We start from the raw sequence: 134,539 nt of genomic DNA, 5'->3' as shown, positions 1-134,539 counted from the left end.
CAAAGCCACAGAGTGCAGAAGACCTGCGCAGCCTGCATGTGCTGCCTGGGGTCGAAACCTCCGTTTGTACCGCGAGGGAGCAGAGCAAGGCGAAAGGAAGTGTCTATTTCTCGGTCGTCTAAAAAATAGTTATTTCTCAGTCAACAATCGTAGCCATCCAATCAAGATTTTCTTATCCATCGGGCCCTACAATAATCTTACACGAATCTCAGTGATTGAATCAAAATGTTGTTATTATGGATTGAGAAATAGTTATTTCTCAGCCGTCTAAGAAATAGCAAAACCGAAGGCAAAACCGCCGTGCCACGGCTCTCCTTAACGGGCGGCTTCCTGTTTCCCTCGGCCGGCTTTGGGTTCGACTTCTGGTCCCCACGCCGCCGTATTGTAGGGGCTGCAACATCCGACGCGGTGGCCTCCTCGCCACAACTCGATCTGGAGGCTGCCACCTTCTGTGCAGTGCCCAGGAGCCTCACCGTGGTGGGTTCTAGGCGGAGAGGAGGACAGCAGGACTTGGTGTAGGCGCCTCCACCGCGGTCCCTGCAGGATTTACTGGACGGGTGCTGGAGTTAATTATGGCATTGAATCGATTGATTGATTATGTGCCAATTATGGGCCAATCAGGGGGGCGGGAGGGATTTCCTTCCTTTGCTTGAGGTCGACGCTCACGTGGGGACGGACGAACGTACGAGCATACGAGGGACCCAGACTGCAAATTAAGTAGTAATAAAAATATTAAAAAATGATTCATTTAAAATGCTCTACCAATTGCACTAGTCTTTAATTTCCATTTACGACGCCATGCCAAGCATTTCATTTCATGAACATGTTGTTTCTGCACTATTGGTAATTGCATATATTTTTTTCTTCTTCTTTTCGATTTAGTCGCTTCTTTGTGATATGATCCAATGATGATTTGAGTGCCGAGCAAGAGGTGATCAATGCCATGGCTGTCCCAAAGCCCTGGATATCAGACAACCAGCCCCCTTTGGTCATGTCGAATCTCATTACTTTTAAATTACGTTTGTGTTCAGCGGCTACTACAAATAACACGAATTATGACGTTTTCATTATGACGGTCTAGTAGACTATCATAGAAATTCTGAAATTGTGCTGACCCAGCTCATTTTGGTCTCGGATTGTTGGACAGCCCATAGGCCTCGAGAAAATGTTGCCAGAGCCGCTCTTTCCGTCTCCGATCGCGATTCCTAAAGCACATCGAGCCACAACACTCCTTCTTGGGCCGACTATTTGCGATCCAGTTCATACAAGTGACTGTCAGGTGCCTCGTGTCAGATGTGGTCTCACGTTTTGTCAGTTCCACCGACTTGAGACCCGCATGCAAGGTACGGACAGCCGTGCATCCTCACCACGTACTACCATGTGTCCAGAGCGGCCACTACATGTCCAAGTGATACCATATGCCAGGCCTCCACGGTATTTCACGAGCACATGCGTTATTGGCTCCATATGACTAAGTCCGCATGTCAGACCCGACCACACGTGCCCTTACGCTCTACTTCCACATGTCCACCCGGTTCATGCATGGGCCCATATGGCTAGTCCATCCAACCTGGTGGACCCACATGTCAGACGTCCTACCTGTCAAAGTAAGGGGACACAAGTGTCCGTTCCTATGGTTCCTATTGGGTCCGCTGGTCAGTCGGTTGGCCCATCTTTCAAGGTACGCACGCGGGGCCACATGTCAGGCAGGGGTGGATCCACTCATGTCCACGTGCTTACGACTGGTCCCGCATGTCAGAACTGATCCACACGTGCTCTTATGCTCTACCCGGGGGCCTACCGGTCAGGGTACGAACCGGTAGGTCCACTGACCACTGGGGTCACTTCAATTTTTGGTGGATCCGCATGTCAGTGGAAGAGCCTCTTTAGGACACGTTTCATTTCCATTACGGCTACAGAGAGCCCACTTGTCAGGTTAATGAAGGAACACATGTCCACTGGGGTCACTTCATGTACTGGTGGACCAAGTGGCAGGCAGGGGGAGGGCCAGCAGGGGCCAAGGCTCGAGCCAAGATTTTTTTTTTGTTTTATTAAATAAATGGTTAGTTCTTCCTAAATTTATGTAATCTATACATGTGACCCCCTCAACATTCACACAACAGAAATAAAGCCTATAAAAATTCTGCTAGAGTTAAGAACACCACTTGACATCATCTTTTTCTATTCTATCCCGAATTCCAATCTGGCAATATGTAATTGCTAGCTCCCAAACTCTACCGCATATTGAAAAACCTTTTGCAATTGGGATATCAACAAACAATTGTACACTGCTACAGAATCTGTGACTCCTGCAAGCTCCCCACTGACGCAAAACTAAAATGCGTCGGCGTGGACTCTTATATCTGACGCGTCTTATAAGGACTGTCACTGGTAGCATCTGTAGGCTGCGGTAAGAAGATATTTGTGACAGTTGCCAGCAAGAAGCATCAGAGAATGTCCACACTTCTGACGCCTAGTTTCTACTGACGCTTACATGTCTTGCAAACGTCAGAGGAAGAACTAGCTGTTGTGACACTTTTCTTTGCGGAAGCGTCAACTTTGTTCACGAGAAATTCTCTGACACGTTGTTGTGCCGGGATATCAGCATACCTTTTTATGCTCACTGACTTCTTGTTCCAGAGCACGTCAAAGAATTGTTGGAACTCATTTTTTTTACATGCACGACGCGTAGTTGCTAATTAATTCAAATTAAAGCGACGCCACAGCTATTAAAACACACAAATCAAAATAGCAGATAATATTGCTGCAATGCTAACACATGTCACACTGAAACTGGTCTGCTCTTGTAGCTGCAATGCTAACTCGAACTCGGGGAGAAAAAATAACCCTCGGTACCAACGGACCAGCAACTTCGTAACGTGAATCTTTCCCTTCTAAGTCGTTGCCCCAATGTCCTCTGCGCTGGGCCCGGCTGTCAGTGTAAGGGACAAACGTTTCTTTTCCGTCCCTCCACATGTCGGGCGTTGCACTTTTGGGCCCGCCTTGTCATTCGGCCAAAACGTGTGATCTTGTCAGGGTATAGGGCCCGTCGGTCACGCTTGGCAGACTTGTGTTTGCTGTACTGAAAAAGCTAAGTCAATGATCAGCCATTGGATTAGAAATGGAGGACATTCAGGAGGGGCAAGGTAGGCTGTGCCTTTGCTTCAGAACGTCATAGAATCAGCGCACGATCCGTGGCAACTCTCGGAATGGGATCGCCACCGTCCATCACACACCATCTCACGGTCTGGGGTGAACCCGTCGAGGCGCGATCCGCGGCATTCGGCAACAACGATCCGCGGCAACAAAGCCTCCACCGTCCATCCCCGCAGAATCGGACGGTCCACCAGCCCCCGTCGCCGCTATATATACACACGCAGCGCTCCATTCCCCACCACAAGGCCTAAAATCGCTCCGCACCTTTCGGAATCCCCAAAATCCCCCTCACCGAATCCCCAGTTCCACTTCCCTCCAGAGACGAAACCCCACCCTAAACCTCGATCCATGGAGGAGCAATCCGAGATTCCTTCCATGGAGGCGAAGCGCGAGATGATTTTTCAGTTCGCTGTAGGTATCGCCGGGGTGATCGTACCTGTCTCGGCGGCCACCCTCATCGCCGTCAACCCGCTCCCCCCGCTCAGCGAGCTGCCTGATGGCGCCATCCGCTCGACCGTCAACTACTCGTCCCTCCCCCCTGCATTGCGGGATCTGCTGCGGGGCGGCGGGGACCAGAGCCCGCCCTCGACGTCGACGTCGTCGTACTCGTCAGCGCTCCAGAAGCTGCCGACCCCCACTCCCCGATGTCGTTCGACGGCGGCGACGACCTCAACGTCCGCGCCCGTGACGACGAGCTCAAGGAGATCGGCAACGACAAGATGAAGATCTGCGACGACGACCGCGACAACGACCGCACCCGCAACAACGACCGCGCCAGCGACACCCAGGAACCCCAGAAGGTGGTTCTGGTTGTGAACACCGTCGACGACCTGAAGTCCGCGCGGGTTGGGACGCATTACATCCTTCAGTTCGGCAACCTGCACCGCCTCGCGGACGCATCCGCGTACCGCAACGTCATCACTTCCAGGGGCTTGATCTGGGAGCCTACGCTCAGGACATCAATCTGCTCGCTGACATCAACGATAACTTCGTCCGCATTGATCACCTCCTCAGCACAGGGCTTAACAGGGGGCAAGATCTGGATGTGCTACGGGCGGTTCTTTGCTCTGCGAGGTTGATTTGGAACAAGGCCAAGGTACTGCGACGACGTGCCAGATCCGGCCAGAAATGGCCCGGATCTGCAGCGGTCAACCGGCTGCGCCGAGTTACCAGTAGGATCGTTAACCCCATGTGTACTAGGACCATATCCTTTCTGTCAGGCAGGGTGACTGGATTACTTGAGAAGATTCATGAGGCACAAGACGGTGCGATAGTGTTTGCTTAGAGAGCCGTGCATAAGCATTGATCAGGATACCCGTCTTTTTATCTACCTACTGAGTACTGAGTATGTATCTAAATATTGTTCTGTCTCAAGGTTATGTATGATCGAACTCAACTATGGACCTACTCAGTGTATTTAAATATTGTTCTGTCAAGGTTATATATAAATATTGTTCTGTCAAGGTTATGTATAAACCTATGACAGCCCGGTTTGACGTTTTAAACAGTCGAGTATGTTGTTCCATAGGTTGGCAAATTATGACAACATCCTGTCTCTTATTACCTGAGACGTTACAATTGAACTGTGTTTCTGGGAAGTAGCATGAATATAGCAACTCTGATGCATGTGCATATATTTTTCTTGGTTGTTACCTGCAAAGTAGTTAGCTATCTTATTTACTTCATTGTTAATGTGGGCTATGATATGTAAAAAATAAGGCACCAATTCCTTCATTGTTCTGTTTGCCTGGATGATGACATTTAAATTTAGCCCGAGGTAATAGCAGGGATCATTCAGCTAGTATTAGGTTGGTACCCTTACACTTTTATTAGAAAGTTAAAACTGAGTGATTTGCTGTAGAAAGATGTCATGTTTGATTATATGAATTCTATTCTGGTTTGCAACAAACCTGCCTATTGGAAACTCCTTGTATTACCACCTAAAAGATAAACAATCTTTCTGGTTCTGTTTTAAGAACTCATAAGTGGCTTATCATCCTCTGCTCTATCTGCTGATAGTTCGAAGGAAAACTGACTGTCCCAGTGAGACTCTTGTGTCAATCATTAATGGCGAACAATGATCCCAGTGAGAACATTCTCTTTGTTCTAAAAACAACATACTTAATGATTCTGTGATGAAGATCTGATATTATGAACTATTTCTGGTAATTTGCTGCATCTTACTCATCGGCTAATCATATTTGAATGTATTTTTCAGCGGAGACTGATATACAGAATCTTTACTCCATAAATAGATCTGGAAATGGTCATCTTACCATTAGAGAGCTAAAACATGGGAATTTAGTAGCTGCAATGCAGCAACTCGATGAGGAAAAGGATATTAACAAAGTGTTGAGGTAATTAATGTATGGAACAGTACAGATTCCCTCGATGGCCATTTTTGCCCGTATTGTCCAAGATCTCTCGGCAGAATGGCGGTTTTTATTATACCATTATATATATATATTGTGCTTTAACTCTTTACATGTGTTCTGGTCTTGCTTTGTTCATGTATCCCTTCATCGTGGGGTCATGATGGCTTACATGAATTCTGTGGTGCAATCAAACTTCATTTGAGAGTATGGAGGACTTTTTTTTTGCATGAGTAACTAAGTTTGTCATATCTGACGCAGATACTTCTTATATGAGCATGAGTAACTAAGTTTGTCATATCTGTACCGCAAATTTTTGGAGCTGGACTCAGATCATGATTCTTTGATTGATAAGAGAACCTCATCAGGTATGCAAATCATTCCTTGACCTGTGGAATAGTTGATAGAGACTTTTCACAGGTTAGTCTGTTCCTATTTTATGATCAGAGCTAAGATACGACCTTGCCTAAGTGTTGTTTTTTGTATATTATATTGGTGTTCTACTATTACTCAGGTCCCAAGGAAGTTCACAAGCATGACAGAAGGAAAGATGGGTTATGAAGATTTTGTTTACTTTGTTTTGTCAGAAGAAGATAAATCATCTGAGCCTAGCCTTGAGTACTGGTAATTCATGTTCGCGTTGTCTGGATAATTGTCTTCTATACTATTTGTACTTTTTATCTTCGGGTTGCCTTAATAAGAAAGCAACTGCATTCTTTGAATGTGTATTCAGAAGATCCTATAGTCCTTGCTATGTCCTTTTTCATCTTTAGGCATTGATGCTGAACTAGTGAACTCCCAAGTCCGAATGATTGTCTTTTGGAGGGAAAATATTCTTCTTTGGTTTAGTAAATTTTAGTCGAATGTTGCTCGGAATTTCCCAACATGATGGTGGTTAACGTTGCTTCTATTTATGTTGTGGACTACATGTGTTTATTATATGTATGTTATAGCATATCTAGAACTCATCTTGTACTATGTGATAAAATACATCTCTCTATTTATTGAAACATGTGAAATAATTTTTACAGGTTTAAGTGCATTGATCTTGATGGCGATGGTATTTTAACTACCAATGAAATTCAGTTTTTCTGCGAGGAGCAGTTGCATTGTATGGAGTGCATGGCACAGGAACCTGTGCTGTTTCAGGGCATATTATGCCAAATGATTGATATGATTGGGCCAGAGGTATCCTCCTGGATATAATTTTGATCATTTTACCCACCGTTTGGGACAGTAGAATACAAAGGCAATGCGGAGGAAATACATTGTTCCCTAAAATATTCCTGTGTTCCAAACAGGCCCTTCATACATGTTTCATAAAGCTTTTCCTTTCTGCAGGACGAGACCTATTTCACACTGCAAGACTTGAAGCGGTATAAACTCTCAGGAAATATATACAAAATCCTATTCAATCTCAATAAGTTTATGGCGTTTGAACCTCGTGATCCATTTCTCATTCGCCAGGTAATCGTTACTTGCCATAAAGTGTTTGAATGCACTGTCATTATTTAGTTAAAAAGTTGGATAATGTTTAATCACAGAAGCACGAAAACCCAAGTCTGACCGAGTGGGATTGGTTCGCCCATAGGCAATATATTAGGTTGTTGATGGAAGAGGATGGTGAAGATGCTTCAAATGGATGAGGTGATCTCTGAGATGAGTCACTTGAAGCTCCATTTTGATTGTAACCGTGAGTGTTGCTATTTTCAGTTTTTGAAAAGACATACAGAAGTAAAGAAAAATAGCTAAACAATTATATATGAAGACTACGGCATGAAAATTTCGTATGTTTATTAGAGTTTAGAAATTTGATTTTACTGGCTAAGAAAAATTGGATCCAACCAGTGATACACAGTCCATCATGATATTTTACAAGACTACTTTGGAGAATGAAATAATAACATCAATCCCTCTTATGCTTAACTGCAACATGTGTACTTTCGCTTTTCATAGTCACCCACCTCATCTATGTTCCAGTTCTGTAAACAAATTGTTTTATATGCCAAATGGACAAGAAAATCAGCTGTTTGCATTGTTCAAAACGGTTGGAGTTGTCTGTCTGTACAGTTCAAGAGATAAATGTTGGCAAGTATTTAAAGTTCCGTATCTAAAATTAAATACCTCTATAGGGGTTGATCAATAACAGAAAACTGAATTGTTAATACCTAATGGGTTGCATGGTCATTTCTAAATGTGGTTATCGCTTGCATCTCCTCACCTAACTTTTCTATGGTTATCAAGGACTAGCCTTTTGGCAAATTCTCAAGCAACAGGTGAATTCGACAGTGAATTTTTGTCCTTGCAGCCAATGAGCTCTCAATCATCCTCCAGCAAGCCATGTAGAATCGACAACTTCATGGTATTATTCTGGGCCCCACTCTGCCCCCATCTATTCTCTGATGTTGCCCATTCTTTTGTTCGCTGATAACTTGCTTATCTGCAGTCATGGTAACAGTGTTAAGGCAGCTACTATTAATGATATATTCTTGCTGACTTTTGTCATAACTCCGGTCAAACTTCAAACGGGAGCAAATCTGCCATCCTCTGTAGTAAGAATATTGATACTATAGTATTCTCCAGATCAAAACATTTTCCCCGTGCAAGATTTGGATAATGCGTTGAGACAGGTCCTCAGCCTATAATTTCATCATTGAATTTTTTTTAAAGAAATTTAATGGGTTCAAGGCCAACAGTAAACTTTCCCACGCAGCCACGCAGGCAGTCTTACTTTGATCAACTCAAGTTTTTCTTTCATCCCTAGAATGCTATTGTTAGGATTTTTTTTTACGGAGAGGTGTTAGGTAGTTCTCTGTGCTTTGATTGACTTTGCAAGCCTAGGAAGCATGGTGGACCTGGAGTTCGTGACATGCATGCTATTTTCCAACAAGAACCTTTTGGTGGTGGCAGCTTGCATGGCGCATTGAAAACAAAGCCCAACAGTCATTTTGCTCTTATCCTTCAAGTCAAAATATTTTCGGTACTCTATTTTACAGAAAGCCAATACAAAAAACTCCTAATTCGGCCTTTTGGGCATCCACCCTAAGGAGCTCCTACCCTTTTGTTCTTCATGCATTTATCAACTTAGGGATGGGAACAACTCCATTTGGAGTATCCTTGGTTTCTCCTTTAGAATAACATTCTCAGTTTTTTCCCCAGCGGGTTGGAATAACATTCATGATTATCTCAAAATTCAAAATCCTCCTTACAGTTACGGAGTTACCCTGCTAAAGTCAAAGGTTGATCGATTGCCCATCCCAAAACCACCGACCATGCCGTCGACGCCGACATGGTGCTCTGCTCAACTGCCTGGGCGCTTGGTGGTGCTCAACACGGCCAACCTGCCGCTGGTGAAGGAGGACGGGCTGGGTGTGCTGACATGGTCATCAGGATCGACGCCGGCTCCATGTGCTCGTCGGGCTTCTCCTGTGACTCGGCCTACCAGGTGACCTACATCGTACGCGGCAGCGGCAGGCTCGGGATCGACGGCAAGCGCGTGCTGGAGACCCGCGACGAGGGCCGCTGCCTCTTCATCGTGCCCAGGTTCTTCGTCGTCTCCATGATCGCCGACGACACCGGATAGTCTCTCTCCATCATCACCGCCTCCAAGTACGCGTACCCATCTTGAATTTCTTGATCAATTCAATCCTTTGGAATCATTAATATATTAATCCTTTGGAATTTCTTGCTATAGACCATCCAGCTGCCGACAAAATTTGACCCATACGAAAGATCCCTCGGAGTTGAGGCAGATGCCCGAGCAAACGCACGCCAAGCTTCAGAATGTGCAGTTCAGTGGTTTATCCTCTGCGAAGAGCTTGATTGAGCTAACACGGCATATGCTTGGACCTTGGGGTTTCAACGTCACTCAAGAAGCTTGTATTGAACACCAGACCCGGACGTTGTGTGCATGTCCGCCCTGACTACAAAATTGGCAAATGCTTTGGCATGGAGAGGGACCATATCGTGGAAGCTTTTAGAGCGGTCTCGGCTATTGAAATATACATTAAGCCAAAAGTGCCATCCACGGTTAACTTATTTGTCAGGGCGCCTTGCAGTCGATGCTATGTTGTTAAGGACCTGGGTGATCCTACTCCCACCGTACCTTGTCAAGGCACTAGAGGAGTGATCGTTTGCATTTTCTGCACTCTTTGGTTTGAAGGTCCGTTTTTTTTTATTGGAGGTTTCAAGGTCTGTTAGCATTATTAGGCGAGTGCAACGCCCGTGGCTTCCTAGACAATCCGAGAAGGCAGACAGGCGTAATGGGCCGCCGCTACATAACACCCAAGGGGGCGGCACGATACCTATCTAGCTCTGTCATATTCCTCTCAAAAAAAAAATCTAGCTCTGTCATGTCCTCAAAAAAAATAAAAATCTAGTTCTGTCATATTGGATCTCCTAACAAAAAGCTCTGTCCTTCTGTCCTACTCCTATAGGCTTGTGTGAACCACACAATTTTTTAGATAAATTTAGGGGTTTCATATATTATAAACATTCAAGCAGTACATGCTCCCTGAAATAAACATTTTTTATAAGAAATGAACATTGTTCTAATAAATGTTTTAGGTATTATAATGCATTCAAGTAGTTGTTCCAAATTTCTCTCTGGCCGTGCCAATTCCTCCTTGATTCCCTTTGGTCTGTAGCACACGGCAGCGGACTAGCAATGTGTTGGTGGTGACTGAGTGACTGGTGAATGATGACCTTCTTTTATTTTTTTGAGCACCTTCTTGATTCAACTTCCGTGGTCACTGACGCGATGACCCCGCGAATCAGCACGCTCCATATGCCACCCCCACAGCGCAGAGCGTATGTGCCTAGCAGGAGCGCGCCATTTCTGGCAAAATTGAGTTCAGTGGGGAGAAAAGGAAGCTCCGTCCACCCCCATTACTCTCCACGCTCTCTATTTCGCTGGGGATTTGGGCGATTCCCAGTTCTCTCTCTCCGACGGCTGGTTGGGTCCTTTCCGGGGCGAGTCGAGGCCGGTGTCGATCTGCCCTGCTCTTCCTTCTCGGTGGGTTTTCTCTCGTCTCTCTGAGGCGATTCCTCTCTAGGGTTCCCAAGCCGCCCGAATCCACTCCGGCAGCCGCCGCCCCAAGCCACTCCAACCATTCCCCTCCTTGCGCCCCCCGCCTCGCCTCGCCTCGCTCCGGAGCAGGAGCTGCGCCGGCGCCAAATCCGAACCCCTGCAGTAAGACTAAGAGCCCCCTCGCTGCCTCCTTCCTTCACAGTAGTGTACCTTGTTGAGAATGTTACGTAGCGTAAAAAACATCCCTGCTTTATTGAGTCTGCTCTTGATTTTTAGTCATGTCCCTTCGTAATAAAGAAGACGGCGTTAGTGGCATTGTGTTTGGTTGGGTTGGGTTGGGTTGGGTTGGGTTGGCCGCGTAGAAGAAGGCTATGGCACTGGGTCAGCCATGGCTTGAGCAAGGATAGAGAATAAGATGGGAAGAAAACATGAGCAAAACAGGCCACAAGGGTAAGGATATTTAAGGATATAAAAAGCAACTTGCGGGAAATCAACAATTGCACACCAAGTCACCAACTAAGGGTTATGGTTCTACATTGACTCACTCTAAAGGAGCCAACAGTCTACTTTGGGCGTGGTGCGTGATTTGATTCAAAGGTAGCACATATTGAAGCCAATTAACAGCCCAACACGGTTTTCAAGAGATATTGATCCGATGAGATTAAAGAGTACCCCGAGTGTTTTTCAAATTCATGGGGGTGATCGGGTAGAGTTTCCTTTTCCTTCTTAAATGGGAGCAATTTTTTTGTAAGCAGTTAGTGTTCTCCCGCAGAAGTTGGATAGCAGAAAGAGATGGAATTTCTGTGCAAATTTGTGTATTTGTGTTCTTGAGTATTTTTTCCTTTTTCTTTTTTACTCGTTTATTGTTCATAACCATGCATCATTTGTTGCAGATGGATTGGTTGTTTCACTGGATGAAAGGAAGGCCTCAGCCGGCCAAAAAGATTGTGTTGCTACTGGATCGATTGCTTCACAGGGTAAAAGAAAAGGCTCACCCTGCCAACAAGAGGATAGTTCGCAGAGCGGTGAAGAAAAGGGATATCCAGGGCCAGAACTCCCAGAGGCATGTCACAAAATGTTGATTGCGGAAAACTGGTGTTGCAAGCAAAATATCACTATAACTTCTTGAACTGCATAAATTTCTGGACCTATGCTAACTAAATAAAAAGGTATATGATCTGTTATCTTACAATCTCCTACTCTGTATTGGATAAATTGGCCCTGTTCAAATTAGATTTAGTTGTCCAGCAAAAGACTATCTATTGTAAGTCGTAGATATCCCATTTTCTTTTGGAAGCTGGAGTAAACTTTGTGGAACTTCTCTATCTCCCACTTTACCACTTATGCTTCTTTTGCTGTGATTTATGTGGCCTAGATCCAATACTGTCCTGCTTATGCCTAACTAATCCCTCAGTGTACAACCACCTAGTCTCTTCCACTTCTAGCACATTCCAACGTCATCCTGAACAAACTTTTTTGTAGCAACTCCCACTCCACAGCACCAGTGAACAGTGGTGTAAAGGTGCGATGCCTAAAATAAGAAACATCGAAATTTATGTGCAAAGGTCATAACTCAGCTTTCTTAGTGGCAAAAGCAAAACCAAAAATAAATAAACAATAAAAATTCTGAACATAGAATCTCCCATTCTCCCACCGAAATCTGAAAATATGTGATTGGTTCAGCAGCCGTTACAGACAGACCACCTACAATAGCAGCTCCATCACAATCTTTCTCCTGATTAAAGGCAGCCATATAATGGTTGCTCTTAGACACAGCTATTTTTCAATGATCTTTGAGCATAAAACATTAAAACTAAACATTTATTGAAGCTGAGAGGTTGCCGGATTTCCATCTCTCATTCAGTCCTCTGGCAATCACTTGTATTTAATCATCACAACGTTGCCAGCTTTGTTGGAACATACAATCTGATAAATTATTTTATTTCTAGTTTGGCCATAAATATGAGTTTGCAGACATTATTAATTTCTGTCTTTCTCACATACTGATAATTGGGACTTGTGATTGCGATTCATTGAAACAAAGTGAACGGCATATCCATGTAGGATTTCATCACTTATCTCTGCTGCCACAGTTACAGCCCAATGCACCATCCATCTCTCCACTGCAGTGGGTAGAGTGTTATTCTGTGTGGTTCTATCCATAACACCTTCAGTTGTTGAATTGAAATAATGATCTACATTTACATCTTTGTTGATAAACTTTTCGCCCATGATTGCGCGTGCAGGATATCTGGATTCAAATACATTCCCTGATGCCAATGCGAGATGCTGCCCGAGCCACTTGCGTGTCTCGTGCCTCTCTGTGTTCTTGGAGATCCCATCCAAACCTCACTTTCAGCATGAAAACTCTGGGATTGAAAGGGAGAGTGTCTGAAAATGTTGAAATAGCTAAAGATTACGCCACCAAACTTGACCATATTCTTAAAAAACACTCAGGCGTTGGTGTGAAGACATTCCAGCTTTTGGATGCTCCAAGTTGCAGTGTGAAGGACCATTATTATCTTGACAGTTGGCTTCAGATGGCTGTTAAACCAGGGATTGAAGAACTCGCCATCAGTCCGTGTTCAGGAACCGATACGTATTAAGTTCCCATGCTCACTTTTAGCTGATGGAAATGGAAACTCGATTCGATCTCTTTATCTTGATTGTTGTGCCTTTCAACCCACAGTTGGGTTTGGTTGCTTGAGAAGCCTGACGAGTTTATATCTGGGTATGGTGCGTATAACGGGGAAAGGGTTAGGGTGGCTTTTGTCTAATTCTTTTGCTTTGGAGCGGTTCACACTCAGATGTTGCAGTGAAATATATCGCTTGAAGATACCTTGCCATCTTCGGAGGTTGAGCTACCTGGAGGTGCTTTATTGCAGGGAGCTCAAAGTGATAGAGAGTGAGGCTCCAAACCTCTCCAATATGCGAGTTGCAGCTGGCTTCCAGTTACAACTCTTACTTGGAGGAGCAGAGTCGCAAGTGAAGAACCTGACATGAATTATCCCGGTACTGTTCGTTATACTTGCGCTAAGCTTGGATCCAGCATGCCAAATCTTGAAACTCTTTCCATAGAGTCAACCAAGGAGGTATATTCTAAAACTTTACGTGACTGCATCCTAGCTATATTTATATAAATGCTATTTTGTTAGAAAATGGAAGCTTTATATAAATGCTATGCAGACACCATATATTTGATTTCGTTAAATCTGGCATGTTTATGCAGACGGTCAATAGACCAACAGTATCTGGCAGATTTCTCCACCTTAAATATTTGATGATTTATGTTACTGTGGACAATTCTCCGAGATATGATTATGTTTTACTGGCTTCTTTAATTGATGCTTCTCCTTCCTTGGCGACATTGGTCTTGGATGTAAGTTGCGTTTCTTCATGTGAAGATGTTTGTAATGGTAGTGGAACCTTCGATAGAAGATTTCTTTTGAATCTTTATTAGGTATCGCAGCGACGGATGGAGCATGTCTCCATTTTTGAAGATCCCTCGGGGTTGAGACAGTTGCCTGAGCAAACGCACGCCAAGCTTCAGAATGTGCAGTTCAGTGGTTTCTCCTCTGCGAAGATGATTGAGCTCACACGGCATATCCTTGCGGTTTCGACGTCACTCAAGAAGCTTGTATTGAACACCGGGCCTGGACGTAGATGCTTTAGCATGGAGAAAGGACCATATCGTGGAGGCTTTAAGAGCGGTCTTGGCTATTGACATGTACATTAGGCCAAAAGTGCCATCCACGGTTAAGTTATGTGTCAGGGCAATGCCATGTTGTTAAGGACCTGTGTGATCCTACTCCCACCTTGTCAGCGCACTAGAGGTATTAGACGATGCGTCGTACGTTGTTGTTGATATTTTTAATTAACATATGGGAGTGAAATTGAACAACAATAAATGAGTATCCAAAATTGTAAACATATAATGAAATTTTAAAATAGATCTGTCACTTAGTGGGGATAACTTGATGGAAAGTGGCATGCATGCATGTGTAAAAGTATAAATGTAAAAGTATAAATATCCCACTAAATACTTCCTCTGTACACAAATAATTGTACTTTTAGGTTTTGTACTACGTCAAACTTTTTAAAAAAAATCCATGGAGTGATATTGAGTATTAATGAAGGAATATTTCAAATTGTAAACGTATGATGAAATTCTATAATTGATCTCTCACTTAGTGGGGATAAATCATGGAAAGTAGTGCAAAAGTACGAGTTTCCTACTAAGTACTTCCTCCGTTCACAGATAAGATAAGTGTATTTTTAGGTTTTGTCATAAGTCAAAAATATTAAATTTGACCCACTTTATGGAAAAGAATATCCACATATGACAATACTCTCTATGGGCACCTGACCGGGCTATCGACAAGTCAAAACGTTGAAAAGACCGAGTGGTGGTTTGCGTTGGGCATCCCTTCTGTTCGTAATGGGCTGGATTCAGATGCAAACTGGGCCTAGAAAACTGGGCTGACTTCAGAAGCAAACGAGAAGCTTCCACGACCAGGAGAGATCGCCCTACTGAGTTTACTTGGATTTTGACGGCCGCCGCAAGAGCTCGGCCCGGGATATGGCGCTGGCGCAGTGTGCCCATCGATGGATCCCCTGCTCGTCTCCACGGCGCTGCGCGAGCGCAGGCACTTCATCTGGCTGCGCCGGCGAGCACGCGGTCCACCCGGTGGCTCTCCTCTGTAAGTAGTACTCCGTACAGTACATGTCCAGATGTTCTTTCCTTTCTTTCCTCCTACAGCCTACAGTTCGTTGCTTGGAGTCTAAAATTCCTAGTTTGTGCTAGCTCCAGTTGACTGAGCTTTCTGATCGCGAGTGGCGCCTAGCTCAGCTCCAGATGATGCAACAAATTTGTGGGTAAATTGCTCCTGTGATGTCTGGGTGAATGTGTGTAATAGTGAGGTGCAAGGGAGAAGAACAATTTTTAGGGAACAAGTTTTATGAAACCTGCTGGAAAAAGGCTACTTTTTTCTCAGAAAATTATCTATCTCTTATCCATAACCAGTTTTAGAGAACCTAATGGAGATGCTCTTAGGCTCAAACTTGCACAGGCTCCTCAAGTCCTGGCTCTGCCCATGACTGCCGATAGGGTCATAGGGCAATGCTACGCGTCAATCGGTGGATGGGATCCCCATCCGTCGGTCCCCTGGTTCTTGGATCCACTTTAAAAGCAAAATTTCGTCCATCTGTTCATCACACCACAAGCAAACAAAAAATATATACAATTGCAACATATATAAAAACTCGTCGCAACATCAAAAGTCCCACATGCAACATTTGTAGCATAGAAACAAATCTCATCATAACAACACACACAGAATTGTTGGCACGCAATGCCAATGTGTATGTAGCAAAAACAATGCATACTTTATAGAAAATGGCGATGCACCAGTATATTGCTCTACTGTGAGCAAGACTGGCAAGCAAAGGTAAGTTTAGTAGCTGAGACCTCAGTATTCAACATGATGAAGTTGTCCTCAAAAGGATTCTGAGCTTCAAAATGATTCCAAGAGAACTAAATAATCATTGAATAAACTGCACATCTCTAGCAATTGTTCAAAGAACAAGTAAGAAAACTTCACACAATCCATCAAAACAGAACGATTTATCCCAAATCTAGAATTGTAACGTTCAATAGACCACCCAAATACCGACAAAATTTGACCCATATGAAAGAGCACCATGCACCAAATTCAGACAACTGAAAATCTAATTATAAACTGCCACACAGCTCATCCACAGATGAAACTAAAAAGGATCCACCTTACTTCGATAGTACTTTTCACAAAGGTTCGATGGAAGAGTACGACAGCAGATAACAAGGGGGACTTTACATGGTACATATGCTGTAAGCTTGCCAAAATCGGTGGGAACGCCCTCCCATCGCAAGCTTACAGAATGGTGACCATCAAGCATGTCTGACAAGGCATTTCTAAGCAAAGATAGAAGGGAGCAAGAAAAGTACACTCCTCTAAACATGACCTATTTTTAGCACATCATCCCACATGCTCGGAAAATCGAAGGAAAGGGGATCAATCTCTCCTTCAGATTGTGGGATTGCCTGCTTTATTCTATGTATTAGTTCAGTCTTCGGTATCACGGATGTATCAGGGAGCTAAGCCTTGTGAACCAAACTTGAAGTGCTCAATCATGCAGCCACAGACTGTGCAGTTCTTGAGCAATGTCACTGAAGCCAGAAGGCAGCCTCGGCATGCAATGGTGTGCATACAGGGGGAACATTGCACAATCGCATCAGCTCCACCGCAGGCAACCATCAACTGGCACTTCTGATCCGAGTCGCACCCCATGACTCCCTGCATGTTTCAGCAATTGATCAGGAAAATCAAGTGAAGTAAAAGCAGCATCAGAGCAAATTTCAACTGTCCGAGGAACATTTCTTACCACGTATCGGCATCTTGCGTCCAGCACAGGAGAAGACTTCACTCCACTTACAGCAGTGCCACAGGTCATGCATGCCCTGACATTGCACCTCATCATACAGGCAACACAAATCTTGTGAAGGCAAGGGACCAGTTTCATCGCAGCATCTAAGGAACGACATATGATGCAGTAATCACTCTTGGGATATGGAGTCTACAGTGGAAAGAACTGCATTAGTTACACATGATGCTGAGCGTAACGTGGCAAGAAATGTAAATCACATTTCACAAGAAGGGGGCACTTACTAGGTACTTGTCCCACTGTGATTGGAAGAAGGAGAATTTCATTTCAGTCTCGCAGCTGCTTGGAGTTACTGCTGCCCTTTCAAGCGGATGATCAACAAAGCATGTTGTAGGTCTGGATTCAGTGAAATCAAGCCTCCTTTCAAGTACTGGGTTAACCAAATCAGGCTTCCTAGGAAGTCTGCACTTAACTAAATCAAGTGTCCTTGTAGGTCCAGGCTCAACAAAATCAGGCTTCCTAGGAGTTCTGCACTCTATCGAACCAACCTTAGGTGCAGACTCAACCAAGTCAGGCTTCCATAATGGTCCTGATTCAATTCTTTGAGGAAGAGGTTCAGACTCAATCAAATCAGGCTTTCCTGAAGGTAAGTCGATCAAATCAAGCTTTGCTGTACTGACAGTAATCTCATCCAGTAAGCTACCATTGGAGGTGGAATCACCATCCCTCGGGCTGTCAGCATTGCTTCTGCTGCACTCATCATCATGCGGGCTCTGAACATTACTCTCACTGCAAGCATCACCATGCTGACTGTCAATGTTATGTGGAGAGTCTTCGGTGTTGTTGGCGGTAAGTGCTGATCGTGGAGAGTGATCATCTGACACTGATTCTGGGAGCTCATCGTGATCAAAGGAGTAAGGCTCTAGCAAGGGTACATACTTCGGTCTTGAGAGTGGTGGAAGAAGGACCATATGTGTTGCAGGGCCAGTTCCTACAGGGACGACACACATCCTGCAGATGCCAGGAAGGGAGCGCATGAAGTCACTTAACTTAGGGTAGCCAAGAGTGCCATGATCAAGCTCCATTCTGCAACTTGATCTGAAATCACTCTTCACGGAGCTCAATGGGTACCTCCCTCCATGTCGTTCAGTTGCGTCCACAAGAAATCCAGGCAACCACTTCCGGAATATGAAGAACCAAGATGGGAGGCTCTTCTCCGGTAATGGCCGCCGCTTCCCGTAATGTTGCTCAGTTGGTTCACTCTCTGGCACGCTATGAGTTACTCTTGGGGATTCGTGTATATGGTGAGGAATAGCTCTTCGGGGTTCAGGCGAATACGGTCTAGCCACAGCATCCTTTATCTCCACTCTCTTCCCAAGCACATAAACATACTGAGCTTCCTTTGCACTCAACATATCCTTCTCTCTTTGAAATTTTACAAAGCCAAAGCATCGGGACTGTATATGGTTGTCTATCTTTAACATGATAACCATTGCTTCTTCCACAGGTCCGAATTCAGCAGCGAAGAATTTGCCAAGGTACACTATCAGAAAGGAATGACAAAGAAAGTGTTAGGCATACATTCGTTTTTACTTTGTTGAACACATTTAGTTCAGGATTTATGAAGATGTACCATTGTCCACAGAAGGTGGGAGACCCCCAACAAAGATTTTTCGAGTGTAGTCATGCTTCTCCCAATAATCATTATGCTAGAAAGAAACTGTCTTGTGAGAAGTAGACCAAGTGAAGAAATAGTTAATTGGTAGTATAGACACAGCATGTTTAGCTTACCCGAGAAAATTTGGGGCTTTGTTTCGGAGCATTCTGGCTCTTACTCTTAGTCCCTTGAGTAGAATAGTTGCTGGAGCGAAAATCCCGATGACCTACTGATGCTTGTCGCTCAGTATAGCTGCAACAATATTCAAAGTAGGAATGTTAATTTGAATTTCAGATAAGAGGCACACATTATACGATTATGTAATCATGTACTAACATGTACTAACATGTACAATACATACCTTTCATCAAAATCATCGTTGACATAATCATCGAAATCATCATCCAGGAGCTCCTTGCGCCTTTCTTTTTTCGTCACATGGTTCTTTTGAAGTGAGCTATGGTTCACTAAAAAAGAACAAATCTCTGTTTAAAAAGGGAGTTTTCTGGATAGCCACTGTGTGCATGCGTGTTTTTAGAACTGGATATCTACCATTGCACAGTAACACAAAGAGATGACTAACCAATCTTGACGTAAATCGAAATAATCAAATTCCTTACAATGTAATGAAATTTTGACATAGATCATACAAACAGAAAGGAATGTGGACATATGCTTAGGTTGCAATGTCAAACACAAAATGAGAGGCAATCAAATGCTTAAATTATATATTTACTGAATATAGTACTTTGTCTAAGCTCACTCAAATATCTTTTATCCTAGCAAATTAACTTACATGGTACCACATTCGCCGAGTTGAGAATGAAACGCATGTCTTGGGATGTTGCCACGTCAACTGGCCTTTGCTTTCTGTTCAACGTCAAAGAACCACACGCATGATGAGTGCATCAAGCCATTGAATCCAAGAATTCATCAGAAATATTACTCACCGTAGATTCTGGGCCTTGGGGTTAGCCCCAAAGCGCAAAAGAAGCTTTACACAGTGTACAGAACCGTTCTTCACAGCAAGGAATAATGGTGTTTCTTTGGTCTTTGAAGGAGTATCAACGCAATCTTGTGCGTGAAGCAGAAGTGACTTGCGCATCAAAGGAAAATTAGTCGCGAGTTGTCTTATTTAAGCACTCGGAAAGCAAGTAACAAAAGGCTACCTGAAGAGCCTTGTAATTGCCCTTGGCCGCAGCGGTGTGCACTGGTGTGAGACCTAGCTTGTTCCCCTGGAAAACTCTGGCACCATTCTTCAGGAGGAGCCACACAATCCTGCACAAAGACAGAAGGCAAATAAGGAACATTTGGAAATAGAAATATAGAAAGAAATACTTTGCAATTCAGATGTTAATGAAAGAGCAGAGTTTTGGAGAAGAGCACCTTGGCTCCTGTGTGCTAGAGCTACCACTAAGGCACCAGTGAAGTGCTGTGTTTCCTTCGGGGTCAGTTTCATTGACATCAACATCACCCATCAGAAGCATCTTTGTGACATTCATATCTCCAACCTACACAAGGATGGTTATTCATAGTAAGTATTTGCAATTTTGCATAGGCAGAGTGCAGCTTTAGAAACATCAACATGATCAAAGCGATATCGCATCAACCAAATCCAAGAAACAAATCAGAGCTGTGTTTTCTAAGAAAAGGTGTGGATCATAACCTACACACACTGACTACTCAAGATGGTAGTCATGGTAACTCGTTCATGTAGAGCTTATATTCAGGGGGTTTTTAGGTGTAGAACTCAAAACACACTGAAAACTCAAGTTCCATTGTAGTAATAGTAAACTCATTTCATATTGTATTCGAAATTCAGAGGTGTTCTTTAAAAAGGACAAAATAGCTTTAGACCTCAAACTAGAGATGCTGGATAATCAAGTTGCATGCATGGCAGTCATAGCAACTCATTTCATGTGATGAACATTGTTGAACAAAGAAAAAGATGTTGCTTCCATCATGTACTGCAGAATTTGTAGTTTATGCTGTTCACCGACATAATAAGCTTTTAAATACGATGAACAGCAGAGTACCTTGGCAGCCCTTAGTAGAGGGGGCAGGATTCTCCTGTCAGCGTTTCGGTCCCTCCATGACGAGGCACCGAATTGGTTAAGTAGCTGAATCTCACAGAGCAGGGCCTTCCTCCTGTCATTGCCATCTCTAGCTGAAGCGTCTCCCATCGACAGAACCTCGTCGACGACAGAGTTGTAAATCGATCTCTTGGTCCTAACGCCGTCTATCACCACGCTCACTGTTGATGATATCTTGTCTTCGACCACCAGAAGCAGCATGGCCAGTGCAGCAACACGCCCCTCCATGGCGTACCTGTAAGCCACCTCCCCTACCTCCCTGGTTTTCTGTGCCAGAAGCTTCACTGCGTTCAGATCCTACACACAACAGAAGAGGTGACAGTTTTGCATCAGAGACGCATTGAGTAGAGTCAAATGGGTGAGTGTGGTGATGAGTGATGACACAAACCATTTGTTCCAGACAAGCCAGGAGATCCTCGACTGGGTTGTCCGGCGACCATTCAACTTGAACCCTGAAGAGAAAGCAGCCAGTAACAGAGTCATTGCATTGCAGGGGTAAAATTGGAGTGATCCCAACAAAAATTGGGACGGAGGGAGTAGTAGCAAAGGATGGCATGAACAATTTACATACCTTCTGCTCATGAGCGCGATCTCGAGCGCGATAAGGTGCCTGCCATCGACGAGCCTCACGTCAGTGCGGGCGTTCCTGGAGAGGAGCAGCTGGATGCACCTGGCGGAGTGCGTCTCCGCGGCGACGTGCAGCGGCGTGCGCGTGAGCTGGTCCCTGGCGTCGACGGGGCACGCCGTGATCCCGCGGCCGCCGTCGAGGAGCAGCCTGGCGCACTCCACGGCGTCGTGCTTGCAGGCCAGGTGGAGCAGCCGCGTGGACATCTCCTGGTCCAGGATCCTCGACGCGTCCGAGCCCTGCCGCAGCCGGCCCAGGGCCACATTCCTGAAGCTCTCCACCGCCGCCAGCAGCAGCGCCGTGTCGTCCTCCGCGACGGCGCGGGACACGCCGTTGTCCTTCCCCATCCTATTGCTCCCGGCCGCCTCCGTCCCGCTCGCTTCTTCGCTCGAACTCTGCACAACCAAAAATGTCGAGGCTTTGCTTTAATTAAACGCGGCGGATTAATTACCCGGGCAACCCCAAGAAGCTTCATCTTTTGACAACCCAAAATAGCTTCAAACTCATCATCACACACAACACGACACAAAGGAAACTACTGCGAAATTTTGGCGGTTTCTTAATGTGTGCAAGATCATGCGCTAGCATTGGCAACCGAAAGCACGAGGAAGAAACCGAAAGCAGCATGATAAGAAAGCAGGACCGGATAACACACACGAAAATAGGTGGGTTTGTATTTTGGACAATGCAGCCAAAACTAGAGTCGGTCTGCCACCAAGGTTACCCCCTCCGAGCGGTGGCACGAAACTGGAAACCCGAGCAAAATTCACCCGTCGATCGCCCTTGGGACACGCAAGGGGGAAACGGTTGTGTGTAAGAACTAGCAGTAAAAACAAACAGATGAGACGAGAGCTTCATCATCAGGCAGCAGCCAGCCAGTGCGAAGAAACGCAGCCTAGTCACATCGAGACATCACGGGCAGGCAGGCAGGCCATGGATGACACGCGCAGTGAGAGAGAGTGTGTGTGTGTGTGTGGGAGTGAGAGAGGAAGGAGCTGACGCGATACCCGAAATGGAGTTATGAAAAAGAGGAAGACCGATCTCTGCGAATCAATCTACCAAAGCGAGAAGGAAACGATCCTTTCAGGATTATGATCCGACGCGTGGAATCTCGCACAGCGCCTCGTCAAATCGAACAAAGCAAAGCCCGAAATAGACATGAGTACTACTCATCGAACGGCACGGAGAACACAGCTCTTCTGATGCAAAAACAAAACAAAACAAAAAACCCCACTCGATCTAGCGGCTGAAAAAACCCGAATCAACAGCCAATTCTGGCAAGAGTAAACCTCGAAGCCTCACAACGACGAACAAAGGGAGGAAAACCACCGACGAATCGGAACCAAAAACCCTCGCACAACAGCGAGACGAGCAAATTAAAGGATCACATGGCGGTAGTACGCCTCGCTCGGACTTGATGATCCCTTGAAGCAAAGCGAAACAAATCTCGGTAGAAGGAAGAAAAAAAGCATACCAAACAATCGAGCCAGCAAAAAACGTGCAAATCCAATGGAGTTGCAACCGAAGCACCAAAACCCGGAATCAACGAAATGGCGGAATTCTTCTGCCCTGGCGATTGAACGAACTGAAGATCGAGCGCCGACCGAATCGCATCGCACGAAGCGAAACCCCAAAAACCTCTCAAAACCCCAACCGAAAAAAGAGGGAAATGACCAAAGACGGAGCACCAGATGTCTGCCTCGCGAGCACATGCTGCCTCATCTCGCTTCAGCGATCAGCTGGCCGGCTCTCTTCGCCGGTGTCGAAGCAACACGCCATGGCGAGCCGAAGCACCGCCGGCCAAATGACACTGGCGAAGAGCTCGATTGATCATCGGAACCAAAAACCCGCAAGCCAAAACCACCGCGAATGAATCCACAGCTCAAATCACACCACCGGGCCAGAAGAACACCAAATTCCCCCAGCGAAATCAAACCCAAACAAAACCCCACGCACGCACAAAACGGACGCAGCAACGATCACGCAAGGCGAGGAAACATGCAAAGCAAAGCACAGCAGCTCTCGGCCGGTCTGGCTGGCGCTCACCTCCCCCATCGACGCGCCCCTCCCTCTCTCCCGGAACCTCGTCTCCCCACCGCCTCCGAGAAACCCCCCGCCTGATCTCCCTCCCTCGCCTCCTTCCCTTCGCAACGCTTGGTCGCTCGCTTCTACCCCCTTCTGATCTCCTAATGTAGTAGTCCCCCTCGCCCTCCAGTACAAGCCAAGCCACGCACCACGCACGGCCGAGGGCACGGCGAGGCAGGACTGCAAAAGCAGCACTTATCCTGCCCCCCTGACCTGAGCCCCCTCCTCCCTGGCTCTGCTCTGCTCCTTTCTCTCTCCCTCTCTCTCTGATGATCTCTGCCTGTCTCTGGACTCCCTGTGCTCTCTCTGTGGTCTGTACTCTGCTGTCTGTAGTCTGTACCCACCCTTGGTACCCTTCACAGCTTTTGTGCCCCCACTCCCCCTCCGTCCGGTCTTTTTAAAAGCCGCGCTTCTTGCCGTTTCGGGCATCCCGGGGCTCGCTACGGGCACCCTTGGCGCGTTTGAAACCCGAGCCGACGCGTGGCGCTCCCCGACCGGTGGCCCGCCCGGAAGCTGCTCGGAAGGGAGGGAAGAGCGATGTGGCATGGCTCGTCCTGCTGCTTCGCTTTGGTTCGATCGGTTTGTCGCGTTGCGCCTCTGCCAAGTATCAGCCCCGAGCCCCCGAGGGGACAGCCTCTGCTGCACCTGCAGGCCGCAGGGTTTCGTCGGAGGCGGGGCTCGCTCTGCTCGGGAGATTCCTGCTGCAGGTTGTGCTGCTGACTCGTGGGGTCGGGGAGCGCGTGTGGCCCGCGTGTCAGCGTTAGGCGGGTGGGGCAAGGGGGTCTCTGTTTAGACCCAGCTGGGGTGCGTATCTTCCTCGGGGGACGCGTGTGGGGAACGAGCATGTGTTTTTTTTGTTTGATCCGTGTAGATCGACAGATGCGTGCGTGCAGTTTGGGTACTACGTAGTATGGTTTGTTCCTCATAAATGGTCCTACAGAAGAGAAGAGGGTGGATGCAAGATCACGCGGGATGGATGGAAATCCGTCCGTTGGCCGTGCACACTCGTGTCCGCATGCAAGTGTTGCAGCGTGTGACTACATGGAAATGGAAACACTGGGGCGTCGTTCTCCTGCTCAAAATTAATCGGCACGCGAAACAAAATTCGCACCTGCACCCCTGCTGAGAATCCCTTGGCTGGATCGAATAACCGACCGAACAAACTAAATCGCTCTGTTTGTTGTGTGCATTCCAGGTTTCAAATCTAGCATCTTGTTGTAGTGGCTGCGTGCGTGCGTGCTCGGTGCTCTGGCGCAACGCAATCCGGCCTGCAGCGCGAGCGGGCTTGTTCGATCGTGTGTAACGGCCAAAGACCCAAGCACCTCGCTGGCACGCACGCATGCATGTGTACGCATCGACACCCTTTCTTTCGGTCGCGTTCCAGGCGGCCTAGGCGACAGGCTCTGACGCCGCGGTACGTACTGGCCGGCCGGTGCGTTCAAATATTATAGACCTAACAAAAATTTGCACTGCGTTTTGATGTGGTGCCAGTGCACCCATGGCACCCCTGCTGGATCCGCCCATGGTGAGACCACTTAACCGGCTGGATGGATCGAGATCGAGTGATGGATGGCATTGTGTCCTTCGATCTTTGTTCTAGATGTGACTCCGTGTGTTATAGAGTTATAATACTTTTATTTTGTTGATATTACAGTGCTGCTAACTAAATTTGTGTCACCAGATATGCATGTGTGGATATTGGTATTCTCAGGAAGCAGGATGACAAAATTGTGTCTGAGTTAATACTAATATACGGCGTAAGCGTCCGGGATATTGAAACTGATAATGCACGACGTCCAGATAACAGTTGCATACAACATGCATGTGCATCAGCATAAGAAGTGCAACAGAGAGCAACATGCAAATCCGACGGCTACACTATGTCGCTCATGTATGCAAACGAGTCGATGTTAGCTCGCTAGAACTTTCTCCGAGATATACATTTCCTTTTTTTTGGAAGTGCCATGCAGTTTTTTTGACTCTAAACATGAACTAACGTCTCTCTAGGTTCTTATCTGATCCACGCGTCTAGACCTAACTTGAGGCATTACTCTTGTGTATATGTAAAAATATTCCAAGTCCTATAGTCACTCATTGTGACAGTGCGGGCGGACAACAAATAACACAAATCGATTTAACGAACAAACATGGGTACGGACTGTTCAGAATTGTACAATATCATCTATTTGAAGCCCAAACACCTACATAAAGATCTTGTCTCAGAAGTAGGCAACAAGGATGAAGACAATGGTAAAACGTCGACGTTGATCGTCAGGTCGAACACCTAACCTAATAAACCTTCTACCTTTTGGCTCGACAACCTCGGAGATAACTAACAATGGTGCCGTAGAATCCAATAGTTTATTTCATTCTCCTTTTGGCTTCACAACCTCAAAGATAGACCATTTCTAACAACACACCATCCATTGCCTTGATAACATACACTTCTGTTTCATGTGTGGTGGCCTCCTGTCATATCAAATTCAAGATCAGCCAAGCATTTGAATTGATGTTGGATCACAGTATCACACAATAAACTTACTGGTTTCACGACGATTCAAATCACTACCAAATATGCATGCGAGCTGATCATCAGTTGCTACGTCATCCTGTTATGAAGATGAATCAAATATATTCAGTGAAGAGTGAAGACTGGACAAAAAAGAAAGAAACAAAAAAAGGTTGCAGTCATTAAATAGTGCACCTCAGAGTGTTCCTTCTTTTTGGTTGATCTCCTAAGAAAGGCCCGTATGCATTTTCCAACTTCTCCACGCGCTTTCCTTTCCTGATGGAACAAACAAACAACCCGAAGATAAAAAAGATAAAGTATACAACATAGTGCATAAATTAGTCCTTAAAAGGTAAAGTAACAATGAGTCATTTACTTCCATCAATAATAATAGAGACAAGTCAAGAACTCTGTAGGTGTAAATGACACATAAGATCATAAAATATGATACAATTGAACATAAGAATAGAAGAAATTTAGTATTGGTTGTTTTCTAAGTGGAAACTATAACACCTCTATGAAATTTAAATCAAGCTAGCAAATTAGCAACTGGTGTATGAATTTTGTAGAGGAGAAAGATTGCAGGATCACAGAAAATAATTGGTAAAGAAGCCTGTAACTTGTTTTAGTTTAACTTTAGTAACCCTCTTAAACTCCACATTTCTTATTAGCTTGCCCCCTCGCTCTGTACGAGAGTTGAGTAGCGCAGAAAATTTGTATTCTTTTACCTATTCGTTTTTTAGTTGCATTCGAGGTTTTCCAGCATCCTGACGATTGATTCTCTGGAAATTTACATTTTCTGGAAGCTCCTCTTTTATTGGCTTCAACTTGTCACGTGATCCAACCTCTGCAATGGCAAGGCGGATTTGTGAAGCTATCTCATGTGTCAGTCCTGTCTCCTCGCAGAACCTATTCCAGTTCATCCCACAACCATCTCGAGCAGCATCAAGTATGTAGGAAATAACCGTTTGCTTTTTTATCAGCACTGCTCTGCAAAAATAATAGAATACACTATGATGTCAATCTGTGAACTTCCATTTACAGTCAGTGGTGAACTTGAACGAAAACCAACTTACTGCAATTTTCTTGAATGAGCACCCTGATTTCTGCCACAGTTCCCATGAAGTAAACTTGGCATCACCCAAGTTCCTTGGAAGATTATTGTTTAGAGGTTTTGAAACAGATATCATATCCTCTACTCCTGATGAATCATCCATTGGAAGACTCAACTCATTTGATAATTGTGTGATATTTTGGATAAAAATGCCACTGTAATGCCTGACGAAGTGCTAGAAACAAAAAGTTCAAATGTTATGTGAGTAGAAGATGGAAAACAGTGATAAATATTATCGCATTTTATTGGACACTGCAGAAAACCAGTGTTTTTGTTATGGCATGTCATTTGCTAAGTATCATTACTGAGTGATACCTGGTTAACACCATCAATATTTGCCAGCCTAGCTCCGGTAGAAGGCCTAATCTTTGCAAAGTGTCTTAGGGTCTGATCACCGCATATAGCATATCTGAAACAATGGGATTATAGATATCAAATTCAATAATTGTTCCCATAGCTAAATTGCCTACAGGATACAGCCCAAATATTGACATTGGCATTCAACATTTAACTCACAGAGCAGTACCGATATCATGAGCAAGTTTCATCCTGGCATTTAAGAGCTTGGTAGTCTCAATTCCTCCTGAGAAACTTTTCATGTGACACAAGAAACAACATTACAAATAAACCTCGAATCAAGTGTAAAAAGAAACAAAACAACATTGTGTGGCTGAGAGATGCACAAGGCCGCAAGTCATTACATAGAGTGAAACAATCTACCAAATAATTTCAACCAGAAGTGCCAGTTTCTCATAAGAACCTCACCTAGCTATTCCAAGGTTATAAAACTCGTTGGCTTTCTTTAGCTTGTTCTTCGACTCCATGAGCGATGCATACCGAATGTAGAAAACAGCATGGCCGTCACCAATCTGGTTGGCCTCCAGGAACCTAAATATTACCTCGGCATCAGCAAAATTATATATCAATTCATCTCTTCGTCTCTTCAAAGATTATGCCAATTCATCTCTTCGTTTCTTCGAAAATTTGATATCAGTAACTGCACTCATGGAACTTCCAAACAATTGTAAATAAGTACGAGAAGTCGGCTCTAATCGTCCATTCTAACGATTCACATCCAAACAATACCTATGATTATCAGCGATTCAGCAAGACTAAACAATACCATGGTTTGCTTTGCAGCACAAATGAACTTTGCAGATTTTTCACACTTCATCACACTTGAGTTAACAAATCTAAACTTTGGTCAAATACTCAAAATGTACTACAGTACCTTGGTGGTGCGCGCGGCGACGATAGTGCCCTCGACTCCTCCTCGGTGGTGCGCGCGGCGCTTCTTGGCTGCCTCGGCCCGCTCCAGGCGCAGCTGCTCCTCCTCGCGGCGGCGCACGAGTTCAGCCTCTGTGACCTTGGGAGCCGGTGTGGCGACGCGGGCAGCCTTGCGGGCATCGGTCGGTTCTCGTCCTGGCGGGCGGCGGCCTCGGCGCGCATCTCGGCCTCGTGCCAGTACGAGGAGGAGGCGGATCGGGGCGGGCCGTGTACGAGGAGGAGGAGGCGGATCTAGGCGGGTGTGTGCGAGGAGGAGGAGGAGGTGGCGCTAGTAGAGAGAGATCGGGGCGGTGGCGGTGCGAGCAGAGGAGGATGTATCGGGCGTGGGTGGGGGACAGAGGAGGATGTATCTTCTTGGGTTTTTTCTCGTTGTTTTTTTTTCGTGCGTCTGCGGGAGGGAGAGGGACGACGTACGATGGACTAACGTAACTGGGAATTAAGAAATAGTAAAGATTATATTGACGGTTGCTCTATACTCACCAGGGTAATACCCTCAGGTTAATATATGTTGTCACAAAAATGTATGAAATGAGTCCTAGAATACTTTTGTTGCACCCACTGACGGTAGCATTATACTTTTGTTACATCTTGGGGTGTAAAGTAGGGTCAACACACAAATTAAAAGTTGCATGCTTCGCAAAATGGTGTATCTCACACGAAGTTCTTTGACTTAGAGTGTAAACCTCTTGCCTTGAAGCACCTAAACCAAGTTTTGTAATAGTTTGGCAACATTTTGAGTTGATCTTTTAATTAGTCCTTCCTTCAACATCAGTGATGAGGAATCTGAATTAAATCATGATTTTGTATTCAGGCGGCTTTTCCAAGAAGCTGGGGGAGGGCAGCTTCTCAGAGAAGCCGGTCCAGGAAGCCGAAAAGAACTGGCCCTTAGTTTTGGCACTGAGTCATATTTTGGATATATAAGCTAAGCATTAATAGGACAAGTCAATACGAAAATTGAAAATGTTACGTGCTTCACAAGATGGAGTATCTCACACAAAGTTTCTTGACATTTTAGAGTGTAAACCTTCTTTGAGGCACCCAAATCAAGTTTTGTAATAGTTTAGCAACATTTTGAGTTGATCTTTTAATCAATCCTTCCTTCAACATCACTAATGAGGAATATGAATTAAAATCACTACTTTGTATGTAGAGAACTTTATTTATCACTTTTAGAGTTGTTTAATGAAAAAAAACCCGGAATAATACCTAAAACTTGTCAAAAAAAATACTTCACGGCCAACCATCGAGCAAATGTTATTTTACCGACCACGGGTTCTTGGTGAGAGAGGCCTGACGGTTCACTGTTAGGGTTTATTAACCCTAGCGGGAAACTTATTATCTTGACAGTTTGTAACCGTCAAGTTTATGTTGTTTTCTGATAGACTAGCAATTTTTTTAATATAAACTAAGATTAAATGCAATGACAATGCTTAAAATTAAATAATAATAATAATAATAATAATAATAATAATAATATACTTGTCTGTAATTCTCTGTCTTTAGAGGGTCATGTTGTTGTATTATGTGATATGTTCACTACTATTGAATAAAAATTCTCTGGATCCTTTCCGATCCAGCTTTTACAAAAATAAAATGTGAACATGTAAAAGAATTTTTCGCTCTGTACAACGCCTCACGCATCCAGCATATGCGTACGTGCGTACGCTTACTACGACAACACCAACCGAAAAGGAAAAGAACGTAGGAGTACTTAATTTGGCCGTGCAATCGAGTCGTGCATGTACGTCATGCGTTGATCGAACGAGCAAATTAATCGTGACAAAATTCGAGTTCATAGAAGCTTTAGTTAATCTCCGCGCCGTATTATGTTCAAGAACAAGCAATCTCGGGATCGATCCCGGATATATACAGATGCGTCGAGCATCCCTTGTACAACTTGGTACAAGAGCAGCTGCTGGTCCAGATCAACCGATTCAGATTCCACTGCAGCGCGCGGGCTAACAGACCGTGTGTTTGCAATTGCACGCATGGATTCCTGGTCTAGACGAGACCGTACACGTTCTAAATTTGCCTCTTCGTATACTTGTATCAAGGTTCCCTGGCTCGATCCTTTTTTTTTACACCACCTATCTGGCTCGATTTTCATATGCAGGGTCTGTAAAGAATCGTTCTCTCAATTCCAGAACGTACATTAGTTATACCGCGCGCGGCCGGTAGGTTCCCATCAAGAAAATTGAGAATCGGATTAGCAATTACTAGCACTGAGACGTGCTACTACGAGACAAAGTAAAGGACCACCGGAGGAAAAGGTTGCAGCAGCTGAGGCCACACGCCCAGGGACACCACCGCGCTGGGCTGTGGTGGCGTGCATGAACTGGCAGACAAAGGCTGCATGTTCCGGCCAGGATCCCAAGACCTGCCGCTCGAGCAGTGCCTGATCTCCTCCCCTGTCCCGGAGAAAAGAAAGAAAGAAAGAAAAAACAGAAACGACCAGAGAGCGGGTTCGCCCTCGTGAAACGAACCGGTGTCAAGAAGGAACGTGCCATTCATTCTGCTGAGCTTCCTTGGGGCCGAAGTCGGCACATTGCCGCATCCGCACGTGGCATTGGCATTGGCATTGCATTGTTCACCTGAACCTAACGAAATCTTGCTTATCTTAGGTACACTGATTGATTAGTACTACTATGCCACGACGCCGCCGCACCCTCCAAAAATACAATTCAAACAAAGTTTTTCCGTCATTTCATAGGCCGGTCCAAATCACCAAATCACCCAAATTCATCACAAGTTTCGACGAACAAAATAACATCAACTTTTAAATAAAATAAAATCGCTCAGCCCGATCATCAATCCACCGGAGCTGAAGGCACTTCCAAGCCTCGTCGGTAGTGTAGAAGTGGCCGGATAAACTGCTTCGGGCAGAGAGGTGGCCGGTGCTGCTGTGTCGGGCCATCTATTTTTTAGAATCCGGGAGTTGCACTGGGTGGGTTTTTGGACGCCGGCGCCCCGATTTGGCGTTTGGGGGTCTTTGAGAGGGCCGGCTGGAGATGCTCTAAGCAAAGTTGCACACCTGGCGACCTTGCTTTTAGAACAAGGGAAAAAAACATGAGGTGGCCAAAACACTACACAAACTCCATTCTGAAAACGTATTATCCAGTTTACACCTGACGAGTGACGACGGCCTCCGAGGCTCTGAACGCATTTGCCAGTTCCCCTGATTTCGCTTCCCTTTCCCCCAAAAGGCCAAAACCCTCCTCCTGCCAACTAAAAAAAAAAAAAAAACTCCTCCTGCCCCCAGTGCGGCAGTGCCCCCCCCACCACCGGCGCCAAATTCCGCTCCAATCTCCCCGGCCGCGCGTTACCGATCGCTTGCTCTTGTCCTGGTTCCTGCTCCATCGTGGCTGCCAATGGCGGAATCAGCTGCCCCCTGGTATGTGCTGCATTGCGGTTCGTTGCGTGCTGAATCAAATCCGAGTTTTCCATACTCGTTTCCTGCTTTGATGTGCTCTGCTCGTGGTTGGGTTTTCATATGCCGTGAGTCATACCAGAAGCGGTGTAATTGGAGTACCTGTGTTCCGCCCTTGTCAGTTTCAGACCTAGCCTGTGCAGTTTCTTGCTCTCTGCCAAAAGCCCGGTTTAATTTTGTAGTGATATAGTATTAAACTCCGCAGGTATTCATATGTTGGTACCTGGGTTTTCTGTAGTAGTCAAAACGTATACAAATTGGTGACGTGGTAACTACTGTTTGGAGTTCATTTAGGTTAAACTGTCTACTGTGCTGCTGGTCTTTAGTTCCTCAGGAATTCAGATTAAGAAAGGTTTTTAGATGCATTCTACCCGCAGTAATCAAATGAGTGATTAGTAACTTGGTTTTTGCTCTGGACGAGGGTCTGCGGTTTGCAAAAGGCGGCAATTCAGGTAAATTTGTTTAGCTTCAAGGACAAAGGTACATTAGGAGTTTAAGACTTATATCTGTATATACTAAACACACAAAATGTAACTGTTTTCTGACTTTCGTGTGATACATTAGTAAATGGATACAAACAATTGTAGATTTAGGTTGAACAGATTGTAATGTTCTTTTTACAAATCCATATGCTGAAAATTTTGAACTGCAATATACCGTTCAGTGTACTCCACTGAAGAGCAGTCACACATGCATTTGATCGGTAATTGTTTTTTCTTCATACGGAGCCCATTTGTGCTCACAGATCACACGTACAGCTTCCTGTTGTCTTACAAATATAATGCTGGCAATGTTCTCAAGCCTGTCGGTTTTCCTTGTTTCGGGGTTCTGAAAAAGGATAAGCATATTAATTCCATGGTTACGTGGATTATAAACAGTTTCAGACATTGTTATTGAACAGATAAGATCAACATGTTTCTGAAAAATCTCGTTAATGCCTAAAGTTTTATTGTTAGAAGATAAAGCACACAATTTTTCATTTATATATATTCATTATTGAGTATTTCACATTTTCTCGATCATTTATGAAAATTACAGTTTTTCCCCTTCATTTTAAGAACAAATAGTTTTTATTTTTACAAGTGTGATGCATTGTTATTGCAAAATTTATTCCAATTATTTACTGCACCGGTTTGATGACAGTAGGCTATCTCCAATCTTAAATTTGGGGTGTATCAAGGGCTTCTAGCAATGATATAAAGATAACCAGGGTTGTTCACCTGCATGATTTATGGTATGTACTTCAAATTTGTCATTTCTCTCTCAGTCGATCTGAAACTTTGGTCGCATCCAATTCTGTGTGTGCTCGTTCTTGGCTGTTCACATCCATCTCTTTCTCTCGAACATGCATCTAAATGTGTGTCTTTCTGTATTAGAAAAAAGAACACCAAAGTGGCGGTAGTACAACCAAGCTGTACACAAACCAAATAAGGACAAAGCAAGAAGAAACAAGAAAAAACTACTACATATAACTGAGCAAAACTGGAGCTACTGCTTTTGTAGACTGATGCTGGATGCTCACAGTGTTAGTTTGTCCACGACTTGGCTGAAACTCTTGCTAACTTTATTAGGCTGCCCTGAGCACACTTGTGGGATGGCACAAGCATATGTGATCACGGCGGCATTTTAGGAGGCGTTGGACGAGTGGTTGTGGGATGGCACAGCATCATCTCTCTATGCTTGTTATTAGTAAAGCTCTGCTGCATAGCTATGTCATTTCAACTGTATGTAAATACGCAGAGTTTTATAAAAGCATTTTGTTTGTAAATGCTGCCACACTGTTGCTTGAAAAAACTTGTTTTGTAACTGTCACAAATGTGTTATTAATCTATCATATAGCAGCAGTTATGTCAATGATAAATCGTATCTCTATTCAATAAAAACCATTGAATCTACAAAAAAGATTGTCAGTTCAAAGTCATGATTGCACCGAAATTTGAAAAGATTATATTTACTAGTAGTTCACTCTATGCTTGTTCTTGGCTTTAGCCTTTATGCACTAGTGGGCTCTTTCGTTTTTTTTGTTGTAAAAAACTAAGGATACTAGAGTTTTGACTTTCAACAATGAGAAGGAAAATCAGGTCATGTTTCTACTGCGATGGGCAGGTAGCTGTATTCCACCTCATGAGATTCACATTAGTCAGGATTTAGGACTCAGGATGCGCTCTAGCACTAGTATCCAATTTAATCTAACTAGTTGGGTGCTCCTGCAGATCTTTTGTACAGTTCTCCTTGGTTTTGCAATAGAAATGTTCAGGCTGGCATTTGCCCGCTGAAGTCCGGTCACATAAATAAATTTGTATGTCTCCGCAAAACTAAATCACTGCTTTGATGTTAGATATACCTATTTGTACTTTACCTTTACCATATGTTTGAACTTTTGAAGCATACACATTAAACTTTTCAGGTGCATCTTGGTGGAGATTTGATACTGCATAAGCTTGATGAAGTCGAGATCTCTCTGAAGGTGTCAACTACATAAGCACTTCACCTTCTTTAACAGTTTCTTTCAACATTATCTCTCTGCTCAAATCGCCGCAGAATTAACCAATATTTATAGGTGTTGTCAATATCTGCGCAGCACAGCATAGTCATCCTGAACTATACTCTTGATGATTTCTTGTTATGCGACTTACCATTTTCTTATAGGGAGTAGAGAATTATGAAAATCCATATTCTAACAGACATTACCAGAATTAGGTTTAGGCAGGATAACTTAAATGTAGCTTAATCTTATAGGTAGCTTCGGAAAGCCCATTAACATGTGGGCTAAAATCATGCATTTCTGACTTGTTTCAGAAAAAGAACATGTATTTCCATCAAACTACAGCCCTGTCATGTGGGGCCAACAAGCCCAGTGTTGGATTTAGCTCAGAGTGAACAGATGTTATTGACACAAAATAACTGGTGCAGATTGTCATTTTCCTGTAGAAGTGTAGTTCTGTAACATGTGTTCGTTCAGCGGTATTTTGTTGGTTATGTTGTTTTTAGCAGCTCTTATCTGCGCTAAATGTGAATATTTCTCTAATATTCTGACTGCTTGAACTTATAACATTATTTTTGTGGTGAACCAGAAAATGCAAGCAACGCTAGAAAGGGAAGAAGCATCGAAAATGAAGATCACACCCGGTTGACTTGCATATTTTTGGCAGGTATCCCATGAAACAGTGTCGAACCATTTGGCTAATCTGTGTTAGTGTTCAGTTGTGTTGGGCCCTTAATTAATGTCTGTTCCACTTGGGAATCCATCATCCACATTCCACACTGCTGCTGATCGCATGTCTAGAATCAGTTGCATGAAATGTTTTGGGTTCTCTCAACCATTGGACTGTCAAGCGAAATCACCCAGGAGAGAACCCTGGTAGAATTTGTTTTGGTTAAGCAAGTAAAGTCAATTGGCTTCCACAATGCCCTGTTTCAAGATGGTCATTGTCGTTGTTTCCTGTACGTTTTTTTGTCACAACCCTGTATTAGAACCATTCAGAACAGGAGTCATGATGTTAGTAGTGAAAAATCTGTGGAAATCCATAGTAATGAGCCCAAAACCTATAGTTACTGATCAGCCCAAACCCTGTAGTATCGTTACTGAGCTCACTAGAAAATACTGGAGTTCCCTGAGTTGTTATCACTGTGCTTGTTGATGGTGGTTTTCTTTCTGGACATGGATGCTTCCGTGGCCAGTAATTTCTTGCATTACATTGAGTCTAAGTCAAGTCCGAGACTCGCATTAAATGAAAGTACGGTCTTATTGCATTTTCGCAGAATTATTTAATTAATGCAAGAAAAGGAAAGCAAAGGTGCCCCAGTCACACTTCACTCTTGATTTCTTCTAGGCAGCATAAGAAAATGAAGATCGCGCCCAGTTGACTACTTGACTTACATATTTTCGGCAGGTATCCCATGAAAGAGTGTTGAACAATTTGGCTATTCTGTGTTAATGTTCGGTTGTGTTTGGCCCTTAATTAATGCCTGTTCCACTTTGGTGTCCATCATCCACACTGCTGCTGATTGCCTGTCTAGACTCTGTTGCATGAAATGTTTTGGGTTCTCTCAAACCATTGGCCTGATAAGCGAAACCATCTGGGAGAGGTCCCTCTTATATATGTATGTTTGGTTAAGCAAGTAACTTCAATCGACTTCCACAGTGTTCTGGTGCACTCTGTGCCTGTCTCAACATGGTCATCGTCGTTGGTTTCCTGTACGTCTTTTGTCACAACCCTATTGTAGAACCATTCAGAACATGAGTCATGAGGTTTCTACTTTCTAGTGCAAAATCTGTAGGAATCCATAGTAACGAGCTCAAAACCTATTGTTACTGAGAATAGCTCGGCCAAACTTCAACTCCAGTAAGTAAATCTTTCTGCTCACTAGAAAATACTGGTGTCCCCTGAAGCTCTGACTTGGTATCAGTGTGCTGGTTGGTGGTGGTTTTCTTTCTGGACCCAGATGCTGTCATGGACAATAATTAATTTCTAGCATTACATGGAGTCTAAGCCAACCCGAGACTGGCATTAAATGAAAGTATGGTCTTATGGCATTTTCGCAGAATTATGTAATTAATGCAAGAAATGAAAAGCAAAGATGCCCCCTCACACTTCACTCTTATTTTTTCTAGGCAGCAAAATACATATGATGAGGCCCTTTTCAATGATGCTATGACCGTTTCTTCTTCAAAAGGGTGTAACACCTTTTTGCTATATTTCTAAAGGTAATGCTAGAACTGTTTCCCCCCTTTCTGTATGTCAACCTTACCTCCGATGAATTGCATGCATTTCCAACATGTGGTTCATTGAACCTTAAACATCTTTTCATATGTTGTAGCCTCGGGAAGGTGGAAAAACATTTCTTTATACCAACAAAAGATTATCAGCAACCGGTAGGCAGCATAGAGAGAAAGGTGCTTCTAGTCAAGGGCTGACTGCTTGACTTTTGTTACTTCTTCTCCATCACTTGTTCACACCTCCCTGTATTTCCATGTTATCTTTCTTTGAAGGACCATTTTTTAATAGTAGCACTGAACTGATCCGTAAAAAAAGTATTATTAATCTCCTGGCTGCATCAGATCAAATCGTGCCATGCAAATAATCTTCTGGGGTCCCTGGCTCTGCTGTATGTGCGAAAACGGTCCCCTCATTAACCTAGTTTTATTATTCAAGCGGTTGTTATGGCTGTATTGCTTTATGTCCTATCTAGTGTAGTTTAGGCACATAGTGGCCATATGTATTATGCTGCCTTTTGGTTTTGCTCTCCCGTCATATAGCACAATGATTAAGGTTCATTAGGAAACTAAACAATTCCATAGCAGCCACTGATGCCTTCTACGGTAGTGTACATCATGATCTTGGCCTGTCATGCACCATCCGACGCTTCTCGGGGCCGATCACTTTCACTAGCTGCCTGTGTAACTCGGATCATCTCAGAGCTGACAGTGATAATGTTTCTCTACTTTTTAGCACTGGTGATTGTTGCTATCAGCGTCATTGGGTCGTGGTTGCAATATGTCTACAGCAGTGGGCTATCAGGGCTAGTCATGTGGTGGCTGTTTAGCTTGACGTATCTATATATGCAATATGAAACTATATATCTATCGTCGCGTCTAATAATAGATGGTGATATCATGCTACTATATAGGTTTACTTTGTAATCGAGCTCTCATTTCTGCACACAAAGTCTGAGTTGAAAGGAACATGTATTCAAATTTTGCAAGTAGAAAACGATCTGCTAGGTGAGATAGCTTTAAATAAGTGAGAACGAGTAGTGTCTTAGCTAGTGACGTGATAATTTTTACCGATGCCATGCCTACTTTTATTCACAAATTCTTTATTTAACAATGATTCTGGCATTTTCTTCTGACCTTTTCTTTGGAGGCACTTGTTTTATTTCTACTACTCCCTCCGTTCCATAATTCTTGTCGAAATATTACATGTATCTAGACACTTTTTAGAAATAGATACATCCATTTTTGAGCAAATTTGAGACAAGAAATATGGAACGGAGGGAGTACATCCTTATCAAATACATGAACAGGTCCAGTAAGTGTGAGTTCTTTTCGCCTCGGTTTTGGGTGCTTATTCTTCTTATTTGATATTATACCTGTTTCCCAATTGTGTAACTATGCAGCTATGTATTATGCTGCCTTCTATTCATTTTTTTAAGAGAACTGTAGGAGAGGCTCCGACAGTGAAATGTCTTAAAAGGGGCAAATCTTTACAAGCATTTGCAAGGGGCAAAGACCCCAAAACACACATACACAGGCCAGGGAGGCACACCTCTTTAATTATCAGTGAGATATAATTGTTCTGTAGCATCTTTTGTTTGTCTGACCAAAGTTGGTTTCTCTGTTCAGAATCTTGGAGTCTTTTGTTTTTGTCTATCAGACGTTAGCAAAAACTATATACTTGAGCGAGTTATATAGCCTGAAGATCTGCTTTCGTCAGGGTCTAGTTTGAGTTCCCGTGTATCCTTTAATAATCTTTTGCTAATTTTGGCCATTATTTTTTATAACATAAAGCACCGGTAAGTCAGAGTTGTAACTTGCTGGCTAGTCTCTTCTGACATTCAATTTTCTAACATGGACCATGGAAAAGAGTCACGTAAATGTCTTCCCCATTTACTAAAACCAAAGCTGTCAAGTGGGCTTCTGCCATGCATATTGTTTATGCACCAGGTAGACCTTTGACTGGACGCAGTGACACAATTGGTTTCTTTGCAGAGAAAATACTGGGACAATGTAGCTAATATATTACCAGTATTTTGACTAGTTTTACATTTTGCATGTTGACACTTTCTTTTGAGTTGGTTAGAAGTGCCCTCCAAGAAACAGATAAGACACTGATAAATAACCCAGATGCTGCTGCAAAACTAGGGAAGATTGGGCTGGAAAAGACCACTTTATCTATATTCATATATTCTAGTGTTTCAGTTTTGACCAATCAACAATCCAAGACTTGCATTATTTGTTTTGTCCTGGGTTATCACATCTGAATGACCACATGCTCTTTTTGTTTGCTGCTGATTGTGATAGGCACTCACCAGAAGGCAGCTGATCCAGTTCTTCTCGTCACTTTCTTTCTTCGATTACAACTTGTACATACATCCAAACCTCTCCTAGTTTTTACACGTGAGAAACCGAGAATGCTCTTACAATATATTATCATATCCACTTACATTTTTTAACTGCCACAATATGTCTGATCCTTCTATTGGCCCAGGGGTTTTAGCCATTTCCTTGTGGGGCCCGGAGATTAGGTCACAGATAGCAACACGTGCATGTCTTAGCTCCAACGCAGAACACTGGTCCAAGACTCCAGGTACGCATGTAACCTTTGACTTTGACCTTGCGTCCGATTGGCCCAGTCTGTCAGTTACAGGGACCTGGTTTCTGCATTGGCGCCTATACAGCCTTGATCCCCCCGTTATCCAATCCAACGTCCAGGTGCAACCATTGAAATCAACGACCGGTTGCTACGTATGCAGACACCAACAGCGACTGAAGAGATAAGGTATGGAGAGAGAGAGCGAGGCGTCTGGGTAATTCGAAGGAAGTATACACTTGGAGGCAAAAAACATTTTTGCATGTGCATAATAGGTTTTTGAAGAAAACAAATCTTGTTAGTGCCCTTTGATTCTGGAAGTTTTCATGGACAGATTTTGCACGAGGCGTAAGAAAAAAAGTTTAGAACTGCTTAAAAATTATACTTTCCATGCAGATTTTTTTTGGGCCTAAGGTGCAACAGTGTTTTACATGAAAACTTTACATTTACTCAACTAGCATGAATCAACCGTGGAGGAACAACAATTTGGATTTGAAAAGTGAAATTCGGAGTTTGCAGCTCAGAAAAGTGGGTATTAAGGATTTAGCCACTCGAAAGAATTTCAATTGTTTTTTTTAACATTGTACACTTTTTGTATTCTAGTATCATTTGTAATTTTGACTTCTCTGCTTGCTCAGTTGTCGCTGTATTCAACTGGGTGATGCCGATTTAATTGCATCCATGGCTCCCGTCAGCAGCCGAATTCACGGTCGACAGCTATGACAGAAAGTTTGCTACGGACAAGAACGGCAGCCATCAATCAGAGAAACTTTTTTTCTTGAGGAAAATACTCCCCGGCCCGTTTGCCTCCGGAAGTCTGGAGTCTGGACCCTAGTATTGTGTTTTTCTAGACAACGGAATCTTCCCCTGAACATATATTTCGAAGTACTACCCTCACGAAGAAATGGATATACTACTACTCGTAGTTTCTAAGAAAGTTGATTCGTGCGTTGGCTGGATACAACAAGCGTCCCCTGCTACGAGGTGTTGAGGTGGACATGTCGGTATCCACTTGGCATAATTGAGCCTGCAGATCATAAACTGATGATAAACATGTCCGGTATCCTATTCGCTCCCAAAGGCCAAAGCCAAGAATCACACTGATAGAATGCAACGGAAGGACTGGCTAGCTGCAACTCGAATCAACCCAAATCTAGGTGCTTGTGTAGTAAACTAAGGGAAACTCCAATTTCTTCCGTTTTGGATTTCTTTGTCAGCATGTTTTTTCTCCCTTGCACTTTAGTTTTGGGCCAAACTGAGATTTGAATCTCTCGATGACACGATGGACTGATTTTGTCTAAAAAAGACATTTTCATAATGGACCATATTTAAACTTGGTACCATGAGGTAAGATCAGCTAAAGAATGGTAGCACCAGATGAGGCATGACACGTGCAGTGCATGTACATGGTCTTGTTGTCATGTTTGTAATATAATAGAAAGTATAGAGTAAAAAGAGTAATTTCATTGGAACCATAGTAGTAGCTAGCTAGCTAGCTACCGTAGAGTGATAGGTCGAACCACATTTTAGCTTTACTGATATTTGGACCAGATTTAGCACAAAGATAACTATTTTGAACTGCACTTATCATTGTAATCTCATGCCGAGTTAATATATTCCTCTTTCAAATTTTTTAAAGAATTTTCTGTGCTAAATTTTACTCACATTGTTATGGAAAATAACACAGTTCAACTTCTTTGCTCTGCGAGAAATAAAGGAAACTAGTAGAAATATGACAGGGCCCGGATTAATTTCTGTCAAAAGGAAAACGGAAATGTAGAGATATATGGCCCACTTTTCTAAAGATCGAAGCTCCCAAAGTATATCTGCCACGGTCGACCTGACAAAGATGTTGCTTTCCTAACGCAGCTGCGTGGTGACTGGTGAGTGAGCACAAAGGAGAAAAATAAAAGATGTCGTTTTCCTTAGAGCGAGGGGATAGCGTTTATTTTTTCTTTTGGTAAAGGAGCACTTTCAATCTAGCGCGCGCATGGAGGCCGGGGGCAGGATATGCATGGCTCCCATTTAGTGCCTTCAACGGCTTGCACGGTCGTCGAGGTCCTTCCATGCTGAGGAACGATCGAACGACGGCGTGCCAGCTTTGAATGCAAGATTGGATCGCCCGAATCATCGGCCGGGACACGTTAGTCTAGGCTGTCTAGCCGGAGTATATACTATAGTGAATCTACACTCTACATACGGACTATTCTGGTAGCCAGTGGAGTTTAGGATCAGTTTAGGGTTTCTAGGAGTATTTACTATCAACCTATGGTAGTTCATATTGATTTTTGGCAATTCACTGTCTCATTTACAAAACAAAACAAAAACATATTTTCTCCTCCGTCCCATATTAAGTGACTCGACTTTGTCCAAGTATAGATATATATATATATATGTATGCCTAAAAATCATCTTGAGTACATGTAATATTTCGACAATTAATATACGACAAAGAAAGTACCGTAGATGGGTCTCGCCTGTCTCCGGGCAGTGGCCAATCTAGGATTAAATAGTGTGGTGCCACAACGGACACCATTTTATAACTAGACTAGAATAATGAACATTAAGCATACTGCATAGGGTAACTTTTTTGGCTTCTTTGGAAGGGGTTCCATGGGCAATGGCACCCCGCCCCTGCTCCCCGGCCACTAAAATCCTATAGAACAGCTGTTTGATGGCCACCCTAACCATCTGCAGATTGGAACAGTCGGCCACCTCTCCCGAGACCCTAACCATCTTCATCGGGCCTTCTACGGCCAATGCCCACCCATCAAGTTGCTTTTGTCTACTATCCGAACACCGTATCACAGGGACTTGTGATTCCACAGGGGTCGCCGCCGACGTAAGCGACACCCTTCTTCTCCCTCATGCTCCTCCTAGCAGCGACCTCCTCCGAATACAAAGGGGCAACATAAGGACACCACAAATAGATTTTCTCAGTGGCGAAGCCAGCATGTAGCTACGAACCCGACTCAATTAGACCGATCTCTTTATAATAATTACTCATTTACCGTTCTATAACCAGTCGGAACCTAGTTTCATGGCGCGGTGAATCCGATGACAAATTTTCTACTCCCTCCGTTTCGGTTTATTGGTCTGCACTTATCTTTAGGTCGACGATTTAACTCATGTAACATGATTTTTAACTTGTAAAAATTACTGTATATCATCAGAAACTTCAGGAGCAGCTGTGTCACTTGATTGTCCATTTCTTTTAGAGCTGGATTTTCCATTTTTTCATGACACACAAACGGGAGTCCAGCACGTGACGAGACCGTGTCCGGGCCGGGCCGAGCCCAAAACTGGCCTTCCCAAGCCACAGCCCGGCCCACGCTTCCCCCGCCGCAGAAACGCCAGAATATTCCGTCCACCCGGGTGGGTCTCCAAGACCGTCTCCTTCTCCTTCTTCTCTTCTCATCCCCAACCAAAGCCCCCCATTTTCCTCTCCCTCTCTCTCTCTCCGGTGGCCAATCCCAATCCAACCTCCATCCCCTCTCCTTCCCAGAACCTTCCGCCGCCCCCCCGCAACCTCTACAAAGCAGCTAAACCCCGCACCGCTCTCGCCCTGCCGCCGCCGCCTTCGCCATGGGCTCCTCCCCCTACCTCCCCTCCGCCATGGACTCCCCCGGCTCCGACGACCCCTCCCTCTACCTCTACCTCTCCGACCTCGTCCCCGGCTCGCCCCCCTCTTCGCTCTCCGCCTACCTCGATCTCCCCCCAACCCCTCACCACGAGCAGCCGCAGCAGCAGCAGCAACGCTCCGACTACGACGACCTCGGCAGCGGCGGCGGCGGCGGCGGAGGCGGTGGCGGGGGTGATGACAAGTCGTCTTCCACGCCAGAGGACCTCGTGCTGCCCTTCATCTCCCGCATGCTCATGGAGGAGGACATCGACGACAAGTTCTTCTACGACTTCCCGGACAACCCGGCGCTGCTCCAGGCGCAGCAGCCCTTCCTCGACATCCTCTCCGATCCGTCCTCCAACACCACCTCCTCGGACAGCAACAACAACAACAACCCGTGCTCCCCGTCCGACGCCTCCTTCTCCCCGGCCGGGCCCCTGCCGCCCACGCCCGCCGCCGTCGACTCCTACGACAGCCAGCCGTTCCAGTACGACATCGACCCCGCTGCCTTCTTCAGCGCCGGGGCAAACTCCGATCTCATGAGCTCCGCCTTCCTCAAGGGCATGGAGGAGGCCAACAAGTTCCTCCCCAGCCAGGGCAACCTCGTCATCGACCTCGAGGCCTCCTCAGGCCAGTTCCTCAAGGGCGTCGAGGAGGGCAACAAGTTCCTGCCCAAGGAGGATCAACTCGTTGTTGGGTTCAATGGCCGCGCAGCCCCTGTGTCGGCGCCGACAGCAGTGGCGAGCGTGAAAAAGGAGGAGCCTGTGGATGCGGTCTCGGCCAACTCCCACGGCGGCAGCAGGGGTCGGAAGAACCCCTACCGTGACGACGAGCTGGAGCGGGAGCTCGGCAGGAGCAACAAGCAGAGCGCACTGCAGGGCGAGGACATCAGTGCACGGGAGTTGTTCGACAGGGTGCTGATGCCCTCCCCTGAGATGTGCGTTGAGCAGATGCAGAGTCTGCGGATCGCCATGCAGGAGGCGGTGGCCAAGAACGATACTGGCAGCGGGAAGGTGGGGAATGGGAAGGGAAGGGGCCGGCGTGGTGGTTCGGATGTGGTGGACCTGCGTACGCTGCTCATCCATTGCGCGCAGGCTGTGGCCACGGATGACCGCAGGAGTGCTACAGAGCTCCTGAAGCAGATCAAGCTGCACGCTCGCCATGATGGTGATGGAACGCAGCGCCTCGCGCATTGCTTTGCAGAAGGCCTTCAGGCACGTCTGGCAGGAACTGGAGGCTTGGTGCATCAGTCGCTGATGGCAACACGCATCTCAGCCGTGGACATGCTCAAAGCGTACCAGCTGTACATGGCGGCCATCTGTTTCAAGAAGGTGTGCTTCATATTCTCAAATTTCACAATCTACAATGCCTCCTTGGGGAAGAAGAAGATACATATCATCGATTATGGCATACAGTATGGGTTCCAGTGGCCATGTTTTCTCCGTAGGATATCAGAAAGGGAGGGAGGGCCGCCAGAGGTAAGGATCACCGGAATTGACCTCCCTCAGCCTGGGTTCCGGCCGGCAGGGCGCATTGAAGAGACAGGCCGTAGGCTCAGTAAGTATGCCAGTGAGTTCAAGGTGCCATTCAAGTACAATGCCATTGCCGTGACAAATATGGAATCGCTCCGTAAAGAGGATCTGAACATTGATCCCGAAGAGGTACTCATTGTGAACTGCTTGTTTCAATTCAAGAACTTGATGGATGAGAGCGTTGTGATTGAGAGCCCAAGGGACATTGTGCTGAATAACATCCGGAAGATGCAACCCCATGCGTTCATCCATGCAATCGTGAATGGCTCTTTCAGTGCGCCATTCTTCGTAACACGGTTTCGGGAGGTTCTATTCTACTACTCAGCCTTGTTTGATGTTCTGGACACAACCACCCCAAGGGACAACGAACAGAGGATGCTGATTGAGCAGAACATCTTTGGGCGTGCTGCCCTGAATGTCATTGCCTGTGAGGGTGCAGATAGGGTGGAGCGCCCTGAGACATATAAGCAATGGCAGGTAAGGAATCAACGAGCTGGTTTGAAGCAGCTGCCATTGAATCCAGATATCATTGAGACTGTGAGAGACAAGGTCAAGGACTGCTACCACAAGGACTTTGTGATTGATGTAGATCACAACTGGCTCTTGGAGGGATGGAAGGGGCGCATCCTCTACGCCATTTCGTCATGGGTGGCAAATGATGCTAGCTCTCACTTTTAGCTGTTCTTGTTTTCACTTGGCTACAAAATATAGATCTAGTTATGTCTATATAGTGGCTGTGTCTTGCGCATGAGTACATGCTCTAGTTAGTAGCCTTGGCTCAGTGGATTCAGTGTCTTGAGATATGCCTATCCAGAACTCGGTGCATACTTTTCATTCCAAAATTCAGGTTATTCTGCTCATAGGATCCAATTGATGCAATGCAGGTTATGAGGAAGATGGGTAGCTCAAGATGCGGTAAATCAACAAGATAGTATGCATGCTATATATCCATCGTTTTATATGGTGTGAACTAGATGGTTATGCAGTCTGTTGCTGCCTAATGCTAGCTATCTAGAGATTAGAGTTGGCTCTCCTGATCTGGATGATGTTCCCTGAAGCAATCATCTGTGCCTGTGATCAATCTAGTCAGTTGATCAGGTTGTAATTGACACTAGTCACTGTGTTCTAGGTGCTTACTGCACTGTGGCAGGCATAAACTTTGTATGAATTTTATTACCAACCCTGGTTTTGCCTAGTCTATTATTTTCTGTACCTGGAGAATTATCTTTTCAGATGTCAAGTTCAATTCATTCATGAGTCATGTTTGTGACAGCAAATCAAATATTTTACCTGGCATTGCTGAGCATAAGATACTTTGAACTGTCCAGAGCTGATGTGCACATTTCTGCTTCATAAAGGATAAGGAAGGTACTACCAGGATGTTTCCATTTGTTGTGACTTTGCATATTTGGATTGTGTAGCCCAGATCATCCATTCACTTGACATGGCCCTGACATATTGTGAATTCAGCCAAAACAGGTCACCTTTTTTTCTGTGCAATCATAGGGAGGCAGGCAGGCGGCTAGTAGCTGACTGGAGTTCTAGTAGTACGAGTAGGACCTTTCTTTTGTTTCCCCCACACAGAAAATGGACACTGAATGATAGTACTAGTGCGAGTACTACCGCTTATGCATTGCTATCCCAATAATTGCCAAAGATATGAGCTTTTCAGACTTTATTGTTGTCTGATTTGTGACGATTCCATGCATCCAGGGTGTAATTGCACCGATTTGGGATAAGCTGGATCTTCCAAGTAACCATCATAATCATCTTGCATTAAAATCTTAAGAAAACTGCACACAAGCTTTAGAAAAAGAAGAGAACGTGTGATGTGAGGTACATCCGGTGCAAGGTTTCGTGCAACATATCATCACAGATCAGGTGCTGCAGAACCGGTGTATGAGCTCCCACAGAACAGGTCATCTTCCTTGACTGCTACTACCTCCCATTCATAAAAAGTGTCGCCCGCATAGTACAAAATATGTACTAACTTAGTACAAAATAGGCGATACTTTTTATGTGTTGAGGAAGTAGCTAAATAAAAGCTCTTTGCAACAGATAAAAGGTTATATGCTTGATCAGCCCTCCGTAGCTCAGCAACAATAAAAGGATTTGGTGTATTAATCCGCTTCGAAAGAAATAGGCTTATCCCAGTTCCATCTAGAAAACGTCCATCTTATCGTTGCTCCGTGCCCTGTTCCATCTGTTTTGGCTGCAGATTTTCTCGCAGGTTGTAAAGTTATGTTTGTGAGAAGGAGCAGGGAGCTTAATTCTATTTCAGTTAATTATATGTTATTTGTGCTATAGTAGAGATTTGAGGCGATGATCAACTGGGAGTCTGAGCCATAGAGCGGACAAAACTGAAAACCCCAGCATAATTAAGTGTCATACCCTGAACCAAATCCAAGGAAATATGCTTAACAAGATTATGAGGATATTTTCTAGCGCATGGATCTGAAACAATCACTCCAAGTGAAGATGAAGCGATACTGAGACCACATGGGGGTAGCAACTATCAAGACACATGCAGAGTACCTGCTGCTGTTCCTGGAAAAGACAACTAAAAGGCAAAAGTATGGTTTGACACTTTGACTACATGACAAGTTGAGCGAAACAAGGAATCTTTGTACAATCCAGAATTATAAGTTAACTACGGGGGGCTAGTGCGATCTTGTTTGATATATATTGCTCAGGTTGTGATCCGGGAGATCAAGGCGAATATGGTATCGCAGGAGATAACTGTATTTGGAGCATCAGATGAACTGAACCTGACCTGAACAGGGTATTAAAATGGATGACTTGCAGTGGTCCATTCCTCTGTTTATTTATTTATAGTGCTACTCCCTTGAGCGTATGGAGTTGTGTCAAACTGTCAACAATCTGACCAAGTCAAGAATTTGGTGAACTTCTCTTGCAAGAATAGAAGGAATCTTCGTTTCTAGAAGTAGACCCTTCAGTTTAGCTACTGCTGTTGAGTTTGTTGCGAGTTAGTTTGTACTGCATTGTTGCGGTGAATTATAATAATCTCGTCTAATTAGACTCTTTTTACATATTTGTCATCTCAATCTGCTAGAATGTACAAGCAAGTTTTTCACATTTTTACATCTGTACTGTACACCCTCCTAAAAAAGTCTTTTACGTTTAGTAAACATGTTATTTTTTTAAAAAGAGTATCCACCGTAAGTATTGTAAAATCTGGGTTTACGATTTGTATATTGCTCATGCACATGTAGACGAGGTCAGTGCTTGCGACAGCCAGCTACCGGCATCACTATACACCTGCACATGATCCTATGCGAAGAGGCCTGAGCAGTAAGATACCTTGCTGACCAAGTCGTGATCGAACGGCTGGATTTATTATCTCCTACGCGAAGGCAATTTGATCTTGGCCTCCAGTTTCTTTCTTTTTTCTACTTTTTCCTTTGAGCGGATTTTCCCTTTTTTCCTTGTTGAGATCGGTGTACTCCATTTTCCGTGCACAGTCGTCGAGTTATGGGCGTTCAGTTACAATGGGCTGTCACACGTGGGCTTCGGGCTCTATGATGGACTGTAAATCGTTTAGTTTGTAGGCCAACATAGGAGGCCTTTTTCTGGAGTCCACTTGCTCGTAAAGCCAACGGACCAGCCTCAGGCCTATATGGGTTGGGAATCGGCTAATGTTAGGGCCAAAAGCCCAAAAACAGAGAGTTTGGCCGAAAAAAGGTACTACTCCCTGCGTGCCATGTTAAGCGACTATGTATCTATGCTTAAAAACGTTTAAACACATGTAACAGAAAGTCATATGGAACGGAGGGAGTAGAAACGAAAACAAAATATTCTAAAAAAAAAGAATCGGCTAAGGGTTAGGGCCAAAAACAGACTGTTTAGTTTTCAAGACATGAACAGGAGTATCCATACTCTAAAAGCTGTGGTTCTTGGCGTTTTTATACCCACAATTTGTATATAGCCCATGTACTGATGTACATGTATACGAGGTCAGTGCTTGGGAAAGCCAGCCAGCCAGCTATCATCATTATTCACCTGCTTGCGAATGATCCTGTCCTAAGAGTCCTGAGCAAGATACCTGGCTGACCGAGTCCTGATCCAAAGGCTGGATTTACCATCTCCTACGCGAGGGTAATTTGATCTTGGACTCTATTTTCCTCTTTTTGTTCTTTTGTTGAGATTGTTGTCCTCCATTTTCCGTGCAGACTCGTCATGTTATGGGCTAATATGGGTTCGTCCGTTATGGGCTTTCACACCCGGCTTCAGATTTGGGCTCCAGGATGGATCGTTAATCGTTTGTAAGCATACAAAAGTGGCTTTTCTGGAGCCCACTCAATCGTAAAACCCACGTACTTGTCCGGGAGTTGGCTAAAATGGTTGGTGAGAATTGATCATTGGGCCCCTTGCTGGACAAACGGAACTGCACCAGCCCGGTCCAAACCAGTCGAGCCAAGGTTCAGCCACGTGACCGGATTTGGAAATCCAGGGCTCTGGACGGGTGCAAGTTCTTCGCGTGGTCGGCCTTGCAGGACGTTGCTGGATGGCGGACCGCCTTGAACGCCGCGGTATGGATCACCCGGTGCGCTGTCCCTTTTGTGACCACGAGACCGAGACAACAATCACATTTTGCTGGGTTGCGTTGTCGCCCGAGTGGTCTGGGCGCGTGTTCTGCAGGGATGGGGTAGGCTGGTTTGGTCTCCAACAACGGCTTCTAATCTGCTGGAGTGGTGGATGGCTTTGGAGATTGGAGTCAAGAGGCGTCGGAATGTGGCTACGGTTACGATCCTAATCTGGTGGTCTATATGAAAATACCGAAACGAAGTGGTCTTCGAAGGGGTTTCGCCTAGTAGTGACACCATCTTGCAGGACATTAGAAGGGAGGGTGAGTGATGGGGTAGTGCGAGTCTCCTGAGAAACTTGATGATCCGTTATTTGGAGGACATGGAGTGGAGAAACTCGAATTAAGTTGTAACTAAAAGCTTGTATTCTTTTTCAATTGATGATACACACCAGCCCTGGTGTATTCTTGAAAAAGAAAAGGTTCAGCCACGTGACGTGACGGCTTGCCGGTGACCTAATCTGTCAGTTTATAGCTACCAAATGTCCGATCTTACAATTTGGGATCCGTTCCTAATTAGCCAAATAGTTTTGATTATGTGTTTTTCTTTTCTTCTTCTAAAGTTTTGTTTGTCTGGTATCAAATCCTTTATTTTTCTACAAAAAGAAGAATTATTACCGGCCCCTAAAAAAGGGTGCAGCCTCAGCATCGATCGACGATTGTGCACATGCATGCAAGTGACACAAATTTACAGAGTATTGAGAATGGGACAAGCAGGCAGCCGGTTAGTCTGTCTCATTTCCTGATTCTGATCTTGACCCTAGATAACCGGACCGGCCGGCCGCACAACTGCCCCTTTCGAACTGCAATGTGCTACTGATTATTCCCTGTCTCGACCTTGATTAATCACATTGAACCTTAGTTTGTACCCATCTGCCGAGTCCAACGCTCATGTATTGTCGCTAATCTGTGCTACTGGTTACGTAAGTTAGTTAGAGCTGAAGGATCACCGGCTCACCTAGCTCACATGGGTGAGTGCTTAATTTGATGATTCCTGATGGTCTCAGGTTAATGATAGATTAAGACATGCCCATATATGCATGCATCTTCTGCAATGTGGTCTTTCGGCTAGATGTCGGCATCCGGCATGATGCATCCACGTCTCCATCGAGACACGTGTCGCCAAGCGGTCTTGTGTGTCTGACCTGTTCAAAATCATTGCACACATGCGTGTGCGTGCATCCATGCCAGATCCCAATGCTAATCCGCTCTAGCTAGCTCGGTTCATGTGACAGAAAGTCAGGGGCAATCAGTGGTTTGGGACCAAATCTATGGTTAATGGCAGACCGATCACATGGCAGACAGTGCAGTCAGAGGCATCTCCCTTAACCGTTTGATTTTCTTGTTTCCTTGCAACACTGAGAGTGCATTGTCCGGTAGCGGAAAATGCTACGCGAGGGAGCAAGGGAGACGTATCAGTATATAAAATCATTCTTTGATTTTGAAACTTAGCAAAATAAAGTATTCAGGGGCTCGGTTTGACTCACGATGCACTTTTTTCTCGCCCTCGTAAATATGTGTGATTTTTCTCTTGAGAAGAATAAAATGTGTGAGTTCTCATATTAAGTGATTCAAAAACATCCAAATATGAATATATTTGTATCTAAATAACATCTATATACATTTAGTAGAAAGTAACTTAATATGGGATGGAAAGATTACGTGTTGTCACTGTCTATACAGGTAGTAGAGCACGGTAGCTAGGAGCCATGTGGGCTTGGTGTGTTTTGATTGTTGTGCACGCACGAGGGCTCGCTGCCACTCCAACAAATGACAATTTGCTGCTAGATTGTCCTTAATCTCGATCGTAGCGTCGTTATCTTAATTGGTCGATGGATCCATACGGTGACGGTGACTTGACGTCGTATATGCGAGAGGGACTTTGACTGGATCTGACCTTGGGTGGCCGGTCGCCTTCGCCGATTCAAGGTGCCACAGTCCCATGCTACGTGGATTAGCCCCCTCCTATGATTGTATTTTTTTAAAGTTGTTAATCTGTAAATTGTCTTACCGTATACTGTTTTCGTACGTTGTCTAGTCACTCGTGTTTTATTCATAGAATTTTATGATACTTTGGAAAAGAAAAGATGAATTGGAAAACACAACAATTCGACCGTGTATAAGGACTCGTTTGCTTTGCGGCCGAGAGCTGCCCTGCCAAAAGTTGGGGTGCCAACACTCCCGAAGCTACCATTTGCTTCAGCGCTCCGAAATTGGCTCGCCCGCGTTAGTTATGTTTTGTGCCCATGTGCGGGCGAAAAACGGACGGCCGATTCGTTCGCCAATTCATTGGCTCGCCAACGTCTTGGCATGGTGGACGGGGGCAAAAACCAAACAGGCCCTAAGACCTTTTAGTTTTCCCGCCGTACGCAGAAGTATCGCCTTATGTAAGAGGGAACTCTTAATTGGAAAAAAAAAGAGAGAATTCTACATGTTTATAGCCCTAGCAGAGTATTCCCTCATATACATAATACGTGTTTTAGATTTTGTACTAACATAGTATAAAGTTGTACTAAATCTGAGAGACTTATTATGATTCGGGAAGGATGATATATTTATTTCTCATTTTTGTGCATCCTGTTTGAAGGCGAAAATAAATCAAGGTACAAAACCTGCTTCTCCATGAAGATCACAATTTGGAGAGAGCTCTTGCGAAGGACACGGTACGTGTTTGCTCAACCAGATTACCCTTTTTTTGCACCACATGCGGCAGGACTCACAACGACCATGAGCATTTGCAGACAGGACGAAAGTGACCGCACGTTGCCCCAGGGGACATGTACCCATATATTATTGCTCGAAAGAGATGCCCCACCAAACAAACATAAACAAGTCTCTGGCTAAAGCTAATCAACCCCCATCCAATCAAATCCAACCCTATATCTGCTTAATCTTAATTAATCAAAGACACATCACAAAGCTCACTTGGATTGGATAATTGGCAATGCATTTGGGGCTCTATAAATAGAGGCGGCACCCCAAGCCTCACTCACAAATCATACAACCATCCTCATTTTAGCCTCTGTCCAACGACAACAACCAAAGCAGTAAGAAAGAGAGCTTGCTCACATCTCACAGCACCAGAGACTAGCTAGATATTACAAGAAGATGGAGATGTGGATGGATGACAAGTGGAAGATGTCCAAGAAGGGCAGCCGGAGGTCGAGCTCGTCGGCTGCGGTGGCACCGGCGGCGGCGGCCGGCAGCAGTTCTCCGGTGGGCCTCAAGGGCCGGACCGGGCCGCCAAGAAGAGGGTCGGGCCGATCGGTGCCGGGCCGGTTGGCGAGGCTTGCCAAGGAGCAGAGGGCCAGGTTCTACATCATGCGCCGTTGTGTCACCATGCTCGTCTGCTGGCGCGACTAGAGCTTAGCTAAGCTCTGTAGCTCTGTAGCTTCTTCTTCTTCTTCTTCTTCTTCTTCTTCTTCTTCTTCTTCTTCTTCTTCTTCTTCAGTATTTTGACTGACAGAGAGGAAGAGATGAGATGTGCCTTCGGAATTTGTGGCCATCCTGTGGTAGATAGATAGATTGATGTATTATACAGCTTTGTCACGGAAAAACACAGCTCTCGTTTATTTCTTCTTGAGCCTTTGCGCGCGCAAAGATATCGATCGTTGCAAGTTATGTCCGTTTCATTTCGTTCTAATTAAAATTAACAATTAACCGGTCAAACACACTAATTTTCGAGCAACCAAATTAACTACTCCCTCGTGATTTTAAATTCTTGACTCAAATTTGCTCAAATATAAGTGTATCTATTCTTAAAAAACGTCTAGATACACGTAATATTTTGACAATAATTTAGGATCAGGAGAATACTACTAATATGCTTCTCTGTTACACTGGCAAACCGGTCGATTTTTTCTTTTTCCTCAGCGCTCCCGGTGCACCACCTTGTGAGACAGGCGTCATCCTCTGCTTGCAAGAGCATATAGGATGTTCCAAGACTATTGCTCTTTCCGTTTCTAAATATTTATCGTTGGTTTAGTGAAAAATTGAACTAAAACAACGACAAGTATTTAGAAACGAAAAGAGTATTTATTTACTATATAAACATCTCCCCGACCACGTCCTGATTATATACATCGAGCGGTAAATCACGACCGTTCCGCAAATAAATGACGACAGGTGGGCTAAAAGAGGCCGTCGATGAGATTCCCGTCGTTGGTTAATTGCAGCCTCTCGCAGAATCTAGCTTAGCTTAACTATGCCGGCCGTGCATCAACGACGGTGGTTGTGACCATGTGATCGATGTAAGATTAAAGCTTTTCGCAGATTAGACAAGTAGACAGTTGGTCACTTTGTCTCTTCCCGTGACCATGACCCTAATTATTCCAAGCAAGAGTTTGAACCTTAATTTGTACCCATTCGGGCGCCGCATGTATCTAAACCTCATGTCTTGTAGCAAACCTGTAGACTGTAGTACTGTATATAGTGGCTAATTAGTTGCTTCCTCGGTCGCATAATTACTGTCGTTGTTTTAGTACTCCAGCCTAAGATTAAGTGGAGTAGGTGACATGCTAATGGCAATGCACTCGAATACTCGATCATGACGGATATCCGGATTAAGATTAACCGACGCAGAAAGGCTTTAGCTATACTAGCTAGCTAGATCAGATTAACACGAACGCAGAAAGCACATGTAGCTTAATTAGATGCATGTCGACTTTCGGCTGTATGTCGGCACATTTTTTACCAGCTTAATTAACTGGCATGCGTGCTTTAATTAATTTACCGGCGCGGCATGGCCGGTCATGATGCGGCCGGTCACGGACATGTACACACGCGTCGGACTGTGGTGCGATTGACCGGTCAGATCATTGCACGCATGTGTGTATGTGTGTGTGCAAGAATCCTGCTGCTAATTCGTTTGTTCACGTGACTAGTTCTTTTTTCCCGAATGCTGAAAAGTGCCTATGCACTAATTGGACGAGCTGCGAGGCGTTGGATTTCGCCTGGACGAGGCGCGCCGTCCGATCGCGTCAAGACAGCCCCGCCTGGCCCCTTCCTTGTCCACGTCTCCTCTGTCCCCATCGGCCCATCCCCATTCCTCTTCCGATTCAATCCACATCCCCGTTCCGGAGGGAGGGAGGGTGGGAGGGAGCAAGGGAGGCATGGCGGATGGGGTTCCTGTGGAGGAGAAGCACGGAGGCTGGTCAAATCGAGGTTGGGGGCGGCACGGATTTCGGTTCTGTTTGGTTTGATCAAATTAGTCTTGCCGAAAATTTAGCTTGCCAAAATATTGGTGATGGTTTTGCTTACTTATCAATTGACCAACTTTGCTTAAAAAAATAAATTAGAGTTGGTTATAAAGCATTCGCATGCTAAATATTTGGCAACCATCCAAACAAAGACCAACTTTTAGTCAATGACCAAAAAATTGGTAGGATAGATGTTGGGTTCAATCAAACACACCCTTAATACAAAATATACTAAATTCGTGCTGATTAATGCGAAACGCAGGGGTATGTCGTCGTATGCTGCCCTTCCCACACCGTGAAAGCCCGCTGCAGTCTAGCTTGTGGCGATGAGCAGCCCCACGCTAGCTATATTGGATGCAGTCCCGCTCCAACTTGCTACACAGCCGCTCTGCTGGCCCTTTACCGCACTAAGGCATAAGTCAAAACAGTCAAAACCACACATGTGACCCAAGTTAATTCACGGGTTTTTTAAATCCACCTTTGAGATACACACGAAATACATGTAGGATCATCATTAGAACCATCATACTTGGTGACCATCGATGAACTGATCGGATTAACCAACCAAAGTTGGCCTCGGTCATTATGTATTGAACCGAGGAAAAAGCCACTGTAACAGTTGGGGGATAGTAAAAAGTCATAGCAAAACCGGTAGCGGCTTGTACTAGAAAGCAAGTAAGTGTAATTCCCCCACTCTGGTGAGCTTCCAGTGAGCGCACACAATGTTCTCGTGGGCATTCGAGCCTGACTGCTGGACCCCACCATAAGAGCTGAAGTTGTCGTGTAACTCGTGTGGGCACTAGCCGACGTGGCATGGGTCAAAGCTCCTCGCTAGCAAATCAAACGTGCCCAAACATACATTTAGACCTTCCGTGAATCACTAAACAATGTTTGGAACCCAAACGTGTTTTTTTCCAAAATATACGACTAACTTGACACTTTTAAAAGAAAACTAGGGTCATTTGGCCGGGTGCAATTTACTCTCTTTGTTGTGAGGTGGCGATATACGGGGCCGATCGGATCAGGTATTTTTTTTTCCTTTGTGCGTGACTAGGAGGAGGGGCGCGATCGTCTGGGCGATGGCATATAAGTGATTTTTGGTGAACTTACGTATGGCCATACGAAGAGCCATCACCTCAAATTGCAAATTAAGAGATAGAACCAACTGCAAATTAAGAGATAGGTAAAATAAGATTCTGCTATTTATAGTGCCATACAATAATCCGGGGTTGTTTTGTTGGGATTGAAGCTGTTTTGTTAGCTGCTGGTAATTGTACCATGAAAGCTATAGAGTATATATACTAAGCATCCATCCACTAATGAAACTGTAGACTGAAAAACGTTACATTTCACCGGATATATTAACACACACACATCACAAGGCTATAGAATCCAGCTGCTATGGAATCACACCGGATATGTGCATGTATAAATACACGAGCAGGGCTGTTGCTATGGGCCAAGCTTGTAACATGAGATTTGAGAGATAAGAAATAAGAAAAGAGAGGCACGACACGTGCCTCTGGCCAAATAAATTTTCGATCGTGTGCGTCTTCATGTGATTGATCTTTGGTATCAGAGCGTGCGTCTGGCAAACCCAACATTTGGTATCAGAGGAAGGTCAAAGATTTGAAGACACGCTTGCCCTGAGGAGGCGATGTGCTAACGCCTCGGGGCGGGCAATCAGCGGCGGAACGGCGTCCGCGGATAAGAACGGGCAAACGGTGGCTGCGTGCGAAAGAGGGTTCAACGAATCGGATCGGGCAATCGGTGGCTGTGCAGTGGAGTGACGTTCAGCAGATCAGATAGGACTATCGTCGCAGTGGACTGATCTCCTAGTAATGGGAGATCATCCTGATCGTCGGAAAGTACTCGACATCGGGTCAAGCTGCGTATGTACGTCCAGGTCAGCGTCTGTGAGTCGTGGTTGTGTCCAAGTGCTCGTCTGTGTGGGACTCTATTGCAGCGAAAGTGTGTCACGGTCGAAGGGCTGTCTGGTGAGGTATATCACTGAGGGCGAAAGACGTGCGTGCGGACAACGTGGCGTGTAGTCATCTGTGTGTCTTGGCAAGAAGATGAAGCTCAAGAGTACTGTGAGGCGGTAACCAGTGATGTGTCTCTTCAGTGAGGCCATGTTCCCTGCATGAGACTATGTGATTAGTCGCATGTGGATGTTTGACGCTAGGAGTGGATGGTGTTGCCACAGGGTGTACGGTGTAGTACACAAGATTAGCGTGACTGGGAGTCAAGATCATACGTTGAGCTAAGTCGGGAAGTCTGAAACTGCGGTGAGTCAAGATCAAGGGAGCACGGAAGACACGAGTCAATATTAGGGGGAGATTGTTAGGAATTAATCTTGTCTGGTCCAAATAGTACTAGGTTTAGCTAGTGGTGTAGTCCGTGCAGGACTTTGTCCTGGCTAGCTAGCTGTGTATGAGTTGGTGAGTTCCCATCGTGTTTAGCTTGCATGCCATGACGTAGTTTGAGTCCGTATAGGTATACGATACTAGTTTTAGTCAGTTTAGTATAGCTACTTAGGATATGTGCGTGTATAAATATACATGCAGGGCTGTTGCTATGGCTCAAGATTCTAACGTGAGATTTGAGAGATAAGAAATAAGAAAAGAGAGGTACGACACATGCCTAAATAAATTTTCGATCACGTGCATTTTCATGTGATTGATCTTTGAACAAACCCAACGCTGCTTGCAGGCCATGGCTTGGTACGTACTAGTATGCACTAGAACAAACTAGCCCATGCAAATAAAATATCGGCCCCGAATCGGCGGCACTACCGTATATGCATATGTTGCAAGAACAAGACCCGGCTGATATCCAAGCTAGAAAAAGCCTAGAACACAGACAAAATAATACTAGATAAAACCGAGATCGGCATTACACTACGTACGTTCAGCTAGCCTTTTGACCATGGAATCGAGAATGCAGTACCTCAAGGCCCGGCGAAGAAGACAGTACTACCAGCTAGCGCACCGGACAATATATTGCTCCTGCAAGCCCGATCGTAAAACTATATACCTAGGTAAATAAATAAAGTGAGGTGCTGCCTAGTACGGTATTCGCTACGTTTTAAAATTCTTGTCTCAAATTTGCTCAAAAATAATGTATCTACGGTCTATTTTTTTTGTAATGACACGTAAGATTCAACAAAAATTATGAAACGGAGACACCAGTATATATCACGCGGCAGTAGTAAGGGTATCGATGATGCATGCACGACGTACACCAGTGGAATCATTGCCGGCCTAGTAGCTAGCTTGGCACTAGATCTTGCCCTTTTCGCAGGTTGCAGGTCTTCCGGAAATGGCAACTACGAACCTACTGCCACGAGAGACCGAGACGCGCGTTTATACGTGAGCCTTGTTGTGTTCGATCCAATTCACTGGAATCAATATATGGTTCACTGGTACGTGTGTAGCAGCTTAATTCATCCTAGCTAGCAGTTCGTTTGGTCGTAACTTAATGAAATAAAATCAAATCTTTGCTAGCTAGGATTTATTTGGCTTAATTTGAATTCGATCTGGATTAAAAAAAATCATGTTTGTTTGCTACACATGGATTTGTCTTGTAGAATAAGAGACAATTAATCCGCAGAAATGATGTCTTTAATTGTTGTGGAAGGTCGTACATGCCATTGTCTATGTATGTTCCGCGCCAAGTACAGCGCGCTTTACCAGCATATATATCGGCCTGGGGGCACGAATTATGAACGAGGAACTCCTTGTTAGAAAAGAGTAGGACACACGAAACCCTTTGTTTTTTTGCGTTTTCCTCTTTTCTTTTGGGTCTACCTAGCTACATGCACCGGTCGACGAGATTCTGTATTTAATCAGTTCAAGATATAAATAAGTGCTACTTTGCGGGCTATATGGAAATAAAAATCGTAACGCAACCTAATTGGCCTTAGAAAAAATGGAAAAATAATTAATTGTACACGAGAATTTGGAACGATCTAGCTTGTTGCTCCATGAGGTTCCGTGCAAGTTTGTTAATTCCGGCATGCAAAATGCGATGGATGGATGGAGTCGCTAGCTTGGGAGAAAAAAAGGCGGTAATACTCCCTCCGTTTCATAATTTTGATCGAAATATTACATGTATCTAGACACTTTTTAGTAATAGATACATCTATTTTTAATCAAATTTAAGACAAAAATTATGAAACGGAGGAAGTAGATCCAATTAACAGCTAGCTAGCTAGCGTGCATGGATCAATCACACTTGCTACTCAGGGGCCTGTTGCTACTGCCAGGACGAGACCGACACGAGTGTTGTTGGATTGGATCCCTTCCCTTGCCATACCAGATCGAGTCCAGAGAGAGAAAAGATGTGGAACTTACTTTGCATTTTCTTGTCTTTTATCCCGTGGGGACTTGGTGGGTGAATGGTCAAGATGTTCTTTCTTTTCGGGTTTATTACGTACGTGCGGCACAAATAATAAGAGTATATATATTGAGCAATATATACCTATAACTTTTATGCATATAAGAAAATGAAAAAAATGGAAAATAATCAGTTCAGTCGAATCCGTCAATTTGTAATCGGTTATAACTTGTTCATATGCGTTCGCTGTTTGTACTGGAAAAATTTAGAGACCAAAACATGAGCCTCGATGAAAGAAACAAAGGCTTGTTCTTTACGATTAGCCCAACAAAAAAGCCTAGGTAAATTTTTTGCGACAGCAAATCAGCAATGCGATGAATGCATGCTGCTATCATTAGCTAGTACTAGCTCTCAAACATAATTATTCAACTTCCAGACTGATGGATGATGCACGCTAAAGGTATTTAGGCTATTAGCTAAAGCTCTGCAAATCACACAACTGCCCATCACCATCAATCTGCAAAACTATGACTCACCTTGGATTTTCAGTACGTGACAAATGATCTGGAAACATCGGGTAGTGATGAAACCAACAGGCTTGCTAAAGATCATCTGCAAGGTCATGACCATTTGACATGGATGGAAGCATGAAATTTAGTTTCTATACATTACACATTACAAGGTAGTGATTAAACAAAGAAAGTGATGAAACAAACCTGCACACGGACGAGGAGGAGGCCGGTGCTTGGGGGCGGCAGCAGCCAAGAGGAGGAGGACGCCGGCGGCAGCGGCCAGGACGAGGAGGAGGCCGGCGCTTGGGGAAGCACAAGGTGGGTGGCGCCAGGAGGAGGCATCGGGCTCCTCCTTCTGCTTGGGCGCCGGCGGAGGCCATGGCGGCGCACGGCAAGGCTCGGGCGCCGGCGCGCGAGGATGAGGCACGGAGGCAGTGAGGTCTGGGCGGCGCGCGCAAGGAGGAACGCGGCGGCGCGGATCCGGCCGGCAAAGGTTCGTGGCGGCGCGTGGGGGATGAGGAGGGCGGGGGCTGCCGGATCCGAACGGGGGGAAGGCGGGCGGAGGGGAGGAGAGTCGGCGGCGCGAGCTGGGCAAGGTCGCGGACGGAGGGGAGAAGAGAGAAGACTGGGGGAGGAAGAAGAGGAGGTTAGTGGAGATTTCTGACCGGTGGGTATGCTAAGATAATTTGTACGTTAGACTATATTTTTAATCTTGTCATCGGTGTACTCAGCAGTACTTTCCAGTACTTCTTTTTTTCCCAACGTTTGATCAATTAGGTTGGACGGTTTTTAAAATTGCCAACCATTATAAAACTTGTAATATATATTTGCGTCAAAAAAATAAAGATTATATATATTTGTTGATCAAATGCCGGGATCTGATTTCTATAATCTCTACATTTTTATTTGCCGCAAATAGTAGGTGCAAGAGGAAAGAGAATCGGTAAAGCAACATCACCAGAAATTCTTTCATCCGTAGTCCACCATATCTAGTCTCTTTTTTTACGCAGGTGATATATATCGTTCCCCTTCCACCAAGCTACTCCCCGAGCCAGAATCGAAGCTCTTCAACCAACGCTAGCCGAGCGGCCGAGACCCTCCTCCAAGCCCAAACTCGATCGCCTGTGTAATGTGTGTAACCTTGCAAAGCACACACGTAGCCTTCAACGTTTTGTATCACACGGGAGGAATTGAAAGCCAGGTAATTAAGGTAATTAGGTACGTGCAGTACTAATTAATTAACATGCCGACGCGTACGTTGATTCGATCATGCACCAGGGGATATAGGCACGATACGGAATTATTATCTAGCAGTAGCTACTCCTTCCGATCATAAATTGTTGTTGAAATATTACATGTATCTAAACGCATTTTAAGAATAGATACATTCATATTTAGACAAATTTGAGTTAAGAATTTAGAATCAGAGTTAGTAGCTAGCTAGCCAAAGCCTTTTTCTCTTACCATTTGGCAGCTCGTACGTACGTCTTCGATCCGGAAATGGCAACAGCCACGAGACCGAGACGTACGTGAGCCATGTTTACTTGCGCTGCGCACCATATATGCGCGCGCATGCATGAATTCACCGCGAGCAAGCTAGGTTCTTTGACCGGCGCACAAAGCCACAAACCACCGGCCGCCCGGCCGATCCAATGAATATATCGGGCCTGTATATGTAATCTCATGTTAGAATTAAACCCTCCCACTATCCAATTGTTATAGAAATTTTCCCCATTGAATTAAAATTGTTCTTCTCTCGGCAAATTAGTTGCAGACTATATACATATGTAAACCTAAACTTAACGAAATTAATGAACTGTCGTTCGTTAATTCGTCCGTCCTCTTGCGTGGCCGGTGTTGCTATTGGCTAAAGCTAAGAAGAGCGCAGCAACGACGGTTGAGGTGCTACCAAAATACATGCATGCATCCGTGCCATAACACTCGTGAGAAAAAATAAAGAACATGCATGATGCTACTTTAGAATTATAGCGGCAACAAGGTGTTACCGAGCTGCAAGCCTTCGGGTACTAGTACTAGTACTGGATCGAATTCACCGCGAGCAAGCTAGCTTCTTTGACCGGCGCACAAGCACCGGCCGATTCAATGTACTCTTTTCGTCCGATAAAAGATGCCACCAAATTTAACTTTAACCAAATTTAAATGTATCTATACATTAAATCATGTTGAAATACATTTAAATTTTGACAAACTTGAGACATCTTTTGTTAAAACTGAGGGAGTATATATCCGGCCTGTAGTCACGTTAGAATTAAACCACTGACATCATGCATGCTTCAGGTCTCTTAGAGCTTGTAGGAGTACATATTTCTGCTTTGCTATGCACGTCTCTGGCTTGGACCACATCGCGCTTACGTAATCTGCAGCTACTGGGCCGATCGAGGACATTGCAAGATCGAGTGCACCGACCGGCCGGCCGATCGAACATGCAGCTAGCAACTTGTGCGTACGTGCAATCAAATAACTGGACTAGAAGCCAGCCTACAACAACATCGCTCCGGTCGGGTGGCAGCTGCTAGCTAGCTTGACGCTCCGGGCCGGACGTACGGCCGGCAGACATGTGGGGCCCGTCGTTTGGTCATCTTAACCCCCATTAATTTCATTTCATTTCATTTAATTCCATTTGATAGAAATGAAATAATTAAAATCAAATCTTTGCTATGATTTATATATTTGGTTTAATTTGAATTCTAGATTTTTTTTAAAAAAAATCATGTTGTTTGCCACGCATGGATTTGTCTTGCCATAGAAATGATGTATTTTAAAAAGTAATTGGTTGACTCTCGTAATATGGAACAATCATGAGAAAAAAGAACATAATGCTAAGTGCACATGAGCAATAGCACAGAGGATGACATCAGCCCACTAGAAGAAAATTGTAAATGGAAAATGTTTTGTAGTCTAAACCTAATCTGTACTGGGCCGAGGATATAGCAAGAACCGGCCGATCGAACACTACGGCCGCTTACGTAATGCATATAACTCATTCCCGTATACGACGTTTCCGGCCTCCTCAACTCAAGCCCAAGGTCGGCCCGGCCGCGGCCTACTACCACCTCGCCTTCATCCCCCCACGGCGCAACCGGCCGGCAAGATGCATGACCCGGAAGCCCAAGCGGAAGCTTCCTCTGCAGCCTCGCCGCCGAGGTCCGACTCTTCGCTTCCGGCATCCATGGCGCGATTTGCCTTGACCACCTACCTGCGCGCGGGAGCTATCCGTTGACGAGGTGAAGAGGGAACTCTCGCAGATTGGACCCAAGACGGTGAGTTACTCTAGTCTAACCCCCTTTCTTGCTGCTTCATGCTTCCACTGCAAATTTCATCTTCTTTTTCTTGCTTCAAAGGCAATGCAGTTTAAGTTTATGCATTGGGTTCGTCCTGTCTGTTTGAAAAAGAAATCGTCGCATTTTAGTCCACAGCATAGCTCGTTCCCAATTGGAACCTACTCCCTCTGATCCTAAATTCTTGACTCAAATTTGCTCAAATATGGATGTATCTATTCTTTAAAATCATCTAGATACATGTGATATTTCGACAACAATTTAGGATCGAAGGGAGTATTAGATATTGGATAATTCCAGCATTATGTGCCGATGCTAGAGTTTGGAACTCTAGCATCGGCACATAATGCTGGAATTAGACTGCACACATAAATACTTGCTTGTTCAGATTTTTTTTGTCGATATACTAAAGTGAATATATATTAAACCCTCAACAGTTACATGCCTTTCTATTATTGCTATATGAGCTCTGTGGCGATGTCATCCGGTTCTGAATCTTACTCATAATTCTGAATATAAAAGGTTGTTTCAATCACTTGGCTCTTTTATGCAGTCTCATATTCTTCTTTCTTTGTTTACTGTGTAAGCATAGAACCTGGTTCCTGGTTCTGTCGTACAGATTCTTGTGACTGAAACTGGAATTCAATATTACTCTACACTTTAGTTTAGCTTCATAACTTTGTTCATTTAGAGCCTCTGCTATGAGTCTGATAGATTAGCAGATGGGTTTATTATTGAATTTGTACATCTACATGTGCATTCCATATCCTGAGCTCATGTGCTCTAATTTATTCGATTCAGCAAATCTGGATGTCTGCCTTCAGCCCTTCATCTGAGTTGCAGTTCTCATGGAGATATCAGCAACATAGCTCCCATAATTAGGTACTGAGTTTATGGTGTTGACTTAGCACAACTCATCTCATTCTGCTTGCTGAAGGTTTGTATTTTTTTCCCTTCATGTTTCTGTTGTGCAAATCTAGGGGTAATGCTACACTTGCCTTTTGGTTTGTAAGCTTCAGTCATTTCCTGGAAGCAATAATCCGTACTCATATTTATCGGTTTGCTCGTGATCTGTAACTAGTGATAAATGTTTGTGAGGCCTTTGATATAGACCCCTCACTGTATTATTTAATTTGCTTTGACTGTTAATATTTGATTATTGAAGTATTTCATAAAAGTTAATTTGCACTGGAAAAACAAAGATTGCCAATTATAATGCACGTTTGTTTCGCCCTTATCTGTGTCGCCTAAGACACCGTTCTTACTCTTCACAGGTGTTGTAAAACACAACTCAGTACATAACCTTATCTTGATGATTCTTTGGTTTTGCTCCTGATCTTGATTATTCTAGGATTTTATTCTTCATATTTCAGGGCACAAACTTCTTGTTGGTAACAAAGGGTGCATTAGAGTTGCTGATTTTTGTGTGCATCGAAGCAAGTCGAGAAGATTGATTTCTGTATGTCGTTAATGCCACGCATAATCTGCAAAATTCATAGTATGGCCAGTTTCTTTTTATCAAACTGATATAAGCCTTCATGTACTCAGTTAAGCCATTGCCCAGAGCATTGCAATGAAATTTATGCCTCTGCAACTTTGTATTTTGTAATTCCCATATGGCCAATATTTTAAGTTTCTTTATTCATATCAGTTCTTTTAAGATGATCACTGTATGAGAATTGCAATGTAGAAAGTAGAATGTTTAGCTGAAGGCATTCAATTTCCATGCAATGATTTAATTTTCTTTATCCTGCTTACACATCGTTTATGACTTTGGCCAGCAGGTAAGCTTGATACTAGCCACATGGTAGTTCTCTACATGAGGAACCCATCATTAACTCTAAATTCTTCTGAACTTGAGTGCTCTTGTTTATTCCAACCAGATGATGCATCCTGCTAGGACATGGACTAAGGACATTATATGTGATTTGATGATCTGTGAGGATAATCGAGCAAATATAGTAACCTTGGTATTAGCCCAACAATGTCAGCTTTGTACTAACACTTGACCGCATTGAGCAATGTATTATGTTTATTTTCTTTTGATGTGAAATGTATAATGCATCTGCAACACCCCTTGTTTGATAAGTTATTGCATGGTGCTTGATTATTAGTTGAGACATATCATTGAGTACAGTAAAATGAAAAGAACCGTGTCTCTTATTTGGATCTTGCGTTGATCTGGAAGTGGAAGTGAAGTGTAAAAGTGACCTATTCCGTAAATGGGACGTCATGTAGTGTGATTTGATTCTTGGCTATAGAACTGGGTACGTTATTTACGTGCAGAAGATGGATCTGTTTGTTTTCAGATAATCTCTGATATCAAACATTAAGAAGCTGAGACGTTGATATTGCCAAGAGTGTTGAATGCCATTGATTTGGACGATCATAGAAACGGTGTATGGTCATAGTGTGTGTAAACTATGCAGCTTTAGTTGTATAACAAGTTTATGTATTTGACCTTCAGATGAGGACCCTAAATGCAAACTTCTGAAAGCTTTAGCATTCTATCAATATAATTGTGGTGATCGCGGAAGTGCAAGGGGAAATGAGTCGAAGACTCCTCCTTTTCATTTGGCTGGTAAGGAGTCCTACATTACAGCCGCCATTGTTCCAGCATAGTCCTGGACCTTCCATTTACTTCTATGTATTTAGTACAATCTTTGTTCTTGAGCCCCATGTGATAAGAAAACTCTTTTGAATTAGAGTTCTTGAATTCTTGAGAGATTTAACTTTATGTTTGGAAGCATGTATTTGACATCCTTCTTTAATTAGCTGCAGGATTTCTTGGCAGTGGTGTTCATTATTTGTAAAATCTAACGAGATATTATTTTTTTGCTAAACTTTGGTGGTTCTGAAAATTTCAAATGGTATATGGGAGGATCTCTTTCATGTTTGTGTAGTGCGGATGATTAGTATTAGGAGTTTTCATTATGTTTGTGTCATAGTACAACATAGATCATAGAAAAACATGCCCACCAAATTATGTTGATAACAGGCCATACAAATGAAAAATGCTTCGTTTGGTGGCGCAGCAAGGAGGGAGTAGAATACATCAAGGACGACGAGGTGAACAGGCCCGATGCAAATTGAATTCCTATATCCAATTCCATGACAGGCAAACACGTTTTTCCCCTTCTAGAATCAAAAATTCCAGGCCCGAATGATGGGAGCCGAAACGATTTGTAATTGTTTGATCCGCGACATTTGATGTATTTGATCTAACCCTGTTGAGGTATATATAGTGTAAATAGGTACTTCATTTAAAATGATTGTGTCTTATCTTTAATTCCAACTATGTTGTATCTCTAACACCATCCATCGGGTTAGGGTACGGGTACACCATCCATCGGGTTAGGGTACGGGTGGAGCCTCTCGGTGCTATGTATTGACAAAAACTTTAAAATTAGATTTCACTCGGATATATTTTTTACTCTTCTTTTTTTTAGGGTTTTTTGACTCTTTTGTTACCAAGCTGCACGTGTACGTTAGCCAAAAAATTGTCTAAACTGGGATCCGGTGGTTTCCGCTGCCTCCGTCCGAGGAGCTCGTTGAGCAACACAAGGTGCCTTCCCCTTTTCCCTCGCCGCTTTGAGCCGGATATGGATCAGCAGCTCCTTTACATATCCCCTTCCCTTCCCATGCACGGTATTCATCACCAAAAGAGCATCGACACCCTAATTTTGGTTCCTCAGCAACAGGGTTGAGGATCGCTTTGACACTCGCATTTTTATAGGTGACACATCATTGACATGTCTTATACAATACAACCAGTCAAATGATATAATTGGTCAAACATAGTAAAAAACGCAAGTTATATTCGTTTATTTCTACCTTCCAGGACGGTTTTATTTGCAAACATTCTTATAAACTGAAGCAAGGTACATAAGAATCCGAACGCTGATTAAAAACTCAAAGATTTTACGCTTCTCATGAAGGAAGATATTCTCTTCGGGTCCTTACTTATGCCGTCAGGAGAACATATGCCACTGCTGACATCCAGTCCATTTGGTTTTAGAGCAGAAGCAGCTTCACAAACATTGTCCGCGTGAAGGCCACCTGCTAACAGCCAGCCATTCTTGCTTTTGACAGATGGCATTTGAAATTTCTCCCAGTTGAATCCTTTGCCACTGCAAACACACACAGATTGATTTAATCAGATCTATTAAATTTCAGATCAATAATTGCATATCAACAATAGAAATTTTATGTACGTAGCATAGACAACCACATACTCTGAGATAAATACCAATGCAAAGCTGAAATGGCTATTCATTCCAAAAAGTTAAATGAACTATTTTGTTTGAAAGAGACATCAAGAGCATCCTCCACACCCATTGCTATTTTTTGTCGAGGCGCAAGAGCCTAACATAGCACAGTCAAGCACTTTGCCATTGAATAATACTCTGTTCAAAGATGGCACACAACGGCTATCCAAAGAATCAGATCAAGCTGGGTGAAAAGAAACCGCCACTCCCACTACTAGACCACAGCCCCATCTATTGTAGAAAAAAAGGTATTGCTCTTGTTTAGTTGGTCATTGGTATGTTGAAGAAGAGCTTCGATAGTACCCATTGTTAATTTGTATAACAACAAATATCAAGAGATTAAAGAGTACAGTAACCAAATGAGAAAAATTATGTACCTTCCACCCTGTGCGCTGTCAACCAAAAACCAGTCGATGGGATATTCTTCACTGGGAAGAGAATTGATCAGTTTTCCATCCTCGTCAGCATTTAGAACATATATAATTTGGTTGTTCTTGGCAAGAGCAGGGAGTAGTGCTCGAGAGCTATCTCCATGAAGCTATGTGGAAGCAACTGATGGTTAAAAACTAGCTCAAGAACCCACTGTACTTCTACAACGTAGAAAGCAGCAGGGAAGATGTACCTGGATAAGTTGAAGGTTGCATGAATCAGATACTCTCAAGATGGTCTCTTCGTCATCATCGACAAACACACCAACAGGTTGAGCCCCATAGGATTTCGCTACTCTGGATATTTCTTTCGCTTCTGATAGAGGGACAGAGCGTTTGGAGTTGGGCCAAAGAATCATCCCGATAAGTTTAGCTCCAGCCTTTGCAGCAACTTCTGCATCTCTAGCAGATGTGATGCCACACATTTTGACTATGGGCTCAATTATTTCAGTCGCCTCTGTATTGGATGATGAGGACAAGGCAGCACTAGTTCGTTTCTTGGACGAATATTGCATTTTAACTAGATGCAACCTTGGACGCCCTAAACAATAATATATGTGTGTAAGCACTGAGTATAGTTGGGGAATCCTAGTGATGATGCTAGTTCTAATTTCCACTGGAAAACCAATAAATGCCAAATTTGAAAGAAACAACAGAGATAAGATGTTACAACTCATAAGTAAAACACATGTAGCTGATAATATATCATGAATATCAGAAACTACAGTTTATGTATGTACAGCAGAAGTACCCATAGGGCCATATGACAAAGTATATGTTCCAGTTACGGGAAAAGTGGAACCCAATTATCAGGTTTCTTGCTTCTTCGTTTTGAACAAATAGCTATTGGGAGAGAAGAAGATTTAGAAAACCAACAAATTAGACCCAGACGTTTGTGGAAACTGAAACATCTAGCATCAGATCATCTTATATCAGTAATTGGAAAGCACCCAACAAAGCAGAATGACATTTGTTTAACAGGGACAAAGGAGACTCACATTTGTTTATAGGTGCAGAGACCTGCAGCGGCTGCTTGGTTGAGAAAACTGCCGTCATCGCTGTTACATAGCAGCACAACAAAAGGAACATTAAAGCTTTTCAGCCAACACAAACATGCATACGCAACAAACAGAACGCTGCGGGAGAGCAATTCTGCGAACAGGTGGCGTGCACCCTGGAACCTGGACGGGTGCAGGACATAATTGGAGCGGAGCTACACCCAGTCACCCACTAGTTTTGGTAAACATAATTGGAACTACGTTGCTACCTGATTTCGCTAAGTAATTTCAAGTTCCGTTTATCTAAAACAATACTCCCCCCAAAGCCCATTTATCCAGCGAAACATGCAAATAAGCACAACCTGCTGCTATTCCAGGTTCCACAATCGGAAACCATGGGCGGAGGACCCAGGCAAGGTAGGGCGGCTGCCCTACCTTGATTTTTGCCTCAGTTACGGATTGGGGAAGATCATGAAACGGGGAGCTAAAGGGCGGAATCCGTTCGTGGTGTGATGGGAGGAGAAACGGTCGGGAGCGAGAGAATCGAAGGGGAGATCAACCTGCGGTGGAGGCGCTCGCGCGAGGAGGAAGACGATGGGCGCTCGGCAGCGTGATGGGTGGCGGCGCTCGGCCGAGGAGGAAGAAGATCCAGGAGCGAGGGGACTGGGTCGCTCCGCAGAGGGAGGGAGGGGCCGAGGGGGTATCGACATAGTAGCCAACTAACGACGACGACGAGGCAGAGGGGCAAAGGGAGGAACCAGTAAACGAGCTCGCTTACACACTTGCTCCCTGCTCCGTTCCGTAATCTGAGACAAGTATGTATATCTGTAAATGCAGTAAATTAACAGTTTAGTCCACGACATGAACGTGGTTTAAAAAAACATCATTTAAACGCGCAAAAGCTCTTATCGGTCGGAAAACGCATCGCTTAGACCTTATTTGGTTGGGCTTAAAACCGCTTTTTGACTTTTGGTTTTTAAACCACAAAAGCATCTACTTTGGCTTTCACATTTTACTTAATATTTTTAGATGATGGTATAAATAAAAACCAAGTCAAAATCACCTAAATAGCAAAAACACCTAAATAGGTGTTTTTGTGACTTATAAGCCAAAAGAAAAAAAACAGTTTTAAACCCAACCAAACAGGGCCTTAGGCCCTAAGCGACTACTTCAGGGCTGATAAGACTCGTTAGCACAATTCTCAGCCGCAGGGACGGCTTCTCTCTCTCCTGCCTGATTCCTTCCAAGAATCCCTCCAATTTTTTCAATTCACCTTTTTTCTCCAAAGATTCCGTCAATTTGGGTGAGCAACAGAATCCCGCCAATTTCTCCTATTCCCTTGGACTCCCACCAAATATCCCGCCAATTTCTCCTAGGCGAGCAACAATGTCTCTCAAATTCTCCAATTCCCTTTGATTTTCTCCAAGAATCCCGCCAACTTCTTAGAAATAGAGTCTGTACTGAACGCTTAAGATTCAATTCCTTTCAGCGATGCCTCATCGCTCGGTTAGCACTTTTTTGAACCCTAGTTCACAAACTTATAAAACGCAAGAACAATGTATTAAACTGGGATTAGTGATACTATTTAAGAAATACATGATAGACGAAAGAATGACAAACTCATGTTAGGTACTGTAACCATTGCATCAAATTGTTAGCTATTCAAATTAATTCTAAGACAAATTATTAAATCTTTGTTAGATGTACATTTGTTTGCGCGAATTTATATTTGCATCTCTGTATAAAATAAATCTGCAAAGTTTCAACTATTTTAACTCTGGATCAATAGAGACAACGCTGACGATGACTTGTCAAGCTACGCATTTGGACCGGGTCCGAGAAAAATGTCATAGGAGACAACGACGGATGGTCAATTGTTGCGTACTTCGACGGCGACGCCCGCGTGAGGCGGTGCGTGTGCGTTCCAACGTGTCTTTGCGCAATCAGCGGCGATATGGGCAACAAAGACTGGCTCTTCAAGAGACCCAACTTCCCGTACTATAGTTATTTTGGCTATCTAGTGTTGATGTCCATGTACGATTGCTCATTGATGTCTGAACTGTCGTTCCTTTAATCGTATTTCTTGCTTAATGAAAGTTGATATAGAAATGCTGTAAAAAAAGAAAGTTGATATAAAAATCATCTTACTTGATAACAGTAGATTTGATAATCATGCTCAGGTGGTGTATTTTTCTTTTAGTGAGTTCTGATTTTGACAGACCATGTTTCAAATCGTGTAACTTTTGTTGATAAGATAGCATATCTCTCGAAGTATGAAGAAGGCGTTGTTTATTATGCAAAATATCTACTTGATATTTTTAGGTCGGGAAGTATGAAAGTATCTTTGGAAGTAAAAATAACTATATATTTACTCATAAAAAATTAAGTTGTTGGTAATCTGCTCACTTAGCTCAAGAACTATTTGCATCAGAATAGTAGCCATATATTCTATGTTGTAGATATTTTTTATTACGATCATTCGATTATGGTCGATTTGACATATAATATGAGGAAAATTTATATTTAACATAAATATCAGTAGACTATATATCATAAGATGTACAAGATAAAAATCTATCCTAAAGTCTGGACAAATCAATTTTATTAAAATATATTTTGCAAACTTAGAAAAATAGTAAATGTTAGGAATCCGGCCTACCTCAAAAAATTGTTCTCCTCCGCCGATGCGTCGGAAACCAATCAGAGGCGGCAGTCACTATCTCTCTCTGGTGACCGCCGCCGTGGCACAAGCAGCCGCTCCTCGGGCCAGGGGCGGATCCAGGAATTGTGAAGGTCAGTGGAATTTAACTAAGATGAAAATTACCTCAGGCCACAGGCTGCCAACGGGGTGGAGACAGCATGAGCACGATTTCCCTGCAAGGAAGAACGGGTACTGCGATGGCGGCTACGCGCGTGAGAGGCGGGGGTGTGGGGTCGACCTGTCAGCGGTGACGCTACGGCACGGCTGTTGGGCACACTGGTTTTCTTTTCCTTTTCTTCTTTCGAGAACCGGCGCGGTAGGTGTCTAGATACACCGTAACGTCTCATGCTCCTGAGTTGTAAAAAAGTCACTGGCCCTGATTTGTTTTGGTTACCAGACGTTTTGTTTAGAAATATTTAGCCTTAAACCGGTTGTGGTGTTTATCTATGGTTGGTTGTGTTGGACTATTCTTAAGCTTGTAATTAAATTATTTCTATTGGTGTATCGAGACGCATAATGTTACGTGTTCTCAAAAGTGTAAAAATGGATCGATTGAATCGGTAACAGCAACTATTGCACAACGGTTCACAAATTAAATCAAACAAGGAAAGTGACCTAATATTTGGAATTCTCAACATACGATATTTGCATTGTATATCCAGAAGGAGGGAGCGGTACTTGTACCTGATCTAGAGTTTTGTGCTACCATGGGCCTAAAAGCAAGAGGTATAGTACCATATTACGGTAAAACTTACAACTTCTCTATGTAAAAAAGAAGAAGAAATATACTACAACAAATGGAAAATTTTCCCTCTCCAGTTTCATGAAATTCCAAAATTGAAAATCGCAACAACTACATAGTACTCCCTACTATCTGCCTAAGTGCTTGTCATCTGGTGAATCGAGGTGTATGACCCAATGCACGCGGAGCATATGCCAATCAATATGATTATTATGCACAAAACCACCTGAAACGAAAGGAAAGTTAAAATATGTTCATCATTTTGAGGATTAGATGATACAGTATTAAATGATTAATTTGTCGGTGCTTTAGCTTGCGCATTTTCAGTTAATTAATTACCTCCCACAAAGGTACCGAGTTCCACTTGATTGAGAGGTAGCACGCACATGGGAGGATCAGGGCCTGTGAATGAAAATTGTCAGTGGAAAAACATTACAAATGATATTGAATTATAGGTTCAGTTATTTGCAAAATTTCAGGTTACTCACCACAAGCATTGTGAAGACTGATCCGAGCAATGCCATCACCAAGGCTGCAAATTCAAAACAGTATAGGCCATAGAATTAGGATGCAGAAGTTTGGGGGAGGGGGTGGGGAGTGTAAATTCAGTTAATTGTTGTCAAGGAAAGATCAGTTAGTGATAAGTACCGAAGTATGGAAATGACAGAGCCACGACAACTGTCGAGAGGACAAGAAGTGTCCTAACACACATTCCGACTAAGTAGTTCCTCATATTCCTAGGCAGCGCCTCCTCTATTGACAACGCTACCGGTGTCATTGTCAGGGCATACTTGGTATATGGATTCACAATCTGAAATTAAAGGGATCGGATGTGGGAATGAGCACCAATGTGTTATTTTGATGCAAGAGTGATAAATGTCAATCAGTGGGTTTGGGTTTCCTCATACCGTCATCCAAATGGCGATTTTCGAGGGAACATACTGCTGTGGCATGTTCAGTGTGAATTGCGACATCGTGGACTCGCCGAACATCAGAAATCCCGTGCATGCAACCCCGGTGTACACAATTGTGACTACTATAAAGCTGAAACAGTGGAGAATAGTAGATGTAGCACAGTTGATAAGTATTCCTCCGATCCTAAATTCTTGTCGTTGTTTTAGTGCAAATTTGAACACTAAAACAACGCCAACAATTTAGGATCGGAGGGAGTAATTGCCAAAGTAGAGTAGAGTACAGTACTGTAGCATTTCATTTGTCAAGTTCAGAACCTTACCAGAACACGAGCACAAAAGGAAACTGTGAGCGGTCCTTCATCGATGAGTATATATTTGGAAAAACCGAGTGCCCTGAGAAGCAGTAGCCATACAAGCCAAGTGCCAGTGGAAGCTGGGTCAGATTGAGTGCTGTACCAGAAGGGTGGAACCCAACTTCCCCAATACCAATCCAAAACAGGCAAACCATGACTGTTATCGTTGCAACCACGCCTCCCGCTGTGAAATTCCAGATAAAAGATGGTTATGAAGCATTACCCTTTCAAAGATCAAGAGTAGGAGGCAATGCAAGTATAACTATTGTTCATAGTACAAAGGTTTTGAACAATCTACAGTTCCTCTGAAAGATTAGAGTCTGCAGAATGAGCAGCAACGCCAAGTATTCAGATTGTTCAGACAAATGATGTTCGAGAACAGTTCAACATTTCTTTTAAAGATTCAAATTAGGATACAGCAGTACTATTCTTGTACTTACCAGAAAGATACGAGAGGAGGCTGAGGTTTCTGAGCCAGACTGATGGGAGAATTGCCAAAGCCATCGCTATGGCGAAGAGATTATGAGAGTTCAAGTAGATGCCGGTAAAAGCTAAATGTGCAGAAGGAAACACTGAAGACAAGCTGTCTCCTAGCAGTGTGATGTACTCCACACAGCATGTCTGTAAAATGTGACATGTCACTTCTGTGCAAGAACCAAACATTTTCTGAACATAGAATCAGAATTCAGAGAATACTTACGTAGAGTTCTAGATAAAGGACAACCTGCAAAAGAAATGCAATCATTCAGACATGCATTAATTAAGTGATGTGAATAACCTGTACTCTCAACTGGATATGTAAATACATACTGATACAAATATGCGACCAGAGATACCAAAAGCGGCTCGTCCTATATCTGGATATGTCTCGATGGTTGGCGAGCTGTCTATGCACCTCTTGAGAAGCAGACCGGTGTAGCATGAACAGGCACCCAATAAGGGGAGGAGGAGGACACTTAGCCATCCTCCTTGTTTGATTCCGAAGCACGTAGTGAGGATTCCAACACCGCAAAGGACATTAAGCCCTGCAAAAATAACAAGTAAAGAAACATTATTAGAAGAAAAAAATTGTATTACTCCCTCCGTTCCATAATTTTTGTCGAAATATTACATGTATCTAGACACTTTCTAGAAATAGATACATCCATTTTGAAACAAATTTGAGACAAAAATTATGAAACGGAAGGAGTAGCAATGTAGCACCCATGATCGTCAACGTAAGTCCGAAACTAATCTAGAACAATTGTTGCTATTCAGTTACCGTTTTGTCTCAACGTCGGCTTCTCGGGTCAATAGTACTCCATTTGTTCCGTATTAATTGAGGTTTTGCAGAGTTAAAATAACTTTCCAAAAACGTCAATTAATACGGAACTGAGGTAATATTATTCTTCTGAAACAAACTGAACCAGATATTGCATTCTCACAGGTTAAACTCTTTAATACCGGTGTTGGTATATACCTGAGCGTTTTTGGCTGCCCAATGCGCGTTGAGATCCGTGTGCCAGAGTAGACCACGTGGGATCTGACGGTTGGCGCAAATCTCAGCGCGAGATCCGACGGCCAAAAATGCATCGGTATATACCGGCACCAGTATAAACGCCGCTCTCTTTCTCACAGTGTAAGTTGAATGTAGATAACATACATCAGCTAAACTACCACGGAATGCACAAGTAATTAGATTCTAAATCAAATAGTGATGAGTCAACATATGTAATGTTGCCGCGTAGTACATCTTTTGGGTCTGTAATCACAACTATTATAGTTAATGACTCATGCTAATTAATACTCCTTTAGGAACGGAAGGGGCCATTGATCTGCAGTCCTGCAGAAATTGAATTGTTTTTCCTACAAAAATCCTTTGAAGTCCCCATGAAGTTCATGCGTTCCAAGCAGAGCATCGTAGTTAATACTAACAATGTGGCAAACTTAACTAGTCCATAGACTCCATAGTCCATACTCCAACGGAATTGATAATGCATTTGTGCAAACAACGCGATAACTCAGAGCAAGATATGCTTAAACTTAAGGCAGTTGACATATTTGTTTACCATTGATGACAGATTGGCCTCTGCTGCACTTGGAAGACGGCGGCGGCAGCTCAATGTAAGTGGACTTGAGGCACGCCGCCGAGGGCCTTGACTGCACCGCGGCCTCCGCTGGCACCTGTTGCGGAGCCGGTGGCCTCGGCGGCAAGCTGTCCGTGGACTCCCGCGCGGCAGCGGGCTGCTGCTGCTGCGACGGCGACTGCTGCGAGTGCGAGGGCGGAAGCAATGGCCTGGAGAGCGGCAGCGAGCCCTCGGCGGCGGCCTTCTTGAGGAAGAAGGAGCTCCCTGCCTTGAGGAAGGAGCTCCCCAGCCTGGACAGGCTCGGGCTCGCCGCCATGATCGTGCTCACCGTCGGCGACGGCAGCACGCTCATCATGTCGATCGACTGCCTGCAGAGTACAGCAAGCAAACACGCGGAGACAGAGGAAATCGATTAATCTCGTCAGAAATAATCGACCATGGAATCAAAGCACGGATGAATTCTTCTTAGCAGTTATGGATCGATCGACATACCTGTAACTCTGCGGCCACGCGCCCTGCTGCCTGGCGACTTTGGGCGCGCCGCCTTTGCCATCGCCGTCCGCGTCCTCTTCGTCGTCATCATCATCACTACCGCTGCCGCCGTCGTCGTCATCGCTCCGGTCGTCGGAGAACGAGGAGCCAGCGTCGGAGGACGGCGGCGAGCCACCGTCCCGGTCCGCCCCGAGGTCGTCGTCCTCGTCGCCGATGAACAGCAACGACCGGTCGCCGTGGCCCTTCTCCTCGTCGCGATCCATGCCCAACCAACAAACACCTCTACCGCACCGCCGCCCGCGACCGATCCGATCCGCGAAGCCTTCAGCCGGCAACAGATTCAAACAGAGACACACCACAAATAAGGAAACTCGTTAAGCGACAGACAGAAAAACGCGATCGACCAACCAGATTCCATAGATTTGCGGCCGAGTCGAGTCGAATTAATCAAACCATGGAACCAAACGCAGATTTACCTTTGCAAAATCCGCGACGCGCGCCGGAGGCCGGAGAGAGGGAGGAGACCGAGCTAGGGAGAAGAGAGAGCGAGCGGAACACGGGGGGGAATTGAGGCGCGGCGGAGAAGGAGCCGGGTTTCGGGAGCTGGTGTTGTGTTGGGATCGAGATCGATGTCTCAGTTGTGGTTGTGGCCGCTGCTTATATACTTGCGTGCCTTGCGTGGGTGTGCAAAATTTCGAGGCTCCGGCCGGGATCCAACGCCTCACGTTAATACTTAGACCTAGGAGAGCTCTGATTCGCTCTGATATGTGCGTCCTTAGCCGTCCGATCGATCCGGATCGAGAATCCCAGCTGGCCTCTCCTAGGTGTGCCGTGGGGCGGGACTCAGCTCGTGTAGTGCCAATGGGCTCAGCTAGCTAGCTGGACACATTAAATCATTATTTTGCAAATCATTTATTTGTATTATTACTAAAACTGACTGTTGATAGAATACTGATTTTTATTTTTATTATTGTTCATCGTTAAAAGATGGTACCGTTGCCTTTGGAAGCTTAAGGTATCCCTCGTGATCAAGATGTTTTCATGGTATAATTAAGGGCCAAATGATCGTGCGGTTGCGGTAGCTAGGGCCAGGCATAGTCCAACTTATAATGATACTTCTAAGTAATATACTTTGCTTGGTTTGTATGTTTATTACATATAGTTCTGCCCTATACTTGCTAACTCCTAGCTCCGCCACCTTGTGTGGTATTCGCGAAATGATCTTGTTTTTTAATCAAAGTAAAAAAATTCCAGGTTTTTGCGGGAAAACAATCGGGCGTCATACTGGATCCATAGTTGGTCCAATTAATTGTCTGTACTTAGGTGCAACCATTTGGAGATGCATGATTGCACAAGATTTGTTTAACCAGATTGATGGTGTGTGCTAGTAATAGGCTATGTACGTATTGCATGTGCATGAGTTGGCATTTTCATTTCCGAATCCGAATCTGCGCCCGTGCCGTTTTCGAATCCGACAGGGCTATGAACGTTTGTTTATGAATCTGCCGCTAATAAACGGAAAGTTGGCCGTCTATGAACGCGTGTCTATGAACACGGATGCCGATTCGGATTCGGTCGGATAGCGATGCATTGATTATCATCTTGTGAAATCATGCACATGTACATGCCTATTTATTGATTACGGTTGATTATTATATAGTCCTTTTTATTAATGTTGGCCAATTCTAGTACAAACAAAATTATGATAAAAAAATTGGCTGGTTTTTATTTGGTAGGGTAAAGTTGGACGGAAAGTTACTCGCAGTCGTTGCCCGCCGATGCACGGCTTGATCTCTAGACCGGCATCGGCGGCCCATTCTAGACAGGCCGACAGCATGGACTCCGGACGCCACAGCGATACGAGCTTCCGGGCATGGATGACGGCTCCTAGACCTCCACGCCGCAGGAGGTTCGCGTGGGCGTCCCAGGGCACGTAGCGCACCAGGTCGAGCCTGCTAGTTTTCTTACGTGTGTATTCCGGCCTGTTAGTTTTTTATCCAGATTGCAATTCGATTTTACAGCTGAAACAACCAAAAAATTGCATAGAGATCCGTTCCGCACTCGATCGATCGGTACCGCACGACGTGTGCCTGTCGCCGGACTACAGCTTCTTCTTTTTTTTGATCGGCGGACTACAGCTTCTTGCAAATACACTTCAGTACTGCGTCGATCCTCCTGAAATCTCTGAAAATTTTACTCCACAAGCTTCCCTGCAAAGACAACTGTAATCAAAGCAATAGCAAATACAATTGAAATCTGCAAGCAAAAGAGCACATACATGGACTTACATATATCGACGAGGGTCACAAAGATGCAGAACAATGACAGCAAGCAGCGCAAGATCAGACTTCAAATCAAGGGATGATTGCTCAGCTCAAATTAGTTTTACAGTTGAAACAGGCCAAAAGAATGATGATACTCTACAGTACACTGCCATTACAGCCTCAGCAGGGGGGCGCACCGACCAACACGCGCCCATTACAAAAAGCAATTCAATCTCATGGATTCTCACACCAGAGAAGGGGAGCAATCAAATGGACAGTCTAGTCGAGACGAGAGTTGGTCAGGAAAATCAAGTCAGTTTTTGTACAACATCTCCACTCCATCTTTGCTAGCTACACAGAGGAAGAGCTCAGCTCGGGAGAAGCATCATGCTTTGGACGGACGGCCTCCAAAATCAGCTCCATGCAAAGAAAAAGCTCGCATCATTCTAGTAGGAATATCAGGGCAAGCAGGAACTATGGACCTAACAATGTCTGGTGATTCAATTGTTGATGCTGCTGGGGTAGAATGGGTGCAGGCTACAAAGGTTCGGACTATTGCTTCTGACATCATTCCAGTAGAAGGTTGCATCATTGGATGCTTGGCCTGCAAATCACCAAAGATCTAGTTAGAAATGACCAACTAATTCAATATAGTAGTTTCCTATAACTGAGTTGTGAACACTTGAGAAAGATGTCTTTTGCAATGAAGTCATTCAACAAATGCTGCAGAGTTCAACCTAATTCAGGTGTCTCGCTAGTTTAAAAAGATATGTATACTTAAGGTGTCTGGCACATTTATCACAAAAAAATAATGGATTTGTTCTGAACTGTCAGTCAGGAGTTTCTTAGCAGTGTGAAATATTGGACCAGCTACTATATCTACTTTAACCTTGCACAAAATAGTTCTAGAGCGCAAGTCCCAACTCTTAATTAATAAGTTGGTCTGCTTTCTCTCTTTTCTCTTATTTTCGAGCGAAAGCGCTAGTGTAAATCCCAACTCTTAATAGAAAAACGACGCTGCCGTTTTCGGTTCAAAAAATATGTTTAGTTCTGCAGTTGTCGTATATGAGTTAGAAGATGCCAAATCAGTTCCCAATTAATAGCACTGAATATCTGTGCATTCCATAATATTCCATGCAAAGTGATATTAATCCCAACTCTTAATTAATAGAAACGGCACTGCCGTTTTCAGTTAAAAAAAATAGTTCTACAGTTATCGTATATGAATTAGAAGATGCCAAATCAGTTCCCAATTAATAGCCTGAATATCTGTCCATTCCATAATATTCCATGCAAAGTCACATTGTTTTCAAAGAGGATGGTCAGAGCAGAAATGTGTAACACTGTATGATAACATATATAGAAACGCCCCTAGATATTATACTGCTAGACTATCACTTGTGGGATAAAAATAACTTGCTAGCCTGCTGAGCTTACATTAGAGGCAGCATCAAGACTCAACTACAAACAGCTCTGTAGTGGTACCCTGCTACATATAGTAGGTGAAGTGCTGATGGTAGAGTCTATCTATACCTAACTGCCTAAGAATAGTTCTAAAACGACCACCTTACAATAGAACTGTTCAATAGAATGTATAGCAGTATAGGTTAACCATTTCTGTTTATTGTTCTTTGATGGCAGAACCATTACTCCATTAGTGTGATCCTTTGGACAAGGATCATATAGAGGCAAGATGCGCCTGAATTCAGTATAGGTTAACCATTTCTGTTTATTGTTCTTTTATGGCAGAACCATTGCTCCATTAGTGTGATCCTTTGGACAAGGATCATATAGAGGCAAGATACGCATGAATTATTTTTAGTTTCATACATACCTAATCTGCACATAGATATGGCCCAATTCTCTTGTGTGTAAATGCACAGCACTTTGTATATACCAATGAACCAAATTGCCATCATAGCACTGTCATGCAGTGATGCTGATGCGGCCAACATTCTAATGTGTAAGTAGTTGATTAATCTAACTACTATCCCTTTTTGTTGTACACCCAGACAAGACTTCCTCTTATAGCAGTAAAAGAGCAGAGTAATCAGGACGATCCTTACACACATTGGATAGGTAAAACAATGAGCAAATGCCACATATCTAGGTTGTTTCTCTTGATCAAATAGATTCATTTACTATATCCTGAAGGCCCAAATGCCACACAACAGGATGGCAAAAAAAACTTCATATTGCTAAAAATTTCAAGCTTACTGGACGCAGGAAGCCCTACCTAAAAGGTGATTTTGACATATAAGCAGCACAATAAACTCGTTCTCAAGTTTATATCATACAATATGCCACGTATGTACAGCAAAGTGAAAAGTCTACAAAGATTATTTAATATACAATTGTGCATTCTTGTCCTAACTCCCAAGTGACCCGTACAGATAAATGCTACAGTATCTACTGCTTATTAGAAATTAGAATTCTGGGATCATTTCATTGTTTGATGTCTACACATGAAGTAAGATGAAGATAACGAACTGATGTGAGTCAAATCTCATTAAGTTATGTTCGGTTGGACAAAAACTTAAAAGCAACTGATAGCCAGCATCAATTACCAAAAGTTTAACATTTCAACATACCTCAAGATTTTGCGAACTGAAGATCCACCAGAAAACTGAAACGTCCATAGATCCCCTATTCCCAAGTTCCAGCTCAATGCAACTCCATTCTGGGTACTGCACTTCTTCCACCAACCACATTAAAGCTGGGGAAGTTCCTGTGGGTTCTCCATTGACACCCTTAATATCATCCCAGCCCTCCGCTTCCGTTCATCCTTTGTTTCCTCCTTCAAGAACGACGGATCCTCCAACAGATCCAGGGGTTTTGAATTTACCATCGCTGCCAGTGGCTTCTTATCTATTCCAATCTTCAGGTGCACTGGTGCTCTCTCCTTTGGAACAATGCTCTTTTGGTTCAGATTCTGGTCCCAACCTGTCCCAGCATCAAGCTCCATGGCATCTGCTCCCTGAATTGCGGGGGCGAATGCCTCGAGGATAGAAAGCTGTTTCCGCTGTGGTGGCAAAACAACCTCTGCGACCACCTTCTCCCCATGCGGCAAAGCAGGCTCAAGAAAAGGATTCCTCTTGCTCCCTGCTGGCTGTATCTCCTTCCCTTTATCTGCACTATCCACAGCAACCGATGGCCGAAAACCATCACCACCTGCAAGGGCCAACCGTTGCTGCAAGCTGAGCAGTGACTTCTCAGCCTTCCTCCGCTGCCGAACTTGCTCCACCATGTCCACCCTGTCCTTGGCCGCCTGTTCACTCCAGACCTCCGTCCTCACATAGGTGTGCGGATCCGGGAACACCGGCAACCACTCTGGCACATGTCTCATCCCAGTCTCTCTCCCAGACACGGCAAAGCTCGGTGTGGGCTGCGGTGCCCGCGGCACAGGGAACCTGGGTAGTGGACGCGTGAACGGCACCTCGTCCTTGGAGTCAGCGAAGGCCACGAGATCCCTGACGATGCCAGAACCAACGAGGCAGCCCCCGGAGGTACCCGCACCAGCAAACCCATCAAAGTCGGTGCCGATTTCCTCAAGGGACCGGATGATGTCATACTCGTTGGCGAGCGCGCGGCCGGCGAGGTTGGCGTGGAACGCCGCGGCCCTGCCGAGGTGCGCGATGTAGCGGACGAGGACGTCCACGAGCGCGTCCACCGCCGAGCGGTGGGCGCAGTCGAAGCCGGCGGCCTCCAGTGCCTGCGCCACCGCCGCCCGAGCCACCGCCCTCCCGAACTCGTCCCCGCTCCCACTGCCACTGCCGGTGCCACTGCTACCCACACGGTCACTCATACTACTCCCTCTTCTCCTCCCGCCGCTTCCCGACCAGTCATACCGTCGAGCACCTCGCAGGCGTGGTGCTCCCAGATCCGGAGCTAGGGCTAGATCTCTCCGGTGCCGCCGTCGGCGCCACCATCTGGGGCGAACCAGGGGAGCTGGACGCAACCGCGCGCCGAAATTGGGCGGCCGCGCACCCTGCCACCCTCCCGCCCCTCAGCCTCGAGCTCGAGCTCCTTGGGGATTCGAATTCGGTCGGTGCGGGCCGACGCGCGCGGTGGTCGGGAGCGGGTGCTGGGCGGGAAATCGAGAGGATGGTGGGATTTGGAAGGGGGTTTGGGAGGCGGAGACCGTTGGGGATTAGGGTTTGGGCTCTCTGATCCGAGCACGCGAGGGGAGAAAGAAGAGGAGAGGAGCAGCTGGAGACGAAGCCTTGGAGCGGAGGGGAAGAAGGACCGGTTCGACTTTATAGACAGAGGCGTCTGGATCCCCGTGTGCGCAAAACCGGGTGCGCGGAGCGGGGCGAGGACACGTGGCGCAGGATGGTTGGGCCCGCGCCGTGGACCCTTTCCAGGGTGGATGTCCTACGCTGCACGGGCCTTTACGGGCCTCCTCAAAGCCCAGGACCGACTGGCCCGTTTACAGGTGCAGTAGTAAGGCAATAAACGCTACAGAAGAAACAACAGTTCAGTGCTATGCAATCCATGGTTTGCAAAGAATGGAGCAGTATGAGAAACAACGAATATTTCATGGCTGGACAGTTAGTGATACAATGCACCATGGCATACTTTGTGTCAAACATGATGACTACCCGGCCGTATCGGGTGAACTAGTCGGCGAAACCCAGCCATGGTGTCACAGGGAACATATGGTGGCGCAGCAACAGGCATGTCGAATTAGGTTTAGCGATCACCGGGCTCTCTTTGCAATCACGGGGGGCGCTGTCAGCGGGTATGCTGGTGAACCTCCACGCTGCCTGCCGACGCCTGGTTGGCGGCTCGGTTGCTGCCGAAGTTCTTGCGGTTCGATTCCCTCGCTATTCTTGAACCAAACTGCACAAAGGATCAGATGGAATGTAAGTGAACACATATACATAAGTTTTCAGTGTAAAAGACTAAAAGTGCTCGTGCCGTATTGTTTCTGAGAACAAAAGAGATCGAGCTGATCAAGATTTAACACAACAGTTGGTATAATCATCTTTTTAAGCAGAAAAGGATTCATAAAAAAGGTTTAAGCAGTGACATTGGCCCCTCAATTCAAACAACAAACTAAGCATAGAAAAAGCTTGTTCAACACACAGTAGTACAACTGTTTTACTCATGTACCTGGATTGCTCTCTTTGGTAGAAAAGCAGCTTCTCGTAGGCCCAGCATCTTTGCAACCTTCAACGTTGTCACAGATATTGAATCAGCAAAAGGAGATGGAAATCAGAACATAATGTAACAACTTTCATATAGAGTTAAAGCAAACGAAATGCAAACCTCTCTCAGAATCTTCTTATCACCCTTTCCCACAGGATCATCGAGTTTAGCGATCTCCCACAGTGGAATTTCCAACAAGGTTTTTATTACACTCTCATCAAGAAATGGAAAACGGGCCTGCAGAATGAACATTTGTGCATATCAGCAGCTAAAATCCTAAAACTAAAGCTGAACTGAAAAATGCTGACCATTCTGATTCATAAAGAATGACAACAATTACCTCCTTGCCGTGGTCAGAAATGCACCTATCATCTCTTCCCATGTTTCTTTTCCAAATTCTTTGCACATCTAGTCTCATTTCCTCATCCAACGAAACCCAGCTAAATATGGGTAAAAAAAAAGAATTAATAACATTCTTGCCATATCGGGGCAAAAACATCTTAAACGATATTCATATTATACAACATGCAATAGATTGAATAGATGTACACATACCCTCCAAGTCTATATTTAGTACGATGTCTACCATAGCCAGCACACTGCTCATCAGCCCCAGAACCGACTAAAAGAACTCTAGATGTAGACTTGTACTTGTAGCGATGACTCTCTTGCATGTTGCATGTGCTTCGATTCACCCAACCATCCCCGCCAGCAGCTAACCATAGGGCTATACCAATGTTCAAGTCCTGTAAAAAATATCCAGCATTTCAATTTTGATGAATCTAACATGAGTACAAAAACTACGATTAACTAGCAGGTAGTGCAGGCACATGAAAAAGATTGTGTCATACAGCGCAATTATGTCATTTCAAGGATGCTAAAGGGTGTTCAGAATTCTACCAACACCTGTCCACCATTCACCTTCGTTTAGCCTCTTATAAACATAACTTCGTACGGAACCCTTGGGAAGACGCTATCACCAGGACACAGATGATAACCTTATGCATATTTTTATAACCAAATATATTTGGATAGAAGGGATGGGAATTCAGGGATTGGGGTTGATGGGCATGGGAATGTAAGAGGGGTGAGGACCAGGATTTGACGGTCCAATGTCCACCACTACAAATCAGGATTGAGAATTGGAAGTGTGTCGCTGCTCAAAGAAATATCCATAAATCTCAGCATCTCAACATAAACTAGGATATCTTAAAGCTACAGATTAAATTCCGCAAGAATTCCCATTTCTTGCAAATTCCCATGTCAAATCCTACCTTAAACCTCCTTCTCCAAGTTACCACTCCATCTTCCAATTATTACCAAACAGGAAGAGTCCATTAAGCCATACTGAACTCTGCTTCTTTTTTTTCTTATGTCGAATGTGCTCTTAAGAGACGGTCTTGACACATTATCTTTGTTTTGTATTGTCAAATGTAAAAGGATGCATGGTTAAAAGTTTACAACACCATTCTAAAACCAAATCCAAGAGGACCTAAACAGAGTGCAACTGCATGGACAATTTAGATCGTCTGTATGTTCTTTGGACTTCAGCATTATATGCCAATAAAATTAATAACACAACAAAGAGCCAGACAGAAGATACACACCATATAGGTATTTGAAGGGTGTATCAGTGACATCACGTGTTCACTTTCCCCTTTCAAGTTGGCCAAATCAGTGTCAATCTCAACAAGACGCCATCTGCAAATAAGACAGTGAAACGAAGATCATATCGAACGCTTCATTTAGTATTACTCAGGCGCTCTGACACAAATATCTTTACTCAGGATACAGCACTACATGAACTTAATTCTTGCTGGCAGTTAAAAAAATTACAGGAGAAAAAACATTGAAGTGAATGATGCATATACAAGGATTATAGACTTAATCACTCAAGTTAGCTAACATGTTTGCCAAAATGGATGATGTACATAGATGGGTAACTAAGAAAGCACACAATGAAATAATGTAGGTCACAGATGACAGAACCATTTATATTAAAACATATTGATTATTTGCTGGATAGAATGCTTGCAAAGGACATATCATACATCATGTAGAAACAATCCAGTGGGCTGTAATAAGAGTGCCAAGAATTTAGTCCGGAATTCATTTTGAACACACAGATGATGGATGTACTGTCTGTCTTTTGATATGTGCAAACCAGCATTAACATAAAATCATCTATGTTCCGTACCAGATATAAGAAGTTAAGGCAAAGAACATGAAATGTTCAGGTCAAATCACCTCCGCAGCGGGGAGATTCTCTGAAGCTCCTTCAGCCCTGCTAGTGAAGAAACCCTATCTGGAGCAAGCTGCCCATCAAAACTGACATTCAACAAATCAATTGTCCCTGCTCAAAATCTTAATTAGTTTTCCTCAAAGTTAAAAGTTTATGGAGTGACATTAGCAGATAAATTTCATCACTAGTATGTTAAAAAAGATAATGTTGGATATAACATAGTAAAAGCAACACAGTTGAACATACATTTGAAATCAAGGCACTGGTCTAATAATGCAGCAAGTATCATGGAGTCCAAGCCACCAGAGAAAAGGATTGCTATTGGGGCTAACTCATCATCCGCGAGTTTATTCAGATCAGCCTGTTAACATGTAAGGACTATAAAGTTATCCTGTTACACCAACTTACAAAAATGCAGCTTGAACAAAAGTAGAAGCATTTCCCTCTCAAAATATAAGATAGCGCCATTTCGATGAAGAAAGTCTCAAATTCATTATTCATTATTAGGCTGATAGAGTTGTTAAAAAAAGTCAATGTTACAAAAGAGCAGAAGTTAGAACAAGAGTTGGTTGCTCACCTGATACAGTCTGTTCACATTAGTTCGCAGCATTACAGATTCCCTTAGTGCAATCAACAATCTATGTGCTGCAACATGATAAACAAGCTCAGCATTAGCAACTTTCCAAAGTTGAATTATTTTAGGAATTCCGGTAGTAAACATCTCATGCACCTGACTGAGTTATGCAGTTTGCTGGAGACGAACTAAAATCAGATTGTTGATCTCTCTTCTCAAGCCAATCACTTGTCTTGTCTTCAGCTTCTCTTGAATTGCTGAAACTCGGAGACAGCTGATGGTTCCCGTTGTCAACAGAACTCTGATCCGGAATCAAGCCATCCACAATAGGAACTACCGATTTCCTCTCCCATCGTATTAATGTGTGCAACGAAGAATCCGTCCAATCATGCTTCATAACTTTGATGACAGATCCTTCCTTCATACATGTGGCATTGTTTCCAAGGTCTTTCAGGTGAACACTGTATATTCCACAAGGAAGCTCCTCCCAGTAGCTAACTTTGGTGTGGTCAGAAAAATCAGGGTCTGCTCCTGACTCCAGACCATTTACTTCTGATGCTGTAGGAGTGAAGAAGAGTGTATATATGAGGTGTCCTATATGGCAAATAGTCTAATGATATGAAGCCTAAAGATCTAACATAAATGAGATTGGACATCCGATATGAGATCTAACATATCATATAGATGCATGAATTATCTTACCAGAATTATTCCTTGAAAATGGAGAGGGCGATACTGATGATAAGATAAAGCGTGAATCATCAGGTGTAGGCCAATGTACCAAGAGGCTTCTTCTCCCGAATGCATCCCGGCCAAACCACAATGTTTTTGAGTCAGTCTGGAAGTTCAAGATGACCTGGATGTAAGAAAGCAGTACAACAAAGTGCAAACAAGATAAACATCACAATTACCTGCCTGCCAGTATATCAAAGCCCATGGGCCTTTGATGGTTGATAGGATTTGTGGAACTGATTTGCCAACACTCTCACAGCACGGGTATGCTTCATCTCTAACAACAATATGGGGGTCACAGCAACAGCAAGATTCCAGTGAAGACAGAAGTGATTGAGTGTCATTCCCATCAATGTCAATGTGAATTCCTCCATATATCTCACCTTGTAATGAAAATGACAAGCTCAGTGTTAAGTTCAAGTAAAGTAAATCACATTTGCTCTTCTTCAGCAATCTGAAACTTTTTGGAGGCTCAGTTCATTTTGGCTGAAAGCATGGGATTGGACCGACACGGAGGCGGGTACAAGTGCAGCAGCGTCGCCGGCGATGGTGAGGCCGTATTCGAGGCGGAGGCTAGAGGTTAGGTTTTCAGGTTAGGGCCAGGGGTAGGGTCACTCTGGCACCGGAGAAGAACCCGGTGCGGTGCCCCCCAGGGTTAAAGGGATGGCCAGGGAGTGGGGTGATACTTATATGAAAGGAAAGCTTGATCAGACAATGCATAATTTTTACCCAGCCATCAGAATCATGCCCAGTCGCTCAGGATGCTCTGAAGGCCAAGTTGCTTTTGGTGCTTGAAGAGTTCAGTGTTCGCTCGAGGCGATGGTGTTTATCGTTTTAATTCATCTGTGTGACGCATGTGTCTTCAGTCTCTGAACTTACCTGTTTGTGGTTTCAGTAAAGCCGGGGGGTTTATCCCACCCCATTTCATCTAAAAAAAGAATCATGCCCATGGTATTAAAGCCAGATATATGTTTATCATTTAAAAGGGATTACTGCTTGTGGGTACTGATTGTAGGTCTGATCCATAAATCAGCTATCAGACAAAATCAACTAGAAATATGACTCAGAATATGGAGCATCTGATTTAACCAGAACAAAACCATGAAAGTCCTAGTAGGCAACAGCATATATGACATAGGAAGACACCTTGAAGAAAAAATTTGGGAGCGATACTACATTTTAAGATCAAAGGCATTACCATTATACACTAGCACACTTCCTGATTGTGCAACCAGCGGCTGCGAAACCGGCTCAGCTCCCCTGAGCTGCAGAGTCGCACCGATGAAACACAATTCCGCGGCACCAACACCTCCTACGACATCGTCTCCACCATCACAACCTGCGTCACCTGCAACACACGAGATTTATTAGCCATAGGAGATAACCAAAGCAACAAAAGCTCCAAAGCGCAGGGAGCCACCGCCTGTACTACCTAGTATCGTGTCATCCGGGCAAAGGCGGACCCTATGGTTTCCAAGGCTGTCAGGGCCACGCCGCCGCAGGGCTGCCTCGAGCTCAGCCACCGTCACGCCCTTCCCCTGCACTCGCATGTACAGTTTGGTTCGGTTAGGGTTTAGGGTTTGGGGAAACCACAACAGGGGCGAGGGGTTTAGTCCTGGTTTTGGGAGGTTGGAGCGGATGCTAGCAACAGTACCTCCTCGGAGAACCGTGTTCCGGATGCGGCGGCGGCGGTGGCAGAGGGGGCGATGACTATGCGGCCGCCGGAGAGGACGAAGGCTATGCCGCACATCGCTGGCTTCCGGGTCCCGCTTGTCAGTGGCGCGACGGTGGGGGCGCCGTGAATAACCTTTGACGTTTTTGCAGCACGAGCCCGGGGGAGAAATTTTTATTCAGAGTCAAGGCTGTGTTCGGCAACCCACTGCTCCTCAAACTCCCCCAACTCTGCTCCTTATTTTGAAATCTGCGTTCCGCGGTCCAACGCCAGAGCTGGCGAATGTGTTCGGTTCAGCGCTCTGCTCCCGACTAGATTTTGAAATAGAGCGGTACTAGAGCCACAGCATTAGCGTAGCGCTAGCAGCAGTACTCGGCTCGCCGGTGGGAGGGGAGGAGGGCGGTGACAGCAACTCGTCGGCAGAGAGGAGGGCGGGGCGGCGGCACTGCCGCAGAGAGAGCGAGGAGTGCGGCGACGCCGGGATTTTCCCTGGGTGGGGGAGCCTAAATAAGCTGCTGTCCATTTCACCCCGCTGTGAAACAAACACTGTCCAAATGAACAGTTTAGTTACAAACTTATGAAATACACATTTAATTTCATAAAATCAATTTAGTGCTAAGATTTAGTTAAAAAATAATCGGGAGGTAATAGCCATGTGGCCGCCATGATGGACAAAGGTCAAACCATAAGGGCATCTTCAACAAGTCACAGATACATAGGTTACATGTCATTACTTCTTTCTCTATTTTAATCTCATCTCTCCTTTATTATATAAAAATATTTTATTTTATACTTCTTTATTTCCTAGCAGGCTCACTGTCATCATCTTTTCTAATCTTGGTACCCGTGTAGTAGTGGTATCTTGCGGAAGAAATCATCTCTTCAACTTTGGTTCCACCTCATCCCAAAAAGTAGAAAAGAGAATATAAGTGACTGCTTAGTAGTCCTATTGGAGATGCCCTAAGTTGCAGAGGGGAAACCCTCATGTGTGTTTTGCAAAGTTTCATCGACAACTCCTCGTTCTAAAGACACATCATCGACGATTACCCGGCAGCGAGCAGCAAAAAACATTCTGGAGCACGGCAAGACGTTGCTCCTCATCTACCACTCCAGCAAGCTCGTCGCATAGGTTCGCGTCATGCTCGTCACCTCCGCTATGAGTGATGTGCGAACGTCGTTTGCTGAGCTCATCCAGGGAGGATCCTGATCCTTCATGACCTTCTCCTCACCATCATCGAGCTGATCACCACGGCTCTCCACGTGGTAGCATGAATCATGTCCAACATCCTACTATTCATACTCCTCCTCGACACCCACCCACACCTGTGTCTCAAGCTTGTCTTCATGGCCATTGTTGATGTGTCATTGTCAGACTTGAGCGACGCAAGCTCTTTGCAACAGGTGTGGCACTGTGTAGGCGAGCACCGGAGCAGGACAGAACAAGCCAGTGTCAGGGATTTGGGATGAGTGAATCAAGGATTCAAGGCAAAGCATTTGGGGATTGAACTAGCCCATGTAAGCAAAAGAAACCCCACCATTTCCCTTCTTCACGACGGTTAGCGTTTTCCTGTATGTGACGGACATGTGGCCATTTTTTGTCATCCCCAGACCGTTCTTAGACTAAATTTTAGGACTAAGTCGAGCCTAGGGAGTCAAGTGTGTGTGTTTTGAGTTCGTGAACTAAACGAATTTATAGACTATTGGTGTATTCCATTGTTTTATTTTCTTCTTGGAAATTCATATTTTTTTATCTATAATCATGAAAAAGGACGACAAAAGACACCTTACTGATCAACAGCAGCAATTTCATTTAAGATTACATTTCACTTCATACCCTCTAAGTACCCCCATCCACCGCCTCTGTACCCTTAAAGTTGTCAATTTGTGTTAAATTTGACACGCAGGACATGCATGTTCGCTAGACGGAGTTAGTCGGTTACTACATGCCATATTCCCTATGGAGAGCACGTGGCCTACGTTTAGGAATGGATAGCAACAGCCTAGGGGACACCGATGAACCAAGATCGATGGAGCGTAGGTGGGGAGGCAGATACCCAAGAGTGGCAGAGCAAGATCCAGATGCGCGACTGTCGTTATGTCATGTCTCGGGCTAATGGGAGACATAGGAAATGCCTCCTGAATCTATGTATCCGACCTGGAGTCCGATACTGGTCACTTTGGTATGACAAGTGGACCCATCTATCAAATTCATCATATCTCTAATTGTCGGGGTACAAAGTGATCAAAATTCTAAGTGAGCTACTTTGCGTCAAATTTAAACACTTAAAAAGTAAAATTGAAATATACTCTTTATTTAACAAAACTAGCTAGGAGAGAAAAAGTCCGAGGAAGAGGGGACCGTAAACCATCAATGAAATTTTGATGTCTTCCAATTGCTTGCGTCAGAAACCTGAATGTAATGTGATCAAATGATGTGTGACAAATCAATAAACTATAAAAGCACCGGTTGAAAAACAAATGATGCAAACAAAATGAAGTGATGCTGTTTGAAGGCGACGAACGGCAGTCTTTTACATGAGCGCACTCTTTAAGTACACGCTAAGAAAGACAGAGATAGGGGACAAGTTACAACTCTCTTGCCAAATTTTCGGTGAATACATCAGCGTATATAAATTGGAGCAGCATGGTTAATTCCAAATCGAATCATGCCAGAGCACCAAAACACAGAAGTGCTTCTACAAGGTGTCCCGATCGACAACACCTCTTCAAACACAAAAACTTCTGCTCATTGATCAACTTACAAAATCTTTCATATGCCTTGCAGTGAATATATATGGTGAATTCATAGTAGTACCAAGTATCAAACCCATCTTTACACAAGTAGATTAATCAATTTAAAACTCTACGCAAAGATCAATTAAGAAGGCAGCAGCAATATATATCTAGCGTTCATCCGGTAAGCCGGTGAGCAGGACTAGGAGGTGCCCTGGAGCCTGGAGACGAAGCTGGATGCGGCGAAGGCCGCGGAGCCGCCGGCGACGCAGGCGAGCGCGACGACGGCCTGGAGCGCCACCTCCCAGGGGTACTGCTCGGGGACGAGGAACACCACGGCGGGGCCCGCCGCCAGCAGCAGCAGCGCGAGCCCCTGCAGCGTCCCCGGGGTGCCCGGGTCGGTGGCGGCCGACAGCACGCCGAGCTCCTCCGCCTTGGACAGCAGCCCGAGCCGCTCCACCGCCGACAGCGACAGCCCGGCACGCTCCGCCGCCGACAGCAGGCCCGCCTTCTCCGCCTTGGTCAGCAGCCGCAGCTTCTCCACGTTCGTCAGCAGCTTCACCGGCGCCGACCCCTTCGTCGTCTTCGCTGGCCCGCCCGCCGGCTTCCCCACCGGGAACACCGTCGTCGTGCCCTGCGCCCTCCATCAGCGTTGTCAGAATCGATCGAATTGATTAACTCATTTAGGCGGGGGATTATGAGCAAGCAATTACCGAGGATCTTTTTGTGCCGGAGCCGGATTTGGGGCTCTGGGTGGCCATGGCGGTGACCCTGGGGAGAAGAACCCGGCCTTTGCCGCTGCCGCTGCTGCTTGGCCTCGCCGTGGTCTGCGACAGGAGCGACGCCATTGCCACTGCGCGCTCGAGCTTCCCTGAGTCCAAGGATTCTTCTCTCCTCTGCTGCGCTGACTGCTGCTAGCGCTAGCGAATGGCCCTGGTGTTGGCGACGAGCAACTTCAAACCTTGTGTTGGCTAACTTGGCTTGGGAATGGTCCTGGTGTTGGCCACGAGCAATGGCTTGGGAAACCTCCTCGTGTGTGGTCTTCCAGATGGATGCCCTGATCCATCCGCCCAGGAGACGTGGCGTCCCTCCAGCGCTAGGAAATCCGATGCGAGTACCAAAATTAATACTACTCCGTAGTACTAAAATGTATTTAATAATTAATTGGCAAATTGAGTCATCAAGTGACTCCGTGGCCCAATGGATAAGGCGCTGGTCTACGGAACCAGAGATTCTGGGTTCGATCCCCAGCGGAGTCGCTCGGTCTTTTTCATTTTTTGGCCTGCCCTTCTTGAGCCCAAATAGGATTACTGGACTACACGGGCCTCAAGTCAAAGCCCAACTGACCCGTATAAGAAGTGGGCTCGACTGCCCAGCAAGCTTTTAACACCGAAGCGAAAAAATAACTCGAGAGAAAAGACTTGGAGAGGCGAAAAACCCTAGTCCCTAGTCGGAGATCGGTGAGAGCGACCATGGCGGCGGCGGTGAAGGCGGCGATGGAGAAGATCAGGGCGTTCTGGGACTCGCAATACCACAACGAGCAGAACTGGGCGGTCAACTATGTCAGTTCCTCTCCTCTCACCACAAGCATAACCTTATCAATCTGGTTATTTGTCTGTTGATTTTATTATCCTCTTACTTGTTTATATCTAGCTTGTTTCTCGCGTCATTGCTGCTATTACGATCGGCAGGATCCTAGTTTTTCTTTCATTGCAAGAAACAATCCCCTGCTTACCAGGCCTATGCGTCAATAATGCCGTGGCGCGGGGTGTGGTTGCTGCAGATTGCGGATCCTTACAAGGGTTCTGCTTCAACTGCAGAGCGAACAATAATTTCCAACACCCTGTAGCCTGTTACTGATGAAGGAGTAAGATTAAAATTGGATGGTTAGGAACTTAGGATGTTTCCTGCCCTTTTGGTTTGCTTATTTTTATGGCCCCAGAACTCCATAGAGCGTTGTTAATGCTTCGACCAGCTTGCTTGTGAATTGAGATGCTGCACAATTTAAGCAGCAGTTTAGGTCATCGAAGAGGTTCAAAGAGATTGATTTCTGAGCTCTATCCTCCTGGCCGAGTTTGACTGTTGCGAGCCTTTGTGTCTTGATACTATATAAGATGTTTGCTATCGTTTTAGGTAATTGGCTATGGCTATTTGCGAGCCTTTGTGTCTTAATACCATATAAGACGGTTGTTATGGTTTTTGGTAATTTGTAAGGTGGACCTGTCCTCTTTTGTGCATTGTTAACAGGTGCAAACTTTTTTTTATTTCGTTACTAGTACATAAGTCATTACGTTATGCGTAGCTGCACATGTGGTGTTTTTTCTTCAGTTTGTGGTGCATAGATCCACCTCTCGTGCATTGTGTTCACCTCTGTCTTCTGTTGTATGTTCCTCCCAAGGTTGTTCGAATCGTGATCCTGAATGAATCTGTGGTTCCATAGTAGGATCATAACTTCTAGGGTTGATGTAGAGTCTAGGATTGCAAATCACAGGATGGATTCAGAATTGACAGGATCAAATCAGTCAATTTATTGCTACCTTAACTTGCCCTCGAAAAGGGTTGGTTAGATTATGCTTGGCAGTGACGATTCTTTGAATCTTCTAAATTTCTATGTGCATATGAATATTTTGTCGGTGAATCCTAACTTTTGAGTTATGCTTGACATTGGAATGTTGTGGTGACGGATGCTAACTCTGAAAATTATATCATGTCTGTCGCAATTGAACATTTATTTTGTTCACGTCGCATGTGTTCTTTCTGGCCACAAAAGAGGAATCCTCATTTTCATTAAGGGGTGCAAAAAGATTAAATCCTACATATTCTCTCTTGGCACTGCATGGATATTGTAATTGCACTGGACTGTGACAGGGTTTTTACAAACAGTAAATTAACCGATTGCAGTTTACAGTAATAGTGTACCCTTGTTTATATCTCTTATTGGTGCAAAAACCACGTACTGAATACTGTTTGTTTTTTACATACAGAGGGTGCTAAAGGCTGCAGGTTTATTTGCTGGATCCATCATACTGATGCAGAACTTTGGTGATAGTATGGCCGTGTAAAGAGGACTTGATAGGACAGTAATGGTCATCCAGTGGGGCTGTGTTCGTTTTCAAAAGAAACATTATGGTCATCAGACATGTTCTTAGTGCTGATTAAGGAGCGAAACTGTTCATCTGAGATAGTTTTCTTGGCAAACGATGGAAGCCAAAGTAGCATTACCTTATTAGATTAGATATATTAGCCTGTTTGAATTATGATTTTTGGAGAACTCCTTTTGTTATGTCTTTTGAATTCTCTATCCTCCAATTTATGTAGTGAATTAATCCCAGAGTTGTTGCGCGATAAATTCAATAATAATAATATCTCCCATTAACAAAACAAAGACATTCCACTTCTGCATTGCATGCCGTATTAATTGTTGAGTACAGCGAGGACACTGACTCCACTCCTGTCATGCGGATAAGTTCGAGGTTAATGAGTGGAGATGTTGCATTATGATTTAAAAGATTTATGTTTAATTAAGAAAAACTATTGACTCAAGGCAGCACAACACATCTAGCGAATTTCAGTATCAGGTGAGAAGTCCTAAACGGTTTAAGCTCTCGAAAAACATTACACCTGCTAAAAATGTTGTCATCTTGTTTTCTGGCACACTACACATATTGACCTTTTCAGATACTTCAGACTTGCAACTTTTAATGGTGAAAATTTGCAGCAGACCCCTTTAGTACAGTTAGACAAATTAAAGATCACAAGTTTGCATGCTAACTTTCTGCTCAGGGTTCTTCGAGACAAGTGGCGCATCTCTGTCTCTTTAAGGGACTTGGATCCGTCAGGTCAGGGTAACGTGGAGCCATTGACATGATCAGTGGCCCGTCATTACCCTGGCACATTAGTGACTAGTGAGACCCATCTCTATCATTAAAGTGAACAGAAATTTTTATGTGAGCTACGAGAGGAACAAGATAATGCGGCATTTTCGACAAAATGACAAACTCACTTCTTTCTAAGGCCAGCTAAAATCTGCAGCACTACTTATCAAGAGCTCTTGTCCTTAACACACGACGTCTTCCTGGATATATCATATCAATTTGTAAATAATAGTGTCATTTCTGTTAATAGCGCCTTTAATACACTATAATATTCCTCAACCTTTGCAGTGCCCAAACATTGCAGTAAGACCTTACTTGTTTTATATGTCACCCATTATGTTCTTCGCTCATTTCCGGTTTCGTCACAAATGAAAATATGATGCTTGCAGTCTGGATGGCATGATGTGACCATACATTTTGCAACGGCGAGCATAACAACCTGGAAGCATCATGGCAACTACGCATGAGCATCATACTTTTCCTTTGATCAGACTCACAACAAAAATGCATGTGGAACAAACTCGGAGGTCCACCATTGCCACCACATTTATATAGCCCATTTCCATCCTTAATTTCACGAATTATGCGTAGAGCGCTGCTAACTATATTTACTCCTTAGCTGTGGGAATGCTTATCCTTCCTTTAGGATTCCATTTATTGAGCATTGTGTGAGACATCGGAGGAGAACAAAGAAGCTAGTGAACCCTTATCCACTGTGTCAAAACCAAACATTTTTATCCCCTTGCGTCTCAGTCCATATTTTCGTTGATCCGTTGTTGTGGCCGGACCTCCACCCCATAGAAAATTTAGGAAATCGGTAAGGCACCAAAAGGTGACCTGGCACCCTAATCTTACCGCTGCTTTAATGCGTATGGAAAGAAAGTAATAACTGAACAAGTACGAAGATGTGTTTATCAATTAGTCTCCAGGTTGTTAATGTAGAGAAAGCAGCGATATTTGTAGCACCGAGTGAATACACACTTTGATTTATACCTTTATCTTATTTTCTTTGTGATAATGATTTGCAGGAAAGTCAGGGTGGGTACAAGCTCCGAGCCATATCCCATTAACTTAAGTCTCAAAAAGCTGCAAGGAATGCTAAATGACGAGTTGGCCATGGACTGTGATTGCTTCAATTTCGTTGTACATATATCCAAGCAGTGAAAAAAAAGAAAAGGATCGATATGAAAGCATTATCTTGACATGCAATTTTGGGTAAGTTCTTACATTAACTATATTTTGTGTGTGTCTATATACATACTAAATCTTTGTTATTACCTTTCTAAACACTTATATGTTATAATATCCTAGATGATTACTGATTTTGGACGACATCCAAACTACCGGAAAAACTAGCATATTTGGTCCGTAGCTGGCCTAGTATCAAATATAATGTTTCATCCTGCAAAACTAAAAGGCCACTTCCCTATACGTGTCACCACAATTTTTTAATAATCTTATTTCAGATTCATATTTGAATACAATCCAACAGTGTATTTATTATGTTCATGCTAGCCAAAGATACCAGAACTGTCTACCTTTTGGACCCTACTATTGATCCCATATACCCATCTATCAACGAAACCCACATGCAAAATATGTGCACAAACTTTTATTGATTCGCAAACACTTACCGAAAGCCATGTCAAAGGCATGCCCTGGGTCCACATGGAATAAGAACATTTTTCCTATGGCATTAACAAATCATAAATAATATTTCAATTCACAACATGTAACATTTTTATTGAATATATGTACGATATATATTTTTTGGCATTGGTTACTAATTTTTATCTTATATTATAGGGAATTGTCTGGTTATCTTGTTACCCTCCTCTTGTCCACATGGGATGACAAAATAGTGCATTTGCCATTTTTAAAGGTCATATCATAAACATTTTAATCATTATCTTTTTTGTACACATGATATACTGATCTTATTCATTTACAATGTATAGGATGGATACGAACTCAGAAAACAAACTTTGGGAAAGCTACTAACATTCAAGGAAAATGATGCGAAGTCAACATATCTGTCGGTGTACTGGCTTTCATCAATTGTATCAGGAAAAATCAAAACAATATGAATATGTGAAGAACTGAGGATCAAAACGCAACAAAGACCAATAAAGAAACTGCATCTCCAACTCTATCTCCAGTTGCTGCTTCTCAACTGCCTCCACACTTTCAGAGGATGTCACAGACTCGAAATGTTTAGTTTGTCTTGCTTTCAGGAACTACATATGTTTAGCCGATTGTGATGAACCTCCAGGTACTTTTGACTTGGAGTGAGATATTGTGGCACTATGCTCTTTCTTATTTAATTATCCCAGTGAGAATGTGTTTGCTATATCAGTTAGATGTCCGATGTGCCAAAAGAAAATCTAATGTTACCACAACCGGAAGTAAATCACATACTCCCTCCGTCCAACAAAGAACGTCTCACTTTTTTGAACGGGTAACTTTGACATTCACACTTTGACTAAATTTGAATGCATCTATACACTAAGTCATGTCTAGATACATCCAAAATTTGACAAACTTGAGACATCTTTTGTTGAACAGAGGGAGTAATTAAATTTGGATTTAAAATGTAATAATGTTTTAGGCACATATCATATTTTGTGGACTCACTAACTCTTTTAAATGAGCGGGCCGGTGTGTCATAATTTGGGGGAAATGAGAAAAAAAAAACTAGACGAGGTAACTTATGTCACAAGTTTGCTTAAATGAGGTATGTAAATTCTGCTAAATGAGATAGATTGTGTCACAAAAATAAAACTAGGGAAGGAAAAATTGAAATTAACTCTTGTGAATTTGACTGCACATTTCTTCCCGCAAAATCGCACCCAACTCATGTGCCATCTGGGCAAAAAATGCATTTCCTGTTAGCAACGAGAAAACAAAAAAAAAATCTTCAAGCAAAATCACATCCAACTCATGTGCCGGCACTACAAAATTTGCTAGCTAGCTCAATGCTCTGCTATAATTTCATCCTGCAGGAACATGCTTGAGAAGAACTATGTAATATTTTAGAGAGTGCTAGTTACTTCTTGGATGCGGAAAGTTATGCAAAAGGTCAAGTTTTGTCACTGGAAATTCACATACTCTTTATAGTTATTTTGAGCTGACTGGTTGCACTATTGGAAATTCTCAAGGTTTACCATGATTGGCTGTCATGCGAAATCATGTGGCCGACTCTCGTGACTCATGAAGTGGCAATGGGTGACCATGCCCTAACCTATAGCCAGCTCATCCCCTCGGCGGCCCATGCTCTACTTATGGTTGCTGCAACCTGGCATGGCATCATCAAGAACTTGGGTTCTAGCAAACCCGACGACATGTGGTTGTCAATGGACCGCAATGGTTGCACTTCACGTATAAAGGAGTGCCAAATCGATTCACTGGGCGTGAGATGACAATGCATGTGGGTGTGCACACAAGAAGAGGCAGTGGCAGTTATCCGTTCATCAGAAGTTTAGAACCGATACAGAGATGGCAGGCACCATTGAGAATTGGAAGCATAGAAAAGTGCAGAACCTTCAAGTAACTGCACACTGAACATAGTCATACTCAAAATCATGTACTCCCATGACAAGAATTGAAATGCTCACAGCTCAAGAATGACCACCACATAAGAACAGCACTGTACCGTAGTTATGCTCTCTTACAATTTCATCATATTCAACAAAACTTGAATTTAATGTCCTTTTATCTCCTCTGTTCGGTCCTTTTTGAGCACTTAAGAATGTTGGAGGAAGTGGTACACATTTCTTCTTATCCGTGCTAGTCAAGAATTAATTATTTATTTTCTTTTAAAACAAGATTAATTACAACTATTCCAATCATTTGCATGCTATAAGGGACATAACAACATTTACATTTTCCCCTGCCAAAAAAAAATTGGAATGGGAAAACAGAACAATCTGAAAGAGCATCAAGGTGATTTGAGCATGAACACACCATGCTTCTGATCATACCCACACAATAAGAATGTGCAGCAAACTCATGTACCAAACTTTCCAGCTTCAAATTAATTACAACCACATACATATATACATAGAGCTCTTTCGTGCCTTGGGCAGCTATTAATTTGTAGAATACTAAGGAATCACTAGTTCCTAGATGTGAAACTTTTGTGCAAGTTCATTGTTTCCTTAGTCCATTCAAGCTACTAGCTAGGTATCTGAGCCGATCTGTGAGATAATGGAGGAAAACAAACAAACCAGCAAGCCCTTGTTCCCATCTTCATTCGGGCGATCAAAAATCCCACGTTTAGTCTATTGCGTTCCCATTTGAACGCGTTTGGGCTTGGTTTCAACGTTGAGGAGCGGTTGAGGCAAGCAGCCAGTCGGCAGAATCTGGTCTGCTCAAAATTTGCAGCTCACGTTTCCATTTCGCAGCGGCGACCTTAGGAAAAACATTATCCCCGGTTTCAACAACAAAAGTACTGCTTACTGCATGCTTCATCGGTCAGGACGATCTGCATCAACGTCTACCACGTCGTGTATTCGTGCCGACATCATGGTTCTCTGTTGAAATTTCATAGAAAATTTAATCATTTCAATGGATGCTGCAACCATTTTTATTCGGTCGAAATATTTCGGCCATTTCAGTAATACACACAAACCGAACTATGTTTTATTTTTTTATCATAGATTATCATATTTTGGTTGGATTTCAGTCAATTTAAAGTGAGCATTTCGGTCATTTGGCCGAAATGGAAACTGGAATTATTGTATTTCATCTGGGGCCTAAATATTTATGAAACTGAAAACGGAACCATGGCCTCGCATGGCAGTCCCGCGACATCGTACAGAAGTCACACATCTGGGGCCTAAATATCCTAGGTATCATGTTTAAACTTACCTACTCATGCATGTATTGTTCTCCTTTACCTTTGTCGATCGCTTCATAATGTTGATAGAGATTATACACCAAAAGCAACTGATTCTCTCACAAAATCATAGATTGCTTACTTTTTCAACTCCATTTCATCGATTATGCCTCATAGACCACATTTCCAATTATTCTTTAAGACAAAAGGATTTTTTTTAGAGAAAATACATTTATATAGCCAAATTGTAGAAAACCCAAGGTATTGTAGTTAAAAGTCACACGAAACAACTACTCCCTTAAAAATCCAAAAGCTTGAACTATTGGAGAAAGATGGACAATACTCTCAATAGTACTGATACTCTCAACTAAGGCGTCTTAGACGTGAGATCAATTTAGGCCTCAACTATTTTTATTAATAATATCATTTGCCAGGTCTTGAACTTCAGACATTTTGGTTTTGACACCATATTAAATTGCATGTGCCTAACCAGTTAATCCGAAAGCTCGAGTTGTTACAGAAACACGGCAATATATTTCAGCAGACATGAAACATCTGATCCAGCACACCCCAAACAACCATGCCTTATGGCACCACCAAGACCATCACATCCACAGACGAGCAGAGTAGTCCCCCCACCACCACGAATCAAATTAAGGTAATTTGCGCATGAACACACATGAACAATCTGAAAGAGCATCAAGGTAATTTGCGCATGAACACACATCATGCTTGTGATCATACTCACACGGTACGACCGTGCATCAAACTCAAGTAGTACCAAACTTCTCCCAGCATCAAACTAATTACAACCAGAGCTCTTTCGTGCCTTGATGGGAAATTGTCGTGCAAGCTTACTGTTTCCTTTGTCCATTCAAACTAGATAGTTATCTGAGCCGATCTATGAGGTAATGGAGGAAAACAAGCAAGTCGGTAAGCTACTTGTTCTTATCTGCACGCGGGCGAATAAATTTCACCCTGTGAACATATTGCCTTCACAATTAATTGTGTTTTGGATATTGGTTGCAGCGTTGGGAAGCGGTTGAGCCAAGCAGTCAGTCGGCAGAAGCTTCTCCCGTCAAGATTTGGAGCTTCCTTTTCTCTTGCAGCAAAAAACATTATCCCGGGTGCAATTGCTGCTTTATAGTTTCAAACGATTGGCATCATCGACGTCCTGTATTCCCATTGGCACTATGGTTATGGTTATCAGTTTCGTTTGAGTGGATGCTGATATAATTGCCTTCCAATTGGACTCTAAAGATAGAATCTTTGTCATTTGGCAGAAATCAAAATCAAAATTCAGTGATAACAGTTGTGGCTGAAATATTTCGGAATCTGAAACTGAAAACCGTGGCCGATACTCGCATGGAAGTATTGCACCATTCTGCAGAAGTCACCCGTCTTAGATACCAACACAGCAACTATCAATTGGCGCCACTTGATGTTCAGAGAGTAGACGACTATTCAATGAAAGTGCTTTAGTTTTTTATGAGAAGAAAAACAGTTAATTCTGTTTAACATCCGTAAAAATAAAAACTTCCTTTTGACATCAACGCTGGGTTCACTGCAAAATTATCTGAATTTCTTCGCGCACTTCTCCATTCATTACGAGTTCGGAACTGATTATAGAGATGGCAGGTACCATCTGGAACGCGCAAAAACTGAATTTAGTTTCCTTTTTGCATTGAGAATTGAGAAGCACATAACAGTGCAGAATCTTCAAGTAAATGCACTGAACATAATCACACTCAAACCATGTACTCACATGACAAAATGGCCATGTTTTCATGAATGACCACCACATAGCTCAAACCAAGTGCTCACAGCTCAAGAATGACCAGCACATAGCTCTTGCATGTTTTCATGAACTTGGTTAAGAACAACACTATATACTAGATACTACTGTACTAGTTATGCTCTCCTTCAATGTCACAATATTCAACAAAAGTTGAATTTTTAATGTACTCTTTTTATATCCTCTGTTCGGTCTCTTTGAGCACTTGGGCTGTTGGAGGAAAACAAAAGGGAGTGGTACTTTCATACTGACCATACTATTGGAAATTCTCGTGTTTTAGCGAGGGAGAGCAGCTGCAACAAGGAGACAATCAGTGAATTCTACTTCTACATGAAGTGACATGCAGTGATCCTTAACCAATAAAGTATGCTTTCACCCTCTCCACCCTCTGGTTAGCGTGGCCACACCAAGCAATGAACTCAGATGAACTAGATAAGCACCAGCGGGATCTGGAAGGACTCAAAGATGAACTGGATAAAGTGCCACATGGTGTGTTCTCTTTTTCTATTGGCAAGAGACAGAGTAGAATTGGAATATTGATTATGATGGGAAGTTGTGAGTCTGAGCTCAACACCGCGAATTGGAATAACAACATTTCATAGAAAATTTTAGGGATTCTGTTAACAAGGAATCAAGAGTTTTTTTTGGCGAGTCTGCTTTCCTGTGTATAACAATGTCGCTGCAAGGGTCGCAGCAATGATCACAACACTCCAGAAATAAAAATAACAGACCTCCTACAACTGGGCACTCCTTTTCATTCAGAGAGGATCTCTGAGAAGATGCCTGAAAAACAAATACTATCGTAGTACAAACTCCTACTTGACTTTTCTATATCGATGCCACAAGCTATTTCTGAGAGGATCTCATTAGTCAAATCCATTCATGAATGAGAGGTTTTTCCTTTCAGAATTCAGAGTGAAATATCTGCTATTTTTCCTTCTTTATTTTGCTGACGAAGAATGAGACTCTCTGCCTTTCAATACAAGGGAGGTGGTGCAAAGAGAAACACATTTGGGATATGCACAATAGTTTATACTCTGTTCTAGTGTAAAAATAACAATGCCGCCACAAGTCTCCTCCAATGCTGACTGCAAAACTGTGGGCATACAGAAGACAGAATTTGTAACTGACCACATGTCAAAAAGGCATCACCAGAAAAGGTTAAAAAAACTAACATTCTACTCCTTTTTTAGGAATCAATTGACACTACATGCTATCTCAAATTTCCAATGGTATACACTATAGTCCAGCAACCTATTCATCCACAGAAAACAACATTTTTTGCGCATGTATGAGTACAGGTGAGCCTTGCTTGGTTCTCTCAATAATCTGTTGGATGAGCATCTTACTATCGTGGTCATCCTCGTCACTACAGTCGTCTTCACCGTCACTCTCTTGAGCTCTGTTCGGATCACCACTCTTCACGGCCTGCTCCCAAGTCGGAACCTCTTTCAGCTCTGTAGCGCTGTCATCTTCCAAGCCCCAAACCAAGCTGCGGTCCACTGAGTAATATTCATTGACCTGAGGCTTCCCGTTAGTACTTGTGGTGCAAGGGGAGTCGGCTATTCTCATGAATTCCTCATAGGCTTCATCGTAAGCTTCTAGCGCATCTCCAGCCAGGTTTAAACAGAACGGTTCTGCCGAGGAGCTAGTTTCTTGTATAAACAATGGACTATCCTGGTTGGAAGAAGAGCCTGAAACACTGTTTGAGCTGGTCTGTTCAGAGAAGACCCGCTCTCTTGCCATCATCTGCAGCTGCGCCTGCTTCTGGCTCTGGGCAAGTGCTGTCTCAAGCTCCTTGATTCGTTCTTCCAGCCTATGCTGGATCACCTTGTGGAGACGGAGACTGAGATCCCTAGGTGAGACAGGATAGTTTGCATCACGTGTGCAATCTGGGGAGCTTTGTCTGCTGTCCCTGCCATGGTCACTCTCGCTGCTGTAGTCAGCAATGTCACGACGGATCATATCGATCTTCAGTTCTCCTTGAACAATATCTCCAACGAACTCCTGATCGACCTAGAAATGTGGAGTTATTAGTTACATTCAGTGGGCTTGCAGGTTGTAGCCTATAACATTTTTGGTACACTGGTTACCTCACTGAAATCAAATGGTTGTTCTTCTTCCAAGTGGTTTGATGTGATATTTAACTCCAATCTCGCGAGCTCGGCTTCAAGTTCAGCTTCAATTTTGCTCATTGGCTCTGAATCAACTGTGTAACCTTTGATATTGCCATCTATTATCAGCAATGAAAAATAACAAGTGAACACACACTTTATGATGAGTATGCAAAAGATGTTCTTATATTGACAGCCAACAGTATAGTGATTTTACCATCATGTTCGCTTTCATAAGGCAATTCCTTCACAGTTAACCCCTCTTTCATTTCCAGTTCATCCTGCAAATCTTGAACCAAGTTCTCCATTCGCTTCAGTGTGCCGTTCAACGAATCAAGATCCTTCTTATTTGATAGAGAGGATGATATAACACCGATGCTGACCCCACTTGAGAACATGAGCATTCTTTCAAGTAAACCTGCAGATCAAATATATGTATTTGGATGTGAATGTCCAAAACAACAACTCAATAAAGAAACACAGCATTCATAGCAAAATGTCAGCATCCAAAACAACCTACTACCTCCATTCCTAAATGTAAGAAGTCCTAGCTTTGTCCCAAGTCAAACTTTTTCAAGTTTGACCAAGTTTATAGAAAAATATAGTAATATCTACAAATATCAAATCAGTATACCACGAAGATATATATCATGATAGACTTAATAAAACTTACTTGGAGTTATAGATATTGGTAGATTTTTCTATAAACTTGGTCAAACTTTAAGAAGTTTGACTTAGGACAAAGCTAGGACTTCTTACATTTAGGAACGGAGGGAGTACTTAATAAGCTTTGCTTTATTTACAGACATTAAAAGGAGATAAGAGAAATGGGCTACTAGAAGACATGAATTCCTACAAAACTGCATGTTTAACCACAAGGATAAAAGGATAATTTCTTGTTCTAGAAGTTGTCCTCCTGAAACGAGGCCAAAAAGCTGCAGTGGAAAAAGTTGCCAAACAAAGGCAGTGCAGAACACATTTGCATCGAGAAAACTGAGAAATTGAATCCAGAATACGACAATGTAGCAGCTTTGCTGATTGTGGCCATACAAGACCACACAAATGAGAAATCAGTAGGCCCTGTCAAAATAGTACTCCCTCCGTTCCATAATTCTTGTCGAAATATTACATGTATCTAGACACTTTTTAGGAATAGATACATCCATTTTTCGGCAAATTTGAGACAAGAATTATGGAACGGAGGGAGTATGTGTAAATATCACCTAAGCTTTCTGATCATTTTAACAGATCTAATAATCTGAACAAGTAAAACATAATGAGCACAGATTGTGCAATTTCTTGAATATCTTTTTCAATATTTCAGGAATCACAGGTAAAATTATTAAAGCAAATGATAGTTCGACTAGTCTCATCCGACCAAGAAACAGAAGTTCCCCACACGAGATAATGAGCACTGTGCTAGTATTAACTGGGTATATATGACCGTCATAAGTTTTGGCATGTGGCAGAACCAGCAAAAACATGGCAAGTAACTGGATTCTCAGATAACCATAAAATGTAACTGCTATAATAAAATCAGGTCCAATTGTAAGATTCGAGATTCTTGTTGTTCTGAGATAAAATCAATGATGCAGTTAAGTTTTACTTCAACATTGCAAACAAATATTGCAGGAGGCATGTCTGTTGTGAGCTGTGAAGTGTCAGTGCCTAACTGGCTAGGTGTCCACAAATACAGTATCCCGACTTGCTTTATTTCAGTGAATTGCATCAAGGTGATAGAACATGTGGAACCTGCTTTAATTATGCTGCAGGATCTGCGAATGATGCGGAAATTACCTGCTGATTTTGACGGTTCACTACCTCTCTTGGAGCTGGACAAACTCAACCTTACGTCGTGTGATACTGTGCTATCCCTATTCAGCTCAGGTAGAGGAGCGATCCCAACAACACTTTCCAGCACATTTGAGCCATTTCGACATTCCTCCTTGTTGAGTCCAATGTCAAAAGGTACGGGCACAGGTCCGTAGCTTGATTTGCTAATTATTCTTCTCCCATCTGTTACAATGAACGGCCTAGCAGAAGCTGGGGATGGAACTGGAGCAAATGTGCATTCTTCAAATTCAAAGTTCCCGTTGTAAAGTTGTGGAATGTAGGAGTCCTCCATTGGGACAAGTGGCTTAATAAAATGCCTATGAGATCGTCTGCTCCTAAGAGCACCTCTACCTCTTCCAGGCCCAGAACCAAGAGCAGGGCTCCTTGCGGAGACGTCAACAGTTGAACCATCTCGAAAGCCATCCACCAGATTCTTGCCTCTACCAACCTTACTACCACTTACAACTATCCTTTCCTCACTGTTCTGCGCTCCGCTTCTCTTAAAAATCCAAGGCTGCAAGCTCAATATAGATCCAGGATCTCTGACATATTCTCCTGGGCTGACCGATTCAGCACCGGTACTTTCACTGGTGGAAGCAACAAATGAACCACCAAGCTGCGAATGAACGGAGTTCCTCGGAGTATTGCAAGGGGCGTTCTCCTCTTCAAAACTGACGCCCCCAGCAATCTGACTAAGAATTGTTCTGCGGAATAAATCCTTGCCCATTTCCGCATTCTTGTGATTCTTTTGCTTATCCATCGGACAAACCTCGCACCAGTTCTTCAGCAAAAGCACATGCACCTCGTCATCTCCACATCTCAAACTGGCAATCCTACATGACACAAAACCATGTTAGCACAAGAGCATGAGCCCATATTCGAAACAAACGAGAGTAAGCACGCAGCGACGCTATCCCCAAATTCCTCCATCGCAACCTTAAAACAAAGGCAAAACCCTACAAGAAAAATCTAAAGCATCAGAGGAGCAAACGCCCACCTACCGAATCAAATCCCGAATCACTCGGCCAAAAATCGCATAGCAGGAAGGTTGTCTACGCGCACAAAAACCAAATCTCGGCTCACTCGCCCCCCACAAATACACCACAAAATTACTTGGACCTCTCAGCGCCGAGCGTCTCCCCTGCCCCCAAATCGCCACAAACAACAAGGGGGAAAAGAAAAGGAAAAATCTCCAGAACAGATGGCCAAGAAGCTTTTCTCACCAAGAAATGGGAAGACGATGAGACGCTCGACGGCGGCGGGGTGACAATGCGGCGGCAGGGAGGAAGGGTGCTGAAGCAGAAGCGGGAGGGAAGAGGAGAAAGAGAGCATCATTGGACAGGAGGCATTGGGGATTTGGGATTGGGGATTTTCTGGGTTTGGGTTTGGGTTGGTCCGAAAAAGGCAACAAGAACATCCCAAGAAGCCGAAGGAGACAGGAGGATCCAAACCAATTACTCTGCTACATTATGATAATCATTTTAATAAAGGAAAGAAATGGTATTTACTTACTCATATTCGCATTGTTTTACTTTTACAGCTCAGTCCACAGATTTTGTCCTGTTTTTTTTTCTAAGCACGAAAAAAAGAATGATGGAAAATCTCACGGCTCGCACCTTCATCACCGGCTTATCGTGGTGGTGACCGGAGAACGAACCGCTCCAAACCGCCGCAAATTAGGTTCCGCCGCGCTCGATCTCATCTATACATCATAAACTAGCGCGATAGAGCTAGTTTCCTTGCGGGCGGCTAGCACGAAAAAAACTAGCGCCTTTTAGATGCAGCGCGATAGTGGAGAAACCTTGCAGGCGCCGGCCGCATAGCAAGAATGCTTGGTGGAGCGGCTCGATGGTGTGGGAATTAGGTGTGCGGTGGTGACACCATTTGCATACAGATTGGTGGAGGTCAAGTGGAGAGGCGGTTGGATCTCGATCGATGCTTTTACATTTTGTTCTGGTTTTACTTTTACAGTTGCTTGGGGTCACACCTCTCTAATTGAGTATTATTTATAGATATTTTTATTTTCACGCCAAAATGGTACTCCATTCCGAAAAAAGTATACGATGTACACATGATTAAGGTTCAAGTTTGACCGAGAAACAATGAGGTGTCAAATCCTAATTTTTGTTCCGTAACTCATGATTTTTTTTAAACTGAGATTTATGTAGCTTGTGTGAATCTTTGAACTTTTCGGACAATTTGTGAGTTACAAGCAAGATACCAGGGGGACAATAATGATTTTTTTTAACTCCTGTCAACTTTAAAAACATATCAAAATGGCATTTGACTGCTCTCTAGTTTCCCTCTTTGGGGCATTAAATCATGTATTCCCCCGATTCATAATAAATGTCAGAGATTTAATACAAAGCTGTACTAGTTTTGAATTTTGTCAATTTTGAACGATGCATGTTGGATTTTTTTTGCAGAAACATACTGATAGTTGCGGTTTTTATAATCATATTAAGCACATCTTAATGAAACATTTTTTTGTCAAAGTCTTATAGTACCACGTAGTGACAAAATGAGAGGCTCTTATTTATTCGCTTGTTTTTTTTTCAATTATCAATATATATCTTCTCTATAATAGTTAGCTCGTTTAGTATTACTTAAAAATAAAGAGTGTTTTACATTTTTAGACGGACATTTAAAAATGGTTGGCCCTTGTGTACGGTGCCCGAGAACTAGACTTGTTATGTGGGGGACAAGCAAAAGCATGCTTGGCCTTTAAACCATTGCCAGAGGACAAGATAGTCTCTCACTTCTTCCTCAATCTCAGCCGTCCAAGTGTGTCCACATGTGATCTAAAACTCCTGGATCCCATCATGGAAGCAGGCCCACATTTGGTAAAGCTCAATTAGGGTTTGGTCATCCAAACTTGCACCTTGATGGTATTAATAATTATCATTCAATCATGATAAAGAAGTACTCAACTTTATTACGCATGGACCACATTTTGTTACTACTCAGTAGGACCATCCTGTCCACACAACCTTGTAAATTTTCAATACTCCAGTGAATATCTGTGCTAAATTGTGATGACATAACAAGGTATTTAAAACATAACTTTGGCAACTGATTTAATTGTAATGCATTTATACACCAAAAAACTCATATATGCTGAAAGTTGTTTTTTTAAGAAAAATTTACACATATGATTTTGAAATACCTAATAATTATATGTGTCTTAAATATAGCAACAGTCAAGTTCCGGAATTTTGATGGTATCCTCCAACACAATAATTGAGGAGGTGATATTTTTGTATGTGTAACTCTGTGTGTAAGGTTTGCAAAAACAAGAGAACTCAGATATATGGACAGGACAGAAACAAGAAGAGAACTGAGATATGTGCACAGGACTAGAGAATGAATGATGGGCAAGGTTTCGTGAGAAGAGATGTACATAGGATAGGATGTTGATTGGTGATGGATCCATGGCATTTTGCTTAGGAAAGAATCCTTTGAAAATGCCAGCCAGCCAGCCAGCCAATCTGTCCTTTTCTGCTAGGTTTCAACATTTTGGACCGTTTCTCCTAGTCCTCACACAACAAGTTCGGGTTTGGTTTTTTTCTTTGGCCCACATAAATTGTACTGTTAGCACCACAGATGCAAGTAGACAGACAATGGCAGCAGGTTTCAGGAGGAATTTCATGCAAAGATTCAATTTTCAGTGTTATCTTGGTGAATATCTCTGTAACTTTGGCATTTTACCTTCGTTTGTTGTCTCAAAGACATTTGTTTTCTTTCATTGCCATTGCAGATTCAGAAGTTGATTAATTGATCTAGTAGAAATCCATGCTTAATTAATTTCCTCCTTTTTTATTCTCTACAATTCCTTCACTTGGAGCCTGAGCATTGCAAGCCAAAAATAATGACAGTAACTAGTTTGTTGCTCAACCCACTTAGAAGCAGGTAACAACAAAATGTCTTCAGAATCCAGTGTTGTCCTTGGCAGTTGCCTACGGAGCAAAACGATTTATTGATGCAACCCAAAAAAAATTATGTACAGTAAGTCAGTAACTACTAACTAGCTTGTTGGTCTAAGAGGCCCCCATCAACTGATTCTACTCTCTGATAGCGTGGGACCTTCAGGAAGCCAGTGAGGTCCTTGGGCAGTTGTCAACAGAGCAAGCAAGGACATCTCGGTAGTCACGCGAGACCGTAAAGTGGTCGTAAACATTGCCGTCACGGCTCTTCTTGTACTCAAACAACAAGGACGAATGATTGAAGGCTGTGAGCTTTGCGAAACCATGGTCGAAGTCCCTGAAATGACTCCATTGGATCTTCGAACTGGTGAAGTCTGAAAGACTGGCACCGGCGCCACCGACAACCACATGCGTTGTTGCCTGGAACGGCCCGTTGTAGTGGTTCGATGCGTTAACAACACACTGACTCTGCAGTAAATCAAAGATTGTCATCAGGCACTGTAAGACTGTAATATAAAATTTTAGCTCTTAGTCAGCAAACTGCAATTTTGTACTGTAGCACTACTGGTAATAGTATTTATAAGATTGTGTCATACAGTGTAAAGAAACTTTACTTTTCCATCTGCAAAATGCTAATTAGAGACACACCTGGTAGACTGGACATGTCCTTTCATAGTTGTGAACATGACCGTAGAAGGCGAGATCGACCTTGTACTTCTGCCAGAGCTCCTGCAGCGCTTCTCGTCCCATTGGTTCCTCAAATGTACCCTCGAATCCATAGTATGAGTTGGATGAGTACCCGAGAACACGGTGTGCAAGGAAGATGAGCCATGGCTGCTTCTGCCTATCAACAGATGACAGGCAGTGCTCAATGAACTTGTACTGTTCGGTCCCTGGCCTCCAATCTTCTTCTGTGTGAGCAATGCAAAATCTGAACATGCCATAGTCGGTCGCATACCTAGAGAAGGATACTTGTTCTGTCAATAAATTCCAGAAATGTGAAGGAATTGATATGCCCTGATTTAATCTACCACAATTACCAAAATTTTGCACGGTTCTCAGCTGGTGTGTAGAATACAGTTTGAGCAGGAACACCACATTCTCCACCAGAGTCAAGGTTTCCATAGAAAGAACCAGTTCCAGGCCAGTCCCTCTCATGATTACCACTGCGAAAGTGCCCAATATTTCTAAATTTTAGGCAGCGGTGCAGGGGATGATATAAGGAAGTTTTGAAATTTGATACTGCACTGACCTGCCAATCATGTATGGCACAGTTGAAGCAATCGGTTCAATCTGTGCAGTGAACTGATCCCACTGTGACAAATAGCCGTTCGCATAGCAAATGTCCCCAATGTGCAACACCATGTCGATGTTGTCCAGGTCTCTAATGATCTGATTAGTAGTATTCAGTGAGCCTGGCTGGAAGTTATTGTACTCATTGGAACCATCTGCCTCTGCCTGAAGAAAATTGTCAGAAAGAAAAATCACCACACAGGCAGAAATACCCAATTGCTATATGAATCAAACTACTAAGGAGATGGAAGAACATATCTACCTTCCCCATGTCCCCAAATATGACCACCTGTTGCAAAGAATCTTGTCCAGGATAAGGTGATGCTTTGAAACTGTACGACTTGCTCCAGATGCGGCTGCCGTTCTGTAACCGATGGCCAAGCCTGTAGGTGTACCTGCAATGTTGCAGCAAAAATGTTTTCTCAGTAGCTGGGTGCATTATAATTTCAGAAGGGGTCAAACAGGCAACACAGATCACATACATGGAGTCTGGCCACAGATCCTTCAAGTAACTAGTATGAATGTAACCAGGATGGCGCCACCCAACAGTTCGCGCTGGTGCACCTGTATTTGCATATTAGATTGTGTTCATGGTTCAGGAGATTCAGAGGAAGCCAAATGCCACAGATGGTACAACATGAGCAGTTGACATTGTTTTCTTTTCTCGAACAGACATTGTAAAAAATCTCAACTTCAACTAGCTTATTTTCATCTCAAATAAAATAAGGGAAATCATGGCATACCACACATGCTGTTTCTGTCAAATGTCAGTGTCCCAGCTGGAGAAAGAAGCTGTCGTCCTCCTTTTTCACCCCATTCAACAAAAGGAACTGCTTCTTTGATATCGTATCCACTTGTCCAAGTGACTGTCATCTACAATGATACTATTTCAGTCCTGTTCCTAGATTTCTGAAGATATTTATCGGGCATAAGGGTAATACATGCTTTTACAATACATGCTCTTGTCCGAAACATGTTTCACAATCTATTACATATTGAAAATACATGACGACCAGAAAAAATATAGACTGCTAGAAAATCCCACAGAAAAGCAAAACATATGTCCGTTGATCTGGTGGTAATTTCCAACCGACTGCGCGTAAAATGAAATATTTTCGAACAACTTCAACACATTGAAAACACTCTTATACCGATGATTGGAGGCCCAAATCCTTAGCTCTGCGTATTTATGCAATATCACATGCAAATGATCGACAAGACTGATCCAAACTTAGTTTTGGCTTAACAATTTAATGTCATGTACAAAATGTAGGAGATGATCAACGATTGGTTCAGGGATCCCAAGTTTAGTTTCACGTACGGATCCAATATCATGTACAAACGGTTGGCCAGCTCACAATTTTAGTTTGGTGATATCACACAAAAAGGCCGGCCAACTTATTTATGGACTATATATTGACTAACCAGGTATGCATTGATCACCTCTATTTCCACATAAATACCGGTGTTTTTCAAATAGTATAATAAGAATACATAAATAAGATACAATTAAATTGCGCCGGACACCATGCTAGTTGTTCTTGAAATAGCATGCTGCGCAACTGAAGAGTTTGTCTCAGATGCAGATTAGTCAGGCAAGCTTACTTCATTCCATGACTTCCCTTGCGCCAAACGTGGGTAGACGGGTGCCTTTGGATTCGCGAATGCTACTTTGTTTGAGACGGCAATCAGCTTCGGCTGTTACAGGATTGAGACTTTTTTAGATTTGAGAAAGATCAGGAAATGCACTGCCAGAATTACAATGCAGTTGTTAGTATAAGTAGAGTTTCAGAAAAATGCAGTACAACTTTACCTTCAAGAGACCCCCAGAAAAAAGTGCAAATGAGAAATCTTCCCTCTGGTTGATCAATTGAAGCTTCAGGTAACCCTTCCCAGACTTACTATACCCATCATTCTTGAAGTTTGCAAATTGGTACTGCAATAAGAAACATGGGAAGAAAAATACATCAAATAGTCAGAACAAACGTCTTTCGAAAATTCTGAATCCGGGAATGTAGTTGTCTGTATATATATATCCGAATGTGAATTGCATGGAACATGAATATGATCTCCCAACCTTGATGGGTGCTGAGCATAGCACTGGAGGATACTGCCTCTTATTCTCAGGCTCACAGGTTGCAGCACTGAAAACATCCCAAACATAGAAAAGCAATAACAGCGTCAAACCCCATTTACGTTCTTTGCCATTCCAAGTAGTACATCATGAACTGAAAATATCTGTGTGTTCTTTTCACCAAGTCTCGGTACATTGACAGAGGAAAAATGTCAGGTTTTCTGGGTTTCAGGTTTCAATCCATCCATGGCACAATCCGTCTACATCCACGCAGAAGATAGCGGATAATTGAACCAGTAGAGTTTATACCTGAAATTGGCAGGAGAGAAGACCCCAATCCAGTCGTCGCCGGAGGGGTTGGGGCTGAAGAACTCCAGCTGTACCCACCCACTGTTCTCGCCCTCCTGCCCAAGAACCGTCGGGGACGCCTTGAGGCGCGCCGAGCCGTCGACGGCGAGGGTCGTGCTCCCGACGGCGATCCTCGACAGCGGCTGCTCGCCGCCACCGCCGCCGGGGTGCGCGGCGGCGGCGCAAGCAGCCAGCCATGTCCATGTGGCCGCCGCCCACAGCCACCACAGCGTCATCCCTCGTGGAGAAAACAAGAACTCGAATCCGTAGCGGGAGCGTGCGTGTGATCGAGTCGAGGAGTGATCCGAGGAAGAAAGGGATGCGGATTTAATATCTCCAATTATTTGTTGAGCTGTGCTGATGCTGAGAATATTCCCAAGAAACCATTTTTGCGAGTGAAATGTGGCACCGGAAATGCAGACTGGAAGTTAGCAGCACACAATGACACATGCACGCCGGCTGTTTTATTTATACCGTCAAAAATTGAGTTCGGTCAACAAAACTGAGTGAAATGTGACATGATCGACATCGACCGTCAGATCAACTCACGATTTCTTGAAAGAAAAAATATACTATTTCATCTGATCCATAATGAGTGTGGGGATTTAGACTTTTAGTACAAATCTGTCGAGTAGTAGAAAATTGATCAGAAGACTCATTCAGGAGAGCTTGCGACAGTCTAAACAACTTATAAATTGACCTGGGATTGAAAAAAAAAACTCTTTTGTCCAAATCCAAACACATCCATGGAAATCTAGAATTGCAACTTTCAGATGGTCTGTAGCAGCTTAAACATTTCAAAATCTGAATAAACACAGATCCAGACTCTTTGACTTATTAAAAATCTAAAGACTGAAGCCTTGCATTATTTTAAGGGAAGACTGAATCCTTAGATTTAATTGTGCTATTATATTCTCTGAATTTAAAATTCTCTGAATTTGTGTTCTCCAAATTTCAACCTGTTGGACTTCAGTTTCAGGACTTGAAATTAAGGTTCATTTCCAGATTTTAAAGGTTAACTCTTACATATCCAGAAAATATCTTATGTGTGTTTTTTCCATAGTATGGATTCTAATTCTGAATTTAAATTGCCTCTTTATAGTATGTCGAAGTGCTACAGCAGGAAAATACACATTCCTGGATTTGATGGTAACTTGACTATGGAGGTCATCGTGGATTCCTAGTTCAAAATCCTGTTTTACCAAACAACATAGGAGGGCTCCCGGTAATCCTCAATAGACCAGCAGCACATCAACTGATCCTTCAGGAAGCCAGTGTAGTCCTTGGGCAGTTGTCAATGGAACAAGCCAAGACATCCCGGTAATCGCGGGAGATTGTGAAATGATCATACACATTGCCATCGCGGCTCTTCTTGTACTCGAACAGCAAGGATGAATGGTTGAAGGCCGTGAGCTTGACGAACCCAAAGTCAAAGTCCCTGAAGTGACTCCACTGGATATTTGAAGTGGTGAACTCTGAATCTGCAATGCTAGCGCCAGCACCACCGACAACCACATGTGTCGTTGCCTTGAATGGGCCGCTGTAGTGATCCGATGCATCAACGACACATTGACTCTGCACCGAATAATCGATTGTGACAGTGTCAGCTTAAGCCTGCAAACTATAATATGTCAATGCAGGATGACTAGCAACAGTGCTTATAAGGTGTTGTCACAGAATGTGTAAATAAACCTTTCTTTTGTCCATTTGTAGAATTACATTTTGGATCTAATGTGTATGCTAACTATTGACAGACCTGATAGACTGGGCATGTCCTTTCATAGTTATGGACATGACCGTAGAAGGCGAGATCGACCTTGTGCTTCTGCCAGAGCTCCTGCAGCGCTTCCCGTCCCATCGGCTCCTCAAATGTGCCCTCCGTTTCATAGTACGTGCAAGATGAGTACCCGAGGACACGGTGTGCGAGGAAGATGAGCCATGGCTGCTTCTGCCTGTCGACAGACGACAGGCATTGCTCAATGAACTTGTATTGCTCGGTCCCTGGCCTCCAATCCTCTTCCGTGTTAGCTATGCAGAACCTGAACATGCCATAGTCTGTTGCATACCTGAAGAAGGATAACTTGTCTGTCAGTAATATTCAACGATGGCATCTTAAGGGACAGCTATGGCCTTATTACCAGAATTTTGCACGGTTCTCAGCAGGAGTGTAGAACACAGTTTGCGCAGGAACGCCGCATTCTCCGCCGGAGTCGAGATTTCCATAGAAAGAGCCAGTTCCAGGCCAATCTCTCTCATGATTACCACTGCATGACAAAATGCCATTTTTTTAGTAGCTGTTAGACAACAATACAGTATAAACATACAAGGAAGTTTTGAAAATTGATACTGAACTGACCTGCCAATCATGTATGGTACAGCTGAAGCAATCGGTTCGATCTGTGCGGTAAACTGATCCCACTGAGACAAGTAGCCATTCGCGTAGCAGATATCACCGATGTGAACCACCATATCGATGTTCTCTAGGTCTCTGATGATCTGGTTAGTAGTGTTCAGCGAGCCTGGCTGGAAGTCGTTGAACTCATTTGAACCGTCTGCCTCAGCCTAAAGAAGATTTTTTTAATAAGAATCATTGCAATGAAAATTTCCCAGTTGATAAAAGAAAAGGTATGAAATGAAACTAAGATATTAACGAAAATATGGACCTTTCCCATGTCTCCAAATATGACAATTTGTTGCAAGGAATCTTGGCCAGGATAAGGTGATGCTTTAAAACTATATGACTTGCTCCAGATGTGGGTACCGTTTGGTAACATATGGCCAAGCCTGTAGGTATACCTGAAATTTTTCAAAGTAACTATTGCTTAGTAGCTGGATGTATCACAATAAGAAAAGAAAAAGGTTAAAGAGGAAAGATAGACCACACACAGTGAGTCTGGCCACAGATCCTTCAAGAAACTAGTATGAATGTAACCCGGATGGCGCCAACCAACAGTTCGAGCCGGTGCTCCTACATTTTCAGATTAGAAGAGTTTACGAGATTAAAAAAACTTCATGATGCCTTGAGTTCATCCCATCTCTAAGAACAGACAGATTCGTGACGTACCGCACATGCTATTTCTGTCGAATGTTAATGTTCCGGCTGGGGAGAGAAACCGAGGCCCAACTTTTGCACCCCATTCAATAAAAGGAACTGCTTCTTTAATATTGTATCCGCTTGTCCAGGTGATTGTCATCTGCAATGATACTAGTACAGTCAACCATAGATTACCTGAAGACAGCTATCTTGTATAGCTAGCTTCCATGTTACATTGTGAAGAAAATACAGTGTACATTGTTGTCAATAACACGTCGCGCAATCTGAAAATAGTCATCTCAATGGTGGATTTATAGGAAAACTTACTTCATTCCAAGACTTCCCTTGCGCCAAACGCGGGTAGACAGGTGCCTTTGGGTTTGCAAATCTGACCTTGTTTGAGACGGCTATCAGCTTGGGCTGTTACAGGAATGGACTATTTTTCAGTCTTTGGAATATGAGGAATATATTTTCAGGTTACACCAGAGTTGTTATTATGTACAGAAGTTGAGGAAATACAATATAGCCTTGCCTCCAAGAGTCCTCCTGAAAATAGCGCAAATGAGAAATCCTCCCTCTGGTTGATCAATTGAAGCTTCAGGCTTCCCTTCCCAGACCTATTATATCCATCATTCTTAAACTTTGCAAATTGGTACTGCAAAGAAAGATATGAAAGAAAATGGTCCATGTTCGAAATGAAATAATCCCAGAGTCTGAATCTTGAAAAGAAATTATATCTGAAGCTCAATCAACAAAATGGAGCAGGAAAGAGCATGCCAACCTTGATAGGTGCGGTGCATAACACTGGAGGTTGTTGCCTCACATTTTCAGGCTCACAGATTGCGTCGCTGAAAATTTCCAAACAAATTACATGAAATTCTATGATGTGCATAGCACTGGATGATACTGGCTCTCATTATCAGGCTCACAGATTGAAGCATTGACAATTTCGACCAAGAAACAACAAACAAAAAATTATGCAGAATTTAAGTGCATCTGAAAATGCCCGCCAGGATTGGGTCCATGACACCGTATATTTGCCTGCCCTACACATGCAGATGATATACCAATACATTTACCTAAAATTGGCAGGGGAGAACACACCAATCCAATTGTCATCGGAGGGATTTGGATGGAAGAACTCTACCTCTACCCATTCACTGGTCTCGCCCTGCAGCATGAAATTTTACAAGTTTTAGCAGTAAATTAACCATCACATCGCTCTGCAACTGTTTGAACAAGAGTGGTTTGGGGCTGGGGCAGGCGAATAACCTTGAGCCCAAGAACCAAAGGGGACGCCCTGACATGAGCTGCACCATCAACGGCGACGGCGAGGGTCGCCTTCTCGATCGCGATCCTCGACAGCGGCTGCTCGCCGCCAGGAAGAGCTGCCGCAGAAACAGCCAGCCATATGAACACCATCCACAGCCTCATCTTCTTCAGAAGCCTGAGAGAAATCCCCAACTGAGGGAGCAGCCCAAACAAGAAGTAGAAAAGGAAGCTCAGACTGCAACACCTACCAGTAATTTCTAACCATTTGTGGCAATCTACAGGAAATGAACAGAGCAACTTTATGGGCTCGAATCTGCAGGATTGGAGGAAGGGATGCAGAAGTATATATATGGCCAATCATTGAGGTAGGCGTGTAGACACAGGATCCTATTCGATGCTCCCAAGAAACAAAACTGAGATTGAAAAATGGCGTCAAGAAAGACCATGACCGTTGCTGTGTCAGTGTCAGTATTTTTTTTTTCTGAGAGGGCGGTCAGTGTCAGTATGGTATTAGTAAAGATTATCTTCAGAAAAATCTCATAGCCATCAAGAACCATCTACAGCATAGCCATCAAGAACCTCATTTCATATCAGAACACCTAACATGACATTTATAAAACAGGTCGTCAGAAAAAAAAACAAGAAAACCAGTTAAATACCCATAATGTCTCAAAACAAGGTTAAATCACAGCCTAAGTAATTTGCCAGCTTAATTACCAACTCATCTCATTTTCATTCACGTCGATGTATAAAGGGTCAATCAAGTGTGAAGCATTAAACGCCAAATATGTTTCACGCCCTTACATTATATGGATTCTAAATTTCAAAAACGACTCTTCACAATATACGTGAAAGAGGAGCAACACACAAAGGTCACTTTGCCTCAGGGATCAAAGATATACTACAGCCTTGCCTGCAAGCATTCAAGAAATAGATTCCTGGAACCGACGGTAACACGACACATTAGATTCCTGGTATTAAGATTATTGGCTGTTTCGCCCAACAACACAACACACCAAGATTACATGAGGACTATCTGTAATCCCCAATAGATTCACACAGCCAATAGTGCATCACCTAATTCCCTCCCCATCTCTGAAAGTGTTGGAGCTTCAGGAAGCAAATGAAGTCCTCGGGCAATTGTCAATTGAGCAAGCAAGAACACCTTTGTAATGCACAAGATTGCGATGCGATCATAAGCATCGTCCTTGGCATATCATCTTGTGCTTGAATAGCAAGTACTAATGATGATCGAAGGCCGTGAGCTTGATGAACCTGAATTCGAGTCCATGAAGTGACTCCATCAGATATCGAAGTGCCAAATTCTGAACCTGCAGTCCTTACTGTAGTCTTACCAGCAATCAGATGTTGCCATACAGTGCTAAAGATACTTTGGCACAGCTAGTTCCCCTAAAAAAGAATACAACTTGGATCTATGAACAGAAACAGATGATCAGAGGCACACAATTTCAACACAGGTTAAACAAGCTCACAACTCTGAGGCTGGCCACTGACCCTGCAAGTAGCTAATATGAATGTATGGCACCAACCAACAGTGACTAAGGTGAAAGGACATAAATGGTAACAGTAGAAGAGCTTTTCAATATTTTTGTCTTAACATTCTTCTTGATTATCTGAACGAGTGTGCTCCTGTGTCATGTGAAAAACATGGGCTACTGTACTGTTTGCGTTACATGAAAAACATGATACCAGATTGTCCAGAAGTTCACAGGTCTGGTCTCACTTATTATTAGAAACCTTGTTTGATCTAGATGTGTAATGGTGACGTATTTCTTCCATGATGTTGCAATATAAAACTCCTAAACATAAATAAAACGCAGACAATTAAGGTCCCAGAATGCCTATCGTTTTAAATATAAATATCCCCTGCCCTCGCTGATCCTCCTCCCACCCTCATCAGTCACCTCTGCAACAGCATGGCCATGTTGCATCATCTCAAGTGCCCCAAACCGCTATACTATCTGGCTGCCAACAAGTTCATGCTCATTGCCACCACCATGACACTAGCAGTAGTCATCCTCCTCCTACAGATTGCACAACAAATTGCTCATGTAGACGAGCTTCTTTCCCAACTCTGTGTCCTCCGCCCCATCCATCTACTCTTCTCAGCCATTCTTCTGACTGCCACGGTTACTATCTGCCTCATGCGCCGTCCTAGAACCGTGTACCTTGTCGACTACACTTGCTTCCAACCTAGCTCCAGCCTTCGAACCCCAAAGGCCCGCTTTCTCGAGCATGCGCACCTCTCGCCGTTCCTTCGCGAATCTACCATTAGCTTCATAGGCCGTGTACTTGAGCGATCTGGCATGGGTGAAGAGACATGTCTGCCACCTGCATTTAACTATGTAGATTCTTACTGCTGTCTAGATGAAGCCCGCACTGAGGCCGAGCTGGTCGTCTTCTCTATGATCGATGACCTATTGGCCAAGACATGCATCAGCCTTGATGCAATCAACGTGCTGATCACCAACTGCAGTGGCTTTTGCCCAGTGCCATCCATCGCCGACAGGATCGTGAACAGGTACAAGTTGCGAGGTGACATTCCCATCATCAACCTCTCCGGAATGGGGTGCAGTGCGGGGGTGACTGCAGTGGGACTCGCAAGGAACATCCTACAGGTCATTCCTTGGGGATCGCATGTACTGGTGGTGTCCACGGAGATCCTTAGTCCAAACTACTATGTGGGGAACAAGCGTTCCATGCAGTTGGTTAACATATTGTTCCGCATGGGCGGCACTGCGAAGCTGTTATCGACTTGTAGGTCCAAGGCTCGGTTCCGGCTAGCGCATGTTGTGAGGACAACCATCGCTGCAGATGACAGTGCCTACAAGTGTGTGTACCAAGAGGAAGATGACGAAGGAAATAAAGGGGTCACACTATCGAAGGACCTCGTGGCCATCGCCGGGGATGCGCTCAAGGCCCACATCACTGCGATCGGGCCACTTGTCCTACCGGCCTCAGAGCTGCTCAAGTTTCTTCTATTCTCCGTGGCGAGGACGGCACTCCGTGTTGGGAGGAGGCCATACATCCCTGACTTCCGTATGGCCTTTGAGCACTTTTGCATCCACGTCGGTGGACCGGCGGTGATCAACTCAGTACAACACGGTCTAAATCTATCAGACGAGCAAGTTGAACCATCACGTATGACGCTGCATCGGTTTGGGAACCAGTCAAGTGCATCTGTGTGGTACGAGTTCGCTTACATTGAGGCTAAGGGTCGAATGAGAAAAGGTGACAGACTGTGGATGCTTGGATTCGGAGCAGGGTACAAGTGCAACACTGCCGTGTGGGTGTGCATCCAACCATCGCTTGATGCACAGGGCCCATGGTCCAGCTGCATCCATCGTTACCCAGTGGATGTCTCCACAGATGGTTAATTTTAGCAAGTTTTCAAAAATAAGCACGGACTGGACAATGTACAACAATGTGGAACTACTATTCCTAAATACGAGAATAAAACAAGATGAGTAAATCATATGACTTTGTAGCTACTGCTAATCTTCCTAACCCCGCCGCAGATGTAGATCCTGATACACAGCATGCAGTTCGTCCTAGCTCTAGCGCGCCGCCGATGGAGTGGGCGGACACGCCTGCTTGGAGGATGGAAACGGACATTTTTCAGCTATGGGCGGCACAGGAGAGTGCTGCGAAGCCACAGTAGTGCTGCCGCTACCAGAGCGACGCCTGATGACAAACTCTGTGACTCTGTCCCTTAACGAAATGGCCCCGCCCTGGCATCTGAGGGAAGGTGCCGCTGGTGGCTGACAGCACCATCCCGTCACAGGGATTTCCGTGGACCGCGGTTATGGTGCCCTTGCCGAAACTAATATGAACGTATGGCACCAGCCAACAGTGACAAGTGAAAGGACATAAACACCTTTATTTTCATATCCCCACCAAACTGATAGTACTGATATCTAAACACAATAAAGTGCAAAGAAAGTGTAAACACTCATATGAGTAGGCAAACAAACTCTCAAGAAAGTACCTACGTCTCAGTGTTTTTAGTCCCTGAAAAAATCCATCAAAAATAAAAAATTGGACAAGAAAAATTCATATCATAAAACTTTTTGAGGATTCATAAAAATGTGTTTTCTCAGAAGGGGTTCAAGAAAATAGATGGTCCATGGTAGTCTGGTGACATCAAAAGAGCTGTTCAATATTTCTGTGGCACGTCTTGTCAATTATCTGAATGAGAGTACTCCCAATTATCATAGTAGCCTGAGAGTGCTCCCATGTCATGTGCAAACATGGGGTGTTACTCTCTTGTTCTACATGAAAAACATGACACCATACTGTTGACAGAGAAGTTACATGTATGGTCACACGTACTATCAGAATATTTGATCTAGATTACTAAGACATTACGTCTTTCTTTCATGATGTTGCAAAAGAAGCTTCTGAATATAAAGAAACTATGAAAATTAAGGTCCAAAAAAAGTTGTACCGAATATGCCGATCGTTTTAATATAAAAAAACCTCGCCGTTGCTCATCCTCCTCTCACCCTCGTCAGGCAAATCTGAAGGATCCAACAGCATGGCCTCGTTGCCTCATCTCAAAAGCCTTAGACCGCTATACTAGCTGGCAGCCAACAAGTTGCTACTCATGGCCACCACCATGACACTGGCAGCAACCATCCTCCTACAGGCTGCGCATCGAATTTCTCATGAAGACGAACTTCTTTCCCAACTCCGTGCTCTCCACCCCAACCACCTACTCTTGTCAGCCATTCTTCTGACCGTCACGGTTAGCGTATACCACATACACTATCCTAGAACCGTGTACCTGGTCGACTATGCTTGCTTTCAAGCTAGTCCCAACATTGGAAGAATCCCAAAGGCCACCTTGTTCAAACATCAACGCCTCTCACCATTCCTTACCGATTGTACTGTTAACTTCATAGGGGTGTGTACTGGTTCGAGGGAGAAAAAAAGAAACGGAGAAAACAATATCATATACTGGAATACTGGGTCTCATTTTCAGGATCATGGATTGCAGCATTGGCAATTTCAATCAACAAAGTATAAATAAAATAAAGTGAGAAATTTTGGTGCATCTGAAAATGACCAAGTGGATCGAATTGATACCATGATCAATTTTACCTATATGAAGATGATACCAATACTTTTACCTAAAATTGGCAGGAGAGAATACAGCAATCCAATCTTCGTAGGGATTTGGATAGAAGAACTCTACTTCTATCCATTCACTGATATCGTCCTGCGGCATGAAATTTTACAAGTTTTATCAGTAAACCATCGTATCACTCTGCACAGTTGAACAAGAGTGGTGAGGAATGGAGACAGGTTAACCTTGAGTCCAAGAACCAAACGGGGTGCCCTGACATGAGCCAAGCCATCAACGGCGTGTGAAGCCCTCTATTGCGATCCTTGACAGCCATGAAGAACATGAACATGGCCATTGGCCAAGAACTATCCAAAGCATAACCATCAAGAACCTCATTTCATTTTGGAATAACTTCCACACCTGAACTGTCAGTTAAATTTAGATAACCTGTCATTTATAAAACCAGTTTCATAGGAAAAAAAAACTTGAAAACAGTTAGGTCACCCCCATAATGTCTGAAAACAAGGTTAATCACACCTTGGTTTCAATGAAAAGTTAAATGACAAACTGGTATCAAAGAAAGGTATCAAAGACGTGGTTAACACCTAAAGTGGTTTTGGCACTGGACATGCCTGCTCACCTCATTTTCACGTTGATGTATAAAGGGTCAAGCCTGGTGTTTGCCCTTAGACCTTTGGTTGTACAGGTGATGGACGATGAAGGACGTGGTCACCACAGCTATCGTGCTTGAATGCTGCTAATCTGCCCAACCCCGCTGCAGATGTAGATCCCGATAAGCACCATGCAGTGCGTCTATCTTTTCAGCCGCAGGCAGCACAGTGTCAATGGCGAGGATTGCGGAGTAAAAACCACACTGGCTTTGTCGTCTGCCCAGTGGTTTCTTGCTAGGATGAATATGAGGTGAGAACCAACGGTCCACACCAGTGGCGGAGGCACAACCCAGGCCAGCCTGGGCCTTGGCCCCCCCTAAGATTTGGCGTTTTTAGTAAGCCCCTGTATAATCTTTGTAATTTCGTTCTATAAGCTTCACATTTGTATGCTTTGGCCCCCTCTAATAAATCATTCCTTCTATTCTGACCCTTCCTATATTTTTTTCCTGCCTCCGCCCCTGGTCCACACTGGTGTACCTGCATATTCAGATTAGAAAGGTTCAGAGGAAACCAGATGCTACATGTGGTATCCTGGACATGAGCTGTTCAAGATTTTAATTCTGGTACTATACTCTTTGACTATGAAATTCAGAATTAATGATAAAAAAAATATCAGAATTCAATATCTGCAAATCTAAATTCCTGAAACTCAAAATCCATAGTCTCGACTTTAAGGCTAAAACATGAAAAATAAAATTCGTGAATTCCAAATTCCAGAAAAAAAAACAGAAATTCGGAACAACAACTCAAGATAAAAAAATGTTTAATAGTTTGAATTTAAAATGTTGAAATAGTTAGAGAGCTTTCATATCATTTCATATAGATTTCAACACTTCACATTGTATGAAAGAAGTGCAACAAACAAAGGTTCTTTTGCCTCAGGAATCCAAGATATACAGGCTTGCGTACAGGTAATAGATTCATGGAATTTAAATAACAGGCTGTTTCACACAAACACACAATGCATCAAGATTACAGAAGGACTGCCAGTAATCTCTAATACATTTGGTCATTTGGACAACCATAATAGCACATCACCTGATCCCCTCCCCTCCCTGAAAGTGTTGGAGCTTCAGGAAGCCATTGAAGTCCTTGGGTAGCCGTCAATGGAGCAAGCGAAAACATCTCCGTAATTCGAGATTGTGAAGCGATCATAAATAGCACCATCACAGACTTGTCGGATATTGAAGTGCTGAATTCTGAACCTGCAATCTTCAGTGTAGCCTTGCGATAATATTTATCAGATGTCGCCATAGAAGGGTAAAGATACTTTGAGATCTACATAATTGCACTTAGATCTGATGCAGCTGACAGTTAGAGACACACACTCCGAGGATGGCCAGAAACTGTTCCAGTAACAAATATGAATGTATGGCTCCAACCCACAGCAACAGGGACTCAAGTGGAAGGACATAAATGTGTTTAGTTTCATATCACTACCAATCTGATAGCACAGATCTCTAAGCACAATGAAGTGCAAAGATTCTTATCTCTTTAGTCCTTGAAATAACAATATTCAATTAGAAAACAAAATTTTGAACTAGAATAATTCCTATTTCATCAAAAAATTCAGAGATTTATACAAACTTTGTTTTCTCAGAAGAGGTTCATGAAAGTAGATGGTCTATGCTAGTCAGTGGTAAGTGATAACAGCAAAAGAGCTCTTCAATATTCATGTTCAACGTCTGCTTCGTTATCTGAACTAAACGATGCCCCGCACGTTGTTGCGGAAACTTTTAGTTAACATATCTGAGTCAAATTGTTTAGCAACGAAAGATTATCCAAAATTGAAAACATATGATGAAATTGTATTGTAGAAACTTGATGTGAAATAACTTACACGCATGTGCAAAAAATATGAGTTTTTACTAAATAGGTGTGAACACATTAATGATGTGATGATGTGGCATGATTGCATGTTGAGAGAAATTAAGTAGTGGGTTTCTCCTACTTAGATATAGAAGATGAGAGTGCTCCTGTGCTGTGTCACGTGAAAACAATGGCTACCATGCTCTTGTGCTACATGAAAAACATGGTACCAAACCAGATTGTCCAGAAACTAACATGTGTGGTCTCACTTACAATCAGAAACCTTGTTTGATCTAGACATGCGATGATGACATATTTCTGCCATGGTGTTTTGTAATATAAACTACTGAATGTAGATACAACAATGAAAGATTAAGGTTCCAAAAGAAAGATGTACTCCCTCCGTTCCAAAACACAACTCATATAGATTTTTCTCATTTGTTCCACAACACACCTCGTTTTTCTCTTGGTACCCACACCCGGCCAATAACTAGTCACATCCATTTACTCTTAATCTAATATGAGTGGTCAGGCACTAGAAACGAGAGCTGCCTTGGTCCAAGTGCACAAATCTATATGAGCTGCGTTTTGGAATGGAGGGAGTACTGGCGACGCCTACCATTTCAATATAAGAATCCCACTGATCCTCCTCACTCCCTCAGCAGTCACCTCGGCAGGGACCAACAGCATGGCCTTGCTGCATCATCTCAAGTGCCCCAAACCGCTATACTATCTGGCTGCCAACAAGTTCGTGCTCATTGCCACCACCATGACACTAGGAATACCCATCCTCCTCCTACAGGATGCACACAAATTTGCCCATGTAGACGAGCTTCTCTCCCAACTCCGTGTTCTCCGCCCTATCCATCTACTCACGTCAGCCATTCTTCTGTCTGCCACGGTTACTATCTATCTCATACACCGTCCTAGAACAGTCTACCTTGTTGACTACACTTGCTTCCAACCTAGCTCCAACTTTCGAACCCCAAAGGCCTGCTTCCTCGAGCATGCGCACCTCTCGCCATTCCTTCGCAAATCTACTGTTAGCTTCATAGCGCGTATGCTTGAGCGCTCCAGCTTGGGCGAAGAGACATGCCCGCCACCTGCATTTAAATATGTAGAGCCTGACTGTTGTCTAGATGAAGCCCGCACTGAGGCAGAGCTGGTCGTTTTCTCTGCGATCGACGACCTATTGGCCAAGACATGCATCAGCCATGATGCGATCGACGTGCTGATCACCAACTGCGGCATCTTTTGCCCAGTGCCGTCCATCGCTGATGGGATCGTGAACAGGTACAAGTTTCGAGGTGACATACGTGTCATCAACCTCTCTGGAATGGGGTGCAGTGCAGGGGTGACTGCAGTAGGACTCGCAAGGAACATCCTACAAGTCATTCCCTGGGGATCGCATGCGCTGGTGGTGTCGACGGAAACCCTTGGTTCAAACCATTATGTGGGGAACAACCGTTCCATGCAGTTATTTAACATTTTGTTCCGCATGGGTGGTACCGCCAAGCTCTTGTCGAGTTCTAGGTCCAAGGCTCGGTTCCGGCTAGCGCATGTTGTGCGGACGACCACCGCTGCGGATGACAGTGCCTACAAGTGTGTGTATCAAGAGGAAGATGACGAAGGAAATCAAGGGGTCACACTATCAAAGAACCTCATGGCCATCGCCGGAGATGCGCTCAAGGCCCACATCACTGCAATCGGCCCACTTGTCCTACCAGCCTCAGAGCTGCTCAGGTTTCTTCTCTTCTCCATTGTGAGGAAGGCACTCCATGGGAGGAAGAGGCCATACATCCCTGACTTCCGTATGGTGTTTGAGCACTTTTGCATTCACGTGGGTGGACCGGCTGTGATCAGCTCAATACAACACAGTCTAAATCTATCAGATGAGCAAGTTGAACCGTCACGCATGACACTACATCGGTTTGGGAACCAGTCAAGTGCATCTGTGTGGTACGAGTTTGCATATATTGAGGCTAAGGGTCGAATGAGAAAAGGCGACAGGGTGTGGATGATTGGATTCGGAGCAGGGTACAAGTGCAGCACCGCCGTGTGGGTATGCATCAAACCAACCCCCGGTGTCGACGGGCCATGGTCCAGCTGCATCCATCATTACCCGGTGGATGTCTCTACAAATGGTTAATTTTAGCATGTTTTAGAAAATAAGCACAGACTGGACAATGTACAACAACGTGGAACTACTATTCCTAAATACGAGAATAAAACAAGATGAGTAAATCTATGACTTTGTAGATCCCGCTAATCTGCCCAACCCCGCTGCAGATGTGGATCCCGATACACACCATGCATTTCATCCTGGCTTGAGCGTGCTGCCGATGGAGTGGGGGGACACGCCTGCCTGGAGGAAGGAGACGGCCATCTTTTCAGCCACAGGCAGCATGGGAGAGTGCTGCGAAGCCACTGGAGAGTGCTACCGGTACCAGAGTGACGCCTGATGACAAACTCCGACCCCTTAGTGAAATGGTCCTGCCCTGGCGTCTGAGGGAAGGTGCTGCCTGTGGCCGACAGCGCTCACAGGGGTTTCCCTGGACCGCCGGCATGGTTTCCTTGCCGAAATTAATATGAATGTATGGCACTAGCTAACAGTGACAAATGAAAGGACATAAACGCCTTTATTTTCATATCCCCACCAAACTGATAGTACTGATATCAAAACACAATAAAGTGCAAGACAGTGTAAACACTCATATGAGTAAGCAAACAACCCTAAAAAAGTACCTACGTCTCAGTGTTTTTAGTCCCTGAAAAAAACATGAAAAATAAAAAAATTGCACAAGAAAAATTTAAATCATATTTTCCTCCTAGATTCATATGAATGTTTTTTTTCTCAGAAGGGGTTCAAGAAAATGGATGATCCATAGTAGTCTGGTGACAGTAAAAGAGCTCTTCAATATTTTTGTGGAACGTCTGAAAAACATGCTCTGTACTCTTTTGCTCTACATGAGAAACATGACACCATATTGTTTAGAAGTTACATGTATGGTCACACGTACTATCAGAACATCTGATCTAGATTTCTATGACGTACATCTTTCTTTCATGATGTCACAATATAAGCTTCTGAATGTAAATGAACTCTGAAAATAAGGTCTAAAAAAGTTGTGTTTTAATATCAAAATCACCCACCCTTGCTCATAATGTTTCAAAACAAGGTTAAATCACACGCAAGGGTGATTAGGCGTGTTTTATTGATGTAGAATGGACGCGAGTCAAAGTGGTTTCTTCTTACCGGTGTGCATGCCACCTCGCCTCCTTTTCATTCAGGTTGGCCGTTGTCTGCCCTTTGGACCTTTGGTCGAACAGGTAGTGCGCGACCGGGAATGCGCCACCAGCCAGACCCCCGTTTATGTCGAGCCCGCCCAGTTGGATCTCGCGGAGATCCCTGCCGTCGATGGGGTACGCGAACACGCCGGCATGGAGACGGGCAGACGGCAGGCTGCTTGTGTGGGACACGTACAGGAAGAGAGAGGGCGGCTGCCAACTGTGCTCGGCCCGCCCGGCAAGTGCGGCAGCGACGCCGGTGGCGGGGCACGCAGCAGCAAGCTGGTGTTCTTCGGGTCGGACGACGCGGGCGTCGGCGGTTGATCTTGCGGCGAAGCTCGTCGCGTGCACTGGCTGCGCGGTGTCAGAGCGAAGGAACCGGCAGTGACAGTAGAAGCGAGTGCTAGGGGAGTGACTCTGATTGTGGACCAAGGAGGGAATAGATGAGGTGCGCGTTGACTCGACTTAATTTCTCGATTTTTTGGCTCCTTCCTGCATTGATACCACGAATATGTGTATTCATGGAATGGCTTCTTCATGCACCTCATCCGGAATCTCAGAATTCATGTATTTGCCTCATACGTGGATGTAATCAAATATCAAGTTTTTGTGCAGCAGATATTCATGTTATTGTTCGGATGCCATCTACTGGCGCACTCTTTGCCTCAATGGTAACAATATTATTATTTTACGGAGTATTTATTTTTATTTTAGGGTCTTTCGTATACTCCCTCGATCAATAATTTAGGCCCGCGAAAACACTGCCATCTACGAAAACATCTTATACAACAAGCTTTTTTTGGAGTTTACTCGTATTATTTCGAAGCAAATTTAAGATGCAACGTATTTATACACACTTCAAAAGATTTGAACCGTTCAATGCTCACCAGGAAGACAGAAAAATAGTTCACCCAAAGAAGAATTTGAAATTTGCTAAAGAAGACAAAACTAACTTCGCCCACCGTGGGGCTCGAACCCACGACCACAAGGTTAAGAGCCTTGCGCTCTACCAACTGAGCTAGACGGGCTGATGTCTGCAACCACGCAAGTTACTCTCATAACGACTATCTCTGAGGCCCTGCTCGACCTGATAGCTTCCACTTTTCGTCAACTTAAACAATTCGGGTTGCAGCATACTATTGAGCAACACTGGGAAGAACCCCCTTAAAAACCAGTAACAATCGCATACTGGAAAACTCGCGTAAGAACCGCGGCTCACATTAGTATTGCAACACAGCACACCAAATCAGCACCGTTACAAGCCAGACAGACGACTGATTAGAACACACTTCCCAGGATCACCCTGAAAGCAAGAACTAAGCACAGGACATGGTTTTTCTCCTGGTGCTCAACCCAAGCAACTACATACACTCATCTCAAGCCCTACAAAATTTTACAGAATTATACACAAGCTCAATCCAAGGAAGGAAGCCATGAGTGTATATTTGTATGTACAACAAATGGGACCAAGCATTGGTTAAAAGCTATAGGGTGAACTACGGAGCTACACACGATCGTGTTGCACGGAGTGTCCTACAAAAGCCTAGACGCTATCTCCTGGAGGAGAGCGCTCTTCTGCGAGGCTGAGATGGTACCGCTGTTCTCTGCGTTCTCCAGAATGTCAGCCATTATGGACGCAGCGTGGCTGATAGGTTCTTCAGAAACTCTCTTCAGCATGAAGGCCTTCCGAAGAGAAATTATGTGTGTAAGCCAGGGAAGAACAAAATGTGGTTAAATGTATAAAATGGGGAAGAGAAGAACCTGTGCATGATGAGAAACTTCTATGGTGCATGGCTCCTGGGACCATGGCTCTCCATCGACTTGGATGGGCATTGTTGTAGTGATCTCAATCTTTATATGATACCCTTGAGCCAACCTTTGTGCGCGAGAAAGCCCTACCTAGAGCAAGATTATCAATACGCAGTCCATACTCGACATATATTGAAAACATGAGTCTAAACATAAAAATTCTTCTTTTTCCACACCTGTAGCCTTCCAAGATGCAGCATTCCTGTGAAGCTGACTACTTCCAGCATCTTGTCATGCATGGATTGAGGTTGGAAAGTGTCAGAGATACTATCCTCGTTCTTCCACAGGTCGACCCCTCCCATATAGCTCGGGATGTTGGTAACAAGAATACCTTCAGTGTCCTGTGATGGAACGAATTAAACAAATAAGGAACGAGGAATGGTCCAATCTTTTCTTTTCAATTTTGAGATAGCTAACCACACTTGCCACGTGGTGGGCAGTCTAATCAGGATATGCTTCTACAGTACATCCAAAGGGGATACTCCCTCCGATCCATATTAATTGTCAAAATATTACATGTATCTAGGCACTTTTTAGGCATAGATACATCCATATTTAGGCAAATTTGAGACAACTAATATGGATCGGAGGGAGTACTAGATATGTTATTTATAAAAATCAGTGACTGTCTTAACAAATCAAATTCATCAGTATTGTGTACACCTCAGTTCTTGTTTATTATGTTTTGAAGATACACCAGTACAAGGTTGTCTGCTCACTTAAATACATAAGACAGGACAGATAAGAAAATGCGATCGACTTTTACCTGAGGAATTTCAATGTTGGATCCATCTATCTCAAGCTTGACTTCCCATGGAAAATAATAGAACATGTTATCCATGATATTCTTTGCTCCCTCTTTTGCATAAAGCACCTTATTCATAAACTATAGAGAAATTGTATCATATTAGTGTAACAAAAATTGATTTGCATTATATGCAAAGAACAGCGCAGAATTGGGAGATAGCAAGTATAAATAGAATGTGGAAACATGATTACAATTTGAAGACCAATCATACCAAGGAACATAAAATCTGAGCAAGTGAGGAAACAAAACATGCTAAAACTTCTGTAGGCTCCGAAGCCGCATGTCCAACACTAATACCATACCCTAAGATTCCCCAAACGAGTAGCAAAGCCCTCTTAGCTCAAAAAACTCATCAGTGCCATGTCAACAGGATTGATTTTCCTTCAGGCTCAAACATGGCACTGGCAATTTTTATGCTATCATTCGCAGCTGGATGCAATGCATTTAACAATCTAAACCATTTTGATAAATAGACAAATATTATATCTCGTCTTGATTTATACAGAAACACGATGAATATAGACAAAGAAATTTTAAAAAACTTCTACATTTTCCATGTAAAAGTTTTTCATAGCATAAATCTCAATATAAATGGAAGCTGAAAAAATATATGATGTTTCTGTCATTACATATGGCTAGTCATTTAATTACTTTTGGTAGACAAAATGACGATTTACCTGGCTATAAAATCGTTCAGGGTTCTCCTCCCTCAGGTTGTGGATATCTAGAGCAACCTTTGCATCACAGCCAACCCCTGAGAAAGTATCGGTAATAATTAGTTAATTACTAAGGTTATCTTACAATGCAAGGAACTACTACAGGATGTAAGATGAGAAGGTGTATGGACACACCGAAGTAGTTGTTCATAAATTTTGGTGAAGACATGAGTTTTCCTTGGTTGTCCTTTAAAGTGATCTTCCATCTGTCAAGAACAGTAACTGCAGCATGCTCGACATCTTTCAGAACTGAGAATAGACCTCCTCGTTTCTCAACAACACCAAGACCACCGCCCCAACACAGAACCCTTGCAAGATCATTACCAGTACCAGCTGGAAGGATGGCTACAGGAGGCGGCGCTTCAAACTTTTGCTTCTCAATCGCATCTAAAACCCAACCAACAGTGCCATCACCACCACAAACAAGAATTTTGAAGTGGGGTACCTTCTGAAATAAAGCTAAACCAACTTCTGGTCCTTGATGCTTGCTCAACTCGAACACCTGATGGAAGGGTTAGCACCAACAAAGAGAGTAAATACCACAAAAGAATATGAACTCTAGTTGTATTATTAATAAATATAGGCCCAATCTAAAAGATTGAAAGGTTAACATTTGAAAGGCGGAGCATTAACTGAATTCTAAGCAAGGAACTTCGGCAGAAAGTTTTTGACATATAAAGTTGGGACAGATTTTTTAAGCTATGGCACAACCTAAAAGATATATTCAAGTTTATGCAAGATCATACTAAATTCATTAACAGCAACAAGAACTTGGGACAGTATGCTAAAAATAAATCAAGTAAGAAGCATGGAATAAAAGCAAATGAAGAAAGAGTTCCACATAATTTAAAGGTGGTAAAAAGCCTTAAGAGTAGATAGTGCTTTCCACACCAACCTGTAGAGGATTAAGAAGGATCTGCAGGCGCTGTCTCAGTGAATCACCACTCTGGGCACCACTTTTCTTGTTAATGAAAACTAGCAATGGCCTGGAGTCAGAAGGTACGTCCACAATTTCATGTTTTTGATTATTCTGGACAACAGAATCCTCAGGTTGGCTACTTGGCCTGCTAGCTGCATTGTCCATTATGAGCTGTTTATCTTTTTCTGAATCAGAGCTTGAATGTACTTCAGGAAGTTTACCGTTGACATGATCCTCCCTCTTAGTGGGGGCGGTTTCCCCTTGTGATTCCCCTTCAGTATCAGATGGTTGCTCAGCAGTCCCAGAGCTCTCTGGTTCGGAAGAAGTGGTGCCCTTTTTGTACCTTTTACTACGAATCCTAATTGTCTCCCGGACAGTGGAAGCCAATTCATTAGCCCCACTTGTGATAGAACTGAAAATTCCTGCCGCAACTGTCGAATGAAGCTGCTTGACACACAGAGGCGATAATATCAGCCGTTTCAATGGGCCCAAGTCACAGATATCACCAGTTTCCTTAGCTAAGTTGTTGTGGCAATCAACGTGCACTAGCCGCTGACACCACATACAGTACCAAATTGGAGAACCTGCGAGGAAAGCTCCACTGCAAGATTCATCACAGTAGCAACAGAATGAGTCTTCTTCAGAGCGATCTGTGGTGTCAATCCACTGTACAGCCCATTGGTGAATAACATGGTCAAGGCCAACCATAGAAACACATTTGCAATCTTTGTGTGCATTTCCAGAGCAACTAGGATGTGCAGTGGCCCCACAAATATCGCAGTGATGGATGGTTCCCCCCAAATACTGTGGAGCTGAAACAGACTTCAAGCATACACAGCATTTTAGACCTTTACTGCGAGAGCCCAGTTCTTTTCTCCAAATGTGAGAAGCAGCAGGGACCTTGTCTTTCAGTTTCTTGTACTTCTTAGCCCTAGCTCTGATAGCTTTCATCAAGCTCAAGCTGATGTTTTTGTTCAACTGATTGATGGTATAATAAATTGTCACGCCCCCTACAGATGCAAAAATGACAGTAGCAGCTATGGCAGACCAATACTCTGACATGTACGCCGAAATGGCGCTCCAGCTAGGAACCAGCATCTTGTACATCCCTAATCCCCTGCACTGTGATAATGTGACAGTTAATTGGAGATATTCATTGCAATGGAAACTGATGGTTCTATGACGCTGTAAACAAATTTCTTTGCCTAGCCTCTACTGATATGCAAAGGTGATCAGCCTATGTGTCCAACTGTCCATGCCACTGCAGAAGTTTAGTATCTAGCAAAATACAGTTTCAACATATCATATTGGCATGTGGACCGCGACTCCACTTGCTATTTTTACCGCAACATCTCTACCACGGGCGGAAGACCCAGTAGGGCGGCCGCCCTACCTTGATTTTTGCCTCGGTTACGGATTGGGGAAGATTATGAAACGGGGAGCTAAAGGGCGGAATCCGTTCGTGGGGTGATGGGAGGAGAAACGGTCGGGACCGAGAAAATCGAAGGGGAGATCAACCTGCGGTGGAGGCGCTCGCGCGAGGAGGAAGACGATGGGCGCTCGGCAGCGGGATGGGTAGCGGCGCTCGGCCGAGGAGGAAGAAGATCCAGGGATCGAGGGGCTGGATCGCTCGGTGGAGGGAGGGAGGGGGTAAAACCGAAAACGGCATGTTTACCAATTCAGTTTCCCCAATCGGCCTAAAATCCACCCCTGTATGTACGGCTCCGAGGGGCGGCTCCGAACTCGCCACCGACCCTTTCATCGCCGAGACGGTGTTTTCCCGCCGCAGTGCCTCTCTCTTGCGGGGCCGGGCAAACCCTAGCAGCAGTCGTGGTGGAGGGGGGGACGACGACGAGACGGCACGCCGCCGCCGAATGGGGGCTTGACGGCCCAACGCCCGCAAGCACCAGCACCTCAGCGCGGAATCGGAGAGCAAGTACTAGCGCTATCTTGTGGATAAGGCCGCCCTAGCGGCGGGCACTTGGGCCGGCCCACCCGCCCAGCACGCCCGAGAGGAGGACGCAGGGAGCTCGGGCTCCGTTACCCGCCGCCGCGGCCCGGCAACCGTCCTGAAATAGGCGCCCGACGCTTACGAAGAGGTGAGTATCGACTCCGAGCGGTTGGCGGCGGCGGAGGCTGCTAGGAGGGAGGCAGTGTTCCACGAGGACCTCGCTGAGGCAATCCGGCGCAGCGAACTCGACCAGTAGTTCCCGCACCGACGGCTAGACGGCGGTGACGACGTAGTATATATAAATCTATGTATGTTTGTTTTTAAATATTATATTGTATACAACGTTGATGAACTACTCGGTTGATTTGCGTACGTATGTCTGTTTAATCTGTTCACGCGCGAATGTGTTCTTTCAAAAGTTCGGTTCTGAATTCAGGTTCTGTTATGCGCATCGTTCTTCCAGTTTCAGTAAATGCTAGACATTTTTCAGCAGGTTCGGTACCTGCTAGAGATGCTCTTAGCCAACTACCGAGGCCGAGGAGTGACAAGTAGTAAATGAG

At 43.9% G+C, this 134,539-nt stretch overlaps 13 protein-coding genes, 4 long non-coding RNA genes, 2 other non-coding genes and 2 pseudogenes across 29 annotated transcripts; 11 read left to right on the top strand and 10 right to left on the bottom strand.

Annotated features, from left to right (window-relative positions):
• The first annotated feature begins 4,913 nt into the window (after positions 1-4,913).
• Positions 4,914-9,710, top strand: LOC100837438 (annotated as a pseudogene).
• Positions 9,711-9,790: 80 nt separating this feature from the next.
• Positions 9,791-14,371, top strand: LOC106866654. Its single transcript, XM_024463139.1, has 4 exons — positions 9,791-9,844; positions 10,350-10,542; positions 11,451-11,620; positions 12,804-14,371. Exons 1-4 carry the CDS (start codon positions 9,791-9,793, stop codon positions 13,161-13,163), a joined length of 777 nt encoding a protein of 258 aa, XP_024318907.1. The 3' UTR covers positions 13,164-14,371.
• A 731-nt stretch (positions 14,372-15,102) lies between these two features.
• LOC112272482 lies at positions 15,103-18,711 on the top strand. Of its 2 annotated transcripts, none has more exons than XR_002966323.1 (2): positions 15,103-15,257; positions 18,485-18,711. It is a non-coding gene; the product is annotated as an uncharacterized LOC112272482 (long non-coding RNA). The 2 variants fall into 2 exon arrangements; XR_002966324.1 differs by lacking the exon at positions 18,485-18,711 and adding an exon at positions 15,362-15,559.
• Positions 16,319-23,632, bottom strand: LOC100836820. Of its 2 annotated transcripts, none has more exons than XM_010238828.3 (14): positions 23,399-23,632; positions 21,299-21,747; positions 21,116-21,179; positions 20,671-21,024; positions 20,021-20,145; positions 19,804-19,912; positions 19,585-19,730; positions 19,431-19,504; positions 18,996-19,101; positions 18,769-18,886; positions 18,611-18,686; positions 17,262-18,520; positions 16,978-17,169; positions 16,319-16,889 (listed from the first exon to the last, which is right to left on the bottom strand). In XM_010238828.3, exons 1-14 carry the CDS (start codon positions 23,405-23,407, stop codon positions 16,683-16,685), a joined length of 3,288 nt encoding a protein of 1,095 aa, XP_010237130.2. In that variant the 5' UTR covers positions 23,408-23,632; the 3' UTR covers positions 16,319-16,682. The 2 variants fall into 2 exon arrangements, with proteins under 2 accessions (XP_010237130.2, XP_024319151.1); XM_024463383.1 differs by lacking the exon at positions 23,399-23,632 and adding an exon at positions 22,008-22,504.
• Positions 23,633-31,387: 7,755 nt separating this feature from the next.
• Positions 31,388-36,897, top strand: LOC112268827. 2 transcript variants are annotated; one of them, XR_002960315.1, is made up of 7 exons: positions 31,388-31,738; positions 32,918-33,008; positions 33,988-34,073; positions 34,182-34,241; positions 34,849-34,926; positions 35,537-36,482; positions 36,596-36,897. It is a non-coding gene; the product is annotated as an uncharacterized LOC112268827 (long non-coding RNA). The 2 variants fall into 2 exon arrangements; XR_002960316.1 differs by lacking the exon at positions 33,988-34,073.
• Positions 36,898-42,527: 5,630 nt separating this feature from the next.
• Positions 42,528-45,495, top strand: LOC100836508 (scarecrow-like protein 34). Its single transcript, XM_003579217.4, has one exon. The coding sequence runs from the start codon at positions 42,673-42,675 to the stop codon at positions 44,917-44,919; it is 2,247 nt and encodes a 748-aa protein (XP_003579265.1). The 5' UTR covers positions 42,528-42,672; the 3' UTR covers positions 44,920-45,495.
• A 16,445-nt stretch (positions 45,496-61,940) lies between these two features.
• LOC106866791 lies at positions 61,941-64,356 on the top strand. The gene is made up of 3 exons (XR_001407668.2): positions 61,941-62,173; positions 62,993-63,073; positions 63,565-64,356. It is a non-coding gene; the product is annotated as an uncharacterized LOC106866791 (long non-coding RNA).
• Positions 64,357-65,894: 1,538 nt separating this feature from the next.
• LOC100840977 (N-(5'-phosphoribosyl)anthranilate isomerase 1, chloroplastic) lies at positions 65,895-68,659 on the bottom strand. Its single transcript, XM_003578674.4, has 5 exons — positions 68,446-68,659; positions 67,886-67,945; positions 67,082-67,428; positions 66,837-66,997; positions 65,895-66,321 (listed from the first exon to the last, which is right to left on the bottom strand). The coding sequence occupies exons 2-5, from the start codon at positions 67,941-67,943 to the stop codon at positions 66,096-66,098; spliced, it is 792 nt and encodes a 263-aa protein (XP_003578722.1). The 5' UTR covers positions 67,944-67,945; positions 68,446-68,659; the 3' UTR covers positions 65,895-66,095.
• A 2,560-nt stretch (positions 68,660-71,219) lies between these two features.
• Positions 71,220-74,977, bottom strand: LOC100836206 (amino acid transporter AVT1C). The gene is made up of 10 exons (XM_024463136.1): positions 74,644-74,977; positions 73,406-73,620; positions 73,296-73,319; positions 73,036-73,216; positions 72,563-72,779; positions 72,237-72,372; positions 71,977-72,139; positions 71,817-71,860; positions 71,668-71,730; positions 71,220-71,554 (listed from the first exon to the last, which is right to left on the bottom strand). Exons 1-10 carry the CDS (start codon positions 74,975-74,977, stop codon positions 71,465-71,467), a joined length of 1,467 nt encoding a protein of 488 aa, XP_024318904.1. The 3' UTR covers positions 71,220-71,464.
• A 2,528-nt stretch (positions 74,978-77,505) lies between these two features.
• Positions 77,506-80,907, bottom strand: LOC112136074 (annotated as a pseudogene). The gene is made up of 2 exons (NR_154556.1): positions 80,009-80,907; positions 77,506-78,021 (listed from the first exon to the last, which is right to left on the bottom strand). The product of NR_154556.1 is annotated as a transcription initiation factor pseudogene (transcript).
• A 9,460-nt stretch (positions 80,908-90,367) lies between these two features.
• Positions 90,368-91,613, bottom strand: LOC100835590. The gene is made up of 2 exons (XM_010238824.3): positions 91,235-91,613; positions 90,368-91,155 (listed from the first exon to the last, which is right to left on the bottom strand). Exons 1-2 carry the CDS (start codon positions 91,367-91,369, stop codon positions 90,724-90,726), a joined length of 567 nt encoding a protein of 188 aa, XP_010237126.1. The 5' UTR covers positions 91,370-91,613; the 3' UTR covers positions 90,368-90,723.
• Positions 91,614-91,707: 94 nt separating this feature from the next.
• On the top strand, positions 91,708-91,780 carry TRNAR-ACG. Its single transcript has one exon. It is a non-coding gene; the product is annotated as a tRNA-Arg (tRNA).
• Positions 91,781-91,900: 120 nt separating this feature from the next.
• On the top strand, positions 91,901-93,906 carry LOC100831900 (mitochondrial import receptor subunit TOM5 homolog). Its single transcript, XM_014902177.2, has 2 exons — positions 91,901-92,083; positions 93,506-93,906. The coding sequence occupies exons 1-2, from the start codon at positions 91,994-91,996 to the stop codon at positions 93,581-93,583; spliced, it is 168 nt and encodes a 55-aa protein (XP_014757663.1). The 5' UTR covers positions 91,901-91,993; the 3' UTR covers positions 93,584-93,906.
• A 1,089-nt stretch (positions 93,907-94,995) lies between these two features.
• LOC112268915 lies at positions 94,996-96,690 on the top strand. Of its 2 annotated transcripts, none has more exons than XR_002960421.1 (4): positions 94,996-95,213; positions 95,425-95,611; positions 96,203-96,278; positions 96,355-96,690. It is a non-coding gene; the product is annotated as an uncharacterized LOC112268915 (long non-coding RNA). The 2 variants fall into 2 exon arrangements; XR_002960420.1 differs by having other exon boundaries at positions 94,996-95,325.
• A 5,332-nt stretch (positions 96,691-102,022) lies between these two features.
• Positions 102,023-106,417, bottom strand: LOC100830779. The gene is made up of 5 exons (XM_003578640.4): positions 106,199-106,417; positions 104,940-105,808; positions 103,360-103,560; positions 103,122-103,261; positions 102,023-103,044 (listed from the first exon to the last, which is right to left on the bottom strand). The coding sequence occupies exons 1-5, from the start codon at positions 106,390-106,392 to the stop codon at positions 102,283-102,285; spliced, it is 2,166 nt and encodes a 721-aa protein (XP_003578688.2). The 5' UTR covers positions 106,393-106,417; the 3' UTR covers positions 102,023-102,282.
• Positions 106,418-108,771: 2,354 nt separating this feature from the next.
• On the bottom strand, positions 108,772-113,060 carry LOC100835282 (probable inactive purple acid phosphatase 1). Its single transcript, XM_003579214.4, has 11 exons — positions 112,575-113,060; positions 112,269-112,335; positions 112,005-112,127; positions 111,797-111,889; positions 110,935-111,064; positions 110,674-110,755; positions 110,454-110,586; positions 110,151-110,356; positions 109,939-110,064; positions 109,547-109,856; positions 108,772-109,366 (listed from the first exon to the last, which is right to left on the bottom strand). Exons 1-11 carry the CDS (start codon positions 112,847-112,849, stop codon positions 109,061-109,063), a joined length of 1,851 nt encoding a protein of 616 aa, XP_003579262.1. The 5' UTR covers positions 112,850-113,060; the 3' UTR covers positions 108,772-109,060.
• A 531-nt stretch (positions 113,061-113,591) lies between these two features.
• LOC100827115 (probable inactive purple acid phosphatase 1) lies at positions 113,592-124,788 on the bottom strand. Of its 4 annotated transcripts, none has more exons than XM_024462911.1 (17): positions 123,718-124,788; positions 122,649-123,156; positions 122,254-122,433; positions 122,073-122,161; positions 117,168-117,518; positions 116,920-117,094; positions 116,727-116,818; positions 116,429-116,495; positions 116,180-116,302; positions 115,975-116,067; positions 115,678-115,807; positions 115,500-115,581; positions 115,277-115,409; positions 114,970-115,175; positions 114,752-114,877; positions 114,370-114,679; positions 113,594-114,188 (listed from the first exon to the last, which is right to left on the bottom strand). In XM_024462911.1, exons 5-17 carry the CDS (start codon positions 117,278-117,280, stop codon positions 113,877-113,879), a joined length of 1,962 nt encoding a protein of 653 aa, XP_024318679.1. In that variant the 5' UTR covers positions 117,281-117,518; positions 122,073-122,161; positions 122,254-122,433; positions 122,649-123,156; positions 123,718-124,788; the 3' UTR covers positions 113,594-113,876. The 4 variants fall into 4 exon arrangements, with proteins under 4 accessions (XP_014758219.1, XP_024318679.1, XP_024318680.1 ...); XM_024462912.1 differs by having other exon boundaries at positions 117,168-117,232; XM_003578628.4 differs by lacking the exons at positions 122,073-122,161; positions 122,254-122,433; positions 122,649-123,156; positions 123,718-124,788 and adding an exon at positions 118,275-118,833 and having other exon boundaries at positions 117,168-118,194.
• Positions 118,828-120,417, top strand: LOC100824744 (3-ketoacyl-CoA synthase 6). The gene has a single exon (XM_003578620.4). The coding sequence runs from the start codon at positions 118,857-118,859 to the stop codon at positions 120,315-120,317; it is 1,461 nt and encodes a 486-aa protein (XP_003578668.1). The 5' UTR covers positions 118,828-118,856; the 3' UTR covers positions 120,318-120,417.
• A 21-nt stretch (positions 124,789-124,809) lies between the features above and the next one.
• LOC100834973 (3-ketoacyl-CoA synthase 6) lies at positions 124,810-126,751 on the top strand. The gene has a single exon (XM_003579213.4). The coding sequence runs from the start codon at positions 125,177-125,179 to the stop codon at positions 126,635-126,637; it is 1,461 nt and encodes a 486-aa protein (XP_003579261.1). The 5' UTR covers positions 124,810-125,176; the 3' UTR covers positions 126,638-126,751.
• Positions 126,752-128,731: 1,980 nt separating this feature from the next.
• Positions 128,732-128,804, bottom strand: TRNAK-CUU. Its single transcript has one exon. It is a non-coding gene; the product is annotated as a tRNA-Lys (tRNA).
• A 158-nt stretch (positions 128,805-128,962) lies between these two features.
• Positions 128,963-133,719, bottom strand: LOC100846461 (diacylglycerol kinase 1). 3 transcript variants are annotated; one of them, XM_003578607.4, is made up of 8 exons: positions 133,547-133,717; positions 132,005-133,150; positions 131,245-131,611; positions 131,071-131,147; positions 130,352-130,471; positions 129,762-129,926; positions 129,538-129,675; positions 128,963-129,459 (listed from the first exon to the last, which is right to left on the bottom strand). In XM_003578607.4, exons 2-8 carry the CDS (start codon positions 133,133-133,135, stop codon positions 129,310-129,312), a joined length of 2,148 nt encoding a protein of 715 aa, XP_003578655.1. In that variant the 5' UTR covers positions 133,136-133,150; positions 133,547-133,717; the 3' UTR covers positions 128,963-129,309. The 3 variants fall into 3 exon arrangements, 2 of the variants coding, with proteins under 2 accessions (XP_003578655.1, XP_014758854.1); XM_014903368.2 differs by having other exon boundaries at positions 132,005-133,145; XR_001408095.2 differs by having other exon boundaries at positions 129,317-129,459; positions 129,538-129,671; positions 133,547-133,719.
• Between the last annotated feature and the right edge of the window lie 820 nt (positions 133,720-134,539).

Source organism: Brachypodium distachyon, chromosome 4 (assembly GCF_000005505.3).
Source record: "Brachypodium distachyon strain Bd21 chromosome 4, Brachypodium_distachyon_v3.0, whole genome shotgun sequence".
Lineage (NCBI taxonomy): Eukaryota > Viridiplantae > Streptophyta > Magnoliopsida > Poales > Poaceae > Brachypodium > Brachypodium distachyon.
This window is presented reverse-complemented; position numbering and strand designations above follow the sequence as displayed.

Bases quoted from the DNA above. Each gene is read 5' to 3' on its own strand.
- LOC106866654 (XM_024463139.1), top strand. From the start codon at position 9,791: ATGGGCCGCCGCTACATAACACCCAAGGGGGCGGCACGATACCTATCT. The intron at 9,845-10,349 runs GTCATATTCCTC...GTATGTGCCTAG, and splicing joins CACGATACCTATCTAGCTCT to CAGGAGCGCGCCATTTCTGG. The intron at 11,621-12,803 runs GCATGTCACAAA...TTGCGCGTGCAG, and splicing joins CAGGGCCAGAACTCCCAGAG to GATATCTGGATTCAAATACA.
- LOC100836820 (XM_010238828.3), bottom strand. The intron at 19,913-20,020 runs GTGCTCTTCTCC...GTCTTTGTGCAG, and splicing joins TCTAGCACACAGGAGCCAAG to GATTGTGTGGCTCCTCCTGA. The intron at 18,521-18,610 runs GTACATCTTCAT...CCTTTCTGATAG, and splicing joins CCCACCTTCTGTGGACAATG to TGTACCTTGGCAAATTCTTC.
- LOC100836508 (XM_003579217.4), top strand. From the start codon at position 42,673: ATGGGCTCCTCCCCCTACCTCCCCTCCGCCATGGACTCCCCCGGCTCC.
- LOC100840977 (XM_003578674.4), bottom strand. From the start codon at position 67,943: ATGACGGCAGTTTTCTCAACCAAGCAGCCGCTGCAGGTCTCTGCACCT. The intron at 67,429-67,885 runs GTGAGTCTCCTT...ATTATTGTTTAG, and splicing joins CTCTGCACCTATAAACAAAT to GGCGTCCAAGGTTGCATCTA. The intron at 66,998-67,081 runs GTACATCTTCCC...GCTTCCACATAG, and splicing joins GCAACCTTCAACTTATCCAG to CTTCATGGAGATAGCTCTCG.
- LOC100836206 (XM_024463136.1), bottom strand. From the start codon at position 74,977: ATGGCGGCGAGCCCGAGCCTGTCCAGGCTGGGGAGCTCCTTCCTCAAG. The intron at 72,373-72,562 runs GTAAGGTTCTGA...CCACTGTTTCAG, and splicing joins CCTTTTGTGCTCGTGTTCTG to CTTTATAGTAGTCACAATTG. The intron at 71,861-71,976 runs GTACTTATCACT...TTGAATTTGCAG, and splicing joins TCTGTCATTTCCATACTTCG to CCTTGGTGATGGCATTGCTC.
- LOC100835590 (XM_010238824.3), bottom strand. From the start codon at position 91,369: ATGGCGTCGCTCCTGTCGCAGACCACGGCGAGGCCAAGCAGCAGCGGC. The intron at 91,156-91,234 runs GTAATTGCTTGC...TGGAGGGCGCAG, and splicing joins CCGGCACAAAAAGATCCTCG to GGCACGACGACGGTGTTCCC.
- LOC100831900 (XM_014902177.2), top strand. From the start codon at position 91,994: ATGGCGGCGGCGGTGAAGGCGGCGATGGAGAAGATCAGGGCGTTCTGG. The intron at 92,084-93,505 runs GTCAGTTCCTCT...TTTTACATACAG, and splicing joins AGAACTGGGCGGTCAACTAT to AGGGTGCTAAAGGCTGCAGG.
- LOC100830779 (XM_003578640.4), bottom strand. From the start codon at position 106,392: ATGTTCTTGTTGCCTTTTTCGGACCAACCCAAACCCAAACCCAGAAAA. The intron at 103,561-104,939 runs GTAATTTCCGCA...TTTGATCTGCAG, and splicing joins TGAACCGTCAAAATCAGCAG to GTTTACTTGAAAGAATGCTC. The intron at 103,262-103,359 runs GTAAAATCACTA...TGCTGATAATAG, and splicing joins TTATGAAAGCGAACATGATG to ATGGCAATATCAAAGGTTAC.
- LOC100835282 (XM_003579214.4), bottom strand. From the start codon at position 112,849: ATGACGCTGTGGTGGCTGTGGGCGGCGGCCACATGGACATGGCTGGCT. The intron at 111,890-112,004 runs GTAAAGTTGTAC...ATCCTGTAACAG, and splicing joins TTTCTGGGGGTCTCTTGAAG to CCGAAGCTGATTGCCGTCTC. The intron at 110,587-110,673 runs GTATGTGATCTG...GCAACATTGCAG, and splicing joins GATCTGTGGCCAGACTCCAT to GTACACCTACAGGCTTGGCC.
- LOC100827115 (XM_024462911.1), bottom strand. From the start codon at position 117,280: ATGATTGGCCATATATATACTTCTGCATCCCTTCCTCCAATCCTGCAG. The intron at 114,878-114,969 runs GTCAGTTCAGTA...TTTGTCATGCAG, and splicing joins GTACCATACATGATTGGCAG to TGGTAATCATGAGAGAGATT. The intron at 114,189-114,369 runs GTCTGTCAATAG...TATTCGGTGCAG, and splicing joins GGACATGCCCAGTCTATCAG to AGTCAATGTGTCGTTGATGC.
- LOC100824744 (XM_003578620.4), top strand. From the start codon at position 118,857: ATGGCCATGTTGCATCATCTCAAGTGCCCCAAACCGCTATACTATCTG.
- LOC100834973 (XM_003579213.4), top strand. From the start codon at position 125,177: ATGGCCTTGCTGCATCATCTCAAGTGCCCCAAACCGCTATACTATCTG.
- LOC100846461 (XM_003578607.4), bottom strand. From the start codon at position 133,135: ATGTACAAGATGCTGGTTCCTAGCTGGAGCGCCATTTCGGCGTACATG. The intron at 131,148-131,244 runs GTGTGTCCATAC...ATACTTTCTCAG, and splicing joins ATTTATGAACAACTACTTCG to GGGTTGGCTGTGATGCAAAG. The intron at 130,472-131,070 runs GTAAATCGTCAT...ATTTCTCTATAG, and splicing joins CTGAACGATTTTATAGCCAG to TTTATGAATAAGGTGCTTTA.